Genomic DNA, 144,179 nt, shown 5'->3' with positions numbered 1-144,179 from the left:
CAAATTTCCAGTTGAATAGAGATACCCTTGCAGGTATCCAGGGAACTGTATGTGCACCTGGAGAGCAGGAGTAGCAAGTACCTCCCTATGTCAAAAATGCAGGTACAGTCCACGTTTTCCCAGAGTTCTCTCTTCCATAAATACAACTACTGGGCACACGTAGGTCAATCAGCAAAGTGCAATTTCAATCACTATCACCATGTTTTTATTCCTACAATGGAGCAATTTTCCAAGAATTCCAGCAACATTGCAGTTGCAAAGTGCCAATGCTCTTGACACAATTGCATCTGATTTTCCAAAATTGACGCAACTCATGCACTTAGACATTTAGATTTTTTAAATCTGCCTCGCATCATTTCCAGTGTTCGGTGTGCGAGTAACATATGCTCCCTATTCTTTTGATGCAACTGGATTGTGATTGCGTACGGTGCTGGGGGAAGCATGGCACTACTGCCTGCTCTGGAGGTGGCGGTAACTATATATCTCCCCTGCATGAATAGGTGCAGCAGCACTTAATTCAGAACAGAAGGCAGTTATGGGCTGAGTGGCAGAAAGTGCAACTATACTGAAGTGCAAGGAGCATCTTTTGCCACAAGAATCTTTAATAAATTTGGTTTTATCCTCAACTGACTGCGGAGAAAGTGCGGAGACCTCAACTGCACTAGTGGCCATACATGAGCCCTAATATGTTTCTCTGCAGTATCCACAGCTTGTATCCAAATTAAATTCATGCCTCTGCATGTGAATAACATGTTCCTGTATTTGGGGTGTGAGCATGAAAATAAACTAGTACTATGTACCTGGCAGGTTTTAGACTTTAACGCAGAGTACATCCAGTTCTGAGCATATGGTGCCAAGCTACGGGTGGTTAAAAACGTTTATAAGACACATTTAAGAGAACATTTCCATTTGGGACAGTCATAGCACAATTCCATTCTGTCTGTAGTGCACAGTGGCATCCTATGTCAGCCTACAAATAGTTAAGACCAGTGCTGAGCCTAGTCTTGGCTGCCCTGCTCAATTTCCGTGGAGAATCTGCCTGTGGTTTGGATCAGACACTCTCCTGGCGGAATATTCGCTTCTACACGCAGAGGAAGAGGAGGCTGAGCATGAGTAAGTGTTTCTGTTCAGCCGGCCAACATACAGTGACAGAATAGGGAGGAGGGGATCACATGAGAATGCAGTGTATTCCCAACATCCCACTGCTCTCTCCACTCATTCTACTATTGTCTGTTTTCTATTTCACTTTATTACTTCAACTAATTAGACAGAAGACAACACATCTAAAATGTTTATGAAATTCCTCAGGGGACTCCAAGGTGATAATTGGTAGCTCAGGAATGTTTATTAGGTGACAATAACCTCTGTTTCCACAGGAAAAAAAAATCAGGGAAAGATGAAGAGTAGACAAAAACTAGAGCTTAAAGGTGTTTATGAGTAAGAATACTTGAATATTTCACAGATATATTTGTAAAAAGTTACATATATATTGTAAGAGCTTAAAGTATTTGATACAATGGGCCAGGCTCAATTTGATGAGAAAAGCTTATTCAATTCCAGATATTCCCATAGTGCCAGATGCAATTCAATGAGAAAAATGAACTGATTATCACATGAAAATTCAGTCGAGGTCTGTGGAAAAAAAACTGGAACTGATTATTTTGGCACTGTGACAAAGTACAACGCTTATGGATTAGGGTTTACCAATTAATGTATATGGTTTTACAGTTTAATATACCCAAACGTCCAGAGGAGGCCCTATTAAATAAGACAACAGATACAATTTGTAGAGCACAGCGTACTTTAATCAGACATATTTTTACTGCCACTAAACAAGTTATTGCAAAGTCCTGGCTCTCCCCTCATTTATCCTTCCCGGGGATTAAGGCAAGAATAGATAAAGTTTTAATTATGGAAAAACTTACTAGCAAACTACTTTATGAACAAAAACAATTTATGAAGGTCTGGGATCTGTGGATCCAATATCACCCTCCGTACAGATTAGATAGTTCCACTTTAACTAAATAAAGGATTTCTGGGTTTGCTCTTATACTTGTTCCTGATATACATTATACTTTTGTGTACTTGGTGCCGCACTTTGGTAGCATACTGCCATCTTCTCCCCCTCTTCTCTTTGCTTTTTTATTCTCTTCTCTCTCTTCTTTTCCATTCTTAGGGCTGTGGCAAATCTCCCTTGTCGCCGGTGACTATCGCACCGGTTAGATTGTAAATTGCTGGTGGGATGGCATACGCAGCGCCGAAATCACCGAAGTTTCATCTCAAGGCAACTTCAGCGATTTCTTTGTTAGTTCATGTATCACAATAACCCTACCGACACTTGAGACTGTGTAGTATAATAGCACTAAACAATGCTTTAAATGTAACATACTGACCTGTAATCACTTTTGTTATAATGGAGGAAATTTGTATTTCTTGTATGTATGTAATTCTTTAAAAAAACTCTAGTAAAAATCATTGAAACATAAAAACTGAAGTTGATTTAGGAGAAAAGTTTTTGTTTTTGGTTTTTTTTACCTCAAACTGAATATTGTCCATAAGTTTTCTTCATGGAATTAAATCTGGCTAATGTGTGATCCCTTGAGGATCTTTAGAGCATCAATGTACCACCCATAGGATTTGCTGAATAAGGCAAAGTACTTACTTTGGCTATAGCCAGACAGAGGGGCACCAGATCACTATGGCCAGGCATTATGGTCTATAGCTTATAATTACGAAGCATAGCCTTGGTTTCTTGGTTTTTCCTACTAGAACCAGTTGCACTTAAGAGGGGTCATTTACAAGGGGCGAGTGCCTGATACATAACCACGGGCAGTTACTTGAATGCTCAGGACCAGGGTCTTTCCATAATTTGGATCTTCATACCAGAAGTCTGCTAAAAAATATTTTACAAATTAAATAAAACCAACAGGATTGTTTTACCTCCAATAAGGATTAATTACTGTATATCTTAGTTGGGATCAAGTACATTTTACATTTTAAAAAATATGAATTATTTGCTTATAATGGAATCTATGGGAGATGGCCTTTCCGTAATTGGGAGCTTTCTGGATAATGGGTTTCCAGATAATGGATCCCACCTGTAATGGGGGGCACACAAATATCTTTTAAACAATGTTTGTGACTCCCACACCTCCTGTCATGATATACATGGTGGTGGCCAGACAACATGTTGGGATGCTAGCATTACCAGTGCATGTATCTAGGCCCCATTTGGATGTTTCTTTATATTGGCACTCTTCTATGTGTGTGTAACTACTTCTGTGTGTCATCCTAAACAAATCTGAATATGGTGTGCACAATTTGCCAGCTTTTCCGTTCATAACTGAAACAAAAAAAAAAAAAAAAGAAACAATTAAGTTTACAATACACATTCCCATTACGAGCCTTTGCACTACATGAATTAGCTGGAGACCAGCTGCTCCTTGTTGTATGAACTAAAGGAAAAGCCGCCATCCAGAGCGGGATGATGGGACTCATGAGACGTGACCCTAAACACAGGATTCCTGGGAGCTGGCTCTGAACAGCATACAAACAGTATCCAAGCCAAACCAAAGAGCTGTTTCATAAAGGTTTAACTGTTTTAACCATGAAGGGACCCAGAGCACAAGTCACAGAAGTGGGTTGATACCAGGTTTTCCCAGTATTCTACATTCTCAAAACACACATTATCCATTTTCAAGCAAGAACATGCATGTCCAATTAACAACAGATGAGATAAAGGGTATATTTGGCTTTCACAATCTTTAGTTCTGTAATCATCAAAGAATAAAGATAAATGCTCTGTATGCATCATAGTGCTATGCTTTGTCTGAATTGTTTCTAGAAAGTAGATATTGTTATGAAAATATTATTTGTGATTTGTGTACCTGGCCTTTTCTGCCTATCATCAGTATATATTATCTTCAACTGAACACAAGAGACTGGGTTATGCTTACATTACATGAGAGATATAACTGTAATGTCTACTGTAGTTAACTAAACATTGTTTTTTGTTAGTAGTTCCTTCTGTTAATGCTAATCCCTGGCTTTTTTTTATAAATACAACTTTTTCTCCTATATTTATATACTATCCCTTAATGTTATGATGGTCCAGTACAATGGTTTTTTTTTCACCATGTGTTTAATATCTGAATTTGTTCTGGCCTGGCTTTTATCTTTATTCCTTGCCAGTATCCTGTGACAGAAGGGTTCTTATACTGTTCATTTCTGTAAACTGTACTCTTCCCCCACCTCTGCAAACATCCTTGTAACAATGCATTTAGCAAGTCCAGCAATCCAGCATCCGAATCCTGCTGAAAAATGCAGATCCCGAATAGTGGATACATATATAACTGGTTATTCAAATACTGGTGGAATACAGATATCGCCGAGGGTGTAACATGCTAGGAGCTCTGGTCCAACTCATCAAGGCAACCTTAATGGTAGTTTGTTGGGGGTATCCTTAATGGAGAAGGATATAGGGGTTTTTGTAAATAACAAGTTGTCTAATTCCAGGCAATGTCATTCTGTGGCTACTAAAGCAAATAAAGTGCTGTCTTGCATAAAAAAGGGCATTGACTCAAGGGATGAAAACATAATTTTGCCTCTTTATAGGTCCCTGGTAAGGCCTCACCTTGAGTATGCAGTCCAGTTTTGGGCTCCAGTCCTTAAAGCGGACCTGTCACCCTAAGAAATAAGTCCAAATTATTTTCTATATTGTTAGTTGAGCAAAATAAACTTTACTTACTCAATATAAATAATATAAATCTTCTTTCCTTCCGTCTTGGAATTACTCAATCAAAGCAAGCAGGCAGGCACCATTTTGTGGACACTGTTATTAAGGCAAGCTTTGTATCATGCCAAAATCTTGTTTATGTGATAGAATGGGGGACCTGATGCCCATGCCCATGCACTGGCTACACAATCAGATGAGGAGGAGGGAGGGGAGAAGTGAGATGTGCAGTGATATCTAGGAAGTGCTGAATGGAAAGCTAAAGTTACTGTCTGCCCCGCCTCTATGCCTAAGGCATAGAGGCGGGGCAAGCAATATATGATTGACAGCTGTGATTTTTAAATGCCTTTATAATGGGTTTGGATGTGTTAATATAAAAATGAATTTGGGTTTCATGTTTAATTTGAACAGGACTTTTATTATACAGATTTTCATGTCTGGGTGACAGGTCCACTTTAAGAAGGATATTAATGAGCTGGAGAGAGTGCAGAGACTGCAACTAAACTGGTAAAGGGGATGGAAGATTTAAACTATGAGGTTAGACTGTCGAGGTTGGGGTTGTTGATTACATGATTACTCTGTACAAGTACATTAGAGGGGATTATAGGCAGATAGGGGGTGTTCTTTTTTCCTATAAAAGCGATCAACGCACCAGAGGTCACCCCTTTAGATTAGAGGAATGGAGCTTCCATTTGAAGCAGTGTAGGTGGTTTTTCACGATGAGGGCAGTGAGGTTGGGGAATGCCCTTCCTAGTGATGTTGTAATGGCAGATTCTGTTAATGCCTTTATGAGGGGCCTGGATGAGTTCTTGAACAAGCAGAATATCCAAGGCTATTGTGATACTAATATCTAAAGTTAGTATTAGTGGTTGTATAGTTTATGTATGTAAATAAATAGGTTGGTAAGTATAGGTTGTGTGTGCTGGGTTAACTTGGAAGGGTTGAACTTGATGGGATTCTGGTCTTTTTTCAACCCTATGTAACTATGTAACCTGCCTAATTAATGAAAATAATCCAATAAGAATCTTGTGTGGCTGGAATATATCTGGCTTTGTGTCATTTGTTCCTGTGATATTTGCTGGCAGATATTGTGCGTGTCTATAGGGAGGTATTGTGCGTGTCTATAGCAAGGCATTGTGCATGTCTATAGGAAGGTATTGTGCGTGTCTATAGGAACGTATTGTGTGTGTCTATAGGAACATATTATGCGTGTCAATAAAAATGTATTGTGCGTGTCTATAGGAAGGTATTGTGTGTGTCCATAGGAAGGTGTTGTGCGTGTCTATAGGGAGGTATTTTGCTTTACCATAGGAAGTTATTGTGTGTCTATAGGAAGGTATTGTGCGTGTCTATAGGGCGGTATTGTGCGTGTCCATAGGAAGGTATTGTGTGTCTATAGGAAGGTATTGTGTGTCTATAGGAAGGTATTGTGCGTGTCTATAGGAAGGTATTGTGCGTGTCTATAGGGCGGTATTGTGCGTGTCCATAGGAAGGTATTGTGCGTGTCTATAGGAAGGTATTGTGTGTCTATAGGAAGGTATTGTGCGTGTCCATAGGAAGGTATTGTGCGTGTCCATAGGAAGGTATTGTGCGTGTCTATAGGAAGGTATTGTGTGTCTATAGGAAGGTATTGTGCGTGTCCATAGGAAGGTATTGTGCGTGTCCATAGGAAGGTATTGTGCGTGTCCATAGGAAGGTATTGTGCGTGTCTATAGGAAGGTATTGTGTGTCTATAGGAAGGTATTGTGCGTGTCCATAGGAAGGTATTGTGCGTGTCCATAGGAAGGTATTGTGCGTGTCTATAGGAAGGTATTGTGTGTCTATAGGAAGGTATTGTGCGTGTCTATAGGAAGGTATTGTGTGTCTATAGGAAGGTATTGTGCGTGTCTATAGGAAGGTATTGTGTGTGTCCATAGGAAGGTATTGTGCGTGTCCATAGGAAGGTATTGTGCGTGTCCATAGGAAGGTATTGTGTGTCTATAGGAAGGTATTGTGTGTGTCTATAGGGAGGTATTGTGCGTGTCCATAGGAAGGTATTGTGTGTCTATAGGAAGGTATTGTGCGTGTCCATAGGAAGGTATTGTGCATGTCTATAGGAAGGTATTGTGCATGTCTATAGGAAGGTATTGTGTGTCTATAGGAAGGTATTGTGCGTGTCCATAGGAAGGTATTGTGCGTGTCCATAGGAAGGTATTGTGCGTGTCTATAGGAAGGTATTGTGTGTGTCTATAGGAAGGTATTGTGCGTGTCTATAGGAAGGTATTGTGTGTGTCTATAGGAAGGTATTGTGCGTGTCTATAGGAAGGAAGGTATTGTGCGTGTCTATAGGAAGGTATTGTGCGTGTCTATAGGAAGGTATTGTGCGTGTCTATAGGAAGGTATTGTGCGTGTCTATAGGAAGGTATTGTGTGTGTCTATGGGAAGGTATTGTGCGTGTCTTTAGGAAGGTATTGTGCGTGTCTATAGGAAGGTATTGTGCGTGTCTATAGGAAGGTATTGTGCGTGTCTTTAGGAAGGTATTGTGTGTGTCTATAGGAAGATATTGTGTGTCTATAGGAAGGTATTGTGTGTCTGTAGGAAGGTATTGTGCGTGTCTATAGGAAGGTATTGTGCGTGTCTATAGGAAGGTATTGTGTGTCTATAGGAAGGTATTGTATGTGTCTATAGGAAGGTATTGTGCGTGTGTGGAAGAATGTGTGTGTTTTATGCATTGGCACTACAATACATTACAATGGCCATTTTATTAGAATCCAAATATTCCCCACAAAACAATTCTAATTGTAAAATATTTGAAAGCTTGAGTGATTCATTGTGCATGGGTTAATTTCAAAATTTGGTTTCTCCCCTTGTTTTGTGACATGACCAAGCTTCCTGGTGAGAGGAAAGAATGAAAATCTTGACAGTCCAGGGGGACATATACACACAGCTGTTCCTATGAGTTAGATGCACAGCACCTGCGAGTAACATCAGGAGCTTTGACAGAATCCATGGAAACCATCATCTCTCAAACCCCACTCAAATAAGGGTGATGAAACAATGATGTTGGGCTTAAGAACTTTAGGAATGAGAAAGGGAACATTCTGGATAAAATGCAGCATTGATACTTAAGTACACTCGTAAATTGCAGGGCAGTATCTTCCATGAGGCAAAATCCTCAGTGGCCTTATAAACCATGACTTTTGGGTTTGTTTGTTATACAATAAATGTTCTAGGGAAGATAAAAAGAGTTGGGTTCACAAGCAGCTTGTCCTGGCTGACAAAGCCAGTATCTAAATACATATGTATAAGCCTGCACGTTGGCTTGTTTGTAAAAATACTGCTTAGATTTGCTCTGTATGCAATGAGAACAGAAAAAGTGGAGCCCCTTTATTCCCTCCTGTCAGCCCCCTCTATGTAATATCAGTTAGTGCTTGTGAAAGAATTTTCTTGGTAGAGGAAACAGTCATACAGAGCAAACTTCAGGTGTTAACCAGTCAAGGGGTCTTACTGATGAACCAGCAAAAAAGACCCCTCCTGATCTGCCAACCAACCCCATGTCATGAGGAAGATAATGATCCATTCAAGGCCTTTTCTATGACATATTTCCTGTTATTATTTAATGTGAAGAGGAATTTAGACCTGAAAAAATGGGGTTGGTTGACAGCTCTGCCACTCCTGTAGCAATAATTCCATTATGGTAAGATGAAGCTATTAAGCTAGGACCTGTATTCATGGGTGCATAATTGTGTGGCTGCCTACTTGTCTCGCCTCTACATGTATTTTGATTGTTTGTTGCCCTAGCATTTTGACCTTCTGCTGACTCCTCAATTTCTTGACTATGTAGCAGTTCTAATAACATATATTTTTTCCCCCTAGTGTTTTTATTTGTATTTGCTGTGGGATAGGCTTTTGATGCTTCTGGCTGCATTCAAGTAAATATTGGTTTAGGCCAAAGAATAAGCAAAGAACATCAAATCAAAAGGCCTTTTGCCAAAAGGATGCCTGGCATATGGCTGATGGCATAAGTAAGCCAGCTATACATTTTGGTCTTTTGGCAATAATGTCATTTGGGAACAGTAACCAGACTATAACTAGAAGGGTCTTCTTCTTGACTCCCAGGATTAACAAATCTAATCTTCACCCCCTGGGCCCATGAGTGCTTGTAAGGCAGCTGCCTATAACTATTCACAGGCTTCCAGGATGCTGTGGGGGTCTTACAGTGGGGGATTTAGACCTAAAAGAAAATTTGGTGAGGGTTGGTTGGTTAAGTATTCATTCTGGGAGCATAGTTTTCTTTAACAATCTACAGGGTTCATGGAAATTGGTTATTTAAGCAACGTCTCTGCTCTGGACCATAATCCAACAAGAAACTAGCCACTCCATTTGGGAATTAACCTCCCCTCTACTTAGGCCAGTTCTTATGTATTTGTACTGAATGGATATTCAAGCACTATAGCCACCTGAAGCCTAACAGACAATGGAGATGTAGCAACAGAATTTCAGCACACAGTGAAAAATGGTGTACATCTTCACCTATTAATGCTCAGGAACCCTGTAACTACAATCACTCTTGTCTTGGCAGTAGCTCCAGCATTCCCATAGCAAGTTGTGTGCAGTTTTACACCACCTGCACTTGCATAGATATTAGATGCTGTTCCAAAGCAAAGAACCCCCCGGTGCAACTCTAAAAGATCAGCCAATACCCATCATGCATCTTACAGAATGGAGTCCATGACTGAAGGGCACACCAGATTTCCAACAGCACTCCCCATTTAGAAATAACCACATGTTAAAATGTTCTATAGCCACAGGAATCTATATTTATATTAACTTTTGAATGAACAGACAATGGAAAAGGTGACACAACGTCAATGAGTCAGGGCTGAGCTACAAATAAACCCAGACCTAAAATGACATGCAACTCCTTAAAGTAAAACATTAATATTATAATAGCAATCTGAAATCTGAGGCTGGATCTGACACCCATATAATTTCCCAGTGAGGAAATACAAGGAAAATACATAATCACTTTCTGCATTCAGTTGCACACTTTATACTTCTTCTGTTCATGGATTGGCAATGTTCTGCCATAGTATCAAAGCCACTGAATGTTAGTTCCATCCTAGTGGTTAATATTTACTATAAGGCTGTTAGCACACCAGGCATTTTTTCACTGGCATATTTTGGAAACTGAAGAAGACGTCAGTGGTAATTTCTGACACTTTCTAAGGATGAGATATTGGCTCACTAAGCAAGAGATGGATAAGGTTGCCTTGTTAGAGTACTCGTGGTTTCTCCCAGCAATATAATGAAGCCAAGTACAGTATGTTGATAAACTAGACTCCATGTTAGAAATATGAACACACAAACTGCAGCATCATTTTCTTGGTGGTCATGAAAATAAGGATTGCCGTTATTCTTAGGCCTGGAATTCTTAGGGGGCCACTAATGTAATTCTTCTATAGGGCTACCAGTAATATGCCACTATGTTTCATCTTTGTTTTCCATTAAAGGGGAACTCCGGTTTCTGAATCAAAATTTGTTAAAGAGCCCCACACAACACAGAAACTCCTAATATATCTGTAATCTGATTAGAAAGTATGAATACTGTATTTGCTATATTTATTTTACTGAAATCCAGCTGCAAAACAGTTAAGGTGGCCATACATTGTAAGATCTGTTCGTTTGGGAGGTTGCCAAGCAAGCAGATGTTCTCCCAATATGCCCACCTACAGGTGGGCAATATTGGCCCAAATTAAACTGGCAGGCATAGGTACTGTTGGATCAGGGATCACATCAACGAGTCAATGTGGTCCATGATCCAATGAGGTCCATGACCTGATGGAAAAATCAAACCTGCCAAATTTCAGTCCAGATGTCAGACGGTAAGGCCTGTCAGTGGTGCCCATACACAGGCAGATAAGCTGCCGAAAAGGTCTAAAGGGCCGATATCGGCAGCTGAAATTGGCCCGTGTATGGCTAGCTTTATTCTCTTTCTGCAGCATTTGAAATCCTGGCAGGGGAGGACTAAAACATTGATGTTACAAATTGTAACAACTTCTCCACAGTTTACAGACAGAATGGAAAGAAATGTAGAAAAAAACAGAGCAGTAAAGAAGTCAGCATGGACTGAAATGGACCAAGATATACGTAGGTATAGTAGGGATCTGCCAATCTCTGAGACTGGAAAAAAAAAATCCTAATTTTCTTGACCAATAACCTAGATGCATTTTAGAATATATATATTACTATATTGTGATATCCAGATGTATGGAGCATGAGGTATCCCTGATTGTCCACAAGGAATCTTATTCCTGTATGGCATGTTCCCCTACTTATGCTGGGTACCTTATAGGATTTCACAGTTGCTGTAATATGTAAGATGGTAAATAAAAGCTTTCTTGAGAGAGATTAGAAGGTTCTCAAAACATTTGTTCCATCAGATATCATGCAAAATCTATTTTGTGGTTAGTTAGAAATATAAATGCGTGGGTGGCTAGCTGTCTGCTGAGGATTGGTAACGTGGGAAGGAAACTGCAGGCACATGTTATTTGCCCTAAATTTGTATTTGCATATAAAAATGCAGTCATTCTCAGTCTGTTGTCATTATATAGAGGGAAACACACTTCTAAGTACAACAAATTAAAGAAAAATATATTCCTTCTTCACATATACTAGAAAAATGGAGCTAAAATGGATCATGGAACTAGAATCTCAGGGTTGTGCCGTATACATAGTTTGTCCCTGAATTTTAGTTTCCCAATGCCGAAACCATACAGTAAAGGCATGATAGGGGTCCTATTCTCAGTGATGGAAACCTTGTTAGTTTCTGATCATCTGTATTCTTCTCTATTATTATTATATTATTCTGTTCCCTTACCCTTCTGCAAACTATCCACTTACAACAACCTCATGTAATGTTCCAGATAACTGCATCATTTCTCTGCCTTGCCACTACGAGAATGAGAGGACAAAGGTACAAATGTGACTGCCACATGCACTACGCTTGACAAGCCTGCTGCCATGAATTACAGTTCAGCAAGAGCATTTGATATGCCTGATTACATATGTTCCCCCCAGGTTGGATATCACTAATTACATTTTAAAACCCCATTTTGGGACAAAGGCTTTCATCAATGCCCAGGCCCCCCTTCCCTATCACTGGCCCCCCTGCAACGGTCTCTCTTTAATGTATGTGAAATTCCAAAAGGCCAGTTTTGAGGTTCTACGCAAGGAAACTTAATGATAGTATTTTGATTCAACCACAATGGCAATGGTGGTTACTGGGATGTTGTGTAGCAGACAGCATGTTACAATTAGGTCATGACAAGGTAATTCCACTGTGGATACTAATGAAAACAATTTGTGCTCCATAATCTTGTTTTTCCCACAGAATGGGCTCTGGTGCCTCTCTGTGGAGAATCTTCTACAATGCAATGCAGAGAAACACATGAAACAAATAAAATGAATTCTCCAGTGCCCTATTAGTATAATTCCATTCTGAGGGGAAAGTCAAGAATTTTAAATAGTAAGCTCAGCAATGTTACTATTTAGCACCGCCCTCATCTGCAAATAAAAATCTTCGGAGGGGCTCGGCTCGCACAGCCTACCCTAACCCTGAACCACTTGCCCACCCCCTGCCCTTCTGCCCAATCACGTCCCCAGTTTCCGCCAGCTCTCAGGTACGACAGCGGCTGTGGAGGGGGACTTTTATACTACAGAGCAAAGCTGTCCAACCTATTACATGTGGTGGGCCACATGACGGAGAAGCAGAGTCCATTAAAATGATATCATATCTGAGCAAACTGGGGGCCATAAAAATCATTTGTCCAATAGGACAGCCCTGCTATAGAGGAAGCAGACTCAGCAGTCCAGGCTTCCCCTGTCCCTTGGGTCCCTCAGCATATATGAAGCTTGTATATTTACACTCTTCTGTTGTAAACTGGTGTAGAATACGTTGGTGCTTTGTAAACATGTATAACAAAAGCAAAGTCTTAGTGAGACCTGAAATACATAGAATCTCATACAACACCGGTTTCTATATCCCCTTATACAATGGCATCTCTCAGCTCCCACATGTATGACTGCCCACAGTTACTTTACAAAGTACAATGGGGAAATGTACTTAGATAATTTGAAGTCAGGATTGAGCTTAAATTGGTAAATGTAAATGGTCACACCACCTTCCTTTCTCTCACATAGTAGTAATTAAATTAGTTAGAGAGTTAGAGATACTAAGGGTCATTTACTGTGCAAGCACAGTGTAACAAGTGCAATTTCAAGCCAGAATGCTCTCATTTCAGGTGCTTTGCTGTCTAAATTACATTTGTATTGTTTTTTTAGGCACAAGTCCATTGCAAGTATTGACACTGGCTTTTGTTGGAACCCTGAACTTACTGCCATCTTGAGGGTAGCAGACACTCCATGCATCAATACCTGCACACCAGGAAAACAGGTGGCACTGGCACCCTAGGACTGCAACTGCAGTTGGCGTTGTCCCTTATTATGACCATCGTCATATGGGGAGTGTGATATTACCTCCATGACCACTTGCCCCACTGAAAATCTGCCTACCTCTCTAGCAGCAAATCGGGCTCCCAGGACTAACTTCAGCCCTTTATGTTGTATTTCCTATTTGTGGTATATCCATTGGGTCAATATCCTACTTGCCCTTAATAGCTGCCCAAACTGCCCTTCACCTTTTATTTCCATTACAGGAAAAACATGCACCTAGCTAGAACCAACCAAGGACCTGTACCGCCCCTGGCCAGGTGTTCTTGTAGCAGGTTCTCAGATGTTGATCACAGGCATTTCCTCCCTTCCCAGTCCCTAATATAAGTTACAGGGTCTAGGACCTCCCCCATGCTAAAAACCAGAGATTCCATGTCATTGCCAACCTTAGGAGCTGCTGCCATCTCCTGGCCACACTGTAAATGACACTTCCTATATACAATACATTTTCTGCCTTAGAAGTGCATTTGGACTCTGTACACCTGCCATCCTGATCCACAGTGTGGGAGAGGAAAAGACAAAGGGTGGAGAAGGATGGTGTTGGTTTTTGATGCCCTGATAGTGAAATTAGAAGTCATTGGAGCCCACAGAAGAATCTTTTCAGGCCCCTAAAATCTTTGGGGAAGCTGTGTGTTTTTTCACTCCTTAGGGTCATGCCGTGGTGTGCAATATTTTGCCAAAGACTGTAAGTAACTCCCGAAAATATAGGAGAGGTTGACAGCTCTGCATTGAGCAGTATCAGGCCACTCCATATATTGTCCCTCTGAACAACTTGAATGATAGGGGGGGGGGCATTTTGCCCACTACGTAGGGCACTGTAAATGAGCCCTATTAAGTTAAAACTCCTGCTGGTCCTCAGTATTATTAACATTTATTTATAAAGCGCCAACATATTCCGCAGCGCTGTACAATAAGTGGGTTTCATACATTGGACATACAAAGTAACATATAAAGCAATCAATAACCGACACAAGAAGTGAAGAGGGCCCTGCCCAAAAGAGCTTACAATCTACAAGTACTACCATAACCCTTACCAACTGCTGTATCTGCTGTTAGTCTTTTGTTATAACCCTGTTTCCTGCACTAAATCCCTAACACTAAACCATTAGGTTTGTCTCACTTTTAATTCTAAGCTTTGGTCTGATATATATATATATTGTATCTAGTGATTTATCACTAAGTGCTAGACTCCTATTGGCCAACATTTACTCGTAAGCCTAAATATAGTCATCACTATGGGGCCAGTATTTCAATGGTTTTGGCTTTACATTCACTTCAGCACTAAAGCAGGACAAGCCGTAACCTACTGCACCGTAACATTACACTGACAGTACGGTCAGACATCCTCATTGCCAGCCATTCCACCCATGCCTCCTACTATGGGCAATTCTCCTTTTCTTCTCACCAGTCTCAGATTAGAATATTCTCAGGATGTCCTTATAGTGTAATTATGAACCCAGATAAATCAGATCAGACATTCATAGCAGAACGGTGAAACTAAATGCTGCTTGCCTGCTATGGGTAACTGAGCTGGGGCCCTTGGGTTCCGTTGTTATAAAATGGCTTTTCTTATTAATGTGTCCCTGTGGGCTAACAAACAACACCTTAATAAATGCAGTGTACGACTGGATATCAGACTGACCCTAGTCTGCAATTAGAATATTTGTAAAACAGCCCTTGCAAGAAAGCCTAAATTGGGCCAATACAGGCTACAAAACAAAATTTCACATTGGAGAACTTTAACTAGAACATCAGAATTTACAGAGCCAAACCATTAGAGAACATTAGCAGGTCACCCAAGGTGAAGCTCCCCCTAAATCCACTCTGACTCTTAACCTGACAAAAAAACATACATACATAACCTAATTAAACTGGTGCCAATTTATTGTAACGGAACTAGGACCTCCTGGGCCAGTGCAACCTGGTTCCCCCCTCCTCCCAGATGCACATTTTTCTCTCCTTCAGTAGATGCAATGAGGCCTCCAGCAGGCCACTAGGGGGTGTGAGCATGGGTGTAATTGCACCCCTGTTTCCCCAGTAGTTAAACCCCTAATTTTACCTACACAAATTCAGTTAAATGTTTCCTATTTCATGACGGCGAATTAAAACATTGTAAGCGAATATATATCACCACTTTAATTCAAGAACTTTCACTGTGCCTCCAACATTGCTGTCCTTTGCAGCAGCCTCATTGTAACACCAAGGGGCGTATTTATTATAGTGTGTATGCCAACATCACCCGTGATATTGCCCATAGGAACCAATCAGATCTTTGCTTTTATTTTCTAACTTGTAGGTGACCATTCAAATGTAATTGCTGATTGGTTGCTATGGGCAACATCACAAGTAATGTTGGCTTACACAACACTTACACCCAGCGATGGAATCACTGCTGCCATAAGGCAAGTTGCGGTACTTGTACATGTTACCAGGGGCAGCAAAAAGCATCTCCTGGTAACTTAAAGAGCCAAAATTCCAATTTTCAAATTGGAATTTCTACTCTGCTTGTGCAGAGAGAGCTATTGCACTAGCTATTCGGCCCCTTGGCCCCTAAGTGTGGAGGCGTGGGGGTAGCATTCCATAGGCCACCTCAGGGTGGCACTAGGCGCCGGAAAAAAAGGTAAGGTCTGTTGACATGTCTGCTCTCATTGAACACATCACTATGATCCAGTAGCTTTACATAATCAAAATGGCAACCCTAAAGTACTATATATGTCCAGATAGTTTGCTGGAAAACCTGCCCATCCAAATTTGGGTGTGTACCTTAGCTATGTTACATGTATAACGTTAAAACAAAAGGAATCTCCAGACATAGTAAAATGTTTTCCAGTAGATTTGTGGGGTCTGGGTGCCAACCCCCAAACAATTAGCTAGGGGAGTGAATTACTGTACATATGCACCCAGACCTTGATCACAGGCCTATCATTAAATGCAAGTGGGTACAAAATGTTTTTGGATTAATCTTTGATTGGGTTTCTTTGGCATGCCATTCTGGGTTTGTATGTACGGTAAATGTATATAGACCTAACACCAGTAATTATATTAGCATCTCTACTTTTTCAGCCCACCTTACAATAACAAGTTCACTCACTGAGAGTCCATTTGAACTGCTAACTTACCATCTGCCAGTTGTTTCGTTTGTACGGGCCAGACCTTTATTGTCTGAAAAACATTAAAAATAGATTTGTCAGATTTCCAAAATTCCTCCAGCAGTTTGCTCCAAGTAATGTTTCAAAGAAACGCCTGACACACAACATATGCAGCTTCCTCTTCTCGTTTTAATTCAGGAACACAATGTGGGAAGCTCGTTTTTTCTTCATGAATTTGGAAAAATTAAAAATCAGAGTGGAGAGACTTTTTGCTTGCGATGTACAAAAGGGCAATGACAAACGATGACATTATTTGGCCACAATAAATCTGCTCTACTGCAGGCAAATGCTTTACCCTTGGCAATAATGTAAATCACTGGTGGGAAAAAATAAGCATCACTTTGTTTGCGGAAGTCACCTCAAGTTGCCTTGATCCGGGGAGGCACAGGTCTATTTCAGTTATTCAGACCATTTCTTCACTACCTGCTTTACTATATTGAACTTTGTGTGTTTGAGGGTTATTCTATCACAAATTTCTTGGGATGGGGGGACCCACAATTGAAATTTTGCCCGGGGCACACTGCTACCTTAAAGCAGCCCTGCAAAGGCAACAACCCCATAGCAAACCGGGTTAGGTAAAGAGACAAGAATCATACTGTGGAAGGGTCTATGAATGAGAATTAATAGAAAGTGACCCAATTTAGTAATTTTTTGCTGCAATAAGTGCTTCCAAAAAGCACAGCTGCGGATGGGTGTATTTAGAAAAAGCAATTAGATGCAATTAAATAACACATTTTTCTTTTAATCTAAGGCAAATGTTCTTTTCTCATAGCAACACAGCTTAAAACTTATAATGAAAAGTACAAAACAGCTGAAATAATTAGAGAGAGGGGGGTTATTTTTAGAATGAGGTTCTTATGGGTGAATGAATGAAAATGTTCTCCAAACAGTACAAAGCAATGGCTTCCAGTGGCTTTCAGTAACCCCTTATGTGCTGAGTGAGGGCACTAGATGACATTTTCTGATTTCCTCGTATTAAACATATGGCGCTTGCATGTTCTCAAAGCGCAGACACAATAAGCAACATGGTTTGTTTCATGGGGAACATGTTTGTCTTGATAATGATTATTACAGATATTGTTTGCGGTTATTATAACTGGACAGCAGCCAGGGGCTCATTGGGATGACAAAGGAAATACAATACTATGCCCAGAATAGCACAAAAGGGTTTAAAGAGGTCTAAATTCCCAGTTCTCTTTTGATCACTTTTGCAATTTTTATTAATTTTATTTTCCCTTTTGTTTTAATTTCATTAGCAGTTTTACAATGCTGATATGCTTTTTCTACAACATCTCCATGCAGTTGTGCTTGCCGGGAGGCTGCCATGGGATTAAAGGGGTAGTTCACCTTTACAATAAGGCTGATGCCACACGTGGCGTTTTTACGCTGCGTATTTTCTCAGCCTAGAAACACCGCACAAGCCACACAGCCCCTGACTATGATGTTTTTCAGCCTAGTACTGGTGACGTAGCAAATCCCGTTTCCATTGTGCTAATAGTGCGAAATAGTAAAAAACGCCGCGTATTTCCGCTAGGTCTGGCAGCTGCCTTTGTGTATACATAGGAATAGCTTGCTGTGCAAATACTGGCGTATTTCGGCAAACGCTTGAAAAATCCGTGGTAAGGCGTTTTCTAGCGTATTTACACATTGTGCGGTTTGCTTCGAGTCTTTTCAAGTTATTTCTATGGATGATGATGTTGTGCGTTTTTCTAAGCAACTTTCCAATTGGTTTTCATTATTTATATTATATCGTTTTTGAATTATTGACCACCTTTATCAGACTCTTTTCAGCTTTTAAATGGGGGTCAGTGACCCCGGCAGCCAAAAAAACTATTCCCCTATGAGGCTACAATTTTATTGTTATTGTTACTTTTCATTACTTATATTTCAGATCCTCCCCTATTCATATTCCAGTCTCCCATCTCTACCTTAGCAAGTCCCTGGTTGCTAAGGTAAATTGGACCCTAGCAATGGTAACAAACTGGAAAGCTGCTGAACAAAAAGTGAAATTATAAAAAAAAAAAAAAATTAGAAAATGACTGGGCAACTAATCTCCCATAGGCACCTTTCCATCAGCAATAAAGGGAATTACCAGTAGAAAGGCCTATGCATTGCTTCATCTTTTGCAACAAAGTTGCCTGCAGGAGGAAACCGCGTGACTTGGGAAAGATGAAGCGATGCACATGCCTTTCTGCTGGCGATTCCCTTTATTGCCGGTGGAAAGGCATTTCAGGGAGATCGCCCACAGTAGCAAAGATTTATGGCAGGCGACTAATCTCCCCATGAGATTAACTTTATTTTCCTTCTTTTTTTCTTTAAAATCTAAATTGAAGAGTGAATGAAGAGGGTGGTGCCTGTGCATCATAGCTGCCCACAACACTTATTTAACCCTTTGGTGGCCTGTGGGCCAACCCAGCTGCTCAGAACTGCTGTAGAAAAAGCATGATATTAGCAGTAGGCAGGTAACCTAAATGTAAGTATTTATCATGCAAGTTTCAGAGCTAGTTTATTTTGCAGTTTGCTAAATGTTACTCAAGCAGTGTTACCAAAACAGTTAAATCATCGCTAATGTAACCTCTGTTTCAGCTCAATAGCTGCCTTCCCGGACTAGTACCAGTAGAACATGGGTTACACTGTACTCTCTCACCCAGAATGGGCCTGTTTGTTTAACATCCACAGGGTTACTCACAATACAGCTTCTCAGAGGCCAGTGGTACAGGCCAGATCACATACAGAGTGTAATACAGACTGACACTTCCCTGCAGACAGACTTGGCAGGAATCTCGCTTCACCTCTGCAGTGGATCACAGTGGATCCCTCAGGGAATTCTCTATCCTGATTTCCTATTCATTGGGATCCCTACACTACAGGCAATGTAGCCTGGGAGAGATACCTCCAAAACTACCAGCCCTATGTAGGAGCTCAGAACTAATCTTTCTTGCTCAACCTTAACTGCCTTATACTCCTAGAGTGGTACTATAAAGGGAGCTACACCTGTTAATATCTAATGCCTCATTCATGGCGCCCTGATCCCTCACTTTAACTAGGACTGTGCCCCGGGCTCACAGCAACACCCACCCTGTTCCTCAGGTGGAAGCCAGAAGGAAGTGCCACTCCTTTCCCAGCACTATATCAAAGTGAGGCAGGAAGTGGTTGCCCTACCGTCTAGCCAATAGCACACATATCTAAATGAACTCACTTAGATATATTCTCTTCTGCCCAGCAAATAAGGGAACTGAACCTGTAAGGATTTAAAGCCATAGGGGCCATTTAACCCTATGGGTTCCTACACTAACATCATCCTACTAATTTGATGGATTGTCAGCAAAAGGCAAACGCCATGGAGAATTTTCTCCAGAATATTATTGTTATTTATGTAGCCAGACATGTCTAAGTGAGAAGCTCAATAAGAAAAGTTTCCTGGAGCCAACTTGCTGTTGCTGGTAGAAGGCAAATAATGTAGTTACACTGAGCCAGTCAGCTGTAATGTCCAAAGGCTTCAGCCCAACTGCGCCTGACTACACTTACAGCCAGTTGTTTGCCTAATGCCAAAATTAGCTTTGATCTGTTTTTTCTCTCTTGGGTCAGTTTAGGTAAATTTAGGATCATCTAACTGTTGAGCCCTTGGGGCGAAGACGCGCAGGGTGATTAATTACTGCTTCTTTTTAAAAAGTTGGTTGTGGTGACTAATCACTGCAACTTTTACACTGTAGGATATATATAAAAGTCACTGCGACTAATCGCGCTGCGTTTTTGCTGTGCAAATTAGTCGCCACAACTTTTTAAAATGTTGCGGCTACTAATTGCTGTGTGTGTCTTCACCCTTAGGGCTCTGGCACCCGGGGAGATTAGTCACCCGCAACAAATCTCCCTTTTTGCGGGCGACTAATCTCCCCTAATGTCGACTAATGTCCCCATGTGCCAGAGCCCTTAGGGCTCTGGCACAGGGGAGATTAGTCGCCCGCGACAAAACTCCCTGTTCGCGGGCGACTAATCTCCCTGAGTTGCCTTCACCTGCCATCCCACCGGCGACAATGTAAGTCGCCGGTGGGATGGCACACGCGGCGGCGCGATTTCGGGAAATTGCCGAAAAAGACTCGCGAGACTTACATTGTCGCCGGTGGGATGGCAGGTGAAGGCAACTCGGGGAGATTAGTCGCCCGCGAACAGGGAGTTTTGTCGCGGGTGACTAATCTCCCTGTGTGCCAGAGCCCTTAGGCAGGAGGCTTTGTGCAGACCAGCCTATCTTACCGGTATCTAAATTACCTTGATCCAATGTTATCTGTTCTAATCAGTGCATAGTAATGTAATTATCCACATGATTCACTGAAACTTATGCATTATAAAAAAAAAAATACTTCAGAGCTCCATGACCATAGTAACATAGTAAGTTGGGTTGAAAAAAGACATACGTCCATCAAGTTCAACCATAATGCCTATATATAACCTGCCTAACTACTAGTTGATCCAGAGGAAGGCAAAAAACCCCATCTGAAGCCTCTCTAATTTGCCGCAGAGGGGAAAAAATTCCTTCCTGACTCCAAGATGGCAATCGGACCAGTCCCTGGATCAACTTGTACTAAGAGCTATCTCCCATAACCCTGTATTCCCTCACTTGTACTGAGAGCTATCTCCCATAACCCTGTATTCCCTCACTTGTACTGAGAGCTATCTCCCATAACCCTGTATTCCCTTACTTGCTAAGAATCCATCCAGCCCCTTCTTAAAGCTATATAATGTATCAGCCAGTACAACTGATTCGGGGAGGGAATTCCACAACTTCACAGCTCTCACAGTAAACAATCCTTTCCGAATATTTAAACGGAACTTCCCTTCTTCTAAACGGAGTGGGTGCCCTCGTGTCCGTTGGAAGGACCTACTGGTAGATAAAACATTAGAGAGGTTATTATATGATCACCTTATATATTTATACATAGTAATCATGTCACCTCTTAAGCGCCTCTTTCTCAAGTGTAAACAGACCCAACTTGGCCAGTCTTTCTTCATAACTGAGACTTTCCATACCCTTTACCAGCTTAGTTGCCCTTCTCTGGACCCTCTCTAACTCAGTAATGTCCCGTTTGAGCACCAGTACATAAACATTTTTATTGTCATGGAACTCCAAACAGTTTACAATAGGGGTCCATTACTCCCTATATAAATAACACATTGCTATTAACTATGTTTAGTGCTGTCACTTATGTTAGAAGTCACTAAAACAAGTCAAATTATAACCTGCAGTCTAACACCTTTGTATGATCATAGGGTTCATTGTGCTCTATATGTAGTACAGACTCGTCTCACAGTGAGCTGATACTTTACATATATATTCCTTGTATATTTTATGTAACTGAATGTGTATTATAATGTTACTTGTCTGGTGATTGGCCAGAGATGTACAGGTCCTTTCAACTTTCTCTACTTCTTTTCTATTTGCCTATCCTGCAAAGACTTGCGAGAAATGGCTACAAATTTGTCCACAATTAAATTAACCCCTTCTGCACATAGTATCTCTTCTAAACCAATGTACTCATTTTTTTGCCTGGCTCTAAAGCTGCCACTTGTTGAATGGAGAAAATTAGAGGAGTGCGGGGGTGGAGGAAATTATATGCTATTTTTCTGAAAATTATGAAGGGAGACAGGAGGAGTTGGAAAAAGTTAATGGTGTGGGTTTAAATCTTTCATCCCTTGCAGCACACAATTCAACCCACTATAGTAAGATAAGCCCCTCTGTAAAATGCAGAGTTGCTGTGTGGGGGTTACCTCTTTGCGCTGTCTGTATTCGGTGTCACTACAATGCTATGTCAGTATATGCAGCCAACACACACTATGCAGCCTTTGCAGGCAGCCATCTCCAGCTGGATGGAATTTCATCTGAAGGGTGTGGTCCTACAAACATATTTGCAAAAAATGTGAACAGCTTTGTTATATGCACTATACAACTGTACAGACTGAACTCATTACTTTCTATTGTACAGTAAAGGAATTTTAACTCAACACATTCAAACATCTGATGCTGATGTAGATCCTATAAAGACCCACAACCACGGGTGGCAGCCTCGAAGGTATATAGACTATTTCATGGTAATTAGATTGGCATAAGTTATTCGGCCCGGGAAGCCTTATTTATCTGTATAGGTTTTGTTCCTTACTGGGAGCTGCCACACTGCCTTTTGTTAGAACAAACACAGAAGTACCTCAGGGAGGCAGAAAACCCAGAACTTGGCACTACAGACAAGTACAGATAGCCTGGCACCTATCATCTCCCCATGCACAAGAGTACAGAGACCCCTGTAGTTTTCCCAACAGCACTGTGCAAGCCAAAATGCGTAAAAAGCCATAGACTTACAGATAAATCCTTCTGAATTTACCTGTTTTATATGGCTACCAAGAGATATGGGGTTTATTTTGTTCTAAGCAAATTACCCAGAACGCTCCACTTACTGGCAATACCATTGCCTGCAATAATTCTTACCTGTTTTACTATTCCTCTGTAGAGCTGCCTTGTTAATAAACCTACAGTAAAACCGTGGGCAAAATGATTTTATACTGTCTAAATGGGTTTTAGTAGAGACCAGGAAGGTGGTCAAACTAATGAGAGACTCGTAGACCAGATGTCAATATATTGCCTGCCCCACCTCCTTGGCACAGGGAATTACTTTCACTTTCCATTCAGCAGTTCCTAGATGTCCTTCCTCACCGCCTATAATTATGTAGTCTGTGAATGGGCATGGGCATCAGGTCCCCCACTCTGGTGCAAACACAAGATTTTGGGATGATGCAAAACTTGTATTAATTATAGTGCTCTCAAAATGACACCTGCCTGCTGCGATTGTGGATTACAATAAACAACATTGAATAATTTATGTACTGTTAGATTTATTTTGCCTAACTAGTACATTACAAAAACAATTATTGTTTTTAGAGTGACAGGTCCCCCCTTTAAGTGGGGCTAAACTGCCTTGTGACACACTCTTGCCCTGCAGTATTCACCAGTGGCCTTGGCTCTGCTTTAGGGGACAGAAAGTTCTGCATGGAAATCACAAGGCAGTTTGCCCCCTCCATTTTCTGACACAGCCAGTTGCCAGCTGAGAGCTTTCCTAAAACCTTAGTGTTGCATCATATAGAGTTCAAGTTGGGCAACCTAGTTGCACGTGGTCCCTTAGCCTTTTGTGACTCCCAGGTCCAAACTATTTCTTATAACAGTCCCCACTCCAGTGTGTTGTTGCCTTGTATTTAATTGTATGTAAGTATATACTCTGCAACTTTTTTGTGGCCCAAAAAACCCAATATAATTCACAGCCGCCAAGGAGCCGTGCAGCAGGAACAGAAGGGTAATGTTAAAATGCTAGCATGGCTTTACCAAGTACTGACTTTTAAATTAAGCATATTTTAAAGATGTGAAGTCATTTTTTTTACTTAGCAACAAAGCCCTTTTCTAAATCTATAAATAATTTACGTAATGTCACAAGCTTTGAAATGAAAATGTGGCTACTGACCTGTAACAGACCAGCAATGTATTCTTTGCAAAAACGGATCCCAACTATGTTGTTAGGGCCGTTTGGGATCAATTCACTTCTGAATCACATTTTCTCATAAGTGGCCATAACTCCAGTGACCTGTCTGCCACATTCATTCAGGTTCAAGATGAAGCTAGCAATTCAATAGGCACAGAGAAAGTCTTGCAAGTTATTGAGCTCTTTAAGTACAGTAACTACAGTATGCAACCTATCTGAGAAAAAATGTGATTAACACATGTACACATCTATATTATGGACTCAACAAGTTTTAATATGTCACTTTTAAAGGACATAGAAGAAAAGTGTGAAATAACAAAAACATCTTCTTTATATCTATAATTTCAATAGAGCAGTTATTCTGCAGTACTCAAACCGGAGTCTCTTAAGCTGTTGGAACAGGCAGCTCATTGGCTGAACGGCAATAAGAAAAAGATGTTTCCTTATCTATAACTGATCTTGCTTGTTCAGATATTGAAAGAGTGGCCATGGACTGTTAGCTTATGTAAGCATCACAATTATACTGTCCCATTTTGTGATCCAGTCATAAGCTCATGGCCATTATTTTAAAGCAATTATACTTGGCCCATAAAATCACACATAATCACAAATATATGACAAGTGGCATAACTAATGGGGAAGCAGACTGTGGGTTAGGGAGGGTTATAGAGGAGAATGAGGGGCTCTGTTATACATTGGCAGATAATTGATTTGTTGACTTCATCTGTGCACAGTGGGGAAGGTGTCCGCAAGGACATCCAAACATCTTTTATCTGAAATTACAACCTGATGCCCTGACTACATCCCAAGATACAACAGCATGCATTTGGAGGTGACATATAATAATCTGCCCATAAAAATATTGCTTTGATATATTTCTGTGACTTTCATGCCAGTAGGCAAAGGTTTACTAGCCTTTATTTTAGAGAAACCACGTCCCTCAAGATTGTTGAACCACGACTTCCTGCATCCCATCAACAGATATGCGCTTAAGTTCTGTTAAAAGTTGTAGTTTTTTGTTTTTGTTTTTCCAACATGATTTTTATTAATTTGAGTAACAGTAAGGGAAGGGGGGAATAGGTACACATATTGACATCTTACATGTAGTATCCATTCAAAGTTATACAATATTTGAAGTTATCAAGGTAAGGACATGAGGGGGGGAGAGGGGGGGGGATGAAAGGGTAGTGGGGGGGTGCCCCTCCAGCGGGCTAGCTTTTAGATTGTTTGTAGAAGTCCGAATCTTTGAAGGATAGCCAGCGAAACCAGGTTGTGCTATAGGTGCTGTAGTTTTCCGGAGATGAAAGAGAAAGTTCTTCAAATCTGTGTATTTCCTCAATTTTCTTGTACCAATCTTGCAGTGTTGGGGCGGCAGTTTGTTTCCAGAAAGTTGTAGTTTAACATCTGCTTGATTTAAATAGATAGCAAATATTCTTTTAAATCAAGGCAGCAGTGTAATTTAATCTATGGAAAATTTAGTTTATGGAAAAAAAGGGTTAACACTTGCCAGCACATTTACACCGGACTGTCATTGGGTCTCAGTCTCACAGTTTGAGACCTGCCAGAAGCGCACGTCATAATCCCTCTCCCAAATGAATTCCAAACTTAAAAACAGCTTACCAAATACATCACAAGTCTATATTTACAGTGGAGCAGCATATGACTTTCTTATTTATTCATGGGGTTCAGACTGGAAAAAAGAAATTCACCTCGTTGGCCTTAAGAGCAAGTCTCACTTTGTAATGCACTGGTATTAACGCTTACATGTATAACAAGTTACCCACACTTATGGCATCAAACTAAACAGCAATTGTTCATAAAAGATTATGCAGCATCTTAACCATTTTATTGTCAGAGGGGCCTGCAACAAATTGCACTGCACAAAGCTGCATAGCCCCGTGCCAGTAAAGGGGTTAACATACACAGCACCCAAGCTAACAGAATGCGCCACGATCTCTCATATGCATTAACCTTTTTCAGCTCCAAAAGACACAAGCTCACACAGCAGAGAAAGAGTTCAATGACCAGGGGTGGGGTTGGAGGTGCAGAGGATTCCTCTCTGCCAGCCTCCTATGTCTGCATCTTTTGATCTAGAAGTAGGAGGGAGCTTCAGTTCTCTAGGAAAGCCACGTAGTCAGTAAGTCTGGCCAGCTGCTGTTCGTTGGTGATCAAAGACAGGGACTTTGAATCTATGAGTAGAGCAGAGAGAGAAATTACACTGGCCGTAACACCTCCTACTGATCACAGTGTTGCAGTACAAATCTTGCACAGGAAAATGTGAACCATTTATAACAAATTAACTAAAGCTGGCCATACACGTGGCGATCTGATGATGTTTCGTGTGACCATTGGTCGCACGAAACATCGTCAGATCCGCCACACACCATTCAGGGCTGAATCGGCAGGTAAGGAGGTAGAAACAATAGGATTTCTACCTCCTTCTGCCGATTCAGCGCTGAAGGGAGATTTTGGTCAGGCGCCTTCTATGGCGCCCGATCAAAATTTTCGAACTGGTCCGATCGGCGAGTCAGCCGATATCAGCAGCTTCCTGCGATATCGGTCGACTCGCCGACATACCATACACGCACCGAATATCGTACGAAACGAGGTTTTGTACGATATTATCGGAGCATGTATGACCACCTTAAGTTGTTCCTTCTCTATCACAGGAATGGTGGGAGTGCAGAGGGGAAAAAGATTCATTATTTTTATCACCGCATTACGGAGGCAACAAAGATTTTTACTTACTGCAACATATGGTGAAAAAAGTCTGTATATATATATATATTGAGAGAGAGAGAGAGAGAGAGAGATCATAATGATGCACGCCACTAACAAAAAATACAATCTGGGTGCATATAAACTAAAATATTGCAGGAGTAATGCCAGCACACACAGGGTTTCATATAAGTGTATATAAAATGATATTTATTGAGAAAAAAGGAGCAAAATAAACATATCAAGCCTCAACGTTTCAGTGCTTCAGTTTTTGCCTCCTAACGAAAGTCCCAGTGGGGACTGAAACGTTGAGGCTTACTATGTTTATTTTGCTCCTTTTTTCTCTCTCTCTATATATATATATACCCTATGTATAGGGTGGTACAATATTACATTTGCAACAGGTTAAAATTATGATTTTAAAAGTTATGTACATCTAAGCAGAGAATCTGTATAAATAATATATATAATATATATGAAATATAAACTTGTGTGTACAACATGATATCCACACAATACCTAACAATGTTAATGCCTGCACCCAGAACTTTTGTGGGACTGCAGTGCCACCTACCTTGCTTTTTGTGCATTACCATCAGAGTGGCCGAATCACCCTGCCAACCCTGTTCTATAAAAGTAAATGTGTAAATTAGGAGATTAACCAGACAGCTTTATCAGAGGTATACATTAAAGGAACAGTAACACTAAAAAATGAAAGAGCTTTAAACTAATAAAAATATAATGCACTATTGCCCTGCACTGGTAAAACTGGTGTGTTTGCTACAGTAACACTACTATAATTTATATAATAAGCTGCTGTGTAGCCATGGGGGCAGCCATTCAAGCTGGAAAAAATGAGAAAAGGCACAGGTTACATAGCAGATAACAGATAAGCTCTGTAGAATACAATAGTGTTTTATCTGTTATCTGCTATGTGCCTGTGCCTTTTCTCCTTTGAATGGCTGCCTCCATGGCTACATAGCAGCTTATTTATATAAATTATAGTAGACTTTCTGAAGTAAACACACAACTTTTACCAGTGCAGGGCAGCAGCACATTATATTTTAGTTACTTTCATACACTTTCATTTTTTGGTGTTACTGTTCCTTTAATACATAGTATTACTGTACAATACAAAGCATTAAATAATAGCTCATACATCCTAAATGGTATTTGTGACTTTTTTAGCCTTATGAATACTTGTGACAGGGGACAACAGATGGATTCCTTGTTCTGTGTAAAGATTCTAAGACCAAACCAAATGTTGATGTTTAAAATCATCCTACAGTTGCAGTTGTTCTATGCCTGTGTCCTGTTCTAAATCTCTGTTCTTTGATAATAACTAATATAAAAGTTTTATAGCATAAATCTAAAACACCAATATCTACAGCAGGGTATTTTCTGCCATTTTGTAGCAGCGACAAGAAGCACCGTGTGTCATAGCCCTTAGCTTACTATCTATGGCACCTTTTTATATCTTGATTTGCTTGAAGTGTATAAACAATAGACTGCAACTATTGCTAAGGGGCAGATTTATAATTCGCCACACTCCATTCCTCTGTTATTCTTTGAAGCGCATCTATCAGAGGCTGAAAGTTAGCGTTCACCATTTGATTATAAATAAGCTTCTAAAAATGTTAGATGAATTAATAGAGAGAGGGCAAATTTTACTGTGGTGAACTCTAATTTAACTTTGATAAATGTGCCCCTAACAGTTAATATGCACTTTTCCTTGAAAGGAGAAGTAAATTCATTTTTCTCCATGTTGTATCCAGTGCTCTCCAGTAACTCAAAACAGCCTCTGCAGAAACTCAACAGAGCTTTGGAGGAGTGAGAGAAGGGTGCCGTATGGAAGTGTGCAGGAACACAGAAGTGGAAGGCATTGGAACACACACCACAATATCCTGTAAACAGCATCTTTAGTATGGGGACCAGCAGATAATGACCAACATGCACACTAACTAAATGATTTCAGAATTTCTTGAATTTTCTTTCAAGAATTTTCTTGAATCTGTAATAAAGCTTGGGATACCTACATTAAAAAATTCTATGAGGCAACATTGCTGACAGCAACAAAGTTTTGTGATATTACAGCCACCATCAATAATAGGATCTTACCAATTTACTACATAGTAACCAATCAGAAGTTACTGTGCAATGATAAAGTCTGACTATAGCACACCTGGCCGTTAAGGGGGTTATAATTCTTACAGCCTCCATGATTGGTTGGATGGTCTCAGACCACTGATATGCAGAGATGGATGTGTAGATCCCTGGGAAATCTTGCTGCCAGATCTTCTTTTCCACCTCCCAGATCCCACCAAGCTCAGAGTGGGCCAGCAGGGGAACAAGAATTAACTGCATGAGCACTTTATTTTATTAGTAGAAACAATCCTACAAGATACATTGTTTAACCTAGAAATGATTTTGAAGCCAGTGTCACTATCCTTTAAAAGTAAGCACAGTTAAGTCTGGGGGTAAAACATGCCCATTTCACTAAGATTCTCTGTAAACTAAAAACAGTACAACTTTAATTTTCCTTATCTTTACCCCTATACAAAACTGATATCCTTATATTACAAAATGCGAAAGTGTTTAAATTATTAGAATATTTTTGCATTTCAGGGGTATAACCACTGGATACCATGTTAAAGGAACAGTAACACCAAAAAATGAAAGAGCTTTAAAGTAATAGAAATATAATGTACTGTTGCCCTGCACTGGTAAAATTGGTGTGTTTGCTACAGTAACACTACTATAATTTATATAATAAGCTGCTGTGTAGCCAAGGGGGCAGCCATTCAAGCTGGAAAAAAGGAGAAAAGGCACAGGTTACATAGCAGATAACAGATAAGTTCTGTAGAATACAATAGTGTTTTATCTGTTATCTGCTATGTGCCTGTGCCTTTTCTCCATTGAATGGCTGCCCCCATGGCTACACAGTAGCTTATTTATATAAATTATAGTAGACTTTCTGAAGTAAACACACAACTTTTACCAGTGCAGGGCAGCAGCACATTATATTTTAATTAGTTTTATACACTTTCATTTTTTGGTGTTACTGTTCCTTTAACAAAGAGCATAGGGAAAACTAGCATATACACATCCTGTCAGGCAGTTTTAACATTATAAACTGCCAAAACATCACTTAAAAAGCATTTATACCCTCAATGATTGCAGTTCCAGGAGCCCCTAAAGAAGTAAAAAAAGGTTTAGTAAAGAGGTTGGGCAGGTAAGGCTGCAATAAGCATTCAATGAGCCATATATTTACAACCATTCAGAACCTAAATTGGTTTTGTAGCAGTAGTAGAAACTAAGCTAATACGCTCATAACAGCAAGTCACGTCAAGCTAATGTAGGGACCCATAGGGTTAAGCTCCCTATGGTGTTATCCCTTATCTTTCCCTTATCTGTGCTGTTATAGGGCAGAGCCCTCTACACTCAGATTACAGTTGTTAAGCTGCTCCTAATAGGTTTAGCCAGGTTGACCACTCCCCTTGGCAGACTATATAGTGTCTTGCACAAGGAAGTGTCTTCCTCTCTGGCTGCTGTTGTCTCAAGGCTTCACGTCATTGAGCCTGAGGCATTAGGCCCCAGTAAGGAGAACCTGCCATTTTGTAAGTCGGGGACAGGGCCCCGTGAATGAGAACAAGCCAGCACAGTCAGTTATATGTAATAGCACCCTCTAGGAGTGGTGAGCATAGTCAGCTTATTCAGTAAGGGCAGCACTAGCCCCATCAAAGGAGACTGTACGGGTTTAGTCTAACCCAGGCTTTGTATGCCTTGCTGTAGGGACCACAGTTAAGACGTAGGTTTCAGGCAGTTCCTTACCCTGAACCATAGTTGGCTGGAGGGGATCCGTTCCAGTAAAGGGCATCCATTCCTGGGCTCACAACTAATACTCTGCATATCCTTCAAGTGGGTTATACTGTTAGGGGTCACATCTGCTGTTATTCTCTGTGACCATTCAATCTGCTGTGTCTGTGAGTATAATCCCTGTTGCACTATTAAGTTGTGCCTTGTCCAATAAACTTGTACTATAATTCATGAGCAAGAACCTTTCTGGCGTCCATTATTCTATCTGCACCACACAAACTCTCTATAGTTGTAGTTCAACTACACCCTCAGCTCCATTATTACCTCCCATATAGCGGAGGCCCACTCCTGTGTATTAAGGTCGCATGTAACACATGCTCTATACCTATCACTAGCCTGGGTTTTGCCATATCATAGCCAAACAAGTGTTACACTAAGCACATTACTTACAGATTTAGTTGTTGGCAGAATTCTTTTCCACGAATAACGTGCATTATCCCTAATAAAGAGATAAAGCACCAAAAATGTAAACAGTGTTTTAAATTATTTCATAATTAAAAACTGACACTTCTATTTATGAATTTGTTCACATAATTTTACAACTGCTTGTTGCGTATTCCTTCTGTCACTTGAACATATAATGCATTTAACATAAAATAACAAGACTTTGGCTGGGAGAAGCAATAGTTACACATATAGGTTATACCAAACAAATGATTGGCTCCTGCCATTACAACACTTATTGTACAGGTATAGGACCCATTATCCAGAATGCTTGGGACCTAGGGTTTTCCGGATAAGGGGTCTTTCCGTAATTTGGATCTCCATACCTTAAGTCTACTAAAAAATCAATAAAACATTAATTAAACCCAATAGGATTGTTTTGCCTCCAATAAGGATTATTTATATCTTAGTTGGGATCAATTACAAGGTACTGTTTTATTACTACAGAGAAAAAGGAAAGCAGTTTTAAAATTCTGAATTATTTGATTAAAATGGAGTCTATGGGAGACAGGCTTTCCATAATTCAGAGCTTTCTGGATAACAGGTTTCCAGATAAGGGATCCCATACCTGTATCTGCATTATACTTTAGATTAAGGAAATTGCAGGACCATTATAATTCAATAATGAAGACTATCTAGAGCCCAGCATCCTGGATTACTCTAAAGAAGCCTGTCTATTGGATGCTGCACGAAAAGCACTCATGTCCCCACTCTACTCACATGTATTTTTATTTCATATCTAATAGGAAGTATATAGAGCATATAGAAAACAAGTGAAAGAAACATGAGAAACTTACATGTCATTATGCAGCAAGTACAATGCCAAAAGCTGCCGTACACATTTATTCTGCATTTGTGTGTGTCTGTCTGGATCTTAGCGTACTTAAAATGCCAAGGGCTTTTGAATCAATACCACACATGGTTTGATTCAGAGAAAAAAAGCCCTATCTGGACTTCCCCTGAGTTTTCTTGTGATGCGGTAACCTGGATTTAAGGGGGTTCCTCTCACTGCCCCTTGGTTACTGCTCTGGTTTCATATCCAAAGCTGCATCACTTTGTTGGGGTCACACTGAGCTCACTGAAAGAGCCCTTACTGCTCCCTACAAATATATTTCAATAGCATTTTATATTAGAGCTTTTCAGTGATCTAGTTGTTTTTAATTGTAGTCAAGAACTGTGGTGCAGGGTAGAATATAAATCATGGGGGTTGCAATATGTATCCTTGGGCAATGACATGACTAACGGATATGGCACAGAGGGCATTGTGTCCACAGCTGCCATCCAGTGGAATTGGAAAACAGCAGCTGACAAAATGCCCATCTACCTGGCACTATGCTTATAGTTCATAGTTACATAGTAATTTGGGTTGAAAAAAGACATACGTCCATCACGTTCAACCATAATGCCTATATATAACCTGCCTAACTGCTAGTTGATCCAGAGGAAGGCAAAAAACCCCATCTGAAGTCTCTCTAATTTGCCGCAGAGGGGAAAAAATTCCTTCCTGACTCCAAGATGGCAATCGAACTAGTCCCTGGATCAACTTGTACTAAGAACTATCTCCCATAACCCTGTATTCCCTCTCTTGTTAAGAATCCATCCAGCCCCTTCTTAAAGTTATATAATGTATCAGCCAGTACGACTGATTCGGGGAGGGAATTCCAGAACTTCACAGCTCTCACAGTGAAAAACCCTTTCCGAATATTCCGAACGGAACCTCCCTTCTTCTAAACGGAGTGGGTGCCCTCGTGTCCGTTGGAAGGACCTACTGGTAAATAAAGCATTAGAGAGGTTATTATATGATCCCTTTATATATTTATACATAGTTATCATGTCACCTCTTAAGCGCCTCTTTTCCAGTGTAAACAGACCCAACTTGGCCAGTCTTTCTTCATAACTGAGACTTTCCATACCCTTTACCAGCTTAGTTGCCCTTCTCTGGACCCTCTCTAATTCAATAATGTCCCGTTTGAGCACTGGAGACCAGAACTGAACAGCATATTCTAGATGGGGCCTTACCAGTGCTCTGTAAAGGGGAAGAATAACCCCCTCCTCCCGTGAATCTATACCCCTTTTAATACAGCTTAAAACCTTGTTTGCCCTTGCAGCTGCTGCCTGGCATTGCTTGCTACAGCCAAGTTTATTATCTACAAGGACTCCAAGGTCCTTCTCCATTATGGATTTGCCTAGTGCAGTCCCATTAAGGGTATACGGGGCTTGCATATTTTTACATCCCAGGTGCATGGCCTTACATTTATCCACATTAAATCTCATCTGCCACTTAGCCGCCCAGATTGCCAGTTGGTCAAGATCCTGCTGCAAGGATGTCACATCCTGGATAGAATTGACTGGTCTGCAGAGTTTTGTGTCATATGCCTCCCCCAAGTCACTTATGAACAAGTTAAACAAAAGTGGACCCAGTACAGAACCCTGAGGGACCCCACTGAGAACCTTACTCCAAGTAGAGAATGTGCCATTAACAACCACCCTCTGTACCCAATCCTGTAGCCAGTTTCCTACCCACATGCAAACGACTTCACTAAGACCAATAGACCTTAGTTTAGAAAGCAGTCATTTGTGGGGAACGGTATCAAATGCTTTGGCAAAATCCAAATAGATTATATCTACTGCATCCCCACTGTCCAGCTTCTTACTTACCTCATCATAAAAAGCCTGATGAAAGCGAGTCTGAGAATATCAGAAACAAAGGCCACTGTAATTCTGCCCCTAGCTTTCTCAGTACCCGAGGGTGTATTCCATCTGGCCCAGGTGCCTTGTTTACATTTATCTTGTGTAACCCTTTAAGCACCATATCCTGTGCCAACCACTGCATGGTTAGAGCTGAGGCAACAGTGAAGCTATTGGGTGGGACTTGGCCCACTGGCTCCTCTACTGTATACACAGAAGAAAAGAACTGGTTAAGCACATCTGCCTTTTCTGTATCCGCTGTAACCATATTGTTACTATAACTCAATGGGGCCACACCCTCAACCTGCATCTTTTTACTATTAATATACTTTAAAAAACTTTTTGGGGTAAGTCTCTGCTGCAATGCGCTCCTCATTTTCTATCTTTGCCTTCCGGATTGCTGTTTTACAACACTTGTTATAGTGTTTATATTCATTAAACGCAGCTACTGTCCCCTCTGACTTATATTTCTTAAAAGCTTTCCTTTTTTTCCCTATTAACTTCTTTACCTCAGAGTTAAGCCACATAGGGTGATTCTTAACACTTCTACTTTTTCTTATTAATGGAATGAATTGAGAACAGTAATGATTTAATATCATTTTAAATGACAACCATTTCTGCTCTGTGTTTTTATCAGAAAACATAATGCCCCAATCTATGCCCTGAAGCGCTGCCCTTAAGGAGCTAAAATTTGCTTTTCTAAAATTCGGTGTCTTTGTTGCCCCAGTGTAAATTTGTTTCCTGCACCAAACATCAAATGAAATAACATTATGGTCACTATTACCCAGGGGTTCAACCACTTGCACATTTGCTATACGTTCTGGGTCATTAGGGATCACTAGATCCAGTATAACATGGTTCCTGGTTGGCTCCTCAACTGCTCCTCCTTTACTGTCCTGGCAGTACTATTGCTCCAGTCAATATCAGGGTAATTAAAATCCCCCATTATTATCACTTGCCCCAAACTAGCAGCCTTTTCTATTTGCACCAGGAGCTGTGCCTCCTCCTCTTCGCTTACATTAGGGGGTCTATAGCATACCCCTACAATTAGTTTGGTAGATTCTTTACTATATGTGAGAAGCTTAACCCATAAGGACTCAGCTCCCTCTGTTACCCCCATCAATTCCTCTTTAATATTTGCTTTTAATTCCTGCTTAACGAACAGACACACTCCTCCTCCTTTTCTATTGCCCCTGTCCCTCCGAAACAATCTCCTTTACAATAAAGTCAAGTTTTGCAAACAGGGTGGTCTTACAATCCATTTATTTGTACTGTAATTATATCCATCTTTTGGTAGCTTTTCCAACATTTCTAAGTATATTCTAAAATATACTGTTCAGGGCTTGCTTTGTAGTTATGTAGGTATATAGTATATTAGAAAAGGAGACCGTCAGACAGATCTAATCAGGCCCTAAGGCAGGCAATTAAGGATAGGGCTGAGCAGTGCTTTCTGATGCTGCTCTCTACACCAAGCACTATATTTTTGATCCAGGGCTCAATGCAGAGATGAACAACCCCGGGGACACAAGTGTTCTGTAAGTAAATATTATGAGATACCTCCTTGCACCCCTTAACGTTCCTGCACTTGCAACGCCATGTAAGGCAAATGAGCCCTTGAAACTATATACAGGTGCTGCGCTAATTTCCCGGTTTTAAGAAATAAACATACTGGCAAAGCCCAGAGAGTCACTCACAGCTTCACAGTTGTGTAACTAGGTTGCTGTTAAAGGAGAAGGAAAGGTATAATTGCTGAAGGCGACAAAATATTTGGCACCACCAGTGATTAGAATCACTTACCCGATACTCCTGTACTTCTGTTCACTAAAAGCTGCACCTGCCTGGAGTATTTCTGGAGACATCCATCATCATTATTTTCTTCTGCTTGTTCTGTCTTCTCTTCCTTCCTTCCAGTCTGGGTTGGTGCATACATAGTTACATAGTTACATAGGGTTGAAAAAAGACCAGTGTCCATCAAGTTCAACCCATCCAAGTAAACCCAGCACCCACAACCCACACCTACCAATCTATACACTCGCATACATAAACTATAAATACAACCACTAATACTAACTGTAGATATTAGTATCACAATAGCCTTGGATATTCTGATTGATCAAGAACTCATCCAGGCCCCTCTTACGCAGTAGTATGGAAGCTAAACTTTGAGGCAACAAGCCTGCTCTGAGTATTTCTTACTGTGGTTGCTTCCTCGTAGACGTTTGAGCCAAGCTGTTGGGTTATGGGATTCTTTCCTAAGGAACTTCGTTGGTCAGTTATTATTTTTCTGACTTTGCTAAATAATCTCTTGCATGTGGCATTACAATGAGGAAATCAGACATATAAACTTTGCCAGTTTACAAAGTAAGGCTGTACTGAGGCTGGCCAGTCACAGGATCTTGTATAAGGGATCATTTCTGCCAGAATTCATCTATTCTTTCATTCTGAAATGCTGGAAGATCGCTGGTTTGGTATTCCCTAAATTCTTTGAATAACCTGTCCATGTCCTGGGATTTGACTACATTTGGAAATCTTGATATTACAGCCTGAAGTTCCGCGATGGTAGAGGATAATCGGGTGTTCGGATTTAAAAAGGAGAGGTTTTGAAGGACCTGGCCCTCCAAAGGCATCAATTTTTTCATATTAGAAGGCTCTGTTTGGCTTTACACTGGGTTTTTATTCAACCAAAACTTGCCTCCAAGCCAGAAATTCAAAATTTAGCACCTACTTTGAGGCCACAGAGAGCAACATCCAAGGGGTTGGGGAGCAACATGTTGCTCACGAGCGACTGGTTGGGGATCACTGGTCTACGGCATGCTACGGTGTGCTGCTGATTCCATACTGTGATTTCAAGTATTGGGGAGAGGCAAGTTCCTTCCCAGTCTTATTATCCTTAGTTTTTCTTGGTGATAAATCAATGAAAGTTCTTAAAGCCAAAGATAATAAGAATGTTATTTAAATGCTGGTCATAGAGATTACAACAGAGGAGATCTAAAATAGAACATATCCAACGAAAGTAAAAAAGAAAAGTTTGTTCATCTACATCGACAAACTAAGCTAATTCCTTCAAATGCAATAAGCATTATCAGATTACACCACTGAGTTAAGAATTAGGTACTATCTGTATTAGTGGTTTGTAAACCATTTCATTGCTCTTATCATATATCATAAAAAGTTTGTGTGCTCAAGGCTGCTAGTATTGGTACTTACTGCCCAATGAAAGAAACCCCTTCTATCACTGACACTGCCTAAGTGACTGTCTATACATTCAGATTATAAATTTGAATCAATTTATAGGGTATTTTAGTTGGATTGTTCGTGCCAGGACCAGACTTGGATTTAAAATAGGCCCAGTCATTTCAAGTACAGTAAACAGCCCTTTACCAGAGCAATAAACAAATGGCATCTTACAGCAGCCCCTCTGGCATTTGCCAGAATCGAGAGACTGCCAGCCTGGGCCTGGTTCTTGCAATGTGACTTGGTATGTTAACAAGAAGCCTCCATGCAGAATTGTAAAAGAAGCCAAGTTTTAGAAGATTATACTGAACACTGGACAGTAGAGGGCAATATTATCATATATTTGGATATTGTAATATGCTTTTAAATCACTGATGCTCATTTTGTAGGGAAGTTGCTTGAAATAAGGAGCTTTTAAAATTTTCAATCCAATGTATTTACTAGTTGTGTCTTCTGACTGCATCAGGTTCAGGCCAGTAATTGGGTACAACAAGTAATATGTCCCCAAACTGCAGTCCTGTCCCATAAATTCGTCAGAACAGTAGATTTAGGTGGAAATCTGATCATATAAATAAAAGGCAAAGGAACAAAGCATGCCGGTTATGGGATTTCTATCATTTTAGTATGCAAGACGGCTACATTGCTTGTTTTAACAGTTTTATATAATGCCTAGTAACGTGGTTACTACTCTTAAATCCACTTTAGTTGTACTAAATGCATCTCAAATTAATAAATCATGATCACATGAAATCAACTGCCACTAAATTTCAAGAGGAAAAACCTAGAATTTTGAATTGCTTGAATGCTGAAGATACAAATATTATAGGTGGTGAGATTTTATTTTTATTTTTTAAAGCTTTATTTAATAAGCCTTTTAATATTGTCTCAGAAAATCACTGGAATAGTTGGGTGTTGCCTGTTTCCATAAAAAAATCTTCATTGGAGAGGGTTTGTGGGTAAATAGTGCCACAAATATTTTTTTGCTTAAATAGCTTTTCCTCCATCCGTTACATGGGCCTGCACTGATATTTTGGCACAGGCAAATAATTTTACTATGCCAAACAAGCAAATCTTTTCCCAAATATTCCCACCTTTGGCGGTCGAGACGATCGTTTGGCCCCCACGAAGAGGATATGAAAAATCAGATCAAGGATGGCATCTATAAGCCAAAGTGGTCGTTGATACAACAGGAAAATCATGCCGGCCCAATAAACATCTGGGTGATTTTTTCCCAGATATCAGATGGGGAGGTCTGTAGGCCCCATTCACAGGCAGGCAAACTGTTGATTCGGCTCCTAAATCTGCCAGTGTATCCGCAGCCCAATAATCTGCCCCTACACTCCTAACAGCTTTCTAATGCAGCTGCCCCTGGAGCCACTGCGTTGGCCAAAGCGCAGGCAAACAGAGCAGATTTCCACAGGTTGAGAATCTCCCTGGTGTGGCACTAGCCTTTGCTGTAAAGGTCACATCCAAGGACATCCTTTATTCTTTATTATTTTCTATTACCAGTCCTTATAAATGCTTCTTGCTACCTGCCTCCTCCTGTAGCAGGATCTTTAACTCACCTCTTCATATAACTGTATGAGAACTTTAATTCCCAAACCTGTGCACTTGCCTTGCATCTGTATCCAGCTGTAGCTGGATACACTGCCTTAACTAGAAGATACAGAAAAATAATCTTAGGCCCCCCTAAACTATAGTCATAAGACATTTTCCAGTCAATACCCCACTGGATCCTCTATATTCCCAAGTCCCCCAGTACTCACAGGGTCTGCTTCCTCTAAAGTTACGCCTCATCAACAACACAAAAACCATACTGCTATACCAAGTAACATTATGGCTTTTTATTCCACTACGTAAGACTTTCTGCTTGTTCACTTAAGAACCCAAGTAGACCAAATGCCAAGGTGTGAACTGTGATTTTATAACCTGCGAAAAGATGTGCACTCCTCCAGATCTCATACAGCAATGATCTCCAGAGAGACTTCCTAGTATCTTCTAATGCCGAAAAGAAACTTTTTTTCCATATGCTCCTTATAATGTACAGTGCCTTCCCCTTTCTAGCTTCCACTGCTCTATTCTAAGTATAAGCATCTTTACTCATTATATTATTATATTATATTTCTATCTACTTGTGGTTTACAGGGCAGGAAGCCAGAGGGACTGAGGAACCATAAAACAATATAAACAACAAAAGTTTAACTCAAAACAAGTGGCACCAATCCCCTTTAGCATGAGACATTGTTTACATGTCATTTAGACATGTCGCCAAAACCACAAATTATCTATTCCATTTGTCATTTGTTAGTAAAGGGGAGCTCTGCTTAAAAACGTATTTTGCCATAATGAAAGAAATCATAATTTTAAGCAGCTTTCCTGTATATTTATTAAAGGACAAGAAAAGTCCCATCCTAGTCAATGTAATCGCTCCTCTCCTTTTAGGAAAAAACACTGGTTCTGGGAAAAAAACTAACACAGTGCAGCCATCTTAGCTTTCCCAGGTATCCATATTTCAACTTAGACTTGAACATGTGTAGTAGAGTAAAATATTCAGATTTGCAGGATGCCTGGGAAAGGTTAGTAAAATAGTGACGTGGGGCTAGATTAGTTTTTCCCTGACCAGTTGCTCAGGGTTGCCACCTTTTCTGGAAAAAAATACCAGCTTTCCAATAGTTTCATGATTTTTTCTCTTAATAACATTGGCATCAGGAAATTTTTCTACCAACTAGGGTGGTAAAATACTAGCCAAGATTGGCCTGCAACCTGACCTGTACTTTACCAGCTTGGCAACCCTACCAGTACATGCCAACTATGCCCCATATACACACTAGTTTGTTTGCACTTTTTTGTGAACTGTGCTGATAACATTTTCACAGTGGAAATGGCATCATCTTCCAGTGCATTTATAAAAGCATTATCATGGAATTTGTTGCTGCATGTCAGTAGCAGCTGTTGATGCCCAGGGCCACTCCTGTCATGAGGCAAGGTGAGCACCTTGCCACAGGCCGAAGTGATTAGCCAGTCACCAGGGGCAGCAAAATGTGGCCTCTGGAAACTTTAACAACAGAACTTCTGTATTTCTGTAATGCTGCCCGCTAATGGAACCCTACTACTGCTAACTCTTTGGTGGTAATTCCAGGATTTCCGTGCGCTTGTGCACGAATCATCAGAAGACGATGTACAAGCAAATTGGCACTTCAGTCAAGTTCTCAAGGCGCATATACAGGTATGAGACCTGTTATCCAGAATGCTTGGGACCTGGGATTTTCCATATAAGCAGTCTTTCTATAATTCAGATCTTCACACCTTAATGGAGAAGGAAAAGTAAAAACTTTATCAGAAAGGTTGATGTAAATACAGCTATAAGCACTCACAGAAAAACTGCACTGAGTCCTCTAGCTTGCACTAATGTGGCTAATCTGTTGGCAGTAAAATGCCAAAATGACTTTCCTTCTCCTTTACGTTTAGTAAAAAAATGATTTAAAGTAATTAAACCCAATAAGATTGTTTTGGCTACAATAAGGATTAATTATATCTTAGTTGGGATCAAGTACAAGGTACTGTTTTATTATTACAAAGAAAAAGGGAATCATTTTTAAAAATGTGAATTTTTTTATTAAAATGGAGTCTATTGGAGATGAGCTTTCCATCATTAAAACTTACTGAATAACGGGTTTGTGTATAGCTGGTCCCATATCTGTATATAGGGGTGTGTTTTTGAGTGGGCAAATGGATGTGTAAGTGGTGCAGCTGAACCAACATGCAGCCAGAGTATTAAACACACAAAGGGGCCCATTTACTTACTCACGAACCGGCCGAATGCGTCCGATTGCGTTTTTTTCGTAATGATCGGTATTTGGCGATTTTTTCGGAAAATTGTTGCGACTTTTTCGTTACCAATACGATTTGCGCGAAAAAACGCAAGTTTTTCGTAGCCGTTATGATGCGCTCGTATTTTGTCACGACTTTTTCGTAGCCTTCGTGCCGAGTACGAAAGATTCGGATTCATTCAAGCTTCAGTATGGTGACTTTACTTGGGCCAGGTTGGAGCTGCAGGGTGCCATTGAGTCCTATGGGAGGCTTCCAAAATCATGCTAAGTCTGAAAGTTTCGCCCGCCGCTTACGAGCACTCAATACGAAAAAGTCGCGACAAGATACGAGCGCATCGTAATGGCTACGAAAAACTCGTGTTTTTTTGCGCAAATCGTATTGGTAACGAAAAATTCGCGCCAATTTCCAAAAAATTCGTAAAGGCGCGGAAAAAAACGCAAAAAATACGAAAAAGTCGCAAAATGTTCATTTTACAATCGGATTTTTCCAATTCGGATTCGAATTCGTGTCTTAGTAAATGTGCCCCAAAGAGTAAATTACCAAATGCATATGAAATAAGTTATATGTATTTTATACATGATATATTAATGTCTCAGTCAGACCACTGGTAAGAACGGAAATAGAATTACACCCATCACAGTTAGGAAATATTGCAAAATGATCAGTCCTGCAGCCAAATAATATTGGCTAATCTCTCTGGTGTGTCTTAATAGCCTGCCCAGTGCAGCTCGGAGGGAACACATTATGTCACCAATATGACATCGTTGTTTATACAGATACCCTGAGCGAGGGTGTGGGCTAGGTTATGACAGGGCAAATGGAAAACATCGGCAGACAAAAACATTGAGGCATTAAAAAGGAAATCTGGAAAATAACTGTTTGCATATGAATGAAAGGAAAAACCCTGATTAAATGCAATGAGGATGATCAGATGGGTTCTAATTAGTTACACCCATTTCTATGCAGGACACTGGTGTCCTTAGAGATAACATCTCAGTACAATAGCGAAATAAAGAAAACAAGGATCTGGCCGTTGACAGAACAAGGAGCGCACAGCTTTGTAGCGGCAGGTTCAGAGGAAATTGACAGGCATCAGTGCACAACTAGAAAGGGCCCTTCTGCCTGCTGTCATCAGAGTGACAGTTACACAAAGTGCTCATCAGGAGCACTTTCCTGTCTTTCATCCATTTCCTTTTTTTATTAGTTCAAATGTAGATTACGTTTTGTTAATGAAAATAAGCAATACTCCACTGTACAATATATATAAGAACTAATGAAGAGTCTCACCAAAAAGTAATGGGTTAGTTGATTTTATTTTTCAGTATTTTTTTGTATGTAGATTGACAAGATGACACCGCCGCTCCATGCCCCATTCTTTTATCATGGAACTGAGGACAGTCTGAGCAGGGCGTGGAAAAATATTTAAAGAGGGGCACTCACAAAACGGCTGTTAAAAGGGCAGGTATGGGGCAGCTCTGAGAGGTACACCTGGTACAATATTTCTCAGGCTGTAATGCCTTCCTAAAATGGGCCGGTATCTGCTGACTTGGCCACTCATGACAGAGACAGCAATGTACTGGCCAATACAATGATACCATGAGCAATATTACAACAACAACAACAACAACAACAAACATTTGTAAAGCGCTTTTCTCCCGTGGGACCCAAAGTGCAATATTAGGTTATCAGGGCTTGGTCAGATATTGATTAGGTAGGTTGGGCAATGTTAGCAGGGAAGGACTGTATCAGGCCGAGGAAGCAAACCTGTCTTGATAAATTCTGTCAAGGCAGAATGTAGTCTGGGCCATTTATGAAGGAAGTACAGTGCACAAAGTGTGATTTCGGATACAAATTGACATGTTTTTTTACCCATAATTTAGCAATTTTTTTCCATAATTGGTTGCACAATTGTGCCTGGTGTGTCCGAGTTTTGTTGTGGAGGTTGCATCTCTTCTGGAGTATGAATTCAAAATGGCTTTTCATCCCCTTCACTTGGCGCAAGTCTACTGTCACAACCCACTATGGGAGTCCCCAGCATCAATAGGTGCAGTTTTTTAGTATCTTATAGAATGACCACTTCTGAGCAAATTTTGAAATCTATTTTTTTTAATTATGTGCCTTCTTCTTCTGACTTCAGGGTCACTTTAACTGGGGCGGGGAGGGGGGTCACTAACCACAGTAGCCAAAAAAACAATTGCTCTGTGAGGGCTGCAATTTTATTATTATTGTTACTTATGACTAATTTTTCAATTCAGGTCCTCTCCTATAAATATATCAGTTTCTCATTCAAACCAGGTCATTTGCACCCTAGCAACCAGATAAATCTTTGGTTCTCTGAAGTTCCATACTGGAGAGTTGCTGAACCAAAAGTGAAACAATAAAAAAAAAAAATACAAATAATAAAAAATGAAGATCATTTACAAATTGTCTAATAATATTACTCTCTACATTATACTAAAAGTTATCTCAAAGGTGCACAACCCTATTAATAAATTGCATCAATGTGCTCTCTATAGTATCCATTTTGAATCACCTGCACTTACGGATGCATTTATAAATGACCCCAAGTGTTCTGACTTCCAGAATAGGTTAATAAGAAAAGGCAAGGCTGTAGCTGGGAACAGGCAGGAGAGGTACTGGAAAAGGGACAGACAGAAGCTGTAAGCCAGACTGAAGCAGCATTTTACCTAAAGTGGCTGTGTATTATGTAGGCTAAGAGCAGAATTATAATAATACAAATAAAATACACAAATCCCATAGGAAATATAGGCCCTCTGAGTTGTGGGGTGTAGTACAGACTGAATGTTGGTGTAGAAGACACGCTTCCAAGATTTCCTCTATAAACACTCTGCCGGTTTACTTTTCCTGTATAAAACTACAAAAGGCCCCTTTTTCCTCCCTAGAAATTATGAAGTCGTTTATATTCAGCGCATGGGAAATGAAGCTTGCACAGCTTCTCGCTTGAGAGTCCATAGAGTTTTGGAAAAAGGAAGTAGAGAATTTCTCTGGAGACAAAAGTGCAACATGTTCTCTATTGTTCTACATATTGTTTTTCAAAATAATCAATCTTACCAATCATTAACCTGCTTCCCAAGTAATACAGCACGTAATGTCTGCTGGTGTGAGACTAAATCAGCCTAGGACAAAAAATAAACTGGTTTTCCTATATGCTAATAAGCTGCATATACCTGCAACATAAGGCTAATGCCACACCATGTGCATGGCGCATGTTTTCGGCAAGCCGAAAAACTTTTGCCAAAAATACGCCCCAATACGCTCCTAGCTGTGCAGGTACATGTAGTATTATATTTATTATGGTGCAGGCACAGGTAAAAAAATATACACCATGCGCATGGTTGGCATTAGCTTAATACTGAAAAACCACTTGAAGTTATTGTGGCAATCATATTAAATGTGTTCAGCTTCATTTTTTTTTTAAAGGTGAGATCTGTCTTAGAATTAAAATGTAATGCTGCATACAGGTCTGAAATGGGATTTAAAATAGGCCCTGGCATTTCCAGTTAGCTGGAAACCTGAATTATGGTAAAGCCATCTCCCATAGATATTTAAATTAAATAATTATATTTTTTTCTAAAGTACGGTATGGGACCTGTTATCCAGAATGCTTGGGACCTGGGGTTTTCCGTATAAGGGGTATTTCTATAATTTGGATTTCCATACCTTAATTAACCCAATAGGATTTTTTGCCGCCAATAAGGATTAATTATATCTTATTTAGGATCAAGTAGAAGGCGCTGATTTATTATTACAGAGAAAAATAATTTTTTAAAATTAGAATTATTTGATTATAATGGAGTCTATGGGAGATGGGTTCCCATAATTCAGAGCTTTCTGAATGACAGATCCCATACCTATTTCCTTTTTCTCTGTATTAATAAAACAGTACTTTGTACTTGATCCCCAAGATATAATGTATCCTTATTGAAGACAAAACAATCCTACTGGGTTTAATTAATGTTTAAATAATCTTTTTTGCAGACTGAAGGTAGGGAGTTCCAAAGCTTGGAAAGATCCCCTATCCAGAAAACCCCACATCTCAAGCATTCAGAATACTGGGGACCTGGGATTTTACAGATAATTTGGATCTCCATACCTTTACCTCTCTAAACTTCTTTCCTAGCTATGCCCAACATTTTTGAAAGCCACATTACCTCCTACGTAATTATTCCCTGCCACAGCCTTCTCTGAAATCTTGAATAAGTATTTAAATCAATTTTCTCAATGTCTGCACATTACTCTCCTTTAACAATAACTTATTTGCTCCACTTTTTAACACTGCCCTCTATTTCCTTCATATTTTTCTTCCCACCCCAGTTTAAGAAGTAAATTCGCGTGAGTGCTGTAAAATTTGGGCAACATTTTCCTCCGCCAGCAATTTCAAATATAGATCCTATTCAGTATTTGGCAATACATTTTACTTTCGCAGAAACCAAAGAGATGGAGAGGCAGAAAAGGTCACTTATGAATCCAGGTGAAATCACAACACACATTCATTGACAGGTGGGTTGGGGCAGGGGCAGGACCAAGCAGTGATGAGCAGGTGAGCTGCATAAGGGCTGGAACTCAGGGTAAATAGGCAAAAGACGTACCTGCTTGGCGCCCCTCCACCATTGCACCCTAGGCACATGCTTCTTCTGCCTACCCATAGTTCCGGCCCTGAGAGATGTTCATATGCTTCATGCATGAAAGCCTCTTAAAATGCTGTTCACCATTTCCAAATGGTTGCAGCTACGTGGCACAGCCTGACGCTCAGCAGGCAGCATTTCCCTAGAAACATTCACTAGTTATTCACAACATGTTATACCCAGCTGGACAGCAATAACACGGGTGTTTGACCATACTGTGATCTTCTGGGCTAGAGCCAATCACCATGAACCCTGACATCTGCAATTGTTTTGTGGGGCTTTACATGACTGTTGGCTTAGTGCTAGCATCGACTGAGCAGGCCATGATGGGTGACTTAATGGGCCCCAGACAAGAATTTCTGTACTGACCTTTTTCTACTGCAGTCTTGTGCATTACATGACGCTTAATTTTATTTATTTATTTTTTTTGGAATACAAGGTAAATAAATGCAACATGGTTTTTTTAATAATATGCCTACATTTAGGAATTAACTGTATCAGAGAATATTTTGAGTGGTACCCATTTCTGCCACTATTAGACATTTCAGTGTCATTTACTTAGCATATCAAAATGTGCAAAGTGCACTGTCGGATAAACCCAGAAAGCAGCACTGCTGGGCCAAACCCTAGTGGAGCCCAAGGCAAGGCCCCACCTTTGAACACCCTCCCCCCAAAGTCCCAAAGATAAAAAAAACTAGTTGGTGGGGGCAGTGCCAGGCAATCCCTCTCGTGTGATTGCTCTCATGCATGCGCAAATGACGCACAGACACAGGGTGGCAGGGTTGCGGGGGCCGCTGGCGGGGTTACTGTAGTGGGGGGAAAGGGTCCAGAACTAGTGGTAGGTAAAAGAAGAGGTACCTGCCTGGCACCCCCACTGTTGCACCCTAGGCAGGTGCCTCTTCTGCCTACCCCTAGTTCCGGCCCTGGGTGGGGACTATGCAGAGAGCAGAGTGGAGGGGGCTGCAGCAAGCAGGATTGCCAGTGTGCATCGTAGCACTCCCTCAGGGTCCCCCCAAAGTGAAGTTAGGAGCAGGGGGGGCATTGCAGTCACAGAAGTGGAGGGGGGTGGCGGCAAGCAGGAGTACTGATGCACATCACAGCACTCCCTCAAGGTCCCTATGGGCAAACAAAACCTATAAGAGAAAGCTGAACTAGTGTAATTCAGGAGGAAGGGGTACATGCCCAGCATCCCCTGCACTGTTGCACCCTAGGCACATGCCTCTTCTGCCTACCCCAATGGTTTCCCAATGATTCCAAAGTAACTGCAGTTGCCAGGGGGAGTTGTGCCTGATTAGGTTTGAATTTCATTGCAAGTTGGACATTGGGTATAATTTCCAATAGTCATCATTAGAATGAAGAATGCACACAATTCTTTGGTGCAACTGTTCTGCAACAATTGGTGCAGGCTACTGTGGGACCCCTGGAGCTACCAGTTCGGAGGTGGAGGTACATCTAGGGTTCCCACAGCCACCCGCATCAATAGGCATAACTATGCTCAGTTCAGAATAGGAGGCAGCAGAAAGGCAGTGGTGCAGAACAAAACCATATGGGACAACCGTGTGGCTGTGTTTATTGGAACATACATGATCCTAAGGAACCTTTATAAGCTGGGGCTTGAGGTGTCCTACATAGAGGTGGGTTGTAAGGTTGCGCTTGTTTGTTTTACAGCAAGTAGAACAAAATAAGGCGATTACTAGTTTCATTGCCTGCCTTATGTTTAAGTTCACCTGTCTGAGGGTAGTACTGCCACAAATTTCTTGATCCATCTGCAGAAGGGCACCAATAACCTTTTTGCCCTAGGCACCTTAAAGCAGCCTTGCAGTAGTCACTAGTCTAAAGCCGCACAGGGCTGTTTCTCAGTCTGTTTATAAATGAAGGCCAATAAACAGCCAATCAGCTCTTCTCAGCTTGCTCTGGTGTCTGCTCTAAAAGGCTTTGTGCTGGCCTGTGTGCAGACACATGGAGTCAATTTCACCCCAGAAATGAATGGGTCTGCAATTTAGAGAAGAGTAGACTGGCTGCTTCTCAGCCTTCATACATATGGTGACAAAAAGCCTAGTGTGGCTAGTGTGTAGCCTTACTTGTTTGGACACTGTTCATGAAAAAACAATTGATATTACAAATCTAAAGGTGGCCAAACACTGACCAAATCTTGCTGCCGACATCGGTCCTTTAGACCGATTTGGCAGCTTATCGGCCTGTCTATGGGCACGAACGACGGGCCTGGCCGACCAACATCTGGCCTGAAATCGAGCAGGTTTGATTTTTCCATCAGATCAGAGACCCCAGGTCCCCAGGGCCAAACAACCGAATTAGCCCCATATCGGGAGAAGATCGCCAAGCAAGTGGAAGTACGGCCACCTTAAGGCGCAATAAAATGCCTGTGTTGTGGACAAATGTCACCCATCTGTATGCACCTCTGCATAGTCATTTATTAGGCTACACCATTGTGTAAATATAAACAACTTTTCAGGATAAAAGCAGATTTGGCAGAATGTTCCAGGTTATTTCTTTTGCTGCCAGTAGAAAATGTATCAAATGAAATGGCCAGAATTTTTGGCCATATTTTTCATTTCCTTCTTACTCAGAACAACCTCCACTAATGCAGCTCACACTTGCCAGCTGGATTATTGCAAAAACGTCAACGAGTCTTTCTCGTAAGTCAAATACAGAACAAGTCCTACTAAGACCCTCTTCACTTTCCAACAAATTGTCCAAAACTTTACAAAACTAAACTTTATCATCTTACTAATGACATGAAATTAGTTGACTTCTGAGATTTGTAAGCCACTCAGCAAAGTGAATTGGCAACATCTAAATAGCTTTTTGACCTTGTTGGTGCAGTTACACATATGTGTGTAAGCTTATGGGACATAAGGACATAAGGAGTCAGGCATGCTCTGTTCTCCAGTTCATATGTTAGAACACTTATTAAAAACTTCAACTGCACTGCTAATCACAGAAATATCTCAAAATGGCTTGTGACGGGTGGGTCTGTAAGAATCACTTCCCCACCAGGGAATTCAGATCATTTTCTTCCAGTGCTGTATGTCTCCTAATACTGATTGCAGTTTCCTACCAGGTAATGACTTCCGCAGTCAGTGTCCCACCAGTGCTAATGTTTGGCTTCCTCCTGCTCTCCCCTTAACTGTGTGGCCACCCAAAATCAACAGCACCTGCATACACTGGCATGAAACTGAGGCAATTAAGTTCATTAAGAAGATTTAATTAACCATAAAGTGAAAGCATCTCTGGCATGTCATGTCATGTAAATAACAAGGCAAGCTATTTTATTCAAGTTAAACACAGATTAGAATCTCTTTCAGATGTGCCAGTTATTGTCCTTGCATTGTAACTGTCTAATGAGGACCCCATAATGTCTTGTCAGACGGAAGAACAGGATGTGGCTGAAAGCCGAAATACAAGGCTTCATGATAGATCTTCAATTAGTTACATTTCAAAGGAAATGTAATAACCAAAATAAGTTAGCCTAGTGCTTCGTTTTTATTAACTAGAATCCAAAGCATCACTGGAGAGGCCAAGGTCGTGAGTTAGATCAAAAACAGACAGCTTTTGCGCCCTGTGCATCAGACAATTATTTGTCTGCACATATTATTTCTAAAAGATGTTTTTCTATTTTAGTCTGTTTGATATTCATAGCATTCTGGAAGCTGCTACAAAATTGGTTGGCATTTGTAAATTCATTAAAGTTATAAAAACATGTTTACATAGCAGTGATCAGAACATTAAAAACAATGATTGTAATGTAATGTATAGTATGAGTACTTTAAAGTTCCCAAATCTAAAGAGATAAACTAAAACAGCAGGGTCGAGTTTTAACATATAAGCCCATACCTATTGAGGCAGATGTAGCAGATTGGCCCTCAGGTGCCTCTACAGAAGAATCATTGGGTAATGGGAAGGGGGGGTACCCCACTCTTGGCAACTGTCTTGCAGATGTGCTAGTCAGTAATGGAAAAAGGCAGCCTTGAGAAAAATCCAAGCAACCTTAAACACAGTAGCTATGGGTAACTGCACTGGTGCTATTTAGCAGACAGGTAAGTAAATCCATCCCAGTATGTTATTGTAACAAAAGACCCAATAACTTTATGTAGGCCTAGGGCAATTGGGTTCCATCATCCAAAATTAGGGTAGAGTCTAAGAACACGAATCGTGAAGCCCTACTGAAAAGTTGCTTAGAATGGGAAGCTCTGTATTGTGCTAAAGTTAATATAAAGTTGAACTATGACAAACGCAAAGCTTTATTCTGCAGACTGAATCTGTAGTTTCACATCAATCCCCTTTGGTTTGGCACAAGCCTTTCGCATCCTTTGAAAAATCGGAAGAAAAATATAACAATTGCAAAGCAGCAGAGATAAGTGAAGCAATTTGGCATTAACACAAGGCTTATGTTGAGTCTTTAACAATACTGTTTTTCTTCTAGTGACATCAGTTATCCAAGACAAGACATGGATGGATAGATAAAAGAGGGGGAAATGTGCAACAGGATAAATCAACCAGAGGTGTTGTAGAACATCCAGCATCTAAACATCAGGTGAGCTAATGGGAACTCGGGAGGGTTGTAATACTGCAACATATAAATATTTACCAATGGTTTAGCTAGAGGAAATAAAGTGAAAAAATCCCCTCACCCTTTTTGATACAAACTCATTTTGGTTGGGATTACATAAAAAGGTGCAATACTGTCTGAACTTCCAAACATATAAATATATATTCTACACAGGAATACACGGTTCCACATATCAAGAGAAAACCATTTCCCTACCCCAGTTTGGTTAAAAGAATTAATGAATCTTTCCCTCACCTTGTTCCTTTGTGAAGTGATGCATTTTGGGACTTGAAATCCCTCTGCTTTCCAGAGAATATGTGCACTGCCGACAACTGAAGAGAAAAGGGACTTTAACTCCCAGAATCATTAGTCCCCATTTGAGCAAGGTGAGGGAGAGCACAAATGCAAAAGCAGGCATTTCCCATGATTAAGTCAAATCGCTGCAAGTAATGTAACTTACTTGTGGCGATTCCAGTGTTAACAAATGGCAAGGCATTTTCGGGGAGATTTGTTGCTCGCAGTAGTGATTTTCTAACAGGGGCGACAAAGCTCCCTGTGTGTCATAAGGTGGGAGAAATAGTCAGAATAGACTGTCAGGGTTTCCTTACAATCAGGAATCTTGTGTGTTTGTATAAAAAAAAGTACTTTCACAAAAATGTTTTTTTTTTTGCGACTGAGGTAGTCGCAACTAGATGCTTTCTCTCAAGTACAGGTAAGGGACCTGTTATCCAGAATACTCTGGACGTGGAGTTTTCTGGATAAAGGGTCTTTCTGTAATTTGAATCTCCATACATTGTCTACTAAAAAAAACATTTACAAATTAAATAAACCCAGTAAGTTTGTTTTGCCTCCAATAAGGATTAATTATCTGAACTGGGATCAAATACAAGCTACTGTTTTATTATTACAGAAAATAGGAAAATGTGATTTTTTTTTTATAAAAATGCAGTCTATGGGAGATAGTCTTCTCTTAATTCTGAGCTTTTGAATAACGGGTTTCCGAATAATGGATGCCATAACCTGTTCAAACAAAAGGCAAAAACATTGACAAAAAAGTCACTGCATCATATATGTCCCCATGACAAAAATCGCTGATACAGAAAAATGCCTTTAATGCATTTGGAGTAAGAAAAAAACACCCGTTGACTTTAATGTATTTGCAGTAAAAGAAAAAAGTTTCATGTAAAAATTTTGCCCACATAAAATCTGTCAGGCGTAATATTTGTTGCATGTAAATTTGTTGCCTATTGAATTCAATTTGTTTCGCTAATTTTTTGCTGTTTCGTTCATTTTTGCAGTTTCGCGTTTTTTTCGTCGAAATGGGACAGATCTGCTCATCACTAATTCTAATACACTGCATGAGAAATAAATCAGAGTTGTGGACAATCTATTCAACATTTTATTCCTCAATATAAAGAAGTATGGGCACCTAATGCAGAGCCTGTCTGTTGTTAGAGCTATACAGTCTAGTTTTGCTATTTTTGTACTTATTCCTGCATCTTTCATTTTCTTGGTACAACAATATTGTTCATATTAAATCTGACACATATAATAGATGGCACCATATCTAAAAATCACAGTTATTCAATAGAACAACAAACATAATGGTTTCCAGCAACTTGCTGGAATTTATTAATTGCTCCCGGTGTTCTTTTCTAAATGCAGAAACCTACAATTTTGAATGTTAAATTGTACTTATTTCCATAAGATCAACTTATTTTTAGAGTGGTGACTCCTAAAAGGAGAGTTAAAGGTTAAACTCTGGTGGTTTCCAATATGTTGGGCACTTCCCAATGAGTATAACCTTGTGGCCTGGCCCAGTATGTGGTTTCTTCCTTCTAGGGCTCTTACCAGTTGTTTGATCAATTTATCTAATTTGATTTATACTGGATTGTATATTAGTGTAATAAACTTGCTAAAGGTACTATACGAGGCATGCAACACAGGGGAAATGGACATGGCCCCCCTACTCCAGTATCTGTTGTTTAGTATACTGTAAGCACTATTCTCACAATAGGTACATAAAGGTATCTTGGCAGCTGGCAGTAATGATGCTACCACAGTCTTGGTAGAACGTAATTGGTATAAATACTTTCTGAAGAAAACATTACTAACTGAGGATTTAAACTCCCTAGGGGATGCCAAATAGTGACCATTTCTGCCTCCCTTAAAAAAACTATATTTGTAATATGTTCCCATTTTCATGGAAGGTCATGTACAACTGACTTAAGGATATTTATGCAAAAGCACAACAGCATTATTGTTTTATCTTTGTATGTTTCTCTCAGTTAAACACTGTAAAGGAAATGAGCAATAGTGTCTATATTACGGCAAAATGCATTATTTAAATAACTAAATAAGAATAAATAGGCTGTAAAGTGATTGTGCACTTGCTAGCCTTTGACATGCAGTCTGATGTCTTTCTGCTTTTTGGTCATGGAAACTGCCCCAATGCTTTTAGCTTTAGTAGAAGCAGAGTTTTGTCGCTATTGACTCAAACTGATAGAAAATGTTCCACAGCTAGAAGCCAGCTATTCTGTCATCATCCCTACATTGTTCTAAAGAGCTGATATGGGCTCATCACACAGCTAGAAAGTAGAACAGGACAGTACTGAAAGAAACACACAGAACTGTCCATAGCTAACTAGTAACTCAATACAGACTTTTCTAATTATCATAAGCTGTATTACTAACTTAAAGGAGAACTAAGGCTTAAGTAAAGTAGGACAGAAATGCTGTACATAATGTTTTGGGTTTCTGTGCCAGCCCATGGCCCCCACAGCCATTTAGTGGTGAAGATCTGTGCCTCCTAAAATGCCCCAGTAACTCTTTTCTGCACATGCTTTCTAATGATGTTGGTTACTGAGCTTAGGGGCCAATGCACAATATACTGCATATATAATATACATGTTACAATATAAGGATTAGTAATTAATTCAGATTATTAGTAAATTCTGAAGTTCTGAAATTAGTCCAAGTAGCATCAGAACCTCATTTTCTGCTTGATAATTTGCAACTAATAAAATCCAAATGGTGAGCTCATGTGACATCTTCAATAGAGATGCTGAATCTTTAGCTGGTGCACTAATTTCAATATATAAAATATAGTATTTCTATCTATATTCATTTTCAGGGTATAGTTCTCCTAATAATGGGAACCCTATATTGTGGTCAAAAATATTTACCTCTGGTAATATTTTTCATGGTTGGTGTCCAGTTGTATTATCTTGTGTCTCCTGACTTATCATTGATCTTACAGGCAGATTCTCCTATGTCTTTTAATAAGGCAGATATCTCCAAGAACGACATGCATTTTTAAATATATAAGACAACATGCTTAAGGGATGGGTTTGTGGGTGCTTTAGCTATGTCGAACTTTAGCCTGGCTTCCAGCTGAATAACTCTGCTAAATAATACAGCATTAGTAATGCAGGAATTTTGCAAACACTCCAAGGCTTTTCAAAGGAGAAGGAAGGGTACAATCACGGGGGGGCACCAAAATGTTAGGCATTGATTGTGATTGTAATCACTTACCTGGCCGGTGCTCCTGTTAGCAGAAAACTGCACTGGATCCTCTTCCTTCTTCACGGCACTCACGCATGTGAAAAGCCGAATTTCAACAAAAAAAAAATCAGCTTTTTTTTTTTTTTTACTGTGCATGCGTTGCCTCCGAGAGGATTGCTCGCTCACAAGTCCCCGCACCAGTGGAGTTTCTGTACCAGGTAAGTGATTACAATCACTAGGGGGTGCCCCACTGATTATACTGTTCCTTCTCCTTTAAAGTATACTTAAATTATAAAGAAAGTGCTAGTGATCTGTCCAAAACTCCTGCAAACACACAGAAAAGGGGATTGTTCAATGTACTAGTAAAAGGTGGGTCAGTGTGCGCAGTGATAGACTGATTTCATTTACTCCTGTGACTTTGCATGGAATGAGGATGGCTCTTTTTCACTGCCAGCTATTCTGTCATCATCCCTACATCGTTCTAAAGAGCTGAAATGGGCTCATCACACAGCTAGAAAGTAGAACAGGACAGTACTGAAAGAAAATGCTGTTAAAGGCCTAAAAAATAGAAATGTAAGGGAATTTTGTGTAAGGCTGAAGTATTGGGAAAGGTACTGAACTGGCTAAAATTGCTACAAACAGACATGCACATATTCAGTAGTAATGCACAGTTCAGTAAAATGCCAACTCTCACCTGACCCTAGCCTGTGTCCGGATCCCTCAGGTCTTGGGCCAGACTGAAAACCAATAGACCTTATTTCTTCACGTATGCAAAGTGACAGGGATGAATGAGAGCCACCCACTATGTGTGCTACGGGCCTTAAGATTGAAATGATTTAAGCACTTTAGCAACATCCATCACTGTATAAGTTACCTGGTACAGGTACTTCGAAAGCACTAATGCAAACAAGCCCAATTCTACTACCATTTGCCATTAAGGCTTGTTGGAGTTAGTTAGTACGGTTTGCTACTCTAAAACATGCTTTAGTCAATATTTATGAGACCTCTGAAACTAAACTGAAAATTGGTCACGGCCCCAATGACTAAGCTGTGCTACTGTACAGTAAGAGACGTTCAATTTATCAACCCATAGTATACCTGCAGTATTAGAAGAGAATCATGATTAGCGCTATTTAGAAACATGGCGCCTGGAAGGACGGCAATGATTGAATTTAAGATTTGGATCCCACTGCGCCTTTGATCAGTGAGTCCTGTCCCAGACGCACAAAATTAAGGTTTCCTACATTTTTGCTTAAACAAACTGAAGCTGCCATCCAGGGGAATTACTGATGCCAAGTCTGTGAACCCTCCCCTTATTTAATTACACGGTTCATTAACACGTGGCTCCCGGCCAACTCTTACTGCCAGGAAGCAAATCATTTTCAGTCTGTATCTGCAGATATCTTTACAACAATCCTTTGGGAGAGCTGCACCTTTAATTAGGGTCTAAATGCAATACATTGCAGTCCACTCCCTGAGGCTATGCAGAGATTAATTCCACATACTATTCTGGGTTGTTTACTGTGGGCTGGAGAACTCAATGTACTGCGCCACAATTAGCTCACCCTCCATTATTTTCTTCTGAATATGATTTCTCATGAATATATTTGATCAATACATCATTTGTGAAAAGGGCAGCACAACGAAATGGGATTTGTTTTGAATGAGTAATAGACAGGAGTCAAACTTCCCAAAAGTCAACACACTTATTTAGAGGTAAAAGAATAGGAACAGTGACAGGGTCCCCGCTGGAGATGTGACATGATGGGAGACTGTGGGGCAGTGGGGCTGTGCGTGGGCTGGAGACAAAGGAACATACTGTAATTAACAAGTCCCCTTCATCCATATACGCTCATCCTTGTATAGATGCTTGTTATTCCATTTTAGCTCAGAGTTGTGGAAAATGCTGTTGCTTTATAAATAGAAGATGGTGATTGTAGTTCTAACTGCGGTTTCAGCCATGCTGTATAATGGTGTATTTTCTTGTAAAAAATATAGATATTTTTCTTAAGCACAACTTAAGGTGTTTTTATTATACTTGTTCTGCTAACTCTATACTCTAACACTATGGGGCTGATTTACTAACCCACGAATCCGACCCGAATTGGAAAAGTGCCGACTTGAAAACGAACATTTTGCGACTTTTTCGTATGTTTTGCGATTTTTTCGGATTCTTTCATTACCAATACGTTTTTTTCGTAAAAATGCGAGTTTTTCGTATCCATTACGAAAGTTGCGTAAAAAGTTGCGCTTTTTTCGTAGCGTTAAAACTTACGCGAAAAGTTGCGCATTTTTCATAGCGTTAAAACTTAAAAGGTGCAAAGTTTCGCGTAAGTTTTAACGCTACGAAAAAAGCGCAACTTTTTGCGCTACGAAAAATCGCCAGATTTTACGCAACTTTCGTAATGGCTACGAAAAACTCGCGTTTTTACGCAAAAATCGTATTGGTAACGAAAAATTCGTAAAGAATCCGAAAAAATCGCAAAATACCGATCATTACGAAAAAAACGCAATCGGACTCATTTCAACCCGTTCGTGGGTAAGTAAATCAGCCCCTATGTATTTGTAAGAGCTATTTTGTCCTAAGGCAACCTTTTGTCCTAAGGCAACCTCATTTCATTTTTAAATGCAATGTGGATAAAAATACCCTCTATTTGCCCAGTTCTCATATTGCCCTAAATAAGGATTGATAACTGTAAGTGATACATAATTTTGGTGCGTAGACGTTTGTAATTTCACCATTAAACAGGGCAAGAACAGGTGTTCCATGTCCAGGCCTGTACACTAGATGTACACTAGGATACCCGGTCCTCTTTGTTAGCAATCCCACTTGGTGCACGGATCCTGGGGAGACACACTCCCCCAGCACGGTGGAAAGAAGTAGGTACTGGTACACAAATATTTATCATGCTGTGTTAAAAGGGGAGTGAAGCATTACCAGTGATGTTGCCCAGGGTGACCAATCAGCAATTGGATTTCAACTGTTAGAAAACCAAAGCAAAGCATATTTGATGCAATAAACACGAGGGGCTTGTCCCCCACTTGCATCACTTTGTGTGCCGATACCTACTTCTTTCCCATGTCCAGGCCTGGACTAGCAATCTCTGGATTCTGGCAAATGTCATAGGGGAAGCTGTAAGAGGAGAGACATTTTGGCATTTTTACCAATAGATTTGTTACAATAGTGCAAGCTAGTGCTCTGTATTTATTCTTCAGAAAGCTCTATCATAGTTAACAGTATTTCTTTTAAAAGAGGACAGGAAGCTTTTCTGTAAGTGCTTATGGCTAGTGATAAGCGAATCTGTCCCATTTTGCTTTGCCATAAAATTCAAAACTAAAAAAAAGAAAAATTGAAAACCAATTGAAAGGTTGATTAGAATGAACCACTCTATAACATACTAAAAGTTAGCTTAAAGGTGGACAAACCCTTTAACCTCTAGTGCAGCAATGCAAAAGTTGATTGGACATATGAAAAACTGGACCAATCATTGATTCGTGTGTAGTCAATCATTAACAAACCTTACATTGTACAAGGTATGCATTTTGCCTAACCACATATATGGCTTATTCACCCTAATATTTGTTCAGCCATGTTGGGCAGGTACCGTACTGTGATGAGACATTAGAAATACTAATACCAACATTAAAGGGGCTTTCATCATAGTAGCAGAAACATTTATGTTGTTTCTAATTTTGGGCAGGACCTTCTTTACCTCTTCTATCGGTTTGTTGCCTGTTGTTTTTTATACGTGATCTGTTCAGTGTATAGACATATTTAAATGCTGCGGAACATGTGGCACTTTATAAATATGCATTAATAATAGTTAAAATAATAATACTACAACGGCAAACAGGCATCTATCTGCAACACATGTTCTCTTTACCTCAGACTGAGCCTCTTTTCACCTAAATCTTATTCATCATTTAATGCTTTCTTCTCTGCTTTACAATCAGCTTATCCTTGTCCTGCTCCTGTGATGCCTGCTCCTGTGATGCCTGCTCCTTTCACCCCCAGTCCTTCACACTCAGGTATTGTGTTGCTGTCCTTACTCCTACACTAACTCACACATATTGAATTCTCTCTCTTCTGGAACTTTCCACTTTGATTTTAACATTCCTATGTAAGGACAACAATTAAGAAAGCTCCCACTGACCCCTCCACATTTCTAATTACTGCCCTATAACCCCTGTGGTTCTTGCTGTAACCCTTGAAATGCTGTACCCAAGCCATCTGAATAGAAGGTTTGCCCTTTTGTAGGTTTGCCCTTTACAGGGGATCAACCACTTGCTGTAAAGTTGCAAAATGTTCGCAAGCCTCATTAAACTAGCAGAACAAAATCAATAAAGGGGTGGTTCACCTTTAAGTTAACTTTTTTGTATGTTATAGAATTGTCAGTTCTAAACAACTTTTCAATTGGTCTTCATTATTAATGTTTCATAATTTTTAAATTATTTGCTGCTGTCACGACTAAGCAGGAAACGTCACTGGAAGAAGTCGTAGAGGAAGGACCTCTCCTACACCTCCCACTAAGGAACACAGCCGCTGGGGATGGAACAGGACTGGAGTCAAGTGAAGGAGTGGCAGGAGTGCCGAACCAGGCGTCTGAGGCAAAATCGGGAGGCAATCGGATGGTCAGGCAGGCAATAGGTCGGTACAGGCAGCAGGATTCAGAGTCGGGAGTCAGGCCGGGTCAAAATAACAAATATCAATCAGGAAATAATGCTTAGCGTCTTTCACAAGGGAAATGATCACTTCGCAGTGATCCTAGGCCTCTGGCGTCTTTTTAAGCGCAAGGCGCATGCGCGGGCGTCAAGACGCACGCCGGCATCAGAGAGCGCGCCGGCGTCAGAACGCGCCCCCTTGCGACCAGGTGGACGACCACGACGAGCAGGTACCTTACAGCTGCCTTCTTCTAACTCAGCAGCTTTCAAATGGAGGTAACTTACCCAGCAGCCAATAATTGTTCTGTGAGGCTACTGTTTTACTGTTATTGTTACTTTTTATACCTCATGTTTTATTCAAACTACTCCCTGGTTGCTAAGGTAATTTGAACCCTAGCAACCAGATAGGTGCTATAATGCCAAACTAAAACAAAACGGTTGAACAAAAAGTAAAGTAGCTAAAAAACAAAGTCATAAAGAATGAAGACCAACTGAAAATTGTCTCAGAATATTGCTCTCTTTATATATATGAAAAGTTCAAAAGTGAACAACCCCTTTAAGAAGATTTAACAGTAAGCTCTTTCGGGCAGGGCTCTCTTCACCTCTTGTATCGGTTATTGATTGCTTTATATGTTACTCTGTATGTCCAATGTATTAAACCCACTTATTGTACAGCGCTGCGGAATATGTTGGCGCTTTATAAATAAATGTTAATAATAATGTTAATAATAAGCTATGATAATATCACTGCTGATGCACACTCTTATGACTTGCATGCAGAGGAATTATGTTCTCACTGGGGGGATACGGGAACAATGGGCTGTGCCTTGGTTTACAGAGAAACACAGACCGAGAGAAGCTGATACCTTCTTATTCTTTCCTTCATGTCTCGGCACTGACAGACTGAGTTCTGAAAATGCAAACTTTTCATGTTTTCTGCCTGTATCTGCTCTGGAGAAGTGAAGGCACAGACAGACCTGTGTGCCTAAAGACCTTGTTAATGATCACTACACTTATTATTAGACAGTAAAGTCAAAACCGAACTTCATCCAGTTAAGTGTCATAAACATATGCACTTATAAATGTTTGACAATGTCCTATGTGTTTACCAATCCTTCCCTCACAGGAGCAACTTGGGCCTATTTGCTTGCCATATGCTAAATAATACTCATTCTTGTGCCTCTGGTATCCAGTGCAGAATTAAAGGAACAGTAACACTAAAAAATGAAAGAGCTTTAAAGTAATAAAAATATAATGCACTGTTGCCCTGCACTGGTAAAACTGGTGTGTTTGCTACAGTAACACTACTATAATTTATATAATAAGCTGCTGTGTAGCCAGAGGGGCAGCCATTCAAGCTGGAAAAAAGGAGAAAAGGCACAGGTTACTTAGCAGATAACAGATAAGTTCTGTAGAATACAATCGTGTTTTATCTTTTCTCCTTTGAATGGCTGCTTCCATGGCTACATAGCAGCTTATTTATATAAATTGTAGTAGTGTTACTATAGCAAACACACCAGTTTTACCAGTGCAGGGCAACAGTGCATTATATTTTAGTTACTTTTATGCACTTTCATTTTTTGGTGTTACTGTTCCTTTAAGTGCCTGCTCCTGACAGGTGCAATTATGCCACAATTTTGCAAATTAATGTTGCATTATGCGAAAACATGGTAATTGGTGCAATTTTTTCTACTCATTGCTCTCCTGTAGGAAACAAGCCTTCATGCCTTTCTAGTGCATCTATTTTTCAGTTCAGTCTGAGATCAAGAAACTTGTGTTACTGTATGTTTTTGTTTTGTTTTTTTCAATTTACTGTTACTACAAATTCAATTCTTTAGTTCAATTTGGATACCATATTCAGGTCTCCTTTCACTTAACAACATGTGTTGGGGAGCTGATATACTGGTTTGCTAAAAGTATTTATGTACCAGAGTGGCTACTAAAGCAAATAAAGTGCTGTCCTGCATAAGAAAGGGCATTGACTTAAGGGATGAAAACATCATTTTGCCCCTTTATAGGTCCCTGGTAAGGCTATGCAGTGCAGTTTTGGGCTCCAGTCCTTAAGAAGGATATTAATGAGCTGGAGAAAGTGCAGAGACTGCAACTAAACTGGTAAAGGGGATGGGAGATTTAAGCTATGAGGTTAGACTGTCGAGGTTGGGGTTGTTTTCTCTGGAATATAGGCGCTTGCGAGGGGACATGATTACTCTGTACAAGTACATTAGAGGGGATTATAGGCAGTTGGGGGATGTTCTTTTTTCCCATAAAAACAATCAACGCACCAGAGGTCACCCCATCTGAAGCAGCGTAGGTGGTTTTTCACAGTGAGGGCAGTGAGGTTAGGGAATGCCCTTCCTAGTGATGTTGTAATGGCAGATTCTGTTAATGCCCAGGCCTGGATTTGTGGGGAGGCCACAAAGGCCCGAGCCTAGTGCAACACAAATTTGGGGGTGGCATGCTGCCCCACAGCACTAAAATCTTGAAATTTTGCTCCCATTCGGAGCAATGGGACTTTGTGAGGAAGGGGGGTGGGTGCAGTTCGTGCCTGTGCGGCAGTGGGGTGGGGTTGGGCAACGAATGGGGACAGACTCAGGGTGCCCGGTGCTGTTAATGCTTTTAAGATTGGTTTGGATTATTTCTTGAATAAGCAAGGGTGGGGGGAGTTGCAGGGACGAGGTGGCCAACCGGGTTGCCTAGGGTGCCTGGTCGGCTTGGCCCATCCCTGGTTGAACTTTATGGACTTTGGTCTTTTTTCAACCCAATGTAATTATGTAGAGTAACAACCCAACCAGGCATTATTTCAGGGAACCCCAACATGCTGGGTTCATAAGTCAACATATTAAACCACCTGCATTTAACTTGCCTCAGTAGACAAAACTTGTCATGTTTTAGACTCTTTTCTCCTTTACACTCCTGTGGCAGAACTCTTTGTTCTATAAGCACTATTACATAGTTCTAAACTAAAACAAAGCACTAAAAGCAATTACTTATTTCGTAAAAATTTAAACTGGCCACTGTAAAAACCCTTAAACCACATTCTGGTCTGTTTTAACAATTTTAACAAAGGGGTGGCATACTTCACTATACAGGCAATGGCAAATTGCTAAGCTTACTACCCTGGAACCAGATGAATCAGTTTAAGAAGGTATATGGCAGATGTTACAACTCAATTGTAATTTGTCACATAGTTTTACAGAAGTTTTTTGATGTTATAACCAACATTCAGTAGGAATAATGCACTAAATCCTAAGAACAAACCACACACACATCATAAAAATAAGGCAGTACCTACAGAATTTTATGGATATTTCAGACAAAAATTCCTCAACATGATGGCGCTGACGTGAAGTTTTTGTGGTCAGCCTAGCTCAGAAATTCTCAATACAACGTATAAACATCTGTTGAATATTTCACTCAAAAGAGGTCATTGTCATAGATTTCTGTTTTGGAACAGTTTTAGTAATTGTTTAAAAAACACATTCATCTATTTTTAGTCCAGATGATGAAGATAAGGGAAAATAGCCGTGGAAGAATTTCAGTACAACTGGTTTAAAAAAAAATCCAGATGGCATTAAACCTCAGCTGAAAACTCACCTCATAAAAGAAGCATGTCCTTAAATTATTCATACTTACACAATGCACTCCAGATGCACTTATACAGTAAATTCTTATATGTACAGCTTCTGAAAGTGTTTTATTCCATGTTGACGTTGAAAGGACTGTTATCTAAGTTCTTTATGCTTACTAGTAAAGTCTTGATATATCTGAATTAAGTTATTTCATTATTTTGTCAACTTGTAATTTTGTCAACTTGTAATTTTGTCAGTTGCAAATTTAAAATGTAAAATTATATATACTGAACATTTACCTGCCTATGCTTAGCACAAGTGAATGTTTAGTATTTGTAGACAATTATGATTTATGTAGATCTAATTACATTAGTTTTACCAACTACCTTTTGTGTTGGGTCCAAACAAAACTTAATTCTAATTGGAATATGCACTGGATCAAGCTGATTCCAATAAGGAATGTTGGAGAACTCATTTGGTCACTGATGGTTTCAGTGCATTCATATCTTTTAAGCCATATGGAACACTGGGCCACCCATCGGACTGAAATAATTAGATCTGGACCATTTGGCTGTTAGACATCTAATTTGGCTGTTTAGACCAAGCTTTAATTGTGTTTTCTTTTACCTACAGTGTATATTAGGTTAACCTTATTACTACGCCAGTGCCTGACAAAGGTGCAGGTTTAGTAAATAGTATGATAGCTGGTTAATGGAGGCCACAAAAGGACCACCTATCCTTTGAAAGACTGAAGTAAAATAGTTATGATGAATTGATTGTAAGCTCTTTAGGGCAGGGCCCTCTTCACCTCTTGTATCGGTTATTTGTTTTTCATATATTACTCTGTATGAAACCCACTTATTGTACAGCTCTACGGAATATGTGGGCGCTTTCTAAATAAAGGTTAATAAATAAATACTATGTGCTGCAAATCTGGTTTTCACCTTAGGAGAGTTGAAATACTAGTCGTTGAAGAGCAAAAGCACATTACCCAGTTGTTAAACAAGCTGTGTATCTTGTGATTGTTTTGTTACCAAAATAGATTTATGCAACATACCATCAGTTACCATCAAGTACAAAGTACTGTTGTATTATTAAAGATAAAAAAAGAAGTAATTTCAAAAATTTAAAGTATTTTCTTAAAATAGACTCTGTGGGAGATGGTTTTCCCATACTTCAAAGCTTCATGGACAAAGGGTTTCTGGATAAAATCCTATACCTGTATTTCTATACACATATCCTGTATTAGGTCTATAAAGGCCGAAGAGCAGGTACTAGTAATAAGTGTTTTTCCTATTAACAGGACCATGAACAATAATGGCTTATGGCACAGTGGACAGTATCCCATTAATAATGCCCAGAAGGCTCAGTATTTCTTGGCACAGAGTAGCAAACCCTACCAGCCCCTGGCCCCTTCACTCCACCCGCTCTCTCTCATCCCCTGGCCTGCCAGCGTATAGCTCCCTGCACACTCTCCTATGTAAGAGTGAATGGGGAGCTAGGATTTATATGCCAGCAGGCCAGGGGATATGAGAGAGCGGGTTGAAGGCGGGGGGCCATGCAACAATACCCAGGCTCTTATCTGCTTTTGCTTAAAACATACATGGACCCCCCCTGCGACCGCAGAGTCAGCTTTCTCTATTGTTATGCACTTAACTTTAAATAATAGCTACCCCGTATGGTTATGGTTTGAATGCCTCACATGACCACAACATTTTCCAATGTACATCCATGGTAAAACAGTGCGTGATTACCATGTATTGCTTTGCCACCAGGGTGGTAAATAGACTCTGTGCAGGATGTTCAGCTGAATGAAAAGATGGTGCCTATGGAACAGTATTTATGGAAGGATACTTTGCAATTTAACAATTTATATCAGTGTTGCCTGACCCATGGACGTCCAGTTGTTATTACAAAGCCAGCACCCAACAACAGGCTTTAGGGTCATTTTAAATATATATTTTAATTAAACAGCTGAGATATATGTTGGATATCCCGGTGTTTATTTGACTTTAAACCAGGGCCAGACTGAGAATCGGTGGGTTCTGGCAAATGCCAGAGGGGCTGCTGTAAGATGCCATAGACAATCACTATTTATTGGGCGGGCTAGGGGTTTTGGGGCCCCATGCACTTAAAATGGCAGGACCTTGTTGCTTGTTTTAACTCAAAGATTTTATTAAATGGTGCTTTTTGTTGGTATTACATTATAATAAATTATCTCTATTAGATTATTTCCTCTGTCTACAATTTCTCTGTTTCGTTCCACCTACCAAAGGCTAGACATAGACATGAATGCACATATTTTCGAGTGAGTGTGCTTAAATTGTTACGGATCAAAAGAAATTATTTCTTGTATTTACTCAATTCTTTATCTTAGTAAATCTAACAATAACTTCCATTCGTCAATAAGTGTGAAAGGGCTTAAGGAGCTTTGTATATTTGGAAGACTGGCAGGATGTTTTTGAAATGACATTGCATTCTGTTCAATAATTTTGAATCCTGCATATTTGTTATTTATAGTGCGGGGTAGTTTATTTAGCTTGCTAGAAAGAATGCTCTTTCAGAGCACCGGCAGGCATGCTTCGTGGTTTCTCTACAAATCCATGAGATTTTCCTCTCTCCAAAACAGTAGAAAAATATAAAAAGTTAGCAAAATAAACTAATCTCTAACATAAAGAACTAATATATAAGCAATGGCAGAAGTCTGGAATGTACCAATTCATCAAAAATGTCAAAAAGAAGGTTTAAGATTACAAAGCACCTGGGAGTGAAAACAATTCCCAAGCTGCACTACATATTCATATGTGTTATATAGTATATATAGTACTATGCAGCGTGGCAATGTTTAACCCTTGTTTTGAATGTTTGTTGCTACCCCCAATTAAATGACCATTAACATTAAAATTACTAATGTGACTCCACTATTAATGACCTGTTTGTGTAAATATCTTATATCCTATGCAGGAGCTGTTAACAGATTAAACATTAAATATTAAAGCCCTTGTGTTCAGCTGCACTTTAGATATTTCATATTCGTCTTCTTACCTCAAATGGTAGAAAAAAAAGAAAAGAATTGTGAAACCTGCACCTTCCACCCTATATTTACCACTTGCAGTGTTCATAGGAGCCCAGTTAGCTTGCTGGTCACTCTAAAAGTAACTAAAGCAAATAGGAATACCCACAAAGGGGAAAAGTAGAGAAAAACGACCGCACTGACTATTCCACGCCCCTTATAGCAATTGAGTTTGCTTTATATATCAGTAATACAGTTCCTATCTCTATGGTGGACTGCTAGCAATATTTCAGTATATTAAAACTTAACTTTTACTTATATTAAGCTAAAAGAAAAATATTGATATACATCAAACATATTCATAAAAACATTTAAAAAGTAACTGTATGGAGCATGTTATGGGTTAAGGATCAGAGTGAGTTGAACTTCTTGTTGCTGATGAATAACCATTCGCTTCGGACTATAACGGTTACAAAAACTTGTTCGGATCAAACTAAATATTTATTCAATAGATCCACAGAACTGCCTAATCCCTTCTCCCAGACACGTTCTGCTCCTCTGACAGTTATTTGACACTGCCCATAATTATGTACACGCACGCAGGGATTTCGGCGCATGGATACATCTGGTGTGTCACTTTAGTGTGAGCTGATATTGAATGTCCAATCTGTATATAAGAGGTCAGGTAAGGTATATGCAATTGTATTAATTGGAGATCAAGTGCTTTCCCTGCCTGTTGATATCTCACCCTACAGTGTCCTGTACTACCCCAGTCCGACTGCACCACCCACACTCCATTAACTTACATCCCCCGCCCGCACCACAGATCACAAATTCATAGAGCCTATTTGGGGTCTTCACCACCCCTGCAAGGTAGCCTGAAAGTAAGAGGGAATTTGTGAAGCATATCTTCTGGTAGGGGGGACAGACTGGGGGGCCCAGGGTCAGTTTTTGCTCCTGCTCCCCTAGTTATGCCACTGTGAAAACCATTGTAACCTATATGAGTGCACAGTGTGAGATAGAAAAAAAAAGTAACACAGATTTGAATTTTTAAAAATGACTGCTTCAATTAAAATAATTTCAAATACATTTTATTTCAACCAATTTTCCCATTTCCTCTTATTTATAAAGGATTTACACAATTTTCACGAAAAGGAAGGAAACTGTTTAGACTTTTACTGCTAGTCAATTATTTAAACGTTATTAAGTAATGGGATCTTTCTAATTTATTAATATTTACCTTAATATTCCAGAATAATGACAGCTGTTTTAGTTTATGTATAAATTCTTCAAAAATGTTTTATAAATATGTAATTCCTACTTTGACAAGAACAGTTAAAGTGAATTGTTATCTGTAAATCTGTAACAGTTTTTATAATAGAAAGAACATTGTATACTGGTATATATAAAAATTCTGAATAGGCCCTGTTGCCCTTTGCTAGAGAAAGACCTTTGAGAGAGTATTGATGGTTGGGGCATGTTTGGCAGAAGCTACAGTCATGAATCCACTACACGCTTGTTGATATTTATAAAGCAACAACAGCTGTTCATGGAAATTGGGGTAAAAAATTAATCCACAACTGTAGTGTCTGCTCATAGACCTTGCATTGTTTAAATAATAAGGCAGAAAAGATGAGCAGTAGGACTATGCTGAGTCATAAGTAATATAAATAACAGAGAATTATAGTAATCTACATGGGTCAGTGTATTATAATAAGACCATTGTGTATGTAAGATGAGTGGTAAAACACCTTCCATCCATAACCAAATGGATAGCTGTGGCCAAACTAAAAACAAGACAGACTAATGACCCAATTAGGTCCATGTATGGGGTCATTGGTTGGTCCGGTGCTCTAAATACCAACTCTTTCTCATTTCTTAAATAAAGATCTGTCTGTAAGGAACAATGATTTGTTAAGACACTGGTCTTTGTAATTAGTTAGGCCTAAGTTTGCTGCTTGGGAATTTGGGCAAAGTCCTTCCCCTTCAGACAACACTTTTTAGGGCTAAACTCCACAAGCGTTTTTTGCGGATGGAGTCGGAGTGAAAAAACACATATGACAAATGAAACGTAGTCACGTGTGTCAAAATATAGTTTTTCATAAAATTCCTGGGCTGCACCCACATACGTGGGCTGGTTAGCAATCTGTTTCTCCAGCAATCATGAATAGGTACAGTTTTCTTAGCATGTTCTAGTGCAAACCATTCGACAGTTTTTTATTTCCAATTAGGTCTCATTTTAATTTGCTTGTGTTTGCTTCTCTTCTTGATTATTTATTTTGAGCAACAGAATTTTGGCAGATTAGTTTAAACTGGCCTCATTAATATGCTTATTTTCTTTTCCGCTTCAGTGTTATTGCCGGTCATTAATTCTCACAAAGTCCTGTGTTTATCCCAAGCACTTTTAATATTATTTTCCTGAATTAGTTATTTCCACCTCTATTGTTTGTCAATGCTAGCTACACTCCCGTTCTTGGTTTGCTGTAGGCCAGGAAAACCATTAGGCAGAGCAAACGCTAGCTCGCCAGGGCCCACGGTAATTGGGTAATTGTTTGTCAGTCCTTGCTCCACTCATGTGAAATATCTTTTTTATTACAAATTCTAGCAGATTTTTTAAAGCATATATTTCCTAACTGGGCTCATGGTTGCAAATGTTACATTAATAATGTTTACTGTTAAGGGAAAACAGCTTTCTGACATTACTGCACCAGCACAAAATCAGGCCAGAGCAGAAAGGGCATTTATCCAGGTCACCAGCCTAGCAGATCTAGCCAAACCATGCCCTTGATAACCTTCTATATAGCAGAAAAATTTATTTATTCTGTTGCCAGTAAATAATACAAACCATGGTCCTAGCCACCAAATAATGAGACCTATATGGGAAGTGTTCTCCCCAGGCAGGCCAGGCACACCGTCCGGATTTTTGCCCCCACTGCTTTCATACTGAAACTGGTAGGACTGTGCAATGTGTCCTATTGGCATTTTTTAAAAAAACATTTATGTTAGTACAGAAGGGGTTGGGGAGGCACATATTTATTTATTTTTCTCCCCTATTCAGCCCAAGTTCAGGGGATAGAACTGGGTTCCTCTGATTCAGGAACCAGCTCTATAAAAAGCACAGTGGAAAGTAAAAAAGCAGAAGGAAAGGTAAAAAAGCTAAAGGATGGCAACACGTTAGACAACCCCAATGACTATAATTTCTGACTTGTTAGCTGGGGAGGGAAGATTTCTAGGCTATAGAGCAGGGATCCCCAACCTTGTATACCCGGGAGCCACATTTAAATGGAAAAGGTGTTGGGGAGCAACACAAGCATGAAAAAGGTTCCTGGGGGTAGAAACAAGAGCTTTAATTGGCTATTTAATAGCCCCTACGAGGACTGGCAGCCTACGGAAGGCCCTGTTTGGCATTATACTTGGTTTTTATGCAACCAAAACTTGCCTCCAAGCCAGGAATTAAAAAATAATTACCTGCTTTGAGGCCACTGGGAGCAACATTCAAGGGGTTGGGGAGCAACATGTTCACAAGCCACTGGTTGGGGATCCCTGCTATAGAGGAAGCAGACCTCATAGGCCATGCCCCCCTGTGCCCGGCAGCATCCATGCATGATGTCCTCAGGAGTCCCTGCAAAAATTGTAAAGGTACACAGTATGGATGCTTCCAAAGCCTTAGAATTTGAACATGGGCATTGCCCCCTCTCCTAGACATCATGAAGCCCCCCCCAGACTCATGACATCCATACAGTCTGCCCCTTCCCCTGTCAAAAGGAAAGGTGGCAAGCCTACAGTGTTTTGAACCTTTCACTGGACTCTTTATTCAGCATTAGGGGCAGAGCACAACATTTGCAGCCAGAGAGTCCAGGGTCTCTGTAAATTACCATAGTTTATTATCTTTACAGAACATTATACAGTTATGTACTAGTAAGCCTACAATCAGCCAACCAGTTTCATTTGCTGATGTAAATCAGAAAAGTATCCACTGACATCGACATGAAAGTCCCATGTGCTTAGTGCCACGTGAATGCCATTGGCTGAGTACAGGCATCTAGCATTATTAGCCAAATGAAACGACAGGTGTTACAGCCTACAGATTTCACACTCCAGAGAATATTAAAAAAAATACAAGATTAACCCATCAGTGATAAATCAAATCTATATCTCATTTTTGCAATATGGACACTGAAAGAAAAGGCTTGCTGGATCAGAAGTTCTGCCTATCTCCCAACTCTTGTCTGTAGAAGGCAGAAGAACAGTTCACTGCCAGAGCAGAGCAATAATACATTACGCCCCAGCATATATCAGATACATTTTAGTTTTAAGGAGGTTTAAGCCAACATTGTGTATCGCAGGTGTGAACACTCACAGGGCCCCTGACAGATATGAGATGCAGACATCAGAGTACGAGACAGGCAGTTCCTGCAGAGGATCCCAATGGCTATAAATCACTGACTCTACTGATTTTGACATATTGCACTATTTGAGAATTGGAGCAAAACAGGCACCACTGGGGAACAGATCCTAACCTAAACATTTCTTACTGATGGCCAAAGATCCTATCAGGCCTACTTTGAGGCCTGCTGTCAAACAGGGAATTCCTGCTACAGGCTGTCTAATATCTAAAGACTAATGTTCTGCTGTTATTGCAAAACACATATCCAACATATCCTCATTTTTTTCAATCAAATGGAAAGCTTTGATGGTGCACTCTTAATGTACACTACATGTCTGTGACTGTCTAACAATACATGACTGTCATGTAGCTAAGTAAATACCTTGGATGCTTACGGCTTATGTGCAGCTGTAGGGGTTATCTACAAAAGCAGATGCTGACCATGTTTTGGTGCTACACAGTTGACCTTTTGAAGGAAATTTTGGCACACCAGGATAAGTGTTAAAATACGGTTGGAAGTGGGCATCCATATAGTACAGGTATGGGATACGTTATCCGGAAACCCATTATCCAGAAAGTTCCGAATTATGGAAAGTCCATCTCCCATAGACTCTATTATAGCCAAATAATTTTAAAATATGTAAATTTTAATAATAAAACAGTAGATTTTACTTGATCCCAGCTAATATATAATTATTTGAGTCCTATTGGGTTTATTCAATATTTAAATGAATTTTAGGTATAAAGATCCAAATTTTAGAAAGATCCTTCGGAAAACCCCATGTCCCAAGCATTCTGGATAACAGGCCCCACATTAAACCCAACATTTATAAAAAGAGTTTTTTGAACTGTGTATGGTAGTGCAGCACATTGTAAATTAATTTCACATAGGCTACTACCAAAAATGCAGCCGCAAGGCACTAAAACACATACTTGTTTGTGTGCAATAAAATGGTGTAAATAAATAGGCACACATTTTGCCTTTATTAATGTGATTGAGGCACAAATGAAGAGAGGCAAGAGCTCTCTATAATCCATACCTGTCTGTGTTATACCACAAGGTACAGGGCTCCCATTGTGTATTCGGCTAAATTAAACACTGCTGAATATTTTAAGAGAAGGCAGATATTTACATTGTCCAGAGATGTTTACTCCTGTTAGGTACAGCAAAATACATATGCTCTAATCGAAAGTGCTGCAAACAATTCAGACTGTTGTGATTATTGTGGTATTGTGTGGCAATGCACAGTGGTTTGTGGTTGTGCCTCAGTGGTTTGCAATGCTGCCTTGCAAAGCTGGGGCCTATTTTCTCCCTGTGTCTGTATCATTCAGTTTCTTTTCACAGTACAAAAACATACAGGAAGGTTAATTTGTGCCTGAAAAAAACTTATACCTGCCCGGCCATACACGGGCCAATGTAAGCTACAGAGTTGTGTCCTTCGGGCACCTTATCTGTATATGTATGGGGCCCTCCATCAGGCCTCCCTGACAGATATCTATCCAAAACTGACCAGATATTGATTGGGCACTCTTGATTTTCCTGTCGGATCAAGGACCACTCAGACTTCTTCTATCTCCTTCATTGTAATGCGATTATTTGGCCTAATGCAATCTTTGGCCCTAGGACCAAACAATTGCATTAGCATGGTACACACACATACATGGTACACCCCGCTTTCCGTGGGACAGTCCCGGTTTTAATAGCACATCCTGCTGTCCTGGATAGTTCCATGAATGTCCCGCATTTCCCTAATAGATTATGGAAATGCGGGACATTCATGGAAGTATCCGGGACAGCGGGAGGCGCTGGCTGGAACCAGGTGATGCTTCTTCTTCAGCGGTTCCTCTCCATATGCGGCTCCTAGTGCGGCGATGACAGGCCCTTTTATAAAGTTGCGCCCTGTGCGTATTGATGTCACACGGCACGCAACCTTATAAAAGGGCCTGTCACCGCCATATAAGGAGCCGCATACGGAGAGGAACCGCTGAGGAAGAAGTGCCGTGTATGGGGGGTACTGTCTATGGGGGCAATTTGGGGCACTTTCTGCGGGGGGTACTGTCTATGGGGGCACTTTCTATGGGGGGGTACTGTCTATGGGGGCACTTTCTATGGGGGGGTAATGTCTATGGGGGCACTTTCTATGGGGGGTAATGTCTATGGGGGTACTTTCTATGGGGGGGTAATGTCTATGGGAGCACTTTCTATGGGGGGGTAATGTCTATGGGGGCACTTTCTATGGGGGGTAATGTCTATGGGGGCACTTTCTATGGGGGGTACTGTCTATGGGGGTAATTGGGGGCACTTTCTATGGGGGCACTGTCTATGGGGGTAATTGGGGGCACTTTCTATGGGGGGCACTGTATATGGGGGGTACTGTCTATGGGGGCTCTTTGTATGGGGGGTACTGTCTATGGGGCCACTGTGTATGGGGGGTACTGTCTATTGGGCCATTGGGGGCACTGTGTATGGGGGGGCAAAACTGGTACATAGTTATAACTCACTTATAACTGACTGCCTTCTCTCTATATTTGTATTTTATATGTAGGAGTTGCTATATTGTTTTCCTTAGGTAGTACAGTATGAAGGTATAGCACATTTGTGTCTGATCCAACCATTTCAACTATATAAAAGTAGTATTTTTTGAAAAAAAATGGATGGGGGTGTGGTAATTGGGGCATTGCCACAAAAGTGGGTGTGGTCAAACATTTGCCGCACTGCGCACGCCAAATCTTTTTGTCCCTCTTTTCATTTTTCAAATGTTATGCACACAAGGTGCCCATTTTTAGGGCCAAATGAGTAAATCTTACTGTGTATGCCCACCTTTACCCTTTTATGTGTGAATCTGATAGGAACTTTAGATTGTAAGGTCCACCATGCACAGGGACTGCTGTGAGTGATATATAATCTGTAAGATACTATGTAGCATAGCATTATATCAATAAAAGATAAAGATGCATTTGTTACAGTGATGACTTGGGAGTTGTAGAATTCTCTCCCTGAAGGACTGTACTGGCAGATACATTAGAGTTTCAAAAATGCTTTGGATGCCTTTTTAAGAAGTGAGAAAAAACTAAGGTTACTGAAATTAACACTGTTGGTACAAAACAGGGACTGTTCCAATTGCACTTTTGGAGTCTGGAAGGATTTTCCCCCTACAAAGCAAATTAAAGAAGGCCTTTTAGGGTTGATTTACTAAAGTGTGATAATGCTTATCGTATGCTTTTTTGCGTTAAATTTGATGCGCAAAAAAACGTGCAATTCACTAAAGTATTATCGCATGCGTTAAGTCGCATATCGCGTGTGTTAAATATCGTGCAACTGAATACATTAATTTTAGCGCATTGTGTTAATTCTCGAGCAGAAATAATACTAACGCATGATTCACAAACATTAGGGGCACATTTACTAAAATCGGATTGGAAAAGAAAATTTCTGAAGATCGCAAATATCACGAAAATGCTTACGAAAAAATCGTATTAGTCACGAAAATATCGTATTGGCGATCCGAAAGTCACGAAATTTTCGTACCGAACAATTGTAAACAGTGGTAAAACCTTTCCGATTTTTTCGTGCAAACGTCCGAAAAAGTCGTGCAGCGTACGAAAAAGTCGTCCAGACGCTGAAAAAATCGGCGAAAATACGCTCGGAGCGTTCGCATGAACGCTCGAGCATTCGTGCCTTTGTAAATGTGCCCCTCAGACACGCTAAATATTGCATTAGTCTATGCGAAAATTAACACCTACTTGGGGCAGGCGGTAATTATAGAAAAGTGATTTATTCAAGTCTGTGTTGGCCCTAGAGTGATGCAGCCTCCAGTTTGCAGGGAAATGGTCATTTGGAAAAAAAATAGTTTTATGAATGTAATGGTGTGTATGGCTAATATGGCAGCGTGCGATAGGTAGCGCACGTGCGTTAATTAGCGTGTGTGACAAGTAGCGCGCTGCGTTAATTAGCACGCGTTGCATCAAATACCGCACGAAAATAGTCTTCGCAACTTAACGCAAACAGCATTGCGTCTAAATTAACGCAAATATCCTTTTAGTGAATCGAGCGTTAAGACGCGAAAAATAAGACGCAATAAAATTTTTAACGCATGCTATAAATAGCGCTCGTTTTATCGCACTTTGGTGAATCAACCCTTTTATGTTTTTTTTCACTACCTCCGGATCAGTTGGACATGAGGCAGGGTTAATTAACATGAGAGGTTAAACTTCAACGCTATATTTCTATTTTAACCTTTTTACTATTAAACTTTGCCTTCTGATAATAATGCTGTGTACTTTTGCCTTCAATACCACAGAAAGAAAAAGAGAGGAGCAGCCCCCAAACTTGTCAAAAGAAGGCATTAGCATACGTGATTTTTTGATTCTCAGTCCCCTGCTGACTAAACTGAGAATCAATTGCATAATGGAATTAATATATATTGTTTTAGTGGGTTTTGCAATTTTCTTGCACTTACATTACCAATGGCCTTATAAACAAATCACATGACTAAAGGGTTGACCCCTAAGTTACAAAAAACTTGTGCGCCTTATTTACAATGAAAGCCATATCCCTCAAGCAACACAGAGAGCAAGAGAGAGGGCACAGCTTGTTTGTAGGGGAAGTGGGGTGGATAAAATGGAAAATCCTTCATTGGGAACAATAGTAGCAGCACCATCTTGTCATCATAAATAATCAAAATGGACTTCATTGTTTCCGAAGAGCTTTGTTAGCCAATTATACATTTTGATCATTAGATACCGCAACAATCTCTGTATACATTTTCTATATCAACCATGACCTAGTGTGACATCACTGCTGTTTTCTAATTTTCCTGGAGACTATTAGTCTGGGCACTTGGCAAAACAAAGTGCAGTGAATTTTTGTAGTCAGGCCTGGACAGGACAATGTAGTGTATAAACAACTAGAAGTACTTGTCAATGAGAAGCTTCATTCACCTAAAATAGGACAGCTGGAACAATCACAGCTCTAAAGGACAATAATCCCTGTTATTAAGGGTATTTGTGTTTCATTTATTTTTCCTTAAACAGACCGTAAAATATGAGGGCATGGCTTATTCTGTGCACATAGTATTACTTCTCTGTTTCATTTGTGCACAGCTGAGGTAAGCTTGAACATTCTAAATAAAGAACAATAAGAGCAGCCCTGCAGTCATACACTGCTTCAACAAATGGAAAATTATTTTAAGAGAATGTACAGATTAGCCTAAAGGCAACTAAAGCAATCAAAACGCTCTTCCCTACCTGCAGCTGCTTCTTCCCCTTCTGGCTACTGGGGAACATATTGCCCTGTACCCTATAGTTCAGCCATTAAATCCATTTCATTTTTGGACTACAGCTGTCCTAATGGAAAATCATTGGCCCCTGGGGCAGCATACTACCTATTTGAAAGAAAGGAAAGGCGCTGCTGGTATCCCACATGTAATAATCCCATTTGCTGTAGTTCCCAATTAATTTAATAGGGAGAAATTTGCAATAATTCTTGGATTTTTCTTGCCATGGTTTTTACCCAAAACTATGTGTTTAATTTGGCTTAAGTGTATCTAGTAGAAGTAAATCTAGAGCAATTGGACTTGCTAAGTAATCACTGAAGATGTTTCACTACTCATTATCAACTCTCTGAATAGTTACAATGCACCATTGTGACTGGACTATTGGAAGAGTTTATACACTGAGGCCTTCCCATACCAGTCAGTTGACCTGACAAAGCTGCTCTTGAAACGTTTTCAATGGATTACTTAGCAAGTCCAGTTGCTCTAGATTTACTACTACTAGATATACCATGACCTGGATGAATGAAAACCTTCATAGACACATTTGGCAAGTGGTAAATAGAAAGCTTTTAGGATTCTGTGGCTTTCCATCTCTTATCTAGCACAGATTATCACTATCAGTTTAAAAAATAGCATATAGTAGATAGCAGCAGATGTATCTGGTCTAGACAGATTGCCAGCTTGACAGATACTAAAGATCTTGACCTTGCAGACAGGTAAGATTTATTGTTAGATGGTGATGGTCTGTGATGATAATTTATCTTCTGTTTCAGCAGTGTTAACGTTTAACCAACTCTGATCCATGTCTTCTGTTTGGGAAGTTCAGTCCTGTATCTGCCGCATATCTTATGTTAGCTCTTTAGTCAATTAAACAAGAATGTATGTTTTGTTTGGTTTAACCTGTCCAGAATATACAAAAATGGAAAAAATAGCAATCTGATTGCTATTTTTTATACAAAAAGTAGTAAGAAAATGGCAAATTACAGTCATAGGCTGAGAAAAGAATTGTATATGCTTTCTAAAAAGCCAGTGCGTGAATGAAGGCTAATTCTACACACTAATTGACTGGTCAAGATCAAGCTTTTTCTACAAAGACATTTTCCTTGTTACTGAGAAAATAATTCAGCCCTAAGATGCAGAACTACCATCTTATTAATTGTGCTTAGCAGGGTGAGTGGGGAGGGGGAGGAGCAGGAGGGAGATTATTTTGTTTTGGAGGTAACCAATAGACTGCTTGCCATTGGCAAACTTCTAATTGTATTTAAAAGGCCAGGCCTTACTTAAGCTTCATAGTCTTTCCCTGTAGGGAAGTACAATAATTCACAGAATTATCTTAGAATTCACTTAGAATTTTGCTTTCATTAGCCTTATTGCTTACAGATTGTCCACTTTACTCTGTAGGAGTTTTTGTAGAGGTGGAAAAATGCGGATCCACTCTTCTGGCAATGAGGCTACAGGGGGGGTATAATCCATTTTCCTCTGCCTCTATAAAAAAAGCACCTGTGTTCTATCCACTTGGGGGGTCCCTTAGGCAGCATGGGGCCCACTTACACAAATGAGGTGTAATTGGTGCTAAATGTTATAGATGTTAAATTTTTGTGAAAATAAGGATATTGGGGCTCGTACTTTGCTGAGGCCTATTAGACATCGTGGCAACCAAGAGATCCTCTGGTACTTTGAAAGGCCAGTTGGACCCGTGTGCCCAGTGAAAACTTTATTGAACTATAAAGCCTTAGCTAATATGCTTATATTTTCTTGTACAGACTCAACTGTCTCAATATTTCCTTATATTCACCTCCAGAACATAGATAGAATTTACAAAGAAGACCCTAGACAGATGTTCAAGGGCACAACAGTTCAGGTCTCCTGTTTTCTGATTTGGAGCGCAAGGACAGTGCAGGGTGCAAAGTGCAAAACATATTGTGGACTGCACCCATTTCTTGCACTTTGCCCCCTGTCCTACACTTATAAATAACCATGATTTCTTATGTTTGGGTGCTTTATACAGGCCTACCTTCAAACAATATCTAGACGAAAATTGTCCAAATGTCAATCAGTCAGGGTTAAAAATCCCGTTGGATGAGGAGTGCATTGGCACGTTGATGCAATCCTCATATCAATGGCCTGTATCACGTCAATGTTTGACCCTCACACAAAATGCTTGGATCAATGCAATTTCACCCACCTCAAGGTGGGCATATGGAGGAAAGATCAGCCTTTTGGCGACGTTACCAAATGAGCAGATCTTTCAATGTATGTGAACCTGAAGCAGTGGTGTGACCCTGTTCTGTATCGCCATCTCCCATAGACTCCATTTTATTCAAATTATTTTCACATTTTTAAAACTTATTTCCCTTTTCTGTGTAATAATAAAATAGTACATTTTACTTGAGCCCAACTAAGACATAATTAATTCACATTGGAGTCAAATCCTATAAGGTTTATTTGATGTTTAAATTATTTTTACTACACAAAGTAAGAAAGTACCAAATTACGAAAAGACCTCTTGTCCTTATTTTAACATACTTATTAAACTGGCATTGACTGGGTACAGTCTCACTAGCAACAACATTTTTTTCTGAGAAGTCCAATTATTAGACCACATTGGGAAACTGTGCAGACCCTTTTAAGCCAAATATTTACCCTTAACCCTTTGCATGTCAGCTTGTTAGTGATCAGTGATAGACATGGGCATGAAAGTGCCATGGTGCTGGCATCATGATTCTGTGATCTGAAGTCTCTTTTTTATCCATTTTGCACCATGTGCTTAATGACAACACAAAGGGCAGCATGATCACTAACAAGCTGACATGCAAAGGGTTAAGGGTAAATATATGGCACCCAAACTATACAGACACAAATAGGGTAATTTTACAGTCCCAAGAATATTTTCACAATGATTTTGATGATAACTTGCAGTTATTTTTAACACACGTGCTTAGTCATTTGATAAGCACAGAAAACCTAAAGATTTAAGTGCATTATTTTATTGCATTTAACCTTTCAAGTGCCAGAGAGGGCAGACGTACAGCTCACTCAAGTTGGACCACTGCATTAAGTTTAGCCCCACCGGGCAGTGCCCCCCATATTGTGAAAGCAAGTGTATAGCATCCCTGTGTATGGTGTTCCAGTGGAAGGCTTGAAGCAGCTGGGGGAAGACAGGCGGGAGGCAAAGGTGAGTGAGTTATCACTGGAACACATGGGGAGGGTCAGGGAGAATGTGACCTTTTAGAATTAGGTCGGCCCGGGCATGGGAAGACAGGTGCAGTAGTGCAGTGTCACCATTCCTAAAGTAAAGTGTTGCACGCGCAGTTCACTAACATATGTGAGTATCAGTAATTGTTTCCAGGATCCTAAAACTCAAGCAGTGTATGTAACAATACCCAAATAAGTATTGATCATTAAGCCTCACAGATCATTGCTATGTACTAGTGCTGAGCAACATTTTTTGCTAAAAAAAAAGACACCCATTGACTCCAATGGCTGTAAAAAAAAAAGTTGTGGGGAGCCATGAAAAAATGCCCATTGATTTTTATGTATTTTGCAAATTTTTGCCTTTTCACAAAATTTTCAGCAAAACAAAATAGGACAGATTCGCTCATCCCTACTATGTACTATTAACAAGGTCACTGTCCTCGTTTTTTCCAACCCTTGGTAACTTTGGGGGCGCTGCCACCTTACACAAGTTTCTCAATTCATCTTATGGCAGCTATACTGAACTGCTCAGTGAATCTGCTTTTTTTAGCCTGTGTAGGAGATGCAGGCTGAGAAAAGCAGATCATCTGCCATGTGTGTTCTACATGAAACAGGTTTTTTGGGAAAGGGGGTATGGAGTAAAAAAAAAAATGTTTGCAGCACCTACAACTAGGCATGGGAGGGGAGGGTGCAGTAAGTGATTCTGTGGAAGATATGTTAGATGATGTAGAGGGCATAGAAAGGGAATATGGGGGAGGAGACTTGGGTAGGGGTACAGGTATGGGACCTGTTATCCGGAATGCTCGGGACCTGAAGGAAGAAGTGATGCTGGTAAATGAGGGAACTTAAGCCTTATGGGTTGAGCTTTTCACAGATAGTAAAGAATACAGAATGCTGGTAAGACCCCATCTAGAAAATCTTGTGCAGTTTTGTCCTCCAGTGAGTTAGAGAGGGTCCAGAAAAGGGCAACTAAGCTAATGGGAAGTCTCAGTTATGAAGAAAGACAGGCCAAGCTGGTCTTGTTTACTTTGGAGAAGAACTTAAGGGGATTTACTATAACTATGTATAAATGAATCATGTATAAATCATGTATAAATGAATCATGTAATAATCTCTCTAAGCTTTATTTACCAGTAGGTCCTTCCAGCAGACACAAGGGCACCCTTTCCAATCAGAAGAAAGGAGTGGAATTCTCTCCCTGAACCAGTCGTACTGGCTGATACATTAGATAGCTTCAAGAAGGGGTTGGATGTCTTTTTTAGCAAGTGAGGGAATACAGAGTTAAGAAAGACAGCTCACAGTACAAGTTGATCCAGGGACTGGAGTCAGAAATTAATTTTTACCCCTCTGTGGCAAAAAAAGTTTGTTTTTTTCCCTTTCTCTGAATCAACTAGCAGTTAGGCAGGTTATATATGTGCATAAAAACTTGAACTTGATGGACATATGTTTTTTTTAACCTAACTTACAATGTTACTATATAGGGTTGCACAGAATCCAGGATTCGGTTCGGGATTCGGGCAAGATTCTGCCTTTTTTGGCAGGATTCGGATTTTAGAACCGAATCCGAAAAATCACGTGACTTTTTGGCATACAAATACAGTTGATTTTTTCCCATTTTTCCCAGATGTAACTCTTCCAAAACCTAACATGCTAATTAGGATTCCGTTCGGGGGTTCGGTTGAAACCAAAAAAGTGGAATCGGAGCATCCCTAGTTACTGTTACAAAGCAGTGGCATAATTAGAAGTAAGTGGCCCCACAGCAAAATCATTTTAATGTTCCCATACATTTAAAGATCTTGCAGACATGCTGAGAAGGAATGCCTATGCCTTGATATAACCCCTATTGATCCTGATGTAGACTGGGAAGTTACCAAAGGGGCTAGATCCCATAGTTCAGTAAATAAAAAAAATGTTTTCTTTATGATATTGCACTCTAATCAAAATTCAGAAGAGACGGAATCCTGTTTAATTGTTCAGACCTATGAAAAGATTTTTTTTGCCAATAGTGATCTGTCCAGTTTTGCTTAGCTGAAAAAATTTGCGAATCTTTCAAAAGATTCATGAAACGGTGAAAAATTTGCAAAATGACAAAAATGTAGCATGGCAAAAAAAATTGTTGCACGGGTATATTTTTTATGCATGCATCATAAAGTACATTTATATTTATTTGTGGAGGTTCTGATGTTTATTAGGGATACACCAAATCCACTATTTTGGGATCTGGCTGAACCCCGAATCCTTTGTGAAAGATTTGGCCGAATGAATAACATTATGATCACTGCAAGCAGGGTCGGACTGGGGTGTGGAGGGCCCACCGGGGCCGTGCACATAGCGTACCCCCCCGAGGGCCCCCCAACCCCCCTCGCAGGGCCCCCCACCCGACGACCTTCCCCGAGCGCGTAAATATAACGCGTCGGGGCAGGAGCGTTCGGGCAGGGAGAGCGCCGCAAAGGTCGGGTCTGGGCCACTGGGGCCCACTAGAGCTGGGGCCCACCGGGATTCTCCCGGTGTCCTGGCGGCCCAGTCCGACCCTGACTGCAAGTAAAACATAACACTCGCGGCAATCTTCCTTAAACACTGGAAATGCAAAGAGAGTGCTAAGTTTTACTTGTGGTTATTGGAATGTTAATTAATGGCAAGTAATATTTGGGAGATTTGTTGCTTGCGGTAGCACAGATTTAACCAAGGGCGACAAATCTCCCTGTGTGCCGCTGCCCTTAAGCACAAAACAGACTCGTGCTACTTGTGCCCTGCTTTTGCCTTTCCTATAATAAAGGGTTTGCAAGAAAGGGAAACATGAAAGCGTAAGATAAGGAGACTTGTATTAATTACCCTCTTTCCTGTGTTATCCATTTCACAGGCATAGCACAACTCAGCTGTGCCATTATCAGCTATTGTATACAAAGTACAGAACTCTGTCTAAATAAGGTTGGAACTCTTTTCAGGCCCACAGTCCACCTGCATTCTGTTATTAAATCCAATTTATCTTATTTTCACACCACACACTACACACATTGTCTCCCGGGGACTCAGGCAGTGCAGTGACGCACAATAATTGGGCTGCACTGTCATAAATCCGTTCAGTCACCGTTTCCTCAAGTTTTTTTTTGTTTTTGTGAGATGATGAGCCCATTTAAATAACATTTTGTTCAAATAGGTGTAGAATTGCCTCATCTTTTATTTCCAGAAATTTGAAATCAGTGTAGTGTCTGACAAATATAGCATTTTATTAAGTAAAGCTATCTAAAAGATCTGTTTGAGTGTTTCTTTGGGATTTTGTGTTTTGGAATTTGGTAGGCTAGGTTTTGTGCCAGACTAGGTTGATCTGTATAAGTTAACAGATATGTAACTATACTAGTGTAACTTCTATTTGGCTGTAAAACAGTCAAACCCAAGCTAGAATAGGTTAGAGCATGGGGTACATGCAACTCTCTTAAACAGGATGGGCCTTCACTAAATGGAAGTAGCCTGTGCTGTAGTGAAACTACAACTCACTGTAGCTGTGTGCAGAGTAAAATAGCAAATAATGGACGACAGAAGGTTTTTTGCTGATGAACAAATAGCAATTAGGTTTATTGTCAGAGAAAAATCAAGATAGGTAAAGTAATATCCTCACAATGCAGATACAGATATAACAGTGATAGTACTCTCTGAGGACAACAAGAGAAGATGCACACCAGTTTATCCTACCTCTTTCGGGGGACTGGGCAGGGTAAATGCATACCTCATCCTCAGGTTGAATACCTTTAGCTTAAAGAGTCCTACAGTAGACTGTGGATCAGGGTTCAGGTACTGCCTATGCCTTAACCGTGGCCCTATGCTAAGGCAACAGTGCCTGTATGGAAGGGTACTTCCAGCTACTTTCCCTGGTGGAGCCAAAAACTGCTCATGCTTCCTTCCCTCTCTTTCTCACTTTCCTAGAAAGTGCTCCACAAGAGTAACTATCTAACTGGTCCCCGTTCACGGGGTCCATGTCCGCGACTTCACTAGAGTAGTTGGTGACTCTAGGGTAATTATGGCTTTACTGGGGCCCTGTTGATCCCAGGCTCAGTGAACCTTCACCTGAGACACAGAGGCAGACAAAGACCCACCCTTTTGCTAAACACTATATTGGAGTGCAAAGGGTGGAGTCAACCTGTAAACCAATAAGGCACATATGCAAAACTATAAACTGGATACATGGGTATTTGCCCAGTAACAGCATAAACTAGGAAGTGGTAGGATTTAAAGCCATAGGGGCATGTTAACCCTATGGGTCCCTACACTAGTCAAAAAGCAAAATAATGCTATCAGAGAGCATATACAAATACCTAACGGGTAGTTTTGCTTGTATCTTGTAAGAACAATTTTGCATGACATACAGTAACTTATATAAATCATACATTGCACTCTCTCTTTAATTAGCAATCGTATTTCTGTATCAAAAAGATATAGAGCAAAAACAGAATAGTATTACAAACCAGACCTGGACTGGCAATCTGTGGATTCTGGCAAATGCCAGAGGGGCTGCTGTAAGATGCCAAAGACAGTCACTATTTATTGGGCTGGTGGGGGCTGTTTTGGCACTTGTAATGCCAGGGCCTAATTTGAATTCAAATACAGACCTGTTGCAATAGTAGTGCACTTAAATATGCTTCAGGGTAAAAGTGCTATTTACGCTTTTTGAAGTGTTTTGGAACATGTAAAATGCTGGATTATATGGTGATCATATTATAACAAAGATATATGTAAACCCATCCACAGTTCATCACATTAGCAACTAAAAGTGTCCTTTGCCCAAACCTGCCTGTGGAATATATCTGGCTAATCCCCACCCAGATATCAGTGGGGTAGGCTATTGTTTTAACCCAAAACACAGACAAATAAGCTGCCAACTTGGTCTTGAAAGCCAACAACTAATGAAAGCCCGTGTATGGCCACCTGCAGAAACCATTTACTAAGCGCCTACACACAAAAAGGTTTAGATAGAAATCTTTGGGTCTGGAAAAGGACCCAATTTCCACAAAGGTAGGTGTTCTGTGTTTCTTTAGAAACTCACCTTAGGCGCAGTAGCCCGCAGGTTGCCAGGGGCAGCAAAAAGTTGCTCCTTGGTAATTTCAAGAGCCGAAATTCTGATTTTTTAGCTCATCAGATGCTAAGAGCGATATTATATAGTTACATAGGGTTGAGAAAAGACCAGAGGCCATCAAGTTCAACCCTTCCAAGTAAACCCAGCACACACAAACCTATACTTACCTATCTATACACTCACATACATAAACTATATATACAAACATCAATACTAACTGTAGATTTTAGTATCGCAAAAGCCCTGGATATTATCATTGTTCAAGAACTCATCCAGGCCCTTCTTAGGGCTCTGGCACATGGGGAGATTAATCGCCCACAACAAGGAAGATTTGTCGCGGGCGACTAATCTCCCCGTGTGCCAGGGCACTTAAAGGCATTAAAGGCACTGCTTCAAATCTAAAGGGGGGGACTCTGGTGCACTGGTCGTTTTTATGGGGAAAAAAGAACACCTCCTATCTGCCTATATTCCCCTCTAATGTACTTGTATAGAGTAATCAATCCCCTCATAAGCGCCTTTTTTCCAGAGAAAACAACCCCAACCTCGACAGTCTAACCTCATAGTTTAAATCTTCCATCCCCTTTACCTGTTTAGTTGCAGTCTCTGCACTCTCTCCAGCTCATTAATATCCTTCTTAAGGACTGGAGCCCAAAACTGCACCGCATACTCAAGGTGAGGCCTTACCAGGGACCTATAAAGGGGCAAAATTATGTTTTCATCCCTTGAGTCAATGCCCTTTTTTATACGACAGCACTTTATTTGCTTTAGTAGCCACAGAATGACACTGCCTGGAATTATGCTCTCTGCACTGTCTCTGGGGCCCAGGAACACCCCTGGTTGCCAATACTCTTCGAGCAGTTTATTAAACCTTTAACATATGAAGTTAAAAATTAGCTCTGTATTTGTGCAATAGTTATTAATGTATTGTATCGTATCTGTAATTCCTTTAATGGGGTACTGTCATTAATATAAACATATAGAGCAGGTGATATTTGGCAGCAGGCCCGGATTTGTGGAGAGGCCACAAAGGCCCGGGCCTAGGGCGGCAGAAGTTTAGGGGCGGCATGCCCCGCCGCAACAAAATTTTGAAATTTGGCTCCCATACGGAGCAGTCGGGACCTCTCCCCACTGCTCCGTATGGGAGTCTAAAGGAGCGTTCACGCATGCGCAAAGGGGAGATGGCGCGTTGTGCATGCGCACTGGGGGGTGCTTTCGTGCATGCGCACTGGGGGGGACGTTCGCGCATGCGCACGGGGGGACACCCACAGGGGCGGCCTCGGGGCGCCCAGGATAGAAATCTGGCCCTGTTTGGCAGCAGTATGAGTGTGCTGTTTTCATCCATAAAAAATATTTATTTATTCTTGTTAAATAAAAACAAGAAAAAATGTTTTTTTATAATAGTGTTAATAGCCACTTAATTAAGTGTCTGATCTGTTTGCACAGAAGTCTGTTAACAGTATGTGCTGTTAACCCTATATATATGCATTCTCCTTTGTGTGGCTGAAATTGTTGGTTTGGCTTTTGGTTTTGGATTATCAGATTATGTTGTCTATTCAAAAAACTAAACCACAGATTTATACAGATCTCTTTACAGCAGTCCAGCAGCTGCACAGTACATGTGTTTATGTAGCTGTGGGACCAGTTGTTTTGATGGGATTGTTATCAGATAGAGACAAACCAACTAAATGAGGTGCACCTGACCTTGTTAATAGGGTTTATTAGGCAACAGACAATTCATAATTATCTGAGAATCTGTATAAATGCGTAGCAGGAGTAATTCTAGAGCAAAGCCATTATCTTATAGTTAGACATGAAAACTGCATTGCTCAGTTTCTCAGCCTATATTTAAGGTGCCACAAAGAATTATAACCAAGTAAAATAAATTTTCCCCAAAATACATAATACATTTAAGAGAGCTATGAATAATTTCATGGTTTAATCAAGGCATCGCGTCATTCTTAAAAAGTACTTGCACCTAAAGCTGCTCCTTTCAAATTTGCATTTGGCGTAAAGTGCCTGTTTGCCCCTTCAGTTTTTTTTTTTAAATGAATTGTGAAAAATAAGTCTATTTACACTAGAGAATCCTGGAGCAAAAAGTCAAATATAATTTTAGCATATAGGCACCTAAAATATAGAATTATACACACAGACATATATATTATAGGTTAATTGCATAAGATAAAATAAATATTAGGCTGAAGCATATGTAATGGATGGTTATTACAGAATTTTGACTTTGTTTCTGATAGTGTACCAATGCAATACTTTGCTTTCCGAACCTGGTCACTGAGCATGAATGGTCAGTACCAATCAGTGAACTATGGTGTTCATTATGCAGACTTGGGGCAGAAGTGCAAGAGCACTAACAGGTGCAAGAGTGCGCCCCTTCTCATGCAGAGAGCACTTCTGCCATGGGCCTGGCTCTTCTCCGCACCTGGTCCCTGAAAAATTAGCTAGTGCAAGGTGCAAAGCACATGATGAGATTTGTAAGGGACAGGAGGGGGATGCTTCGCTTATCTTCCGCTCATAAATACACTGCTGTTGTACGAAGGCAGTACTGTATTCATGGGGTCAGGCAAAACAAAGCACAAAGACCAATAGCAATTTACTGGCAGCAATAAAATGGCAGGTTGTGTCAATTATTTCTATTTGCACCCTGCCTTGCTTCTTGAAAATAAGCACTTATGTATTTCTGGATCCCAGGCAAAGCTAATGTATATAAACAAAGAAAAAGCAGGCATTTCTCTTTAGAGAGGACAAGTCCAGAAATGTAAAGGAATTCTCCGTCATTTGCCCAAAGTGTGTCCGCCTTTTACATTTCTGCTGATTGCTTACATGATGTATATTTTGCTTGTCATTTTGGTGACTGTGTACACTGTGTGCACTCAATACAATTGATTGCATCTACACACATACTAGTGCTGTGTGTTATGTATGGTATTATCCTGAGGGAAGTGTCTGCTTAGTTTCTCTTTATGTTTCCTTCTGGACCAGGATATCTATTAATCATTTTGCTTAAGCACCCAGCTATATTACATTTGTGCTGTTAGAGGCCTTATATTTCTTTACAGGTATTTTATAAGGCAATTAGTTGAGACAGACTTGAAAATACACTGTAATAAAATTGGAAAATAGCAGAGCACAGATAAAGTTTATACCTTCAGGCAAAGATAAGGATAATGCTGAGGAGGCTTTGACTAACAGTTACAAGAGTGACTCCATACTGAATTCCAGTATGCTAAGCTTCTGTATAATCCCATCGGGTTCTTGGACTCCTGTACAGGAGCCTAATGGGTTCATGGGGTTACACACAAGCTTTATAATAACGTGTGGACAGATGCCTTCTCTTAAAGCCATTTAACAAGCCAGAAGTAAATGCATTTCATGGAAGCCTTGAACTGCAAGTGCCCTTTCCCTCCTTTTCTGTGATTTTCGCAACCTGCCTCTCTTCACGTGAGACAGCTTTACAGCTCAGCATGGGCTGAACATGAATGTGTCAGGAAGGGACTGGTTACCATGTGTTGTCAAAGGTGTTGCCAGGGGACCCCACTCCCAGTAAGTGCTGCACAACACCACATACTCTGTAATGATTTTGCCTTTTTTGTTGTAAATATTCAGCTGTTACTGGAAATTAACCATATTCCCTAATGGTCTGCATTGTTTGCTGCCAAAAAGGTCTCTAATTTATTCCAATTTATAGTCTTTGCACTTCATGGTGGTCAGTTGATAGTTTACCGTCACTGGCTATACAGTGGTTAATGGGGCAGTCTGTTCCAATAAATGTCATGTGGTAGACAGATAGCTTTGCATTCACAATGTGGAAGAGTTATAGTTTTGACATCTTAAAAGATAGTATACTCCCAATTAAAAAAGAGGGCGGACCTGTGTGTTCTCTGGCATTATGATTGTTATGTACAGTATATCAGTTAATGAGTAGATTGTTGGGTTATATGGACGGTGTCTGCTCTGGAGGTAGTACATCCATGCAGTCCTTTTTAATGACCCCTCCATCACCATCAACTGTCACATAGACAATGACCAGATTAATATTTTTCCATTGGCCCAAAGCTCTCCATTTCTGGTCTCACAGCTGATACCAATTGGTTCACATATGACTCTAAAATAAATTGATCTACTGTAAAGTAAGTATAAAGTTTAACAAAACCACTAGCTATTTTCACAGTCATGTCATGATTCCATAGATTGTAAATCATGACAGTCAAGTCATATGAACCGTTACCAAGCCCCCTAGGATAGCAGAGTCATTTAACTTCTGCCTCACCTTGTTCCATTGTAAAGTGAGGGATTCTGGGACTTGAAGTTCCCCTGCTCTTCATAGCAGCTGGTGCACAAATTCTCTGCAAAGAAGAGGGTTTTCAAGCCCCAGAATTCATCACTTCACAATGGAACAAGGTGAGGGAGGGATTGCCATGACGCTGTGAGCCTAAGGGGTGTTGGTAAATGGTTCAAACAAATAACGCAATGCACAGAATAAAAATGTCCAATTCTTTTCGTAGAAGGTATTTTTCTGTAAACAAAAAGATCCTGTGATTTACCAAAAAGCTAAAATTGTGTTGTATCTGTCCACAGGACATTTTACCAGAAGGATTTTGACTTGCTGGAGTGTGCTTTTTCCAGTTTGGCTTTCTCTGTCTTGAGAATCTTTCTTCTTGAATCTGTGAGGGAGTTAAATAAGGTTCCTTCACCACAATTTAAACAATTCTTCTTTGTAAGGTCAATCTTTCTCACTCTTCCATGTCAAGGGAGATTGGCTACACAGCCATGGTTCTAAAACTTCTTGGTAACAGACAGGAACACTAAATATGCCCCATAGGTGGAGGTTGGGTTGTGGGAAGTCTGATAAAATGCATGTTCTACAGAGATTCATCACCCTAGAACTAATTCCGCATATAATACCCCAGGAAAAACTACAGGGTAAATGATGTAGCAATAAACAGTCAAGGGCACAGGATAAATGTAGTGCCAATTACATGTATAATATTTAAAAAACACATTGTGGGATAAATTGTGCCAATGCGATGAACAATACATTCATTTTGTTTGTTGCAGGAATTATATTAGTGTTGCTGTACGAAGGTTTAGCCAACCTAAAGGTGGCCATACCGAAACCTAGTTTCCTACTATAATATTGGTGCGTGTATGGGCACCTTAAGCCTAAAATCTGCCTATATGCTATTATATGCCTAAAAAAATCCAAGTAAATCAAATAATTCTGCCAGTGAGAGGAAGGTAGTTGTGGTGGTATTGTTAAAATGACTATATAATTAGAGAATATCTTTGGATTGTAAGTACTACATGCAATAATTTTAAATAGGTTGCTAACATCAAGAAGCAATTAATGCACAGGATTTAATGGAACTCATTAACCTATTTATTGTTCAGATCTACATTCATTAATATATAAACAATATATGGAGAGTATGTAAGGCTGACAATAAAAACGACAGGCTCCTTATCTTTAAGTGCAGACCATGAAAACAGATATTAAAACCTGTGTTAGCTTCAAAATCCTGCGAGGATTATCCTTGAATCCTGCTTTGATGTTAAAAATTCCTAAAGCAAGATAAAGTAGCAGCCCTTAATAAAGCAATTTTCACATTACACAGGGATTCCATTTTAGGCTACATGCAGATGAGGAGGAGTAAGTGTAGAAACTGGGATGGAAATCAAAAGAAATAAAACTCTAATCTACAGGCTTTAATAGTAATATTTTGAACAGGACTGTGAAGAGACCCTCTATAGTAGTCAACAAACCTAACATGTACTTTGTAGTTGAACATTTGGGAGTGATAAGTAAAGTGGCCCTGTGAACTGAGTATAAACATAACGGCAAGTGCTAGCAAATTAATGGGTTTACCTTGCAAGTTCGACTGCTGCAGGTATAAACTGTAATTTTCCACTATGGCTGCTTTATACTTCCCATAATGCCTCTCTGAGCTAGCATTAATCTTGGCTCACTATTTCATTTCCAGTTGGACAAAGCACAGTGGTATGCATTCAAAGTCTCTATTGCAACACCAAGGTTAATTTTCATTAGTCCACAATATTTCATACTGGAAAGGGGGTTCTCATCAATCTTCCAGGGGCACATACCTATGCTATTCTAGAAAGGCCCAGTTTCATTGGGTAAACAGAATTGGTCTGTACCAGGCAGGCTGAAACTGTGCTGGGATTATACAGTTATGGCAGTGTTTGTCTTGAGCTTTTAAAAGAAAAAGATATATGAAAGTGATTCCTTTCTGATGCTGAGCTTGCTTTAAGTTAATGGAACTAAGGTTATTTCTAGAGTAAGAAAAGAGTGACTATTATATTAATAAGGTCCCGAAGCAGGGTGCCTGTGCAGCTTCAAACAAGCACTCAGTGGCTGTCAAGTGAGTGAAAAGGGGCCTCTTTGACAGGGGCCGGGGTGTTTATATGAGGAACCCACTTAGAATTAATGTTCTGGGAGTGCAAGGCAGGAGGAGAAGTGAGGAAAGATGAGAGTCTTGTTTTTAATCCTGTTTAGTCTAAATCATGAGTTTGTGCATGGGGGCATTAAACTATTGGTGCTACAGAGTTCCAGAAAATGGAAGTGGGTTACATGTTCTTGTGCTAAATTAATTACAGCGGAAATGGGTAACTTTACTCTTAGGTACCCTTAGGCTTCAGAGATTGTTACTTTCATTGCTTAATCACAAGTGTATCTTTGAGCGTGATTATAATTACCCTTAATTAGGTAAAGCGATTTCTCTAAATAGAGGTCATATTTAGTTTATTTTTCATATAAATGTTCAGTAACACATTGGTACAGCTCATGGTGTGCTGGATGATGAAGCTACAAATTTACTCTTTCAGTAGGAGCAAGAATGTTCATTTTAGGTAATCCCATGAAATAAGAGTGCACTTTAGCTGCCAAATGTTCAATGAAAATGACAGAATGATCCCTCAAGTTTACCTCCTATGTGAAATACTATTTAGATATTAGTGTTTACGCAAGCAGGAAAGCATTACAAAACCCTTATTATAGTCTAAACAAATATCTCCCCTTTAAGCACCCTTGCACAACTTTAACATAAGCCTGTCTATTCCAAAAGGTACGAATTCTCCATGAGAGAGACCAGTGATTATTAACTAAATTTGCATTAAAAATGTCAATGTGCAAGAGGTGAAAGGTTAACATTATTTTGTTGACTATTCCACATTAGTTATAATAAATCCCTGAGGAATGTTGCCTTAATGGTGACTAATTGTTGTTGCATAAATACTTCATGTACAGACAAGCCCTGTGCTGCTTCTAAGTGACTCTCAGCAGTTATGCACCTGCCCAATATGCAGTAAAAATGATGGCTGTGACACTGCTGAGGAGACTCATTGGGCATTTGGGAGGTCTGGCCATCACACGCACAAGCGTTACATGGATTTTGGCTGGAGTATTTAACCAGTCAACAAGAAAGAAGGCTTCCAGGCGATTGAAAAAGTCTTTTCTTGTTGTTGTTGGACCTACTATTCTGTCAGTTTAGCAGCATGCATGTTGGAGCTATTGTCATGTACCATGTACCAAAATCATTTAAAAACAATGTTTGCATCATGCAGGGCACCCTTGGCTTTATTTCTGAATGCAGTTGCAATTGCAGTCGTGCCAAAATGATTCCTAAAACATGACGGCAATTACCACAGCAGGTTGCATTGAAAGAATCACATACAAATGTCATGGGCACCAGAAGTAATGCAATCCTAACTCTTAAACACTGTTAATCTCAATTATGCTGAAACTATGGGGGGAAACGCTGCATTATAGGTAAAAACAAAAAAATTGCACTGAAATTGTAATTAAAAAATTGAATAAATGGTTTAGTGAGGAAGTTGTCCTCACCACTAAATTTTAAACCATTAGGCAATGGTGCAATGAGGCTGTGACCACAAAATTAATACTGACAAAAACAAAAGTTTCTCTGCACTCACTTATTTTTAATATATATAGGACATTAAGACATTCTGTACATTAAGCTACCAAGATATGCCCCCCTTTAAGCAAAACAGGGATTGTTTGTCCATATATTGCAATATACTTCAAGCTGGCCAAGAATGTCAAAGTCATCCCTTCTGGCCAGTCCTAAACTCACTTTTATCTGATTCATTAAGAATTTTACTGATTCAATATACATTTCACAAAGGGACAGGGTTTTACCTCCAACTTGCTTGCTTTTAAGGTTAAAATCCCCAGATGGTTGCCCCTTTTATTGACCCACTGGGATCACCTGTGATCCCAGTTGTATCTGAAATTGTAATTCTTAAAAGTAATAAATGGTTTAAAAAAATGTGAAGAAATTGTTGCCCACACTCTAACAGTCATATGATGGCTAGGTGGCACTACTGACTTGCAGTACTGGGATCCCAAATTTAATTCCAACTAGAGCACTATCTGCAACAGTTTGTATGTTCTCCCCATGTCTGTGTGAGTTCCCTAGGGGTATTCTGGTTTCCTCCCACACTCAAAAAAAATACTGACAGGTTAATTAGCTACTTATGGTACTCACTGTAATGTGTGGGAATGTGATAGGGACCTTTGATTGTAAGCTCCACTGGGGCAAAAAGTGATGTGAATAAAGAACAAGCTCTGTGAAGTTCGGTGTAAATATGTGAAAATAACTAAAATCATTAAAACAAAGGGATTGGCTTCCACTCTGATGTGAACAGACGTGCCGACACACGGCTCCTGCTCTAGTGCTGCTAATCTTCTTTACCATGGGGGTTCAACCACTCAAATCTGACTGATCTCAGAGTACAGGTACAGTGAGGAGACATGACAAAGTGCATAGGGAAAGCACAATAACTTTAACTTACCAAAGACACTGCTTCTGAAGGATAGCCAAGATGAATCTTCCCCAGCATGCAGTGCCACTGAAGACAAGCACAATACAGATAAGTACACACGCCACTGTTTAACCACTCACAGATTCACATTTAAAAACTTTGTTACCTCCAAAAACTAAAAGTTGGGCTGACCTTGAACACTGGTTATGTAAAACTCAACTCTCCCATAACTTCACTACCCTCCTGTGGACACACATTAAAATAAATAAGCCAACACTAGAACACTAGAAATTTACACGGGGGCAACAAAGACACTGAATTTTAGGAAGGCAAATTTTAGCTCCTTAAGGGCAGCGCTTCAGGGCATAGATTGGGGCATTATGTTTTCTGATAAAAACACAGAGCAGAAATGGTTGTCATTTAAAATGATATTAAATCATTACTGTTCTCAATTCATTCCATTAATAAGAAAAAGTAGAAGTGTTAAGAATCACCCTATGTGGCTTAACTCTGAGGTAAAGAAGTTAATAGGGAGAAAAAGGAAAGCTTTTAAGAAATATAAGTCAGAGGGGACAGTAGCTGCGTTTAATGAATATAAACACTATAACAAGTGTTGTAAAACAGCAATCCGGAAGGCAAAGATAGAAAATGAGGAGCGCATCGCGGCCGAGGCCAAGACTAACCCCAAAAAGTTTTTTAAGTATATTAATAGTAAAAAGATGCAGGTTGAGGGTGTGGCCCCATTGAGTTATAGTAACAATATGGTTACAGCGCATACAGAAAATGCAGATGTGCTTAACCAGTTATTTTCTTCTGTGTATACAGTAGAGGAGCCAGTGGGCCAAGTCCCACCCAATAGCTTCACTGTTGCCTCAGCTCCAACTACACAGTGGTTGACACAGGATATGGTGCTTAAAGGGTTACACATGATAAATGTAAACAAGGCACCTGGGCCAGATGGAATACACCCTCGGGTACTGAGAGAGCTAGGGGCAGAATTACAGTGGCCTTTGTTTCTGATATTCTCAGACTCTCTTTCATCAGGTATGGTACCTAGGGATTGGAAGAAGGCGAATGTCATTCCCATATTTAAAAAGGGAGTAAGATCTCAGCCTGGCAATTATAGGCCTGTAAGTTTGACATCCGTGGTGGGCAAGTTATTTGAAGGCTTGTTAAGGGATCACATTCAAAATTATGTAGTGGAGAATGCCATTATGAGCAGTAATTAGCATGGCTTTATGAAGGACAGGTCATGTCAGACCAATTTAATTGCTTTTTATGATGAGGTAAGTAAGAAGCTGGACAGTGGGGATGCAGTAGATATAATCTATTTGGATTTTGCCAAAGCATTTGATACCGTTCCCCACAAACGACTGCTTTCTAAGCTAAGGTCTATTGGTCTTAGTGAAGTCATTTGCACATGGATAGAAAACTGGCTACAGGATCGGGTACAGAGGGTGGTTGTTAATGGTACATTCTCTACTTGGAGTAAGGTTCTCAGTGGGGTCCCTCAGGGTTCTGTACTGGGTCCACTTTTGTTTAACTTGTTCATAAATGACTTAGGGGAGGGTATTATGAGTAATGTATCAGTGTTTGCAGATGACACAAAACTCTGCAGACCAGTCAATTCTATCCAGGATGTGGCATCCTTGCAGCAGGATCTTGACCAACTGGCAATCTGGGCAGCTAAGTGGCAGATGAGATTTAATGTGGATAAGTGTAAGGTCATGCACCTGGGATGTAAAAATATGCAGCCACTTATACCCTTAATGGGACTGCACTAGGCAAATCCATAATGGAGAAGGACCTTGGAGTCCTTGTAGATAATAAACTTGGCTGTAGCAAGCAATGCCAGGCAGCAGCTGCAAGGGCAAACAAGGTTTTGAGCTGTATTAAAAGGGGTATAGATTCACGGGAGGAGGGGGTTATTCTTCCCCTTTACAGAGCGCTGGTAAGGCCCCATCTAGAATATGCTGTTCAGTTTTGGTCTCCAGTGCTCAAACGGGACATTATTGAGTTAGAGAGGGTCCAGAGAAGGGCAACTAAGCTGGTAAAGGGTATGGAAAGTCTCAGTTATGAAGAAAGACTGGCCAAGTTGGGTCTGTTTACACTGGAGAAGAGACGCTTAAGAGGTGACATGATAACTATGTATAAATATATAAAGGGATCATATAATAACCTTTCTAATGTTTTATTTACCAGTAGGTCCTTCCAACGGACACGAGGGCACCCACTCCGTTTAGAAGAAGGGAGGTTCCATTTAAATATTCGGAAAGGATTTTTTACAGTGAGAGCTGTGAAGTTGTGGAATTCCCTCCCCGAATCAGTCGTTCTGGCTGATACATTATATAGCTTTAAGAAGGGGCTGGATGGATTCTTAGCAAGTGAGGGAATACAGGGTTATGGGAGATAGCTCTTAGTACTAGTTGATCCAGGGACTGGTCCGATTGCCATCTTGGAATCAGGAAGGAATTTTTTCCCCTCTGCGGCAAATTAGAGAGGCTTCAGATGGGGTTTTTTGCCTTCCTCTGGATCAACTAGTAGTTAGGCAGGTTATATATAGGCATTATGGTTGAACTTGATGGACATATGTCTTTTTTCAACCCAACTTACTATGTTACCGGTAAATGCAACACTACAGCTATGACAAACAGTGAACTCCAATCCATTAATAACAAAAACCTTCTGTGACTTTAGCTCCTTTAACTATCCGAGAATCAAGCATACAAGACCAGTCCCTGACATTGTCGACCCAAGCTGGCATTCACACAATAAAAGACTTATACAACGAGGACAGACAAAAGACATTCTCAAATATTCAAAGAACCCACAAGCTGCCAAATAACCAATTATACACTTATCTACAAATACACCATTATCTTCAATAGCAACACCTCCTCAGCATGAACCCCCCATCGCAGCTCGAGCAGAGATGCCTACAAAATCCTACAAAAAAGAAAGGAACTGCAATGATGTAAAACATTTCAATGCTTAAATACCTAAAAAAGTAACCACCTGCTCTAAAACTATGGGAAAGAGATCTCCAAATACGAATAGCCATGGGAATATATCTACAGACAAATGCCAAAATATTCCCTATTCCTAACCACCAAGAAACAGCCATAAAACTGATGTGCAGATGGTATTTTACTCCAGATAAAATCCATACAGCCTATCCAAATGCATCAAATCTGCTGTACTTGGCAAAAAGAGATAGGAACATTATTCCATATTTGGTGGACATGCTCTATTGCTAATCAATTTTGGTCTGAAGCACAGAGCCTTCTTCAAAATATTATTAACCCTATATTTCAACACCTGAATTAGCATTACTGAGTATCTTTCCGTCAATCATAAGAAAATACTACAAACAAAGCATCTTATACACAATCTTCACCAGCAGAACACTCCTAGCTAGAAACTGGAAAAAATGCTTACTACCAAACAAAAAAGATTGAAATGGATCGAATTCTACTCTACGAACGAACCTTTCCAAATTCAACCCTAAAATAGGGATTCCTCATTACCATGACTAACCATATTGATGAAAATAGATTAACATATGTAACTGTATCCGTAAGTGCTATCCTTGTACATATATACAACAACGTCCTTACCTTACTACGGCTCTCCTTTCTGCTCCTGTCCCCTCTTCTCTCTTATTCCTTTTCTTCTTTCCTTCCTTCCTTCTCTGTGTTATATGAAAACCTGTTAAATTGCAAATAAAAAAAAATTAAAACATTTTAAATGCTGTACATTAAAATATTACATTTTCTTTCAATATACAAAAAATACCACAGTTTTGGGTGGTAATCCACTTTAAAAAAGGACTGCTAGAACTGCTGTAAACATAAATGCTCCTATGCCAGATTTGGGCATGGGGCCCTTTTCCTTCCCCACAAAACCCATATAATTTAGCTCTGTGTTTTTTCCATTACACTTGGTTTACTGTATATACCTCAACCCCTGCTTGTGTAATGATTCTTTAGTGCTTAGCATTGCAGGTATTTTTTTGTTTTCTGTGATAAGTGGTGTCTACGGCTTATTTATCACAATTGCAGATGCAGGAGTGCCAAGGGGCACAACATTCCCCCCTTAGGGCTCATACATAAGTGCATAATTGCCAGAACCCAAGGCAGGTTCAAGCTGTGCTCTGTGCCTTGCAGATTAAGTATGTGGCTCAGCTGATCCTTGGGTACCGTACTATTCCTATATGGCTAATCCTGAATAAAGTTCAAGGTAGGATGTAGCAAGGAATGGCAAAATCCCACCCCTGTAATATACAACTCTTTGTACTCCATTCTGTAACCACCCCAAGGCATTTAGTGACTCGCAGGCAGAATAAGGAGATTGCATGTTTTCTTTTGTATGCACCAATATGAAGAATATTTTTTAAACTTCTTACATTAAATGTTATTAAAATTTGTAGGTTAATAATTGTCTAATGAACAACAGTACATGGTAAAATGCAAATTTTTATTCATAATGTAAAGCTTCATTCTGCTTACAAATTTTAGAACATTTATTCACTAGACTGTAAGCTCTTCAGCCATAAAGACTGGCCTGCTTACATTGTCATTTAGTCATGATGCCAAGTGAATCCAAGGCTACAGACTGGGGCTCTCTCTCCAACTAAGTATATTTGGTTGGTTAACTCTATACAAATGTTTCTCTATGACGGTCATTCTCAGTTGAAGTGTTTGCTAAGGGTGAAATTGACCTTTCCAAGTCAATAAATGAGCCCCACTACATGGGATAAAGGGAATATACACTTATCTAAATCAAGGAAAGTCCATAACTACTACTTTGTATCTCTCCCAAGAAAAACTGGCAACATTTTGACTATATTCATTGCATCGAAAATGTAAAAAAAGACACTTCTTGGAAAAGTATTCTCCTCCACCCTTTTATTAGCTTCTATCAATATATTTCCAAGCACAGGTCATGAGGTTGAAGCTTTTAAGGGACTCATTTTACAAAGTAGTGAGAACTGTTAGGTCACACTACCCCACCAGAATTGGCATTAAAATGTAGAGTTTTAGCTTGCAGCCCCCTGGAGTTAGACATGTTTGGCTTAGTTTAGTGCCTTTACAGTCTCTGACAGAAATTGGATCTTAATGGCATAGATGATCAGTCACTCATAGTCGATTCATCATAGGGTGGAGAGTGTCTCCTGGAATTTATTCAGCTGAAGCTGGTAGCCACATTGTAGTGTGAGAGCCCCCCAATCCTCTCCTGTCAGCACAGCCGGGCTCTGCAAGTCACACTTACAAGCTGCTAACATTTATCTACGTTCCAGTGTCTTGTTGTGTGAGAGACGTTTGCTTGGAAATATTTGGATGATGGATGGGCCACTTACACTATCAAGCTTTAGCCTCCAAGGGTCACGTGCACATAAGGGCTCTTGAATTGTTTGTAGTGGGATAAAGGGTATGGGGGCAAGTGAATGTAATGGAGACCATCGTTCAGCTGAATATTTGCCTGATATTGTTATTAGGGATATGGAATATGTTTTGCAGAGACCTGTTATTTATAAAGATCCAAAATAAGGCAATGTCAGTTCCTATGTCCGACTTAACACACATTTTTTATGTTATACTTGATATTAACTGAGCATAAATTCATACAGTCATACTGAGCTGTTTTTAATGCACCTTAAAGCATGGTGCACCACAATACACATATACCGATGTTTCAAACAATTCCAGTTATTAGATCCCATACCTGCATTATTTATATACAGGTATCACATTTTACTCTGCATTTTACTGAGACTTTTTATTAATCCCAGTCTTAATGGAGCTTCAAATATAAGGTCCTAGTTCCATATACATAACACACACATGCTTAGGTCAATTTCATCAGGAGCCTGTATGTTTTTGGAGCATGGTAAGAAACCCATTCAAACACAGAGAGAACATACAAACCCATTACAGATATTGCCCAGGTCAGAATAAAATGTAGGACCCCAGTGATGCGAGGCAGCATAACTAATTTCTGAATGTCTTTACTATTTCACTGTGTCCTACAGCACCTTTTCTTATTCCTGATCTTTTATCCTTTTCTACATTATGCTTGCCTTATTCCCACTATTACATTGCTAACCAAATGTGCACATTTTCCTGCACTAATGTTCACTGTTATTTTTTGATCAATCATAATCATTAGATTGGACACATCTGCATCCTTTCTTTCCTTGCCATTTATTCACGAGTGGTTTTTATAGCCTGAGGCTGAATAATGGCTAAAGACACTTAACACTGGCAGTGAAATTGTCGCTCTCCCCTTATAAATACATACTAACAAAATGCACCATAATATTGCATAGAATGAGTTTAAAGTTGCTTAATTTTGTATATCCTCTAAAGGCAATGGGAAGGCCAAAGTCAGCTATGAGTGGAAACAGCCCATGTCGCTCACCCCCAACCTATTTGTATCTTGGTCTAAGGCAAAAGAGACCAATTATATTGAACCTACTTCTAGCTGACCATAAATTGGATTCATAGTCAAATAATTATTCTGAAACTTGATCCGTTTGATAGAGCCATTCGATTGATTCAATAAATTCTGCTTCTAGTACTGGTGTTTACTTATGTCCAAGCGTTTGTGATGAATTGTCCTAAGCCAGCCAAAATAAGTGATATCAATACTCATCAAAACTAGATTTTTGTGTACAAATTAAGTCAACACTAACTGAATTGTGCCCTATTTGTCTCATATGGTTTAATCCTGTTGTTCAATATTAGGGACCCTCTGGCTGCATAATCCAATATCCCCCTAACATTTGAAAGCACAGTTGCATACAGTATAATATATTTTAACATTTCCCAACATTACATACTGTATATATAATCCATCATCACATTTTTGTATGAAAACAGACATTAAAACCTTGCACAGTGTCTGTTCTTTTTCCTCCCTGAATTTGGGAAGGCAGAAAGGTTACTGAACTGATATCATGCTGCCTTTTGAAAAGCCCCTCTAATCCTCGACATTGTGCAGATATTGCTGTGCTTTTATCTGCCATATCCCAAAGTCCCTACACCTCCGCTGCTGAGTTGCTTCACCACTTAGACCTTAAAATCTCTCATGCCCAATACATTAGAGGGCTTTTACCCTTCTCATTCTTTCTATCTCTGAGCACTGTCAACATGTTCACACTCACTTTTTCTGTTCTGTAACTTTGTATTATCTATAAGAAAAACAGATAATAGAATATTACCAGCTTCACAACTTGCTTCAAAGGGGATTCTTTAGATTTTTTAGCATATAATAGTGTTTTACAGAATCCTAAATTTACTTTGTTTGACACACTTGTAGGATTCTATGTTATTAAGAAAAAGTAACAAGAGTTTGCACTGGTCTAGTAACCCATAGCAACTAATTAGATGTTTTCAAAGAGGTAATCAATAAATGCTGCTTGATGATTGCCTTCTATGAATTATTAGCAACCAGGTAGCGGTTAGCAAGGCAGAAAAGAAGATTAACAGAACAGGCATATGTAGGAAGATAAGCAATAAAATAAATACAGGTTTCATTTTAACTGCAGTCTAAAGAGGGGAAAGAAAAAGAAAATAAACTGAAATTTTGCTTAAAACAGGTCCTTCTAAAGCAGACTCAAGTTAATATCAAGATAACTGCCCTCTTTATGTATTTATGTATATTTATATTGTGTTACTAATGTACGCAATGCTGTACAACTTTACTAAAGTTATAGCACTTCTGACTACTTCCACAAGAACCTGATTTCCATGTTTTTTGGAGAATCAATAAAACTGTTATTAAATACAAAAGTATGTGGGGGGGGTCTAGTTTACTGAAAGTGGTTTTCTGTAATTTGAAACCATGGATAAGTGGCACAAACTGGCCACTGATATCAATAGTGGATATTCATTACTCAATGTGGTTGATGCATAGGCTGCTGAAGTCTTTTTAGTCCCTGGCTAAAGGAAGGATTAGCAAAGGGACGATGAAGCTTTGGCTCTCCAGATGTCTCTCTATAAGGATCCCTGGCCAACATTTAACTGTTTGTCGAATTCTGTGAAATGTACCTCAGCATCTGGAGAGCCACTAGTTGACCAACCCTGGTTTAGTCCACTACTAAGCTGGCATTGAAATCTATCTACCTTAAATCTTTAGGCAAAGGGTCTGAACACATTTATTACTGGTGCTCTTATCAACATGTTGCTGAAAGTGGAATTATGAAATGGTACCATGGCATTTGTACCATCCTAGTATATAAGTTCCAGAGTTTTAATCATTTTATGTCTATGTTTATTTCAATTTGTTATTTTATGTTTAAAAGCATGCTGTATTGTTGTTCAGTTGCAGCACACATAGGGGCAGATTTATTAACTTACGATCGGTCGGAATCCGACTTTTTTGTACTGAGTGTATTTTCTGCGTCAATTTCGTACCTTTGCACAACTTTTTCATACCTTTGTGTGACTTTTTTGTACCTTTGCGCGACTTTTTCACACTTAGCGGCAAAATTTGTGCGACAAAATTGTATTGTTGCGCCGTGTACGAAAGTTTCGGATTCATTCAAGCTTCAGTATTGTGACTTTCCTTGGGCCAGGTTGGCGCTGCAAAGTGCCATTGAGTCCTATAGGAGGCTTCCAAAATCATGCACAGAAGGATCAAAGACGGAAAGGTTTTCACCGCTGTTTACGATTGTTCGATACGAAAATTTCGTGACTTTTGGATCGCCAATACGATATTATCTGTACCGATACAATTTTTTCGTAAGCATTTTCGTGATATTTGCGATCATCAGAAATTATTGTATCCAATCCGAATTTTACCCATTTCGCGATTCGAACTCGTACGTTGATGAATGTGTCCCATAATGTAGTGGAAATTAATTTCAATAAAGATTTGCTACGTATGTCCAGAGGGCTCTTACACAGACTCCTAGGAACAAATGAAGAAATTGTTGAAAAAAGTTGAACCGAGGCTCCTTATTTACTGCTATAGGGGTAAAGCAACCTACATCCAGTTAGCAATTAGCTTTGGATTGTGCTCGTACAGTGACAACAATAAACAGGAATGATTGGACCTTATATATTACTGCAATGGGGAAATTTTGCATTCATGTTAGAAAATGAGGAGACCTGGTTTTCATAATACCAGAGATTCAAGTCATGGGTAGCAGTGCAAGAATTCTGTATAGAACATAATGAGCCACTTAATTATAGAAAGTTATAATTGAGAAGATATTAAGCCTGGAGTCAAAAATTATAATTCTCCAGAAGTCTTGAAAAGATTGCATGAAGATACATAATAAGCCTGTAATCTGCACTGCAGGAAAAGAGTCATGAGAAATAATGTGCTTGGGAGCATGTTGCATTTACACATAACACAGATACTCAGAAAAAACACACTTTGTGACAACAGATCGGTACCACATACATCGCCTAGGGAAACTTTACGGTATTTTGTTGTTTTTACATTTATTTTTAAACAAATGCAGTGAGAACATCATATTAATAATTATGGAGCTGGGCTCTCTACAATTGCCCTTTGCAGTAGTAATACGATCTGCACCAAGGGGTTCTTGCAAACTGTGAACAGCTTGATAAACTGTGATAAGCCATAAACAGAAATATCACATTTCTTTCTACATTACACGTAGACTTCATATTTGGGTTCCCCTGCTCTTTTTACCTGTCTCGAAGGCCTCTGTAGGCCCTTGCAGTCTTAACTCAACAATCTGCCTGGTTCTCAAACAGCCAAGTGGATAAGGTTTATTATCCTTCCCACTCACTAATGGGTTATCCCTCCTGCGTTTAATCTCCTTTGCATTTATTCAAAAGTTTCATTTAGCACTTTGACTTGTATCTATGCTTTCTGGAGGCCTGAAATAGGAGCCTCCCTCAACAAGTTTGCTTGAAAGAACGACGCTATATCATCCCCACCATCTGTGCATACTTGCAGAATATTCAATACTAGGCTTTCCGCAGCTCATATTGTATATTATTTGTGCATACTCAGGAGAAAAATTGTCTGGCTAGCGTCTTACAAATATGAAAATATACCTTGTATCTTGAAAATCTATATTCCTCCTGAGGTGATCATTCATCTGCTGAGCATTCTGACTTGGACATATACATGTAGAACTCTGAGCTGTGGGGAACAGACTGTTATTATTGGTTAAGCTAGCACAATTTCACAAGCATTTTTATTGATTGGTTATTTTCCTGGGTGCCAGAATTATTGACCTTTTTTGGGGGTCCACACATTTATTGTGTCTCCTGGGTAACGCCTTCACCAAGCCTTTAAATCTCTTATTTATATAATCATTTATAACATTTGGTGGTCTTTAAGCTATTTCTTAAAACCAACAAAAGATTTAAACAGTTGCTGTAACATTCTGCAAGTAGAAAGGAAGAAAAATATTTTAGACACATGATATAGATATTAACTGTACATAGTTAAGATTAAAGCTACTGATTCTAAATACTTGGAAAGTTTTATTGTGCAATATTGCTTCAAGAATACAACAGCTCCCAGCATGCCTCAATCATCATTATATATTACAATATGTTGGGATTTGTAGATCAGCAACAACTGAACAAAGTTTTGTTGAGCAGTGCAGTGCAGCAGGGTTTACCACCCCTTTAAAGGACAAGGAAAGTCAAAATCTATTAAGCACACTATTCAATAGTACTACTATTGCTGTGTAAAAACTCTATATTTCTGGCTTGCCTAATGAAACATTTACAGAGATACACTTACTACATACTACATACTTGTTTCAGTGCGTCTTTCTGTGTCCGGCTCACACACCAACTCCACCCCCCCGCTCCCCGCAGCACCCGCCTGCGTCCTTCTGATTAACTTTTTATAAAGGCATCACCATAGCAACCTGACGCTATGGGGAGCGCTCCTGCTTCAGCGCATGTGCTTACTCAAGACCTGGTCTTAGTGTCTGTGCAGGAGCGATGCATTATGGGAATCTTCTCTACCCAGCTCAGCGTTTTTTCTTCCTGTTTGATCTAAATGATTGAAATATGGGGAGACTTAAGGGCACTATTGAGACAACTGAAGGTATGCCTACAGCTTGAGATTAACTCTTTACTAGCCTTTCCTTCTCCATTAAGGGCATAACTGATCTGTGCATCACTTTTTCTATTTTTGTCTTTATTGTTCATCTCACCTGGATTTGGAGGTTGTGGTTGATTTATGACGGCTTTACCATGAAGATCTAGGTGTGTGCCCCTCCACACTTCATTGAATCCCTGGGTGAATTTTTGGCTGATCCCAGGGGGGCAGGGAATTGTCCTGGCAACGAAAGGTGTGAACTCTTGCCCTTGTGGTCTTTAAGCAGGGCAGTTGGAAATTAGAGAGGTCCTCCTTACCTTAAAGGCTGACCATCTCTGCCCCTTTACACCTTTATCTACTGATCAGAAAGCCCTTTACTGCACTGATTAACCCCAATAACGGTGAAACCATTGTGTAGGTGGGATCTGGCTGTGCTTTAAGTTGGCCATACACGCACCAATATTATCGTACAAAACCTTGTTTCATATGATATTCGGTGCGTGTATGGCAGCTCGAATAGACAACCGATATTGCAAAGGCTGCAGATATCTGTCGTCTCAATCGGCGGATTTAGTTAAAAGATTTTGATTGGGTTAAAGGCGCCCAATTTAAATCTACGTTTAGGGCTGAATCAGTAGATGGAGGTAGAATTCCTATTGTTTCTACCTCCATATCTGACGATTCAGCCCTGGACGTCAGTGGGGGAAACGAGCGATCTTTCCTGCAACCAATGGTCACAAGAAAGATCGTAATTGCTACGTGTGTAGCCACTCTTATCCCATAGGGCAGTGCTGTCCAACTGGCGGCCCGCGACCCCCCTCTGTGTGGCCCCCCACCTGTCTGGCTGCTTTGATGGCTTACTCTTGTGTACTGTTCACACCTTTTAATACCTGCATTGTTCACCCCCTGCAGTGTTCACACCTCAGGCTCAGGCTGTAATCACTCCCATTGTTCACTTCTTCACACCTCAGACATAGGTACTGTAGGCAGAGTATGGCACATACAGCCAGCATAGGGCAGGTAGAGTATGGCACACACAGGCAGCATAGGTCAGGGAGGGTATGGCACACACAGGAAGGGTAGGGCAGGCAGAGTATGGCACACACAGGAAGGGTAGGGCAGGCAGAGTATGGCACACACAGTCAGGGTAGGGCAGGCAGAGTATGGCACACACAGGCAGGGTAGGGCAGGCAGAGTATGGCACACAGAGGCAGCATAGGGAAGGCAGAGTATGGCACACACAGGCAGGGTAGGACAGGCAGAGTATGGCACACACAGACAGCATAGGACAGGCAGAGTGCTGCCTGTGTGTGCCATACTCTGCTTGCCCTCTGCTGCTTGTGGGAGGTGAACCTGGCAGGGGTTTGTTGTGGGAGTTTGTTAGCAGTTGGAAATAGCCATTAAATGGTCCCTAAGGTGTGTAATTATGTACTGGGGGTTGCTCTGCTATCCACAGGGGAGGAGGAGGCATATGGAATTTAAGGGTATATCTTAATATGACATAATTCTTTCACATATGAATGATGGTTGATATCCCCACAGTAAGGACCAAGCATTTGGGATTTTGCTGTGCTACCACCATTGTGATAAAATAGGTGTGGTTTGAAGTGGGTGTGGTTTAAAAAAGGGGAGTGGTCAAAACTGGCTTCCATTAGCAGCCCTCCACCATGTATGCTAGAGAAATTCCGGCCCTCGGCAACGTAGGAGTTGGACAGCACTGCCATAGGGTATTCCATGAAAATTGTAGTAGTGATACTGGGTTTCTGTCGCAGGATTCTGTCCACTTTAAATACAAATGAGAAGAAGGTAGCATCACTCAAAATGCATTTCATGTAGATACACTTCTCTGGCCCTTCTTATGCAAAGCAGAAACCAGTATACAGCTGGGATCTGCCCCTTAGTATATAGGGTCTTTTATGAAAATAGAAGTGATGCTGGGTTACTGCTTTGGGTAAAAATGACCTAATTAAAATATTTTTCATGTGGATTCACTTCCCTGGCTCTGCATATGCCGATCAGAACACCCTGCGCTGCACTGATGAGCCCCAATAAGGGCAAAACCAGTCTGTAGTTTGTACCTGATCAGCAGCAGCCCTGGCTTTGTTGTAAAACCAAGAGGGTGAGCTTTAGTCTATAAGGTATTCCATTATATGGACATTATTGGAGTGAAACTGGGTTTCCTTTCCAGGATTCCATCTCCTAGAGATTTTGTTTGAACTATTTGAGGCTTTCACCTCTATAGCAGGCAATTTTCCCATTTATCCCTAAAATAGAATATATTTATCCCTAAAATAGAATATATTTATATTTATGTCTCATGCTATAAACAGTTGCCTAAAACCAAAATAGGGGATTAATACTCATGTGAGCATGCAGGCGAAAACCTGGAAATATTTTTTTTATGACTCAATTCAGGTTTTGACATATGGTAATATGAATATATAACCGTATATACTCGAGTATAAGCCGAGGTACCTAATTTTACCTAAGAAAACTGGAAAAACGTATTAACTCGAGTATAAGCCTAGGGTGGGAAATGCAGCAGCTACTGCTAAGTTTCAATAATCACAATAAAAACCAGTAAATTACATAAATTGAGGCATCAGTGGGGTATATGTTTTTAAATATTTATTTAAAAGAAAAATCGTATACTAGCTCTGTAAGTGGAGAAGGGGGTCAACAAAAACAATATGAGTACTACCCCACGCTCATTGCGCATTGGCAAACTGGCAGCAGACCCAGTCCCGGAGGGATGTAAGGGGAAATAAGTATTGCTAGTGGGTGCCTAGGCCAGGGCACTGGAGGGTCTGGTTGCATGTGGCCTAATTTGCACACAAAGGACAGAGCGTGCTAGTCTGGAGGGACCCATGGCACCCGACTCGAGTGTAAGCCGAGGGTTACTTTTTCAGCACATTTTGGGTGCTGAAAAAATAGGCTTATACTCGAGTATATACAGTATACAAAATATGCAGTTTATTTACTGAACACCAAATTAACTCTGCAAATGTATTCACCTTTTCCATAAAGCTAATGGACTAAAGCTGCACGTTCAGCTGCAGGAGTGTTAGACTGTTTCAGAATAGGTTCTTTCAAGACTGGGGTGGATGTATTGATAGATTATTACAGAATGCAGGGCTACTGCACAATGTGCTAGTCCAAGAAATATTTCAGCTGAAAGTGAAGAAACACATTCTTTTTAACATAATAATGTTTTTTTGCTATATTACTCAGAGGCAGGCCAAGCCAGCTCGGTGCCCTAGGTGACCCAGCTGGCCACCTTGCCCCCCACCGCTTCTTCGACCCCCCCACCCCGCGCACGTGCACATGAGTGCACTTATGCGCGCCACTGAGGAGGGAACACAGCACTAAACTGTGCAGAGGGGGGAGCAACCAGAAAATCAGTGTTTGGGGTAAGAGATCCCGGACTAGGGGTTGGCAACAGAGGTACCTGTCTAGCGCCCCTTCACTGTTGCACCCTAGGCAGGTGCCTCTTCTACCTGCCCCTAGTTCTGGCCCTGATATTACTATGGGAACCAATAATCCTTGAGACCCTGAGTCAGTGAGAAGAGAGCAACATAAGCTGAGCTGATGCAGGGTAATAGGAAGATAAGATAGCAACTACCATGCAGAAGGCAGCCCAAATACACCTTGGCATAAGGTAAATGTTGTGCATTTTTCTCCCACATTTACAGTTTTGTGCCTTATTATTCCCACACTACACTCCTCCCTGCTGAGTCTTTTAGATGTTCCTTCATTTTCTATGTGGGATCACTAACATATTAGGTGCTCTCATACCAATTGCGTAATATTAACAAACTGTCAGCATGGTAACAATATTTCACACTTTTCCATTCCGCCAAAATGTGCTGTTTTATGAACTGGAATAAACTCAGCTCATGTTTTTTTGGAGTCCACATCAAAGTTATTAGAGGAAGTGCGTTTTGAGTTGATTTGTCATGATGTATTAAACATTTATGGAACTTCAAAACAGATTCCACAGCAGGAATCCCTATGTGATTTTAGGGAATTTTAACTGAGTAGATCTAGCTGCCCTCTGTTCCCAGCCTCTCACTCTCACAAAAACCAGCTACGCACATCTGAAGGTTTTGGCAAAATGACAATTAATATCAGCATGTCAGTTTAAGCATTGTGTACAAAAATATCCTTCCTTGCGCAAAGGACAGCCATGCGAATGAGAATGTGTCAGCAATTCAGCACCTGTTTGCCAGGACTTTAACAGAATAACTTTGAGCATTGGGATTGATTAATGTCATATTACAGATTTATAATGACATTTACCTTCAGTAACAGCTGATTAAATGACTCGTTCGTCCATTTTAGGCCTGTAAAGCTCTGCATCTGTTTATTCTTCTGTCCCCACCATATAAAATGAAAAGGAAATGAATAATAATGTTTGGTTGGTAAGATGTGTGCATGTGATAGGAAGTTTTGTATTTACATGGAATTGGGTAGGGATGTGAAGAGACGCATAAGTTACGAATAGTGATGAGCGAATCGGTCCTGCTTTGCTTTTTTTTTGACATGCATGACTTTTTTTGACACAACCATGGCTATTTTGAAGCAAGCATGCCATTTTGACATAACTGCAACTATTTTTATGCGACCACGACAATTTTTTTTTTTTACATGCCTGCAAATTTTCCGGGGAAAATTTTGCATCCGTTTCGCTACAAAAATTTGCCGATGTTGAAATGCAGAATTTTGCTGCAAATCAGTGCCCGGTGAAAAATTCGTGCATCACTAGTTATGAATCCCGAAACTTTTTTTTTCTAATACTGGAGCTTTCTTTTACCCCGCTCCACTTCTGCGTGCAAATAGAAGAGAACAGAAGTAATAGTTGCTACTGGCAACAGCACCTGTGGATGTGCACCTATGTTTGTAAATCAGCCCCATGGAGTTTTAAAACACAGCTAGTCTTATGCATAGATCATATACCAGCTGCAGGCATGTTTTGCCCTTGCTATGGCTAATAAGCACAGAATCAGGGTATGTGATATTAAGGGGTTTGTTTCACAGAAGAGTATATTTATAATGAGGAAACAAGGAATACCCTGTAACTGACAATCAGCACTGTTTATATATTTTCTGGATTAAAGGAAAAAGACCATTTTTAGTAGTTGCCATTTTTTCCGTACATTCTGGGCATAAGATATTCTGCTCTATTTCTTATTATGAGTTAATGCTGCTATAGTGATCGCTTTGCCAAGGTAAAAATTAAATATGGTCTACCGACTTAATGAGACAGGTCCCCCAGTAGCCATATTGTTTGTTATGAAAGGTCTTTCAATGCTTTGTTGGGATTACCAAGGGCCAATTTGGAGCTTAACATTTCTCAGACACAGGAATACTCTTGTTTTGCTCAGCAAGAAATGCTGAACACAACCTCTTTTGTTTCCACGTTTATAATTGGTCAGTAAAGTGTCCCTTAGAATGTGGAAAACATTGCAAGGAAGCTGGGTGATTCTATCATCAATTAACAAAATTGAGATTGTTCACGTCTGCTAAACATCAGGTTATTGAATAGTCATTAGTCAGTCAAGGTTGTTGACTATTTATAGGCAAATGTGGATTAAATGGCAAATGCATAGAAACGATTCATTTTCCAACCCATTACAGGCAATTATATCGCAATACAATGGAAAAAATACACATATGCTCAGCATAAGCCTAGTAAATCAGGACAGTGTTGCAATGTTCTGTTTCAAAATGTCCCTGGCTTTTATACTGAACACGTGTTACACCATGCTGACACAGGAGCAAGATGGATGGCCAGTTCACTTGTTTTTTGACCATATTAACTGATCTTGACTCGCGATTCTGTGCTGCTGATGGTTGTCAAATATGTATAGAACATATGTCAGTGCTGACTAAGCTACACCAAGAAAGAAAATAATTTAAGAGAATATTTCACTTTTACATTTGCTGTAATCTCAGATGTGTGCTGTAAGGTGCAGTCGCTCAGAGGGGACTGCCAAACCAGCCCCAAAAACATCAAAGGATTTGTCTTAAGTGATGTCCCTGCTGCTAACGGAAACCCAGGTTCTAAGGTGGAATTTCTGGGGTCTCTAAATCTGTTTCCCCCAGAACATCTGTAAGAAATTTTCTAGTCAGTTTTCATGTACGACACAATAACTCAGTCTTTCCTGGGGCAGAACTTCTGATATTAACCTGGTGGAAATCATTTATTTGGATCAGTAATTTATGTGGCCTTTGCCTATAAGTCAGGAGAATGATGCACACATTTCTTAGGTGAAAGTATGATTTTCCCATATGTACAGCTGCCTGCATCCCTGCAAATATCATTACTCCAGGGGTAGGGTGTTAGCTATGTGCAAACAAAGGCTTGTTCTTTTTCTTTACTTATGGCGCACTATTAGTGCTCCCCTCATCTGTTCATGCTGTATCTGAAAAGACTCTTAAAGTGGTTCTCTGCAAATGTACAGCACTTCTTTCACTTCGTCAGAGAGGAGGGAAGGACTGCATGGATAATGGGCGAAGGCTGACAATAAACACACGGCATGAGGGGACCAGGCGAGGGAACAGCAGATAAAGGAAAGATATCCTTTTGATGTTAGTGAAGGGGTCCTAACACTCACTTTTGGACGATTTGACCAGGTGTTTATGACATTTTCAGACAAAGTGAGAGAACAAAAATCACCCTTCTGTCCATGAATACTTTTTAGACGGGTCAAGAATGCCCAGAGCTCCGATAGTAAAGGAAAAACTGGATGAGAGGGTGGAAACTACTAGGAGTCCCAATATATCAATTAAAGTGGCAGTGATTCTTTAAATATATTATTCTCATGTCAGAGGGCATGCTGCAGCAGTCACAGGAATATGCAAACATTTCTATAAACTGATAGACTTTCAGACTTATGGTACTGTAAAGCCATTTTTATGCAGTGCACAGATAGCTTGGTCAGAGGCTTATCAGAGTAAGTAGACTATAACAAGGTGTGACATATACACCAAGGCCTTTGTAGTTGTTAGTTTTTTTATTTATCCCTGTGTTACAGAGGTTTACATGTCAGACTGCCTGGAATATACAATTCCATGGCACATTGCTTCACTTTGACTTTAGAACTGGCAGAGGTTTCTTTATTGTTATAAAGCACCTGTAAAACATCACTTCCAACACTGTGGGCAATACAGCAGGTGTGCTCGGGGTGTGTGGGATGGAGGGTGATAGCAGTGCCCTAGAAATAGCCAGCTTTGGCCCATTGTGCATCTGTGATGACACTGTACCCCCTCACTGTGTGTATGAATGAACAGAATGAGTAAAAGGCATATATACAGTAACTAGAACATAGTCAATGATAAGTTATTATGGCATTTTAAAAAGAAACTAAATAGGAAAAAAATTACAGAAGAGTGCATTGGTTGGTGGTTTCAGAACCACAGGCACGTGGTATATCTTACTCACTGGGGTGGCTTTTGCTGAATGGAGGACTTTCCCATTACTTGATTAATCTTTTGGGCTAATGTGTCCCTTGGCTAGGGTTCTGTCTGCATGCAAAATGATGTCTGTTCTAACACAATACAATAGAGGTGGGTGTGACAAGTCCAAGAGGCCATGTAGCTAACAATCCTACCATTCCGTGTGAGCGCAGCTTTAGCTTGTTATCTCAGGCGTCTACAGTATCCTCCAGAGCTGACCTCACTGCTTCCGTGGTACCTTGGGAATCGTGCTTATTCCAACACTGATTTCATCTACTTGTGGTTATTATAATACATACAATGATTGGTCCAGCTCTATCTATTACAATGGAATTTTAGGATTGTGAGGTCACTTAGGTATCATAGTGTTCAGGGTTGCGTTCTGCTTCCAATTCATCTCTTTTGCCTGTTGGTGATGGTGATGGAAGAGGTGTGAAAAGTCACCACAGATGTTAGTTATTATTAGTGCAATAATATATAAAGTGCCATTGATTGTTAAACAGCTGTACAAAGCAGGATTGTGAGATGTTGGTTGTGCTTCCTATTAATTACTTTACACAAAATGTTTATACTAATGCAAAGTACCGCTAAAATTGTATGAAACATAGTTTTGTACGATTTTCGGACCGTATGTGGGCTCAGCATTATCATTCTGATAATTTTCATACCGTGGTGATCGGTTGTTTAGTCGATAGGCCAGGTTAAAAAATTTTGGGTGGCGAACAGAAAAATCTGCTAATGTATTGTGCATCGTGCGATATCCTTGGGGGACCTACAATGGAAGTCACTTTCATATGATTGGAGTCTGCCAACTATTTCATGTTCAGAACATCCTCCAATTTGTATTTTAAGGGCTTTATCCCACAATTTCAGTCTACATGTTAGTTTCAGATTGTTACATTGTATTCAGTGGTGTGCCTAATAACTGCTGCGCCCCCCTAGTGTTGCACCCTGGGCATGTGACTCTTCTGCCTACCCCTAGTTCTGGCCCTGCTTGCACATGATCCTAACTAAGATATAATTAATCCTTAAAGGAAAAACTAAGGAAGCTTTATCAGAAAGGTCTATGTAAATACAGCCATAAGCACTCACAGAAACACTGCACTGACTCCTCTGTCAAAAGAAAGAGGATTTCTTGTCTCTTTGTTTTCCTGTGCAAGAGACACACAGCTCTCTCCTCTCTCCTGCTCCCCCCTCCCTCAAGAAAGCTAAGAACTCCCTCCCCCCCTCATAGGAATTTGTGATCTGAGCCAATGAGCAGTCTTGGTCTTGGTGCAGGAGTGAGGCATTATGGGAATCTTCTTTACAGAGGTCAGCGTTTTTTTTTCCTATGAGGCTTTTGATCATCTGAACGGGAGATATGGGGAGACTTAAGGGCACTATTGAGACAACTGAAGGTATGCCTGCAGCTTGAGATTAACTCTTTATTAGCCTTTCCTTCTCTAAAGGTGGCAAAACAGTTTTACTGGGTTCATTTAATGTTTCAGTTATTTTAGTCAATTTAAAGTATACTGATTTATATTTTTTTATCTGGAAAACCCCAGGTCCTGAGCATTCTAGATAACAGGTAATAGGTAACTGGTTTTGTATTTCTTGGTCATAAATGTACCATGACCAGTAATAATTTATATGACCCCTACATTGGGGGGTGTAACAAAGTCGTCTGCTCCAAAGCTATTTCATTGGCAACTTTTAGGCAAACTCCTCCCTGAGCTTATCAGATTATACTGTTTGCTTCCAATGCTGTAGTGCATATTGTATGTTACCCAAGAATATGGGTGGAGAGTTTACTTTAAAATGAGTTTTGTGTATGATGCATTCAATGATACATCCAGGCAAGTTGCAAAAGGTCTCTGTTTTATTTCCTGTGTGTAACCTCTATTTCAGCTCAATAGCTGCCTTCCCGGACTAGTACCAGTAGAACATGGATTACACTGTACTCTCTCACCCAGAATGGCCCTCCACCAAGTGGAAGGTGAGCGTGTTCTGCAACTACACCTCTCTTGCTGCTATGCAGAATAAGAACAGGGTGCCAGAGGTTCTTGCAAACAACAAAATATTGAACATCCACAGGATTACTCACAATACAGCTTCTCAGAGGCCAGTGCTACAGGCCAGATCACATACAGAGTGTAATACAGACTGACACTCCCCTGCAGACAGACTTGGCAGGAATCTCACTTCACCTCTGCAACACCCCATACACTACAGGCAATGTAGCCTGGGAGAGATACCTTCAAAACTGCCAGCCCTATGTAGGAGCTCAGAACTAATCTTTCTAGCTCAACCCTAACTGCCTTACACCCCTAGAGTGGTACTATAAAGGGAGCTACACCTGCCTCTGTCTAATGCCTCATTCACGGAGCCCTGATCCCTCAGTTTAACTAGGCCTGTGGCCCAGGGTCACAGCATCACCCACCCTGTTCCTCAGGTGGAAGCCATAAGGAAGTGCCACTCCTTTCCCAGCACTATATCGAAGTGAGGCAGGAAGTGGTTGCCCTACCGTCTAGCCAATAGCACACATATCTAAATGAACTCACATTGCCCAGCAACAAAGGGAACTCAACCTGTAGGGATTTAAAGCCATAGGGTCCATTTAACCCTATGGGTCCCTACATGTGCTTTTAAATCATTTTTGCCTGTTGTCATACTAGTCCATGCATGTAAAATCATGTTTCTGGGGTCCCTGACCCTGGCATCCACATAGCAAGCCGCAATGGTTAAAAAGACAAATAAAAAATAAATAGTAGTTGCAAACTGACTTTAAATGTTAAATAATTTTTAGGTAAACTGCCCCTTAAATATAAATACTTTTGAGACATGAACAGAGAAGGAACTTGAAGCCCCTAGGCTACCCACAAAAAATATTTTTTGTCCCCCCAAGTAGTGACAGCTTTTGGTGCAGCCACCCAGACAAAAAACATGATCTATATCTTCTATGGGTGGAAAAGAGAATAGAGAATGCACAGTTTTTATTTAGCTGCTGCTGCCAGGGTTGAATTGGCAGTAAATATCCCTTTAGACACTTTAAGATTCACTCATTTGGTGAGATGACTCGTATGGTCCTGTGAGGTTTCTGGAGCATTTACAAAACGTAACAGAAACCTTGTATAGAATCCTTTTTCCATTTTTAGGATAAGATACATATACAGGTATAGGATATATTATCCAAAAACCTGTTATCCAGAAAGCTCTGAATTACAGAATGGCCATGATTTTTTTGTAGACTTAAGGTATGGAGATACAAATTATGGAAAGATCTGCTATCCAGAAAACCTCAGGTTCCGAGCAGTCTGGATAACAGGTCCCATACTTATATCTTTGTTGGTCCTGTGCATTTATGCAATAGTTTTATTTATCCGAAGCGGATAAATCCGACTGGCCACCGACTGGCCACCTCGCCCTCAGCGCTTTCCCCTTTCCAACCCCCCCCCCGCACGTATGTACGAACGAACGCATGCTCACGCCTGCGAGGACGCTGTAGAAGTGGGAACACAGGGTGCAAGGCGCACAGTTGCCGGGCCGGGTAAGAGATCCCGGACTAGGGGTTGGCACAGAGGTACCTACCTAGCGCCCCCTCACTGTTGTGCCCTAGGCAGGTGCTTCTTCTGAGGAATAGAATTCCTTTTATTTATTTGCATCTGTATGAGGCAGTCTCCTCAACCCTAATGATTTGTTTGAGAATAAAATATGGAAAGAATTTTTTCTAAGCATGCAGCCTAATAAGCTGACCTTTTTCTGGTCCTTGGCTGCTTAAAAGAATATTATAACTACTATTTATGAGGGTTCATTTATGAACAGGAAGGCAATGTGGAAAAGTGCAAAAAGTGGGCTCAGTCAACAATTCTTTTTGTACAGCTTTAAAGATTTGCTACAGGCCTATGAATGCCTTGTTAAATATAAGGAAGAAGGATGGTTTTCCCACCCCCTACTTGTCATGAGGTACAAAACAGCCATAACTGGAGCAGAAGTGCTCTCCCCATGAGCACTAAGGGGCACGCTCTTGCTCTCCTGCCCCAGGTTTTTTTTTTATATGGCTGCTATGGATTGTACAGCACTAAACATTATGCATTGTAATATAAAGGACCTTCCACTGAAAAATGCTGAGCTCAATCAAGCATTTTAAATTTTGCCAGGACAATTTGGCCAGAGAGAACTAATTCAGGGTTTTTTTTAAACATATTTCTCAGAGTAACCAGTATGGGAGCTCCCACCCACATAACCAAACATCCAAAATAATGTATGCTAATATATGTATTAGAGAGTATTTATATAGAACAATGTAAAGTGAATGTAAACCCACCTTGTAAATCTGGCATATGTTGTACAATTTAAGATTCTCAACGTTTGGGAACCCATAACAGTCCCAGAGGTACAGAGAAGAGGAAATCTTGTTCACATTTTGTTTCTTTTTTTTGGAAGCAGAGAAAGAACTTAGCAGGCTGGGTTAGCGTCCTGCTGTTTTTTGATACTGAAGATTTGGCTCCCCAAGAACAAAGTGAGCAATGAGAATAAAAAGTCTTTTACTCAGGCTATAAGGTATATTATATTATAAAGGCACACCTTCTGCCAAATGTGTTGGAACTTTCCCACATGTAGTATGTATTGGTAATATGGTTCTCTGTTTTGCAGGATTAAAAAGATGTGATCATCACATAATACTGTCACTTTAACTCTGTTCCCTGAGGAGCAGACTTAAAAATTTGACAGGGGTTGCATTGTGCAGCCCCTGGTTAAGCCCCAGACATCTGCTGTGGGGTCAGAAATCGCCTTGTCTGCCTGTCAGCACTAGTGCATGTTTTCAAATGAGCTTGAGACAAGTAGAGTTGAAACTGTAAACGTAACCGAATGTTTTTGCTAACACAATTCGGTTTTGCTTTCCTGATTACAGTTTATGGGTCCGCTCCATTGAAAGTGTTGAGAGCAGCTCTTTCCTTTGGGCAATGGGCTTCCTGGTACACCATCAGCATGGAATGCCATCTTAATGTTTATAGCTTGGTAAGGGCTGAGGTTGCAGAGGGAGTTCACTGGCATGTTAGATGGGTTATTCCAAGGGTGAAATTGCCCCTAGAATATGGTCAGATTTTATGTACATTGTAATGGCATTATATTTGTGCAGGCCCTTAGCCATATATAGTTTTCTCTTATTCTCTTATCAGGCCTATTGCACTAAAATTGCTAAAGGGTTCTAATCAGTTTAATATTTGGTCTATTAGAATTCCAAGGTTAAGGGGACTGATTGGATTATGAAACTCCAGTCTCTAGCAATCAAAAAATGTACACATACAGTTTACAGATTTAGGGTGAAGACACACAGAGCTACTTAGTAGCAGCTACTTGTCAAGGCTACTAAACCCCAGAAAATACCCTGCCATATACAATACTCATAGATGGAGCATGACTTTTTTTGTTTGGATAGGCTAAAGATGGGCCATACATAGACTGACCTAAAGCATCAAATGAACCCCTCAGTTATCTTTTGCGGTTCCCACTGACTTCCAGGGATACTGTGCAAAAGTGCGGATGGGAATGCTTAGGATGTAAAAGTATTCATACATGCTCTTCTGTGAAGGGGTTCTCCATCCATTTGTATTTGTGATCAGGTAGCTTAAATGTGTTTTAGTTAGTTTTAGAGAAAGGCAGTGGGTACCGACATCCCAGGCACATTACATAAAGTGAAATGCAGTCTATATTTACAAAACCAGCACATTATATGCAGTGACAAGCAGTGGGTACTGATGCCAGATATTCAGCCATGCCATCGCTCCACAACTATAGGAAGCAGACCCCCACGGTTGCACTGGGGCCTGGGGGACAGAGGTCCCGGACCACGGGATTTGCTTCATCTATAGTTTGGATGTAAAATTTTGAAAAACAGATAAAAAAAAATCTCCCCACCCCAGCCACACCGGGGGCAGGGACATAGACAGGTGGGGGGCGGGTGGGATACAGGTAGTGGGCAGGCAGAATAAAGGTTTGTTATAATGAGCGATTGTGCGCCGGTCTTCAGCAGGGGGGTCTGCCGCCAAATTGTTACCCCACTGCCTTGCACTATAACATTGGCACTGAAACACAACATTATTTTGTTTCCCAGCTATGCAGTCTCACGAGGGCTCTACTGTAACTAACTAGAAATGAACAAAACAATGACAAAAGTAAGAAACAAAACAACAACAACCAATATATAAAAGCAGGGGGAAAGAGTTAGTTTAGGACTTGAGCAAGGGTGATAGGGATATTATAGATGTCAGATGCCAAAAAAACTATTTCATTTCAGCTAGTGATTCAGCCTTTTAGAACATACAGTATAGCACCTGTGGGAATGGGATGAAATCTGTTGCAAAAGTTCACTATTGGTGAGGTTCTTAGCTAAGGTTTACAGTCTGTATATTCTTCTATATTATTCTATCAGTCTTCATTTCTGCAGTTTGTAATTCCTCCCTATCCCTGCCCACACCTGTGCCTTGGTTGGTCAATTTTACTGTCAAGAGAGCTGTGCTCTGATTGGAGAAGAAAGATCCAATAAGAGCACAGCTGAATACAACAGAACCGGAGCTTGTAGGAATGCAATAATATTTCCTCCATGTTATAGGTCCCAGAACAATTCAGAAACGGAGCGAGTTTTTTTAAGTTGACAAGCAAATCTGCCTATGACAATACTGAGGATGGCCTCTGCTAAAACACACGTACACATGACAATTATCAGTAAATGATGAGTATTGTCTATTTCTGTAGCCTTGACAAGTAGCAGCTACTAGTATCTCCGTGTGTCTTCATCCTAAAGGTTAGTTTTATAAGTTATTCTGTGTCACTACACCAGTGATCCCCAACCAGTGGCTCACCAACCCCTTGGATGTTGCTCCTCACCCCCCCCCCCCCCCCCCAAAGCTGGATTTTATTTTTAATATTTTATCATTCATGAGTTGGTAAGTTTTGGTTGAACTGAAACAAGATCTACTGCCAAACTGCTGATATTCTGCACAGAGACTACCAAATAGCCAATCACAGCCCTTATTTGACACCCCCTTGAAACCTTGTGATGCTTGTGCTGCTCCCCTTTTTTACAGGGGATGCCATGCCAAAAGTACCATGGTAATTGGAAGATTTTCTTCCTATTTAGGTTGGATGCATATCAGCAAGAAATCAGTTTGTCTGTCCTATCTTAAAGTGAATGGTAAAAGCCAAACTAGTGATATTTTGACTATCAAACTTTTCTTATCATTTCCCTCAACCAAGTTCAAGTGATATCAAGAGGAAACTCCATGTGTCTCCCAAAAACAGGATATATTGGACAAATCATACAGGATCAACTGCCCTGCATGGAGGGCTTTAGCTGTGAGATATAGTTTAACAGGCTGCAAATTGTGGCCATATATGAAGAAAAAGGCCTCCAATTCGGGACGAAGTGGGTGGAACTCTTCAACTTACTCTGCAGTTTTCATTCCAAACCCTTTATTGTCTACATTCCAGAACTTCAAGGTTCAAAGATGTTGGAAAGAGTTTGACTTGACATCCTGCTGTTTATGGAACCATGGTAGAATCCATTTAGCAGGGAGTTTGGGGGGGGGGGTGTTATCTTGGAATATGGAAACATCTTGAGAAAACAATGTTTGCACCATAGAGTACACCTGGTTGCCTACCACTGTTTTGTTTTTAATGGCTGCAATGCTAGCATGCAGAGCAAGAATAGGACCCATTGACCCCATGAGATAACTGTCCATACCATAGCACAGCTACCATCATGTTTAACAGCTGGCGACAAATACTCTGAGGTTGGAAAGTTCCCCAAGCTTCCTCCAAGCATAAACCTATCCAGATGTAGGTATAACGTTACAAGATTATATCAACCATTTCTTCTGTTGGTTGTAAATTCAAGCTTTAAAAACAAAGCTATCATGGCTCAAAAAAATAGAAAAATAATCATGATCAGTGTGAACCATCACGTTTTTGCATTATATTTAATATACACTATTTAATAAAGTTCAGCATCAACCACTGTTCCTCCTAGCTGATGCAGTTTGCAGCTGGTTTACTTATAACTAGATGAGTTACAACAGACTTAAAGAAACAGTAGCACCAAAAAACAAATGTGTGTAACAGTAATTACAATTTTGTTGCCCTGCACTGGTAACAGTTATGTGTTTGCTTCCGAAACCCTACTATAGTTTATATAAATAAGCTGCTGTGTAGCCAAGGGGTCAGACATTAAAACTGGAAAAAAGGCACAGGTTAGATAGCAGATAAAACACCATTGTATTCTACAGCGCTTACAGTATCTTTTATATGCTATGTAACCTGTGCCTTTTTTCCAGCTTGAATGGCTGACCCCGTGGCTACACTGCAGCTGATTTATATAACTATAGTAGAGTTTCTGTGGCAAACACACAGCTTTTACCAGTGCAGGGCAATAGTACTTACATTTTAATTACCTTAAAGCCGTTACTGTTCCTTTAAACAGTTCTGGGACTGGGATTTAGAGAAAAGAACCACTAGATTTTCAAAAGTGACATACCAGATCTTTCAGCGTTCCATTACATTACATTACATTAACATTTATTTATAAAGCGCCAACATATTCCGCAGCGCTGTACAATAAGTGGGTTACATACATTGGACATACAGAGTAACATATAAAGCAATCAGTAACCGATACAAGAGGTGAAGAGGGCCCTGCCCAAAAGAGCTTACAATCTACAAATTCTCTGTACCATGTCTGCCATGATCATGAGATCAAAGGGAGAAATTTGAATTTTGGTTACACAGTCTGCTTGTCCAGTAACTATGTGCATACACAGAAAATCTTATGCAAAAGGAGACATAGGAGCACAGCCGGGGAGGCCATTGTGTCATGAAAATCTGGTATATATGTTTTAGAAAATGCTGTGACTGTTACTATGTAATAGAATTCTGGGGCACTGTAAAATGCTAGGGCCACTATAACATTTTTTAGGGTCACATCATATCATGAAATGCTGGGGCCACTGTCCCAGAGGGATTCACAGAGATGTTATACACCAAGGGAGTTCTGGGGCATGGCTGTGATTCACTGACACATCAAACACTTAGTAGATCACTGTTACCTTTGTTTCTCTCAGAGTCATGGCATAAATATACATTGCAGAAGTACATGTGCATTAAGTTTTATCTAGAGCATGACATGGATTAAAGAGTGCTTGTGGCCTGTGCCGGAATGGGCCTTCAAAAATAAGGCAAATTACTTGGGTAGATCTTGGGTATATTGATCAAGGTACTGCAAGGTCTGCTGTTTGGTTGGAATTCTGTTTTTATAATTAGAGTCTATTCTATTTAGCTAAGTCGCACTGCAAGAGGGGCCAGGAAGACATTGGGCTATTAATCCAGGTGAGAGCCCTTCTAACTATGTAATTTAAGGGCTGCATGATTTTTTATACACTGCTTTTCAGGATGCATTTGTTAATATTGCTATACAGAATGATGTTTGTGCAATTGTCTTCTTATAATACATAAAAGGCATTAATATTTTGTAAATAATATTTTTAGAAACAGTGCTTAGTGATGTAACCAGTTGTTATCTGTGCTTAGTGATATAATTTGTGTCACATGACTGAAAATGTGTGTATTATAATAGATTTTGTGCCCCCCTGTTGTAAAATATGAGGATATTCAAAGTCACCTCAGAGTTCCATGACCTTGGTTATGCCTTACTTACTTACGCACTTTCTACCCACAAGCCATCAGGCTTCTGAACTGCTGACATTCTGCACAAACCAACACACACTCCCCATAACTACTGGACTCTTCGCAGTGTCACTTTAAGCAAAGCCACTTTAAATCCTCACTGCACAATTTCAAATATTTCATTGCATTTTTTTATTGTAAATACTTGTACCTTTATTGCACACTTTTATTATATTTAATATTTAATATTTGTATTTTTTTTGTCTATGTAAAGTTGGGAGGAACATGGGTCAAAAAAATGTCATTACAGTAATGATGCTTCATTGTTATTTGTATATGACAATAAACTTGAAACTTGAAACACTTATATATGGCCATGGGACTTCTCTGTGACTTAAAATATTATTATATTTTACAATAGAGGGTGCATTAATCTTTATATCTACTATATATATTTATAGTAGATATTTATATTTAGATTCTGTTGGATATTTACATAGCTGTATTTCTTAATCTTACACCATTCTCAGGTTCAACAGACAAGGGCTGCAAAGTCACAGCCAAAAGTGGCATGTTTGTATGATTTCACTGAAGTGAAACAAGCCTTTTGGGTATACAGAAAGAATTCTGAAATAGTATTATTGTTCTGAGAATGTGCATGTATTTTCTCCACAGACAGTATAAACATTCCAGGCTGTACTACAAATACACAATCAGGGATGGACAACAAATACACATTCCAAGGTGGTATATACAATTTTTGATCTGTAGCACATCTCTATAGAGCTTTGACAAGAGAACCAACTAATGCTCTTACTAAGCAGTACATGCATCCAGTCCAAAACATTTCAATAATTTAGGACTCTTAAACACGGGTAGTTAACACTGCATTCCCCTGTGACAGATTTCTCTTGAGTTCCCCCACAGGAGAACACGGCAAAACACAGCCCTTTCTTCCCAATAAGACCATACTTATGCTCATAAGCTCATGCAAGCCCCAAACACAGGTAGAATGCAACTTGATGTGTTCCACCTGCTTTTGGTGCTTGCATGTGCCTGAATGAGTACAGTCCCATCCAGAATAAAGGGCTGCATTCTGCCTTGTGTTGCCCTGTGGTGGAAGTGTGAAGGATCAACCGCAGGGGGATGCAGAAAGAAATACATATGATTAAGGTCCCTAAGGGCTCTGGCACACGGGGAGATTAGTCGCCCGCGACAAAACTCCCTGTTCGCGGGCGACTAATCTCCCTGAGTTGCCTTCCCCTGCCATCACACCGGCGAAACTGTAAGTCGCCGGTGGGATGGCACACGCAGCGGCGTGATTTTGCGCAAATCGGCGAAAAAGCCTTGCGAGGCAACTTCGGCGATATGCGCAAAATCGCGCCGCCGCGTGTGCCATCCCACCGGCGACTTACATTTTCGCCGGTGGGATGGCAGGGGAAGGCAACTCGGGGAGATTAGTCGCCCGCGAACAGGGAGTTTTGTCGCGGGCGACTAATCTCCCCGTGTGCCAGAGCCCTAAGAGATTATCCTTGCTGCTTCTCTTTATCATGGTAGGCAAACAGCAATTTTTTCACATTCAGCTTCTTTAGGGCTCTGGCACACTGGGAGATTAGTCGCCCGCGACAAATCTCCCTGTTCGTGGGCAACTAATCTCAGGGAAATCACGCCGCCGCGTATGCCATCCCCCCGGTGATTACATTACAGACATTTTTCGCCGGTGGAATGGCATCTCTGGGAGATTAGTCGCCTGAGAACAGGGAGATTTGTCGCGGGCCACTAATCTCCCCATGTGCCAGAGCCCTTAGTGTAAAGAGTGAAAATGCAGTTTCTAAACTAGCAATCCAACCCCCTCACCCCAATCCAAGCACAGGTGGTAAGTGGGTGTGTGTTGGGTCTGAGTGGATTGGTGGCAGGTCTTACAGCAACTCCTCTGGCATTTGCCAGAATGGTAGGTGGCTTTGGGTCTGCTACCTCAGGCAGCAACAGATCCAAAAGCACCCCTACCTGCGTATGCCTGCTTTCTCCCCCACCCAGCTTCTTACCTGACACCTTTGCTTCCTCCCCCTCCCTGGACCTTTCCTAATCTCTGTGCTGTTTACAGTCCATGCATTATCCTCATATGTGTTGGTCAACAATGTTTTGGGCGGTACAGATTACCTCTACTACTGCCACTGTGTCCCAACATTAAATGTATTTAATAAAAGGATATTTTAACCTACATTAGACCATACTGTTGGTTCATTTAATGGAAGGAACTTTCTTTTACTATGGTTAATGACAGAAATGCCCCAGTTGGTAACTAGGGGATTGCTTTGCTCTAAGCTTACTGATCTACCCAGCGCCGGATTTCAAATCCAGGCCACCCCCCCATTGGTGCCCATTCCCCCACCGGCGCGCATGCGCGAGCAAACATCCCCGCTGCGCCGCGCCAATGCAAGCGCACATGCGTGGGCATTTAAACTCCCATATGGAGCAGTGGAGAGAAGTCCCCATTGCTCCATATGGCCACTAAACGTCAAAATTTTGTTGCGGCGGGGCAGCATGCCGCCCCTAAAATTGTGCCGCCCTAGGCACATATCCGGGCCTGGATCTACCCATATCCAAGTCCTAAACAAGAGTTCCTAATACTATCTGGTTCTTTAGCTCTACATTGTCTTGGATAATTTTCAAATGCATCACACGTCATCCTCACGGGTGTGCCATATGATTGTGCAATATGTGTTATATGTATTAGGGGAGAGCTGTTCAGCATCAAGTGCACAGATAAGATCTGGCCCTTCAAGAAATTTTTATGACCCGCAGGCTGGGCTTCCTTGTGTGATATCATAATGTTATTGTAATCTGGCCAATAAACATAGTATATATTTATTGGGTTTTTTGTAACTTAGATTTTTATGTATATATTTATTGTAATCTGGCCAATAAATGTAGTATATAGGAGAAATTGACAGAATAACAAAAACTTGGACAGTGACGTGTTACAGAAATATTGTCATTTCTAAATACTGATACAGGTATTGGATCCGTTATCCGGAAAACCATTATTCAGAAAGTTCAAAAAGTTCAACATTACAGAAATGCCATCTCCCATAGACTCCATTATGTGCTGTGATGTCTCAATAAATTACACTGCTTCACTGAGAACATGTGTTCTCTCCGGGTTATTTGAACTTGAATTTAGACTCTATTATAAGCAAATAATTCTAATTTGTAAAACTGATTTCCTTCTGTAATAATAAAACAGTACCTTGTACTTGATCCCAACTAAGATTGATCCTTGGAGGCAAAACAATCTATTGAATGTCTGAATGCTTTTTAGGAGACTTCCTGTATGGTGACCCAAATTAGGGAAATATCCCTTATCCAAAAAAACCTATATCCCGAGCATTCTGGATAAAAGGTCCCATACCTGTATTTACTCTTTAGCACCACAAAGAGAAAGTGAGACACTACACTAACATACATGTCTCTGCGCTGTCAAACATACATATCTGGCCCAGACAGAAATATAATCTCCAGGGTTTTTTTTTCACAGAGATGCACACTTTGTGTATTTTACTTACCCACCTCTATCTTATATTGACATACTCTTGGCTGTGTTAGATACACTCTCCTGGGTGAGCTACAAATATACAATTCTTAGTATGGTAAAAACACACAGCTCTTTGTATTCCAGATACACACGGGGCTCTGTTTTGTGCAGATACACAAGGTCTTGGGTATGCCAGTGTTTATTTTCTCAGGCTCAGATGCATATTATTAGCTTTAAGTATTTAAGCCAGGCCAGTGACCACATGGGATGAAGCTCTCAAACAGTCCTTATCCTGTGCTGATGTCTTTTTAAGCATTTAGCATCAAGAGGACAGATAGAACCACCAAAAAAGTTAGAAAAAGCTGTACATTTTATCTGCATAAAACACAAACTTTTTTTATTCTTCATCAGGCTTCTCTGTATTAATTGTAATATTTCATAGATATTTCAGAAGAACATATCTAATGAACCACTGTATTAGTAAACTCACCTATGGCTCCTGGAATACAAGTCAATCACATCCCAGCATGCTATACAGAGGAGCAACTACACCTCAGCCACACAAGCTGAGTGATAATAGTGAGTTCTCCCGCTGTAAATGTTAATGTTAACTAGGGACACGCTTAATCCATAATGTTGGATCTGGCAGAAAACCATATCCCACAAAAGATCTGGTGCAAGACAAAACCAATTTTAAAATTAAAATTTGAGAAATTTCCAAAAATTTTCATCATATGTGATGTGATTCAGCTGTCTTTGATTCAGTGCATCCTTTATTTAACCACAAATATGCAACATATAAAATTTTTACCAGGTCTGGACTGGTATTCAAAGTAGGCCCTAGCATTCCAAGGACACAGAGTCCCAAACAGTCCCCAACCAACCCTCTAAATAGTGACTGTCTATGGCATTTTACAGCAGCCCCTCTGGCATTTGCCAGAACTCACAGATTGCCAGCCCGGGCCTGACTTTTACAATACCCAAAATAAATCTGAAGAGTCACTGATAAGAGAGAATAATGCATTCTTCCTCCCAGTGCAAAGAGCAGCCTGACTGGCAATCTGTAGATTCTGGCAAATGCCACAGGGGCTGCTGTGAGATGCCATAGACAGTTACTATTTATTGGGCTGGTGGGGGCTGTTTGGGCCTCTGTGTACTTGAAATGCAAGGGCCTATTTTGAATTCCAATCACTGGCAAATGCCACAGGGGCTGCTGTAAGATGCCATCGACAGTGACTATTTATTGGGCTTTTGGGGGCTGTTTGGGTCTCTGTGCACTTGAAATGCCAGGGCCTAGTTTGAATTCCAATCCTAAACTGGAAAGTAGGAATAGTGAGCTTAATTTAAAGAATTTGTTCAGAACCACAATATTGAGTGGCCGGCTCTACAATATGCCAATCCATCACTAATAAGTCCTTCATTTCAAATACAAAAAACCTTCAACGTATTAATGGAGGATTCTGGCTCACACAGGACAACTGCTCTACTACAAAGCTGATCAATTAATACAGAATTTTCTTTTCTTACAGCCAGCCACATGTTGCACAGAGATTTGTAACTACTTGGAGTATTTCTCTGGGCTGAGAATGTAAACCCATCCAAATCAATGAATCTGGTTTATTTTAAAGCAAGCATTACATTTTTAGAGAGGGCTGACAGAATCCCTTTAATCTTCTGGCATGTTCCAAAGATGGAGCTTTCATTGTTAGGCTCTAATGGACTAAACCTATATAAACATTCCTGCTTTCTCCTCTAGCAATGACTCTCTCCATATTCTGAATAAAAGGGTTTAAAATATTTAAAAGAGTTCATGCTCAGGCCTCACTCTTTAACTTGAAAAAATGTTCCATTATTATTTTATATGGTAGAGCTTCGGGCTTTGTATAATAGAGATTGTAGCCCAATCAGAATATACCATATAAAAAGAGTTGCTTTTTATTCATCTTAAAAATGAGACAAAATCAGTCGAAAAAAAGCATATCCTGTATTCCATATTCCATGAAACTGCTATAGTCAGCACTATTAATCATGCCACAGTACTATGGCTGTGTTTAATACAGATTTGAAAGGATGATATAACAATTCTATGGTCCACTTATGGTCTGTAAAAGATATAAACTGTAACAATGTAAGGGCACTTCCAGACACTAGTGAGTGTTTCATGACTGATATCTGAATTTTCCATTTAACATGCACCATTGCTAGAAATTGGCATTGGAGGGAAACAAGATGCCTGTGTTTGTTGCTTAAAGTGAAACATAAAAATTCATTACATCCAAACCCCTCCTCAAAGATGTAAAATAAGTGGAGGGAAAGGGCTGGGTTCAATTTTGGAAGAAAAACATATCTAGCTTTTTAACTCACAAACACTTAGGGGCTGATTTACTTACCCACGAACGGGTCGAATGGAGTCCGATTGCGTTTTTTTCGTAATGATCGGTATTTTGCGATTTTTTCGTATGTTTTGCGATTTTTTCGGATTCTTTACGAATTTTTCGTTACCAATACGATTTTTGCGTAAAAACGCGAGTTTTCCTATCCATTACGAAAGTTGCGTAAAAAGTTGCGCATTTTTCGCAGCGTTAAAACTTACGCGAAAAATGCGCAACTTTTCGCGTAAGTTTTAACGCTACGAAAAATGCGCAACTTTTTACGCAACTTTCGTAATGGATACGAAAAACTCGCGTTTGTACGCAAAAATCGTATTGGTAACGAAAAATTCGTACAGAATCCGAAAAAATCGCAAAACATACGAAAAAGTCGCAAAATGTTCGTTTTCAAGTCGGAACTTTTCCAATTCGGGTCGGATTCGTGGGTTAGTAAATCAGCCCCTTAGCAAGTTGGATTTTGGTGTCAGTAAAACAGACAGACAAGTTTTGCTTACAGTTTTTGAAGGTTCTAGAACAGTTGAAACACAAAGCCTTATTTATCACCACAAGTACTAATACGATTATAGGACCTGTTATGCAGAATGTTCTTGACCTGTGGTTTTCTGGATAAGGGATCTTTAGATAATTTGGATCGCCTTACTTTAAGGGGCAAATTTACTAAAACTGCAAAATTTCTCATTTTTTTAATTACTAATTTGACTAAATTTGTTTTCCTGAATGTCTAATATTTACTTAAAAAGTCACTATGAAAATTCAGGCCAAGAAAAGTCGTAATAAACTCGATTTTTTCCTGATGAAAATTCCTGATTTTTTCAATTTGTTGCTTGGACAATTCGGAAAAATCAGGATTTTCTGACAAAACCCAGTGAAATCTGTAAAGTTTTGGGACAAAAGAAAGAACTTCAAGGAAAGGTAAGGGACCTTTGCCATTGACTTCTAAATGAATTTGACAAGTTTAATCTGGCGAATTGTCAGATTTGGATTTTTAGCCATTTAGACGCATAGTAAATCTAGGAAAAGTTGCAGTGTTTTTCCTTTGTGACTTTTTCTGAAAAAAATCTGAATCAAGTTTAAAAAAAAAAATTGAAAAAAATCAAAAATCTATTGAAAAAAGAATAAATTGTTAAATGAACCAAATAGGATTGTTTTGCCTCAAATTATTCATTATATTTAAAGGTGGCCATACATTATAAGATTTGTTTGTACTGGATCAAGTACAAGGTAATTGAAATCATTTTTTAAAAATGTACATATTAAAATAAAATGGAGTCTATGGGAGATGGCCTTCCCATAATTAAAAGCCTTCTCTATTATGGGTTTCCTGATAACGGATCCTATACCTGTACAGTGTACTACAATGGATGCAAATTAGTGCACATATTAACCCTTTCTTAAAGTTACTTGCACCCAAGCACATTCCTTGCATGTTTGCATAGTTGCACTAAGGCCCATGGCAGACAGGGAGATTAGTCACCGTGCGTCAAATCTCCCTTGTTGTGGGCGACTAATCTCCCTAAAATTCCATCCCACCGGCGAGAATGTAAATCGCTGGTGGGATGGCATACGCGGCGCCACAATCGGCGAAGTTGCCTCTCGAGACAACTTCTGCGATTGTGGCAAATTGGCGCACCACAGCCCTAAATGTGCTTATGTGCCCACCGTGTCTATGCTGAGAAATAATGTACAAGTAGGTCTATCAAACTTTAATTAAACTTTAATTTAGCACCACCCACGACATTGCAGTACCTACAGGGTTCCCTCAGTGGCTTGAGTCAGTGGGCACTACAGACTGGTACCAAATCATATGCTAATGATTACCACAGTAATGCTATTTTGATTCATCTTGTGCAATTGCAGCAGGGGCAGCTTGATGCCAAGCCATAATTATGCTGGAATTATGGGGGAAATGTTTAATTGAGAGAAAAAACATAGTGATTGGTGTCTGAAAATTGCACTTTATGGTTGTAAATAAGATTACAATGTTTCTCTGCTGGCTATACACACTACTTTAGCATCCTGGAATCCTTCTTCTCTAGGATACCATCTCCGCTTGATCCTAATTCTTGTCATAGTGTTCCCTATCAGATGAAAGACATTCTCTGGTCTTCCTAGATGGCATTGGTCTTCTTGCAAGAGGCAAAATATATAATTCTAGCCCTTGCTCCAATATCCCCTGGCTTCCCCTCGATGCCTAATGCACCAGGCTCCAGTTTTATAACAGGGGTCTATTTTAGAGATGGTCCAAGGTAGACCTTTCCATTGTTGTATGGACAGGACAGAGACGTATGATCAAGATTTGAGGCTGAAAAGTATAATAGTAAAAAATGAATTCAATCAGTGAGTTACAGTAATTTGTACTGAAATGATAGTAACAAAAGAAGGAGATTCTCTTGTCACTTTACATGCCTTTGTTGAAAACTCACAAATGTTGTATTTATCTATAAAGGTCCTTGACTAAAGGAATTATTAATAGAGAGATATATCAAAAGTCTTCATTATTTAAACCAGGAATGGCCTACTAGAGGACTGGGGGCTGGATGCATGCCTCAGGTATTTTTATGGTCCAGAGTCTACAGTAGATCTCCACTGGCTACTTTGTTTGACACTATCATTTCTATATCATCCAGCCCACAAATGTCATCTGAGGAATCATCGGTCCACATGTGTCAATAGAGCTTCTAGACATTATGAGGGAGCTGAACAAATAGCTGTCCCCCAAAAAGTGATGTATTGCCATATTCCAGGGTGTGACTGAAAGATCCTGGCTGAATAATTCCATTATTATCCTCTGCATATTACAAGCAAGGTAATTAACAGAGGTCAGAAGGTTTGTATTAGTGGGTGATAGCCAGAAGTAAAGTAGAGTAAATTGCACCTTACTCTGAATGTAGTTCTGCATTTGTTGGCAGTTCATTTATAGGGGGTGGGAGATGGGTGGCACTTGGGCATTTCCATTCACACACACAAGCTAAGGAGTGCCGGGGGACATAATCATAGCACTTTGTAGTTTGCACCAGATTTTTAATCCACTATATGGTCCAGAACACAGTTTGTACCGCCGACTTTTACAGGTGCAAGTTTCCCTGAATGGGCCATGCAATTTTGCACTGTAATGTTGAGCGCCAGTCCTTAATGAGCCCTGCAAACTAAAACCAAAATGACAATGCCTGAAGGTAACACAAAGAAGTTCCACTGAATGGACAAAAACAGACTACAGGCACCAGCTGGTTCTTTTATGGTGTACATAGTTACATAGTTACATAGTTATAGTTACATAGTTACATAGGGTTGAAAAAAGACCTGTGTCCATCAAGTTCAACCCATCCAAGTAAACCCAGCACACCTAACCCACACCTACCAATCTATACTCACATACATAAACTATAAATACAACCACTAGTACTAACTGTAGATATTAGTATCACAATAGCCTTGGATATTCTGATTGATCAAGAACTCATCCAGGCCCCTCTTAAAGGCATTAACAGAATCTGCCATTACCACATCACTAGGAAGGGCATTCCATAACCTCACTGCCCTCACCGTGAAAAACCACCTACGCTGCTTCAAATGGAAGCTCCGTTCCTCTAATCTAAAGGGGTGACCTCTGGTGCGTTGATTGTTTTTATGGGAAAAAAGAACATCCCCCAACTGCCTATAATCCCCTCTAATGTACTTGTACAGAGTAATCATGTCCCCTCGCAAGCGCCTCTTTTCCAGAGAAAACAACCCCAACCTCGACAGTCTAACCTCATAGTTTAAATCTTCCATCCCCTTAACCAGTTTAGTTGCACGTCTCTGCACTCTCTCCAGCTCATTAATATCCTTCTTAAGGACTGGAGCCCAAAACTGCACTGCATACTCAAGGTGAGGCCTTACCAGGGACCTATAAAGGGGCAAAATTATGTTCTCATCCCTTGAGTCAATGCCCTTTTTTATACAAGACAGCACTTTATTTGCTTTAGTAGCCACAGAATGACACTGCAAGCTGGGCCCTCCTTGTAATGTTCTTAGCCACAGTACAAAACAGACTTTAACTGGGGTAAACATAAAAATATTTCATGATTCAACATGTAGTTATTCTTTGAGTAGTGAAATAGCAGCACAAGACAGCCCCATGTAACTGCTGGAAATAACTAGACTGCCCCTTTCCCACACTTACAGGTGCCGAGATGTCTCTCTTTCAGTGCTGACCCCATGTCACATTCTGGGTTACCCTTCATGATGAGAAGCACTTGTCACCTGTCATCCTTTATAGCTTGCTTATAGTAAGAAATATTTTGTGTATGTTTTCATCATATTAAAGTGGAACTCCACCCAAACATAATTTAAGATTTTGAAAAGAATACATAATTTCAAGCAACTTTGCAATATACATCAATTAAAAATATGCCGCCTTTTCGTGATTTTTAATGTAATAATATGGTTTGGAACAGTTCCCTAATCCTGGCCCCCTGTTCCCCTGCTGATCTGGCTGACTACTTTGAAACTTAAATAAAATTTAATTGACTTTCCTAATTTCCTGCACAAGTGATGTCAATAAGAAAAGGAACATTACAGTGCAATGCATTGTGGGTAATGTAGTTCCTGCATGCTGTCTGTAAGCTGTGGAGAAGTTGTTACAATTTGTAACGTTGGTCTTTTAGGCCCTCCTCCCCTGCCAGGATTTCAAATGATGCAGAAAGAGAAGAACTGTTTTGCAGCTGGATTTTAGCATATGAATATGGTATTTATTCACTTTTTGAAGGAATAGATTACAGTGGAAGGTATATTAAGGGTTTCTTAATGAAAATGAATGGTAAGATGATGGTGCGCCAATCTTTAGAATGTTCCCTGGGCCAGTGCATTTGTCTCAGAAAAGAAGCACCAGACTGGGGGACAAAAACTTGTTGATTAAATTAATTGGGAGGTGTGTAATCTTTTGCCAACTTACTCTAGTGCGTTCGGCTTTAATTGTCCTTAAGGAATAAAACATCTTTTATAATACACAAGTTTCTATAACTATAAATAGGCCAATATAAGCTGCAGAGTTGCCACGTTTGCCAGATGGCAAAAGTGGCATGGAGCATTTGTGATGATGTTGGTGCCACAATAACATTTCTGGCCACATGATGCTCTCGTGGGCAGGGTTATTACTTCTGCTGGACAGAATTCAGAGGATTTATATGATCTTTTTTCCTACAGGTCACCATAGGTCTGAATCGTTTAGCCTAACTTAAGCTGGCCATACACGTGGCGATCCGACGATGTTTCGTACGACCATCGGTCGCACGAAACATCGTCAGATCCGCCACACACCATTCAGGGCTGAATCGGCAGGTAAGGAGGTAGAAACAATAGGATTTCTACCTCCTTCTGCCGATTCAGCTCTGAAGGGAGAATTTTGGTCAGGCGCCTTCTATGGCGCCCGATCAAAATTTTCTAACTTGGCCGATCGGCGAGCCGACCGATTTCAGCAGCTTCCTGCGATATCGGTCGGCTCGCTGACATGCCATACACGCACCGATTATCGTACGAAACGAGGTTTCGTACGATAATATCGGTGCGTGTATGGCCACCTTTAGCCTAGCAAATAGACAGACAAACTGGGCACAGATCTGCTTGTTTGGTTCCCAGACAAATAAGCAGATATCAATGAGTATGGCCATCTTAAGACACAATTAAGATCAATATGCATAATTTAGGTAGGTAAAAATCTATATTATACATGTTATTTTAGATTGTAAGCTCTAGTAAACAAAGCCCTTTTTATTTTTTGTACCAGTCAATATTTGTATGTAATCCATATGTTCAATGTATACATATGTATACACAATGCAGAATATGTTAGTGCTTTATAAATATATTAGTAATAATTTAAATAGTTTCATGTCCATATACGTTCCAAGAATTCCTTAATGACTTAAAATAATCATACACTTAATACTCTTGTATTTAATAGCAGGGGGTGAAATATGGTTTATATATTACTTTACATTTATGCTGAGATTCATTATAGACCCTGGTGGTACATGGAGGGATGCCCAACCATTCATCTGTTGTTAAACTAAAATTCCCACAACCCCCCCCCCCAGGCATTTTTAGCAAGTACAATATGTTTACTCTTGTAAAAGAAAGCTGTTTTCTACCATGATTTCTCTTTCAAGTAGAAGTAAATATGGTGACCCAAGCCGGCTTAGAATTAGTCCCATAGGACAAGTGCGAGTACTTAGAAAGTCAGAGCTGCGCATCTGGCCATATGCAGTGCTTCGTTTCTGGTTTAAATTAAAAAAAATGAAACAAAACAATAAAAAAACCAACAACAAAAAAGCCACGAGAGGAGCGTCTCTGCTGTAAAGCAGATCTTGGGGTCTGTGGTTATGATGGTGCGGCCATGAAGCCAGATAATACAAAAGAGAAATAATAAAGAGACAGAGCTTTGAAGCGTTAACAAATGGCCCAGTAAATAATGAGGGGAAAGAAAATGGTCCCCTCAGGTCATATATTATAAAGTTGGAGGTAGGAATCCTGCGCACAGCTGGTTATGACTCTGAGTCGCTGATGACTTCAGCAGGTGGAGGAGAAAGTTTGCTGTTATTTATTCTTTCTGTTTCAGAGAAGAGGGACCTTTTAATTATAGATCCCTTGTTTCCCAGGAGAGAATCCTCCCCAGAGCCACTTGTGGAATGTAACCCAGGCTAAGCCTTGACTCTTTCCTTCCCAGCACTCTCTCCTTTTATTCTCACCCTCTTTCTGCTGCCGCTTTCCGTCTCATCTCCTGGCCTGTCTGTCTATCCATTTCTTCCTGCATGCTGTTCTGGTGTGTCTCTGCCCAGCACTGGATTTGCTTTGCATCCAAATTCATTTTATTATCATTTATTTAAATCCCTCTGTCACATTTTATACATTAGTGCATACGTCAATGGAGCTTGCAATCCCTATCAGATTTATACAGAATTCCTGCATATTTCCAGGTGAGCTGGGAAAAATCGCACCCGATGTACCATAAAACAATAGCACACTTGCACATACGTGTGTTAATAATGTGTAATTTGTGGTTGACATTTTTCAGAGTAGGAATTGTGTTATTTCAAGAGCCACGACTCTTCTGCACTTATTGACGCAACCCAGTTGGAATCCTGGCATTACTCTCATGTTCAGGTTGGTGGTAGCTAGAGGGTTTCCCAGCATCTATAGGCACTTGCACACAATTCCAATTGCCCAGGTATCATCTGGCTGCTGAGGAGGTTTTTTATTTTTTCTTTAAATTTTATAGGATTATATAGGATGCTCCCCTAAAGCTGCCACCATAGGCAGAGGCACTTGGGTGCCTATATATAAATCAGCCCTATCTAGCAGCTGTTTTTATAATTGTCCTGTAGGTTGTAAGCTCTTAAGAGCAGGGCCATATGATCCTATTGTTACTCTGTATACCATTGTTTGTGAAACTATTTAAGATCACTGTTTGTTTAAATTTATTGTGAAGCGCTGTGTAATTTGGTGGCGCTATATAAATTGATGATCCTCATTCACACACATACAGATATACCGTATATACGGTACATATATACATGCAGGGACTCTCACTCACACATGCAATCTCAATACACATATGCCTTAAGCTGGCCATACACGTGGCGATCCGACGATGTTTCGTACGACCATCGGTCGCACGAAACATCGCCAGATCCGCCACACACCATTCAGGGCTGAATCGGCAGGTAAGGAGGTAGAAACAATAGGATTTCTACCTCCTTCTGCCGATTCAGCTCTGAAGGGAGAATTTTGGTCAGGCGCCTTCTATGGCGCCCGATCAAAATTTTCTAACCTGCCCGATCGACGAGCCGACCGATTTCAGCAGCTTCCTGCGACATCGGTCGGCTCGCTGACATACCATACACGCACCGATTATCGTACGAAACGAGGTTTCGTACGATAATATCGGTGCGTGTATGGCCACCTTTATACATGCACACATGCTTAGTTGCATACACAGAGGTGAGGGCTTATCATTGCCCTTGGGAGCTTACAATCTCATCACTCCATTTATAGCAAGGTTCTGTGCTGATATATTTTCCCACTGCCTGCTCTTCTGCTCTCTGGATTGCTGATTAATCTCCCAGCCCTGCTTGGTTATCTCTGGGATTCTCAGAAGATTAGAATGTGCTATTTTGGCTTCAATATAGTCTTTTCAGTTATTTTGGGTAAACCTAGGATGGGTTTAAAATTCCCATATAAAGCAAGGTATGAGTCCTAGATGACAGAATCTATATTGGAACAAGAATTAGATGAGTGCAAATTACTATGATGCTTATTTACTCTAAGATTAGACATGGTGATGATTATTATACTGCTTTGGACAGTAAATGTTAGTCAACCTGAATAAACTGGTGCGGCAGGGTTGTAACAATAGAGAAAGCAGACTCTGCAATTGCCAGGGGTCCCAGGAGGTATAGGGGACCCAGACAACGATTGCCTGATAATGCTTCTATGTGTTCTGGAACATTAAACACAAAGTTAGCGCTGCATTCATACTGCTACCCCAGGGTACGCAAGTGTGCTTGGGGGGCCAATAATCACTGTCACACACTGTATATAGTATGCTTGGTATGTCAGTGACCAGTGCTTGGGGGCCACACTGTGCAATGAAATGTTGGGAGCCAATGGAAAAAGAGAAAGAGAGGTGAAAAGGCAGGGTTACAACATGCTTGATAAAGGGGTTATTCTGCCCCGAAACGTTGCACCTCCGCAATAAAACTTTGAAGGGCTTGTTCCCTAGTTCATAGCTCTGTGTGCCATTTGCTTTTTTTTTTTTTTTTCCAAGCTGGTTTTGGGAGGGTGCCGATCCCTCCAGCAGTGTGCACCGGGCGTTTATTACTTTGGAGAGCCAGGGTGTGCGGAAAGGATCTCTGTTGTGCTTAGGGTTACAACATCAGCCACAGAGCGAGAGGCAGGGGCTATTTGCCCACCCAGCCCTGTAACCCTGTGGCAGCTGGCAACACCTTGTGTAGGGGACCCACTAAAATGGTCCCAATTGGACCACACAGTTTATGTGACTGGCCTTAAGTGTTAATGAATGTTTGGTGCAAAGAAGGAGGGAAACAATGTTATGGGTACATAGTAGGTACCCCTTACTAATGGGTAAGGGGTACCTAGGGGTACCAGAGCTAGGGGTAGGCAGCAGAAGAGTGTGCCTAGGGTACAACGGCAAGAGTGCTAGGCACGTAACTCTTATATCACCTACCCCTTGTCCATGCCTTTGTCCCCTCACCGTCCACACCATGTTTACCTTCCCACCAAGCAAAGTGGTCACATGCCCACGCTCATTTGTGCATCCCTGTGGGGTGTTAGAGAGAGAGGTAGCCAGCCAGCTTACCTTGGGTGCCCAGCCAGCTTGGTGCAAAAGGGCAAAAAAACAGGCACAAAGCACAATGTTTTTTTGCCCACAATGCACCTTGACACAAATGAGTTGCATCTGGCACACTTAGGTGCAACACCTTGCACCTCTCTGTCACTTTTTCTGTCAGTCCCACTTAGGGCTAAACTCCACAGGAGATTTTTATAAGATTTTGTGGGTCAGATTTAATCTGATCCTTCATGCAACAGTGCAACACCACGCAATAGCACACAATTTTGTAGGATCCTACAAAATCTGCTCTCCAGAGACTGTAATGTAAAGTTGGTTCTCATAAAGTCTAATGGAGTGTTTTGTTTCTGAATCTGTATCCAACAGTCAATGTATTTCAATGAGAAAAAAGAGTCTGTCAGACACCATCAGGTTTTATCTTGCCTGATGAAGATTCAGAATGCTGCGTTCCGACAGGCATGTTGTGATGGATGGCAAATCTTTCATGTATTTTACACACCAAATGTTTCTATCAGTTCCATTGGGTATAGCTCATGCAGCTACACCCAACTTGTAGGATGCATTTTGTCTGTCCGACACCATCCCACAAAATCTCCCGTGGAGTTTGGCCCTTTCACAATAGGGGTAAGGGAGCTTACTTATATTCCCTGCATCAACATTCTTATACTGAAAAACATTACTATATTTCTGTTTCAGTTTTTTGCTTCACTTGTACCTTTTTTATTTGGAAAACATTAAACAAATCAGTAGCTGAAGGTACTGACTCCTTATACAAATTTAGTTCTACTGCAGATATAATTGTCAGCAGCTTTTTGTCTTCGTTTTAGTGCAGAGTTGAATAAATATTTAGTATACAGACCATTGTGGAGTGCAGGAAAAGAGATTTATTGAAGTATCTGTTGCATAATCTCTTACTTGTTGCCAAATTTTTTTATAACTCTTCAATCCCCAATACATCAGTTTATAAATCAACTTTATGCATTCCACATTAAGGGACATCTGATGAGTCCTGATAATCCATTTTGCACACTACAGATTTGGAAGGCAGTGTTATGCATTATAAAGGATTTAGGTGCCATAATCGTGGCTTTCTGACTTTTTTAGGTCAAAACAAAAACTGTAGTACTGTGTTAGCCAGTGGCAAAAATAACTTAAAGGAGAAGGAAAGGTATAATCACTGGGGGGTACCAAAGTGTTAGGCATCCACAGTGTTTATAATTGCGTACCTGAAACCCTGGCTGGTGCTTCTGGCCCAGGTTCTAACAGGAGCACCAGTCTGGGGTATAAGCACTTACAATCATTGGGGTACCTAACATTTTGGCACCCCATAGTGATTGTACCTTTCCTTCTCGTTTAAGGCTAATGCCACACGAGGCGTAGGGCGGATATTTTCGGCAAGCATGCAGGCACATGTAGCCGATATAAGCATGAAAACGCGAGATAATGCAAAGTCTCGCGTTTTTTGCGTATATCGGCTACATGTGCCTGCACCCGAGCGTATCTCATTCATTCAGGTGCAGGCACAAGTAGGAGGCGTAGGGCGGAATTTTCAGCAAGTGCTTTTACGCTTGCTGAAAATATCTGCCTTACGCCACGTGTGGCATCAGCCTAAGGTCCGCTGTTTGGCCACCCCTTCCCCCCAGCTAATAACAAGTTTACAGACACATCTGTGTATCATTTCACTCTAATTGACCTTCAAGCTATTTAGGGACTATTCATGAAGGCATATAGCAATTCTCCCAAAATCTCACTCTAAACAGATTTTTTTGGATGGGTGTAAAATTAACAAAGCAAGTTCTTAAATTCTCTATTCCAGCAATTAAAATAAATCATTTATTATTCGGACCGCGTCGACTCCACTATATCTATATAAACCATTGGCCACTTGCAGCGGAATTTCTTAAGAAGGTGCAGTGCAATTTATGAAAATGATAATTGCAAATGATTCCTTACATTTAGCCTACTTTGATATGGAGGAAGGTGCACATGTGCATAGAGACTCTATCATATATCAGTGTCACCTCCTGCATTTTTGTGCATTGATCAGTGTTAGCCATTTCTCCAAGTGTCACTCTAAATCAGGGTACCGGCCATTTATCCCGGGCACTGAATGCCAGTGCTGACTTGCAGCATTCCACAGTCTGTCACATGAGACCTCTTACTCTGGTATTCTAACCCCTAACCCATAAGAGTCATTTTTATCAAAGGGAAAATTGCTCTTGCAAGAGAAACAATACTCCTTTCTTTAAACTAAAGCTCGCAGCGACCGCTGGTCATACTTTTGTTGTGACACTTTTATTGGGGACGAAGCTGCAAATATACAGATGTTTAAAAGTTGTGATTTCGAATGTTGGCACTTTGAGCCCACTCCCAGTAGGAAGACAACTCCCGTATACCCCGGAATGCCTTGTATACTGAGCTATAGATATATTGGGCTTGTAAAATTCAGTGATTCCACACCTCTGTGCTTGCAGCTGTCGCAGTATTCTCAGTTGACACTTGCTCCTGAATCCAGCAACATGCTGTGAGGAGGAAACATATCTCTGTGCTTCAGCACCGATGCCATGATTACAGCACTTCAAAAGCTGGCCACACATGAAGCATGATGGCTGGACATTTAGGTAGATTGCAGACAGAATGACCATTGCTCTATATACAGACCCTCATACAATCCTATTATATCACAGTCAGTCTGGGCAGATAAGCCTGTCAGCTGACGACCTAATCAGCATGAGGGGATATATCATGTCTTTTCTGCACCCTGTCCCATGTGATCATTGAGCCCTTTAGACCAGCAAATCATATCAGTGCAATCTAAGCATTCATGTGTGTGGCCAAATCATTCAGAAGCATATAGCACAGGATTTCTCTGACATGTATCCGGCTTTAATTCTGTACACTGTACATAAACTCTAGAAGACTTTCAATATTATTCTAGCCAAGGCTTTTTAATGGATAAGCCATTTCTTCCAATGGCATAATCATGGATTTCAAGAGTCTGATTTTGGCAGTTGCTCTGTTATGGTGCTTTAAAATGGAGTTCTTGATCAACTTGATTTTCAAAAATGTACTTTGTCTTCTGCACTGAAATATTCTTTAGTAAAGGGAAGTTATATAGCAGCTTACTAGCCAAATTTCATTAGAGTATAATCTTGGGTTCAACACATCGTATTGCATCTTTGAGAAACAGGCACTAGAACTGGAGACTGTGAGAGATTGTGGTTTAGTAGCAATGGGTGGTGTAATAGAATATTTGCAGGATGGACTCTGGGCCAAACAAAATCTTAGATGGTGATGTTCTGCTCATCAAATTAAGGATTGATAGTCCGTTCTTTATCTTGACCAAACCACTGATAGTATAAGATACATTATAAGTAAACTTCCCAGACATAAAAAGCTGTAGAATAAAAGGCCTTTTAAAATTAAACATAAAACCCAAATTACTTTTTTTATTAACACATCCATACCCATTACAAAGGCATTTAAAACTCCCAGCTGTCAATCATATATTGCCTGACCCGCCTCTATGCCTTAGGCATATAATCGGGGCAGACAATAACCTTATCTTTCCATTCAGCACATTCCAGATATCACTGCGCTCCTCACTTTTCCCTTTGCTCCTCACCATCTAATTGTGTAGCCAGTGTATAGGCATGGGCATCTGGTCCTCCATTTTATCAAATAAACAAGATATTGGCACAAGATATTGCTTGCTGTGATTGAGCAAACCCAAAACTGAAGAAAACAAGATTAATATTACATATATAGTGTAAGTGAAGTTTATTTTGCCCAACAAACATGATAGAAATAAATGTTTATTTATTTTCATGATAGAAATAAATAAATAAAATGTTCTTTCTTGGGGTAACAGGTCTCCTTTAAAGGAACAGTAACACTAAAAAATAAAAATGTTTTAAAATAATTAAAATATAATGTACTGTTGCCCTGCACTGGTAAAAGTTGTGTGTTTGCTTCAGAAAGACTACTATAGTTAATAGAAATAGTTGTTGTGTAGCCATGGGGGCAGCCATTTAAATTGAAAAAAGGAGAAAAGGCACAGGTTACATAAGAAGATAACAGATAAACTGTGTAGAATACAATGGGAATCTGCTACTTATCTGTTATCTGCTTAGTAACCTGTGCCTTTTCTCCTTTTTTCAATTTAAATGGCTGCCCCCATGGCTACACAGCAGGGTATTTATATAAACTGTAGTAGTGTTTAAGAAGCAAACACACAACTTTTACCAGTGCAGGGCAATAGTACAAAATATATTAATTATTTTTATACACTTTCATTTTTTGGTGTTACTGTTCCTTTAAGTTAAACAAGATTATAATTTGTTAATAAGTCCATAAAGCAGGCAAAAGGTCTGGGCAGGCAGCAGGCAAACTAGTCTGTATAAGGGCTTGTACACATGTGCATTTCATGCACTCCCCTGCTGTGGCATTCTCCTGCTTTTTACTGCTGGGGAGCACAGGAGAAAACACATACCATCAGGGTCAGACTGGGGGTGCAGCGTCCACCAGGACTGCTGCCCCAGGGGCCCTGCACCCCCAAGGTACCCCCCCATTTGCATCCCCCACACCACCACAGGGGCCAACGGCTGATGTCCTACCCTGACCATGCATAAGAAAAACATGTCTGGGGAGGGACACTTGCGGCTGGGGGAGAGCCGTCAGGGATCAGGTCTGGGCGCCAGGGTTTTTTCTCGGTGTCCCGCTGGCCCAGTCCGACCTTGCAAACCATTCTTCCTAATGAGACTGTACTAACACAAGCGCATGTAAGCACCAGGTGGAACAAAGCATGTCGTTAGTACAGCCCCATAATGAAGATTGGGATGCATTTCTTCATGTGCTCCCCTATGGTGGAACATAGGAGAATGCCACTGTAGGGGAGCTCAGAAAGAAACACTCCTGAGATTGAGCCCTAACAGACCAGGGGTCAAAACTAGGAGATCATAATTTAAAGGATAAGGACATGCAAGAACACTTTGACAATACTCAGGCAGACTCAAATAGGCCCTAAAGTGTGAAATTGCCTGCAGCTGGACCCAAACAGACTGCAGGTGTCAGTAGAGCAAAGTAGAGGCAGTTGGAATAGTAGACATTGCCATTGACTGCTAGCCCAAGACAACACAGCCTCTTGTGGCTCAAACTGGATGAACAGTGGCTAGCAAATATAAGCTCTATAAATCTAGACCAGGCAGTTCCTAACAACCTTAACCCATTCTATGAAACCACCACCTGAACCTGAGCATTCCATACCAATCACAGCTCAGGTGGCACTTATACAGTACAAAACCATTGAAGAGAAATATCATTGCAGTGACTAATGCTCCATATTTGTGCCAGGCCAGGCTGCCAATACTAAGGGGAAATATTTAACATTACAGGATATCCTGATCACCTGCAATAGAACTAGCAGTTGTCATTCAGCATGCAGAAGGTTGGGGGAAATGCACATAAGGATCTGGAGATGTCTTGGTCCTAATTTTCTTATATGTATAAAGAATGGGGGGGGGGCAAAGCAGTGTTTCTTTAGCCCCTGGTATTTATTAATGGAGAGTTATAGATACTTCAAAAAGAAAAATAAGCATAGGAATGTTAGCAGTTGGATTTACGAGATGTCTTTCATTTTTAAAATGTTTTCCTCATTATGACAATTTTGTTAGCCTAATCCTTTTTTATGATTTATTTCAAGCAATATTTACATGTATATATATAAATTGTGACCACATTTCATTTTTTCATAAGTATCAATCTGGAGGCCTGGCAATGATTTACTGATTTCAGGATGCAGTCCTTCCTATGACTGCCTCAGATTGCCTTGTAGAAAGAGCATCCAGGCCTCAATTACTTAGCGAAAATTTGCTATTAAACTTGCTTGCATTGGTGGCTATGTTCCAAGGTGGGATATTTTAGGACTTCTAACACTGTTTTGTTGTCTGTGTATAGTTGGCTCCAGTGTATTTTAGAATGTTAGAAATTATAACTTTCTTTTCTTAGTTGAAGGGTTAATGCCCTTCATCATGTTAGACAGCATTGAGATGTAAAGGCAAAGTAGAAGGGTGGTAGGGACAGGCCTGGCATGTGTCCTTGTCTGCTCTGGTGGGCCTTTCTGTCTGCCTAATCAGCACCTCTTTCTTTGCTTTCCATTTGACAATAGAATCCTAAATTCTCTCTGCGAGGCTGGCGACTGCTAGGGTATCAGCAGTGTGTGTATAAGACCACCCACACTGATCAATCAAAACATGCTATTTTAAGGGGAGCATTCAATGTCATATGCTATAAGGGGTGCATTATGTGGAAAATGAAATGAGATTTTATAGAAATTCCCTGATCTTTTGTTATTGCACTTTTATGTTGTGTAGCTGCACTCTGTTTTATTCATTTGAACAGAACTCTTTCCAACCAACACCATCACATAAATGAAACACATAACCAAGCTGGGAGTTATAGAACAAGATATTTTCTGAGGAATGTGGATATGTTTGTTTCTTGTGTCTTAGGGGTATGTGGCCTTTTATAATAGATATTGGGACAGATACAACTTAATGTGAAAAACTTATCTTAGGGTTTATCACATGAACATTTAAAAGAAGCTTGTAAGCTCTTGCGAGTAGATCCTATTCCTACTCTGTAAACTTTTGTTAAATTCATTTAAGATTCCTGTTCGTTATAAATTAATGTAAAGCGCTGCTTATTTACTGGTGCTATTTAAATAAATAAATAAATGATGATGATGATGAAAGAAGTCTATGGGAAAATTTAGTTTTGATCTGGAAATCTCAGGGTTTATTTCCTTAGGGAGGTATTATAGTTAAAAAAGTATTTTATTCATCAAAAGCATGATGTTAAAAAGTTTTTATACTTTAACAATATATATCCATCAAGAAACAAGTACATACATACCACCCCGCAATTTGATCGGAAAAAAGAGGATATGAAGGCAGATACTCTGGATGAGAGAATACCCCAACATTTCGGCTCAAACGCCTTTGCCAAGGGAGTCAGTTTTATAGCAAGGCAGTGGGTACTGACATCCCAGGCACATTATGTATAGCTAAATGCAGTCTATATTTACAAAACCAGGACATTATATACAGTGAGATGCAGTGGGTACAGATGGCAGAAAATCAGGCCCTGGGGTTATAACACTGGCACTGATACATAACATTTATTTTGTTTCCCAGCTATGCAGTCTTATGAGGGCTCCACTATAACTAACTAGAAATGAACAAAACACTGACAAAAGTAAGATAAAAAATAAGTGCAAAACAACAAAAAATATATAAAAGCACAATTGGCTTTTTATTCAGGGGGAAAGAGTTCAGCTAGTGATTCAGCCTTTAGAACATATACAGTATAGTACCTGTGGGACTGGGATGAAATCTGCAGCAAAAGTTCAGAGTTGGTGAGGTTCTTAGGTAAAGTTTTATTAGTCTTCATTTCTGCAGTGTCCTGCCCACACCTGTGCCTTGATTGGTCAATTTTACTGTCTGTGAAGAAAGAAGCCACAAGAAGAAAGATCCAATCAGAGCACAGCTGATTACAACAGACCCAGAGCTTGCAGGAATGCAAGAAGATTTTCTGATGTCAAAGGTTCCAGAGCAGCGCAGAAATGGAGTGAGTTTTGTATTTTGTTTTTTAAGGTACGAAGCAGGTTAGGGGAGGCTTAGCCTATGGGCTCACAATTCTGAAATTATGCTTTTTTTGTTCTATTTTTAAGCCCTTGTGAGTAACCCTTTGGGCCATATTCAGTTTAATGAGAAAAACCAATGAGAAATTCAATTCTGTATTTCCCCATAGACTTCTGTTGAGTCTTTGTTTGATAAGCCATGGCATGCATTTTTGCAATTGGGCCATTGTCCCTTTATAATATGTACCTACTCTATTCGTATTTGCATTTGTATGTAATGTCTTGTGTTTGGGACTGACTTCTGCAGTATATACAGCACACCCCATACATTGTGTTCTGTACTAGGACTCTAGGCTAATAAAGATACTAACGTGCATTATAAACAGGGGCACAGCTAAATAACTGTATTTTGATTGCATCTGTCTGACATACATTCTTTATAATTCCTTTTTCTTTAAGGGGTAGTTCACCTATAAACTAACTTTTCTTTTGATGTAGACATTGACTTTCTGAGGCAATTTGCCATTTTATTTTTTTGTAGTTTTGGAAATTCAGCAGCTGTGTGGTTGTTTGGGTCCATTTTAACGTAGCAACTTGGTAATGGTTTGAATGAAATACTGCAATATGAACAGGAGTAATAAAAAGTAACAATAACAATAAAAGCATAGCCTCACAGAGCAATAGTGTTTTGGCTGCTGGGGTCAGTGACCCCCATTTGAAAGCAGGAAAGTGGCAGAAGCGGAAGGCAACTACATTAAAGAAAACTATAATAAATGAAGACCAGTTGAAAAGTTGCTATAAACAGGTCATTCTATAACATATTAAAGGTTGCTTTAAAGGTGACCTGTCCCTTTATCCCACAAACAAGTGATGTATAGTCACCTCCAGTTTAATACACCGTACCCAGATCAGAAACCCACTTTCTATATTTGTATAGCAAGAAATAGTCCTGCAGGCCGCTGACAGGCAGAAGGGCAGGCAACACATGGCTTTCGTGTCAGGAATTTGATTAAAGGGTTGCTGTCAAAAAGAACTAATGTTATTATTGTTATTTTTGTAACAGTAGATCCTTTAATGCAGCAGTGCTCAGCCCAGCCCATCGGGGCTGCAGATACACAAGTGGAGTAATTAGTTAATAGATAAGTAGCTTTAACCTCCATGTTATTAATACAAGAGCAGGAACCCATGGAGTGCAAATACCCATAACAGTTCCACCTTGGAACATGACCGTGTATAGGCAACAGTCAGAAGCTGCAGTGCGTTGTTTCACCTGTGCTCATATTGAATTATCTCTAGAATCCATCATGCAACTGAGGTTCATACTGCCTTCAATATGCTTCTTTTTATTGCTTTAAAATACCAACTTGTAAGTAGCCTTAAAGGATTTAAGTTGTGGACTTCAATTTAGCAGGAATAGTTAGGGGGTGTGTTTGTTTTTCTTTTATTCTAAATGTTGTCTATGTTGGGTAACATGGAGACATTATATAAGGTTTATGAAAATGGTAGATTAGGGGGCCCTGTTTCCATTACTTTAAAACCAAACCAGCTACTATTAAATGGGATTCACTAACTACATAACAGCAAAGCCTTCAGAGCAGAGGAGCTCATTATGACTTCTCAGTGAAGTGGGGGGGAGGAGCACGGGCTACTGGCTGTTGTAATTGTTTGGTATGTTAGTATGACCAATGTCTGAATTCTAAAAATAGTTTAACACTGGCCATGCTAACA

This window comes from Xenopus tropicalis, chromosome 9 (genome assembly GCF_000004195.4).
Source record: "Xenopus tropicalis strain Nigerian chromosome 9, UCB_Xtro_10.0, whole genome shotgun sequence".
In the NCBI taxonomy this organism is placed as follows: Eukaryota; Metazoa; Chordata; class Amphibia; order Anura; family Pipidae; genus Xenopus; species Xenopus tropicalis.
The sequence above is the reverse complement of the archived record's forward strand: the minus strand, read 5'-3'. Positions refer to the sequence as shown.